General features: G+C 42.5%; 1 protein-coding gene and 1 pseudogene across 7 annotated transcripts; one reads left to right on the top strand and one right to left on the bottom strand.

Annotated features, from left to right (window-relative positions):
- Positions 1–12,646: 12,646 nt before the first annotated feature.
- On the bottom strand, positions 12,647–13,418 carry LOC106844565 (large ribosomal subunit protein eL22 pseudogene; annotated as a pseudogene).
- A 43,441-nt stretch (positions 13,419–56,859) lies between these two features.
- Positions 56,860–112,450, top strand: CWH43 (cell wall biogenesis 43 C-terminal homolog). 7 transcript variants are annotated; one of them, XM_070505917.1, is made up of 17 exons: positions 58,865–59,031; positions 60,231–60,295; positions 60,765–60,956; positions 64,393–64,513; positions 64,883–65,037; positions 67,267–67,468; positions 71,497–71,585; positions 76,674–76,931; positions 79,216–79,341; positions 82,130–82,209; positions 85,422–85,527; positions 86,577–86,712; positions 88,367–88,516; positions 93,520–93,664; positions 97,897–97,958; positions 103,061–103,216; positions 112,085–112,449. In XM_070505917.1, the coding sequence occupies exons 3-17, from the start codon at positions 60,794–60,796 to the stop codon at positions 112,161–112,163; spliced, it is 2,028 nt and encodes a 675-aa protein (XP_070362018.1). In that variant the 5' UTR covers positions 58,865–59,031; positions 60,231–60,295; positions 60,765–60,793; the 3' UTR covers positions 112,164–112,449. The 7 variants fall into 7 exon arrangements, 6 of the variants coding, with proteins under 6 accessions (XP_014717815.2, XP_070362015.1, XP_070362014.1 ...); XM_070505916.1 differs by having other exon boundaries at positions 58,891–59,031; positions 60,231–60,452; XM_014862329.3 differs by lacking the exon at positions 60,231–60,295 and having other exon boundaries at positions 56,860–59,031; positions 112,085–112,450.
- The last annotated feature ends 31,729 nt before the right edge of the window (positions 112,451–144,179 follow it).

Here is a 144,179-nt window from a genome sequence, read left to right as displayed (position 1 = left end):
TATTGTTGGTAGAGGGTTTTTTTTTTTCCTCTCCTTCTTGGCACTAGGGAAAAGTTGATGACAAACTGAAAAACAGGCCATTGGATAGATAAAGGCTTTGGACTGAAAAGAAAGAGAATGGGGGTTCCAGTTCCAGCTCTGGGTGACCTGCCTACATTTCTGTCATAGGACAAAATATTCCATCCCTCTGGGCCTCAGTTCCCTACCTGTAAAAGGGACAGCAGGAGATCACATTGTCTTTGAAGTTTCAATTTTGGCTGCAAAGCTCTATGATTTAAATCTCATTTTAGCTATGACAATTAAGAAGTAAAATGGTAAGAAGCTCTAAGAGGCCAACTATTGCATATTCTGTAACGCCAGATTCACAAAGCAAAAATGTAATTGGCGCTCCTTCAAGGGTAGTCTAATTGCCCATGGGGCAGTACTGTTGCAAGTGTAATGTTATTCCTCACTCAACGTCTCCCTTCATTTGAAGGGCTATCCATAACTGTGACCCTCCTGGCATTTCTCTGCATCTGTCACTCAGTCTTTTCTTGAGAAGGTGCAGTGACTTGTCTAACTGGTGACTTTAGAAGAGAATCTGGATAGAGTAGCCAGTCCTTCCCTCTGGAGTCCTCCTGGAGCTGGTGTACCTGCAGAGAATGTGTGTCCTGCTCTGTTCCTCCACGTTGTGGGTTTCTCAGGCAAAGACCCCACCTGGGGAGGTCTGTAGTCATCCACGGGTAAGTGTGCCTGGTTCTGGGGTTTAGTGTTAAGAAAACATTTTGCTTTTAAATCTAAGCTACATTCTGTAATATCAGCTTTCTTAGTAGTAAACACAGAATTTTGATTTCCTTGTGTCTTATTTTTTTGGTCTAGTCTCAAGTAGTTCAGAATTTGGATAGGTTGCTATTTTTGGGGATCCCTGAAGTCCCAATGAGCAGCACTAGATTGTAATAAAAAATGACTTTGACAATGAACTTTCCACTTAGATTCTTCTCCCAGCCTCCACGGTCTCTGGTAAGGCCTTGACAACATCACTGCAAATTCTGGCCTTCCGGATGCCAGACATCATTGTCTTAGCCAGCAATTACACAGCTGCCTGGCACTCGTGGTTCTAAAATGGAAGCCAAATATTTAAACAATCACCGTGTGCTTTAAATATATTGCACCCAGCTTATTACAGAGCTGAATCAACACGGGAAGGAAGAGGTTCTTATTATGTGACTCAGGATGTTGGCTGAAATTTGAATAACCGGTCTACCCTTTTTACAACTTGTTTTCCCCATGAATCCAGAAAGAAGGGCTTCAGTCACAGGAGGTATGTAATTTAATAAATACTTGAGGGCCTAGTGTGGTAGCTGGACTTCTCTAGGTACTAAGGCGTACAACAGTGGACCATATAGACAAAAAGCCATATTCTCAAGGAGCTTGTATTTTAGTGGGAGAAGACGCACAATAACCAAAATAAATAAGTAAATAAATCAGTACGATAATATAGTGTAGTGGCATAGTGCCTGGAGTCAAACAGCCTGAGATCAAAGCCTGGCTCCATCGTTTACAAGCTGTACAAACTTTGGGAAAGTTCTTAACCTCCCTGTGCCTCAGTTTTCTCATCAGTGAAATGGATTTAACAAAACGTTTGTAGGTTCGTCATGAGGTTTGCGTTTAATGAATGTTAAGCATTTATAACAGTGCCTGGCACACTTAAAGCACTTTATAGGTACTTGCTATTATTGTGTTAAATAGTGCTAAAACAACAAAGGGAAAAAGGGTGTGTTGGGTGGGTTTGTAATTTTTAATGAGTAGTAAGAGAAGACCTCAATGAAAAAGTGGCATTTGAGTAAAGACCTGAAGTTGCTGAGGGAGTCAATCACTCAGGTATCTGGGAGAAAGTGTTCCAGGCAAAAGGAACAGCAAGTACAAAGGCCCTGAGGCTGGCACATGTCTAGGGTTCTGGGAACTGCAGGAGGGCAATGTGGCTGGAAGGGAGAACGCAACAGAAAGAGGTTGTAGACTGGGACTCCTTAGAAGAAGAGCCTAAGACAGGAATTCAAGTGTCTATGATTTATTGAGGACGTGCTCTCAGGAAAAAGGGAGAGAGGAGAGCAGAAGGGTGCAGGTGACAGAGCTAAGCAAGGACGTGACCTCAGCTGGAACGGCCTGGCCCACGGGGTGCTCTGGAGCAAGAACTGCACTACAGTGTGTCTCTCCTCAAGACAAGTGGGCTGGCCTTTTGTCCTCTCACATCACTGAGTCACTGGCTGCAGGCTACCAAGGGAGGTGGTTTCCTAGTCCCTGTGGGTTGCTATAACAAAACCCACAGAGTGGGTGGCTTTTAAACGACAGGCATTTATTTGTCACAGTTCAGGAGGCTGGAAGTCTGAGATTGGAGTGCCAGCATCCTAGGGGAAGCCCCCTTCTGGGTTGCAGACTTCTTGCTGTATCTTCACACGGCAGAAGGGGCTAAGGATCCATCTCTACGGGGTCTCTTTTATAAAGGCACTAATGCCATTCATGAGGGCTTCACCCCCATGACCTAATCACCTCCCAAAGGCCCTCCCTACCAATACGGTCACACTGGGGCTTAGGATTGCAACATGCGAGTTTGGGGAGGGACACAAACATTCAGACCACAGCAGCTGGCTCCCATTGGCCAAGGGCAGTTCCCAGGAGAAGGAGCAGCTGTGAGTCGCTCGAAGCAGCTGGAAGGTGATGCACTAGCCTGGAGAAGGGCATCAGAGCAGGACAAAGCAGCGTCCACCACAGGAGAGTAATAGGACAGAAAGTCACTTTTTCTAGGGGACTTACAGACATTTTGTAGTATAGTTCTGAAAGACTGGACTCTGTCTACGTTCCAGGAACAGAATCTCAGCAACAGGAGGGCCGCAGTCTTTTCACTTCTAGCCTCCTGCTTCTGGAAAACTACACAGCGGGGGCAGCTTGGTGCCTCTATAAATTCCTGGCTTCTGACTTTTGTTAGGCCCTCGATACTGCTGGAAAATTCTCCAGGATGTATCTCCCTGGTCAGGTCCTGCTTCCCGCTTCTCAGCATCTATTCTGCACACCAACTGCTCTTCTCAAGTCTCTGCCTCACCATCTCCTTCTGCATCCTCAGCAATGAACCCGAAGGACAGCGCTCACTCTAGAACCGACTGGCCCGTGGGAGTTACAGGTCACGAGGCTGGATGATAATAAGGGGGTTCTCAGCCCTTGGCAGGGGCACACTTGGGAGGGATCTCGCCGCGGGTTCAGGGCAAGCTGGACTGATGAGAGAGAGAGAGTTTCCTCAGACAAGTGGAGGCTTCACCTGTAGGGGTCCTTTCTCCAAACAGGGCAGCAGGTGTGAACACCCCCACTCCAGGAAGCCTTGGAGAGCTCGCCTGTCCTTTTTCAGACAAGCCAGGGAAGGGATGCAGGACCAACCTGAGCCACCTCTCTACCTCATTGACTTTTCTGGGGGAGACGGAAGCTTGTGTCCGTACGTGAACCATTCCTGTGGGACTCTGTTTCCAGACAGACCCAGAGAACCTCATGGGAGGCGGGCTATCTCAGGCCTAAACTGTTGGAGGGAATCTCAGTGCTGCTAACTACTCCTAGGAAGGGAGCCAAGGACACCGCCAACCCAAGAAAATCCCCCAGAAACCCTATTTGGAAGGAAAGTGCATCAGATGGGTACCATCATGTGTCGGAGCGGTCTCCTAGGATTCCTACAGGCTGGTTATAGGCCTGATAAGGAATCACTCTCTACTGAGCCTCAATGGAAGATTCAAGACCTTCTGGTCCTGGTTTAAAATCAGATCAGGGGAATCATGCTGAGGATCTCTCCCTGAGTGCATCCTCCCAGGTAATCATGGATAAGTAAGTGAATAGGCTTCTAGAGTCCTTTGTATATTGGGAACTACTCTAAACACTTCAGATGTGTTAACGTATTTAACCCTCATTACATCCATATTTAATAGGTATTGTTATTATGCTCCATTTTACAGATGAGGAAACTGAGGCACTGAAAAGTTGGGTTACTCACCCAAGGTTGCCCAGCTTGTGAGTTGTGGAGCCGAATTTGAACCTGTGCAGGCTGGCTCTAGAATCTGTGCTCTTAAACTCAACACCACTCTGCCTCCAGAGCTACTCTCTCTACCTGCTGGATGGAGTTCTGTTCACCCAGCTTCCCCCGAATCCAGTGGTTGGATAAAGTGGAGTCAGAGTCTGACCTAGACATCAGCTGTTCCAGGCAGGCTGACAATTTGGTGCTTCTCCAAATTCTTCTTTTTCCTTTCTTTCTTTGAAGGCAACCTAAATTTATTTTTTCATCTAATTTTTAAATATGTAAAACACTAAAATTGCTCAAAAACCAAACTATATACAAAGATAAGTTTGAAAACTCTGGTTCTCACCCCAGTCTTTGTCCACCACATTCCTGCCACCCTCCACCTACCATATTAGTTTCTTTTTCTTGTTTTTTTTTTGGAGGAAGATTAGCCCCGAGTAACGTATGCTGTCAATCCTCCTCTTTTTGCTGAGGAAGACTGGCCCCAAGCTAACATCTGTACCCATCATCCTCCACTTTGTATGTGGGATGCCACCACAGCATGGCTTGATAAGTGGTGCATAGGTCTGCGCTCAGGATCTGAACTGGTGAACCGTGGGCCACCAAAGCAGACTCTGTGAACTTAACTGCCATGCCACCAGGCAGCCCCCTTATTAGTTTCTTGTATCCTTTTGATGTTTTACGAACATATGAGCAAATCTAAATATGTGTAATGTTCCTCTTTATCTTACATAAAATTTAGTGTACTATAGGGGGGCCGGCCCGGTGGCACAGTGGTTAAGTTCACACGCACTTCGGTGGCCCAGGGTTTGCTGGTTTGGATCCCGGGTGCGGACATGGCACTGCTTGGCAAGCCATTCTGTGGTAGACATCCCACATATAAAGTAGAGGAAGATGGGCATGGATGTGAGCTCAGGGCCAGTCTTCCTCAGCAAAAAGAGGAGGATTGGCAGCAGTTAGCTCAGGGCTAATCTTCCTCAGAAAAAATTTTTTTAGCATACTATAAACATTGTTCTGTACCTACCTTTTTTTCTTTCTTTCTTCCTTCTTCTTTTTTTCCTTTTTAACCTATCCCAGAGGTCTTTCTACATCAGGGCAATGAGAACTTTCTTATTCTTTTTTCTTAGCTTCATAGAATTCCATCATATGGATGTACCACAGGGTATTTAACCAGATCCCCATAGATGGATGCTAGGGTTGTTTCTAATTTTTGCTTATGCTGCCATGAATACATTTGTAGCAGAATGGTGCACATGTGTGGGGATGTACAAGTTCACACAGTCAGTAAGTGGTGAGGCCAAAATTCTCAGCAGTGGGATTACTGGCTCAAAGGCTAAGTGCATTTATAATTTCCATAGCTATTACAGATTTCTCTGCAAACCTGCCTTCTGTAAGTGGTTCCAGGTTTATTTCTAGGGAATCTGAGCCCTGCAGCAGGCAAAGGCAGTGAAGAAGAGCTGCAGGGACACATTGCTGCCTCGGCTCCGGGGTCCTCGAGGATCCACACAAAGCAACAGTCCTGCAGGCAGATAGCCCCACATCCTCAGAAGGCAGCATAGGAATCATGGATTGTAACTGGAGCTAGAGCCTTGGGTGTCTTACACTTTACGCCAAGCTGCTGTCAACCCACTGCTTCCAGCCACACAGTGTTTGTCCCTGAGAGGAGATGTGGTGGCTTTGTACAATGTCACCTTAACTAAATTGGAACTACACTTCCCAGACACCTAAATGTGGGAATGCCCTGTGTGGTTGAGAGTTACGGTTGCCACAAAGACGTTTGTGTGATATCTGAGAGGCAGAAATAAACTAGCAGCCATTACATTTCGAAGGTTGGTAGAGGTGGTTAGGGACGGCCACAGAGAAGCCAGTCGGTGTCACTCTCTCTTGATTTTCCTGACTCCAAGTCCAGCTCTTCTTCCCAACTGCTGGCCCTACTGACCAGCGGTGACCCTAGATCCACCATGAAATGCTTTGTGCTGAGCTCACAGAGGGGAAAGCTGCAAAGAGCTGACAGCCTTCCATAGACTCCTTCCCCATCCCCTTCATGGCTTCTCTCTAACAGTTGCTTTCACCCAGCATCCAACAAGCTCTGACTTGTCCCCCCGCACCAGAGCTGGTTAGTGGCTTTTCTCTAATGCTCTTTGGACCTTTTCTTCAGCTCCATGCCAAACAGTGTAAGGTCTAACTCATAATAAATAATCTACCCCATAACACTTGTAGTGGTCGTTTTGCTCTGAATGAACCCTACTGGTACAGGAGGGAAAATTTATTATCTTCATCCTAACATTTCCAGGGACATTTTCTCATTCCTTATAGATTGCCACACCAGACACCTTTCTGGCTGGCTGTCCTCGAATGTAATCAATATATATCAACATAATTAATGTGATATTGAATACAAGGTCCTTGAATGTCTGGTAGGGAAGGCACAAAAGGACTGTTTTCAGAAGAACCTTAATAAAAATCCTAAGCAGTGAGAGACGCAGAAACTGGCTGCTAGAGATGCACTGGAGGCAAATTCTCCCCTCGGATCGAGCACGGACCTAAAAAGCTTCTCCCATCTCCAGGGCTGGACCTGTCACCTCCTAGTTTCTGCTCCTTGTTCTGGGCTTGAGTCTTTCTCCCTCATCACATAGCACCATGCTGAAGAGAGGCCAGCAGGACTTAATTCAGTCACCAAATGGCTAAATTTACTCATTCATAATCTCATAGTATAATGGGAAGCGTGTTGGCCTGTGGCTCAGAGGATCTGGTTTCTGGTCTCAATCGCGTAGAACCCTCTGTGGGATTAGGGGAAAGTCATCCAGCCTCTCTGAGCTTCAGTTTCTCTATAATTTGTTTATAATAGCAAGGCTAATTGAATAGATTTTGGATCTTCTGCCACATCCTTAACTTCATTGCTTTTGTAAAAGCCTTTTTAGAAGCTTGCATTTGAGTTATTTATATTAGAGTTCTACAGAGCAAGGCACGTGCATCCCGGGAGGGTTATAATGTTAAATGCATGCATTGATGCAGTGCCCTCACCTGATCCCCGTGGTCAGATGGTGTGTGACGTGGATGTGTCACACACGGAGCCACCCTGAGGGAAGCGGGGGAGCCCCAGGGCTCAGAGGGGTTTCGGGCAGTTTCCTCCCTCTTTTATTTGCTTTCTGCACAGTACGACGTATATTACCATAACTGTTTTCAGGTAACATTCTCTGGCTTTAACTTTCCTAAAGTAAGCAAATGGCTTAAAAAGGATTTCCTGCAAAGAACCCATGGACTGAAGCGAAAACAATAATCTGAGTGCAAGCAAATAAACAACAGTAAAAATGAGAGAGCAGACACTCTTACTCCTAGAACCAACTCTTTGCAATCCACATTAACAGGTAAAAAATAATGAGGAGCAAATCAGATCTGACAAAAATATTCAAAATTATCAAGAGATCGTTTACAATTTGGATTTACGTCTGCTAGATTCACATCTACTATCATTAATGAGGAGCCTCTCCTTAAGGGCATATTGTGTCTTGAAATATTAGCTAATGTAGTCTGATGCCATCATGATTAGCAAGACATTTAACAACAGGATTTATTTCACCTTTTATTTTCTTTTCTGTGCACTTATTACAATGCTTATAACACCTTGGTAAGTACACACATCGGAAGTATGCACTGAAAACTTCTTACTGAAGAGAGGGGTGTGACCAAAAAAGCTGGAGACTACTGATTTGGGCTGAGACTGACATGTCCATATGCCCATCTGACTTATGAAGAAGAGTTGTGGGTGGTGGCCCAGCTTGGCGTCTGCACTTCAAGATTGTAAGACATTTATCCTTCTGCTTTTTATGATCTATGACGTAATTACAGGAATTAAGGAAAGGACTTTACTTTAGAAATTCAGATAAGTATTTTCACTTTAACCATCAGGAAACCCATCTCCACTCCCACCTCTGCCCCCTGCAACTTCTAGAAAAAATTAGACCAGGTTTAATAATCTTTCAGTGAGTTTGCTTTCTTTCTTACTTTCAGCTGGTTCAACATCTAAGGAAATCATCACTGCTAACCTGTTAGTTTTTTGGAAGAAAAGGAATCTAAAGATTTTTCAGATTTAGGGAAGAATCTTGTTGGGGTATTAAATATGTGCAATATTTATTTTTAAGTGTACTTTACAGGTCTAAAGTTACTTTTGTTCAGGAACAACAAAAAAAATCCTCTTGGTTTGCTCATAGAATGATTATTTATGGTATAGTTTGGTGTTTTTTTTTTTTTTTTGGTGAGGAAGATTGCCCCTGAGCTAACAGCTGTGCCCGTCTTCCTCTATTTTTTGCATATGGGATGCCACCACAGCATGGCTTGATGAGTTGTGTGTAGGTCCGTGCCCAGGATCTGAACCCGAGAACCCTGGTCCACTGAAGCAGAGTACAGGAATTTAACCACTATGCTACTGGCCTGGCCCCTATGGTATACTATTTAAGTGTACTTTGTGCAGAAAATAGTCATATTTAACGCTAAGTTATTTTTAAATTTTGCAAAATATAGACGGGAGACAGAAAAGAAACAGGGTGTAAATGTGGGCTAAACTGTGCACCAGTAAGAGACCCCCTAGATCTTAGTGACTCAGCGCCTTAAAAGTTTATCTGTTACTCATACTGCATGTCTGATGCAGCTTGGCAGGTAGGGTTCTGCTCATTGAAATCTCTCCGAGACTGTGATAGACAGAGTAATGGCCCCCAAAGATAACCACGTTCTAACACCCAGAACCTGTTAATATATACCTTATATGGCAAAAGGTGCTTTGCTGAAGTGATTAAAGTTCTTTACAAGGGGAGCGTACCTTGGAGTATGCAGGTGGGTCCAATGTGATCACATGGGCTCTTAAGGAGGCAACAGGTGCAAGGCAGTAGTAAGAGATGTGACCATGGAAGGAAGAGGTTAGAGAAATATGAGGGAGGGCCACAAACCAAGGAGCACAGGAAGCCTCTGGACACCACAAAAGGCAAAGGAATGGATTCTCCCCTGAAGCCTCTAGAAGGAATCAGCCCTGTTGACAGCTGACTTTAGCCCAGTCAGACTGGTTTAGGACTTCTGACCTCCAAAGCTGCATGATGATAAATTTGTATTGATTGTTTGTTGGTGGTGAGGAAGATTCAGTCTGAGCTAACATCTGTGCCAGTCTTCCTCTATTTTTTATGTGGGTCGCTGCCACAGCATGGCCTGCTAAGTGGTGTAGGTCTGCGCCTGGGATCCAAACCCAGGAGCCTGGGCCACTGAAGTGGAGTGCACCGGACTTAACCACTATGCCATGGGGCCCGTCCCAAATTTGCATTGTTTTAAGCCACTAAGTTAGTGGTAATTTGTTACAGAAGCAATAGGAAACTAACACAGAGACCTATTTTCCATCTTGACAAATGCTTTCATGGTCCCTAAGGCAGAAAACAGAAAAATGGTGAATTATGTGCTGGCTCTTAAAGCTTCAACTAGATGCAACACTGTATTGCTTGTGCTTACATTTCGTTGATCACTGCAAGTCACATGTTCACATCTGACTTCAAGGGAGGTAGGGCATGCAATGCTGCCATGTGCCTAGAGTAGAGAGCCAGAGCATTTATGACGAGCTCTAGGGACTAACACCCAAGCAGAGAAGAACTGGAAAGAATAGGGCTGAGAACAGTAAAAATTGACTCATGGAAGGAACACTCAGTAGGTGACTGAATGCACACAATCAGGACATTTTTTTTTTTTGAGGAAGATTAGCCCTGAGCTAACATCTGCTGCTAATCCTCCTCTTTTTGCTGAGGAAGGCTGGCCCTGAGCTAACATCTGTGCCCATCTTCCTCCACTCTATGTGTGGGACGCCTGCCACAGCATGGCATGCCAAGTGGTGCCATGTCTGCACCTGGGATCCAAACTAGCGAACCCTGGGCCGCAGAAGCAGAACGTGTGCACTTAACTGCTGAGCCACCTGGCCGGCCCTGGCCCCCACAATCAGAATTTTTTAAAAAGCAGTTCAGAATTTCTCACTACTAGATTTGGAGTAGACACTGGTGAATGGGGCAGTGGCTACCCAGACTTCATCTGAATCCCAAAGACAGGAAGATTCCACCACTCCTAGGCTCTGTAGAGCTAGAAGCAACAGCCCAGCCCTGACAAGAGGAGAGGGGCCCCTGAACATCAGGGTTAATGGACTCAAACTGCTTTAGGCTGCCTGCAGTCCCCAGGTTCCCAGGTTAGCTGGTTTCTGGCTGGGTTTGGCCAATGGGAGACACTAGTCGGAAATTGATTGGTGGGAGGAGCCAGGATATTTCTCACTCTTCTTTTCTCCTTGGGCAGAGACAGGGACAGTGTGTCTTCGTGTCTCCTGCCTCTGCTGGATCAGCCTGTTTTCAACTTCCAGCTTCTACCAGGTAACCCTGAGCCCTGAACTCTGGTAACTCATCTCCTCCTTTGTCCCTCCAGCCTAGGGATGGGAATAAACTTGATGCATTTGCTGATCTGTGGGTTACTTCATTGTTTCCTGTCTTTCAAGGCTCTTGCATCATCTGTTTAACTGATTCCCTACATTAACATTCCAGTTGGTTTCTGGTTTCCTGGCTGGGCCCTGGCTGAAACACTGAGTAACCCAGAATCTGACAAGCACACTGTCCACAAGGGCAACCCTGGGTAAGGAAACATCCTTGAGGTTCTAAGCAATAGGTGGGAAAAGACTAGTGAAAAGGACCCAAGTCTGCAGGATTCAAGGCAGAGTGGATACAGATACAGGGTTGCCAGAAAAAATGCAGGTATGTCTCTTACAATATATAGACTATATAATTCTTTGTTGTCAGGGCTGTCTTGTGCATTGTAGGATGTTTAGTGATATTTGGGACATACTTATACTAAAAGATTACTCATTGTTTATCTGAAATTCGAATTGAACTGGGTGTCTTACATTTTTATTTGCTAAATCTGGCAACCTTAATAGAGAACGAGCTCGTGTTGAGAGCTGGTTTTAATGCTGGGCTGTGCAGCAATAAATATGGGAGCAGGCAGGATCAGTTTTGAAAAAAATTGGGCGCTGGAACCCGATGTTGACTGAAGTCTTTGTTAGAGGCTACTGTGACTGAGGCAATTGTGACATATGGATTAGTCCAGAGGACCTGTGAGAGTGAAGACTCAGAAAAATGCGTGCGCATATGTATTTGTGTGTGTATAAATAGTTACGGAAACTTACCTGAAACAATGGTCCAGATTCAGCTAGAGAAACATTCTCAATTATTCGTGAGTTTAAAGATACACGGATGGTGAACTAGCATGTGTTGTTTTTTGAGGACAATAACGGAAGACAAAAGTATCTTCCAAAGACCAAAAGTCCAAACTTGGTGATCTGTCTAAACCAGTAGTTCTCAGCTGGAGGCAGTTTTGTGCCCCAGGGAATACTCGGCAATGCGTGAATACACTTTGTCACAAATGGTGGGAGGTGCTGCTGGCATCTGGTGGGTGGAGGCCAGCTAACCATCCTGCAATGCACAGGACAGCTTCCAAAACAAAGAATCATCCAGTCCAGAAGGTCAATAGCACCACTGTTGAGAAACCCTGGTGTAAACTCATGGAAAGTTAGTAGTCAGCACACGTTCAGGAACGGCATACACAAAGTGTGCCATCCTAAGAGTGAAACCAGATAACGAGGCTGAAATTCAATGAGGACAGATTCTAAGCTAAAATAGAAGCGTGGCATTGCTATCCTGTGTATATTTAATCAGTATTCCTAAATTTTTTAACCAGAATATGGTGCCATTGTTTCTTCAAGGTGGTTTATTTCTGCGTGATTCAAGAGATGGATATATGAATGGCGATACGGTTCAAGTTCAAGGAGTTCATTGGGGGAAGTTTTGAGCTAAACCTGGCCAGGCCTGGCTAAAAACCAAGGGAATTCTCATTTCCTGAGGCAGGGAACCAAGAATGTTTATTAAAGCTCTGTCAATTGTAGGGGACATAAAACCAACCCAACTGGCTTGAAAGCAGCAGAGGCTATGTTGTTTCACGGAACCGATCGTGTTCCTGGGGCATCTCAGAGAACAGGAGGAGGAGCCGCATGCACCAGCGCCTGCTCCTGGACTGGGCGCCGTGGGGCTCTCTTCGTTCTCTCCGTCCATTTCTCATCTGCAACTGCATCTTGCAGACAGGCTTTCTCCACAGGGTCATGGTAGGGAGGATGGCTGCTGGCAGCCTAAATGTCACATCCTCCTAGCTTGGGACTTCTCTTTCCTGTTTTCCACATGTTAGACTCAGGAAAGGTCTGTTTGGCTCTACTTGGGTCGTTGCCCACTCCTGGATCACTCGCTGTGTCCAGGGAATGGTATTCTGATCGGCCAAGTCTGTGTGATGGGTCCACCTCTGTCATCAGGAGTGAGGTTACACTTTTAAATAGTAGAGGGGAAATTAGAGTGACTTTCCTTGGGCCACATTACTATGCCTTTTCTAGTCCCGACTGCTCTTGAATGCAGTGGCTGGCACCTGACTGCTGGAAGGAGCTGGATTTCTGAGGATTTTCATCCCTGGCTGTGCAGGGCCACATGGGAGAGACTACCCTGAGCTGTTTGGCAAAGGACTGACCCTCTTCACCTGGGGAGATTGTCCTGGACTTGTGAGCTTTTTGTATTACAGAATCACAGAAACCCAATCACATGGCAGGAGCTCAATGATGCATGGGGTTTGGTTATAGGCATTGGGGTGTTTTGGTTCCCAAGTTTTATTCAAGAACTCATACAAAGCATTCCATATAAGTAAGTTTTAATCCTCATCTTTCTCCTCTTCTTCATCTTGGTTAATCCGGATGTAACATAATCCATAACTCTCTTTGCTGTTAGCAACTACATGCAACCAATCACATCAATTAGTCTTCTTCAAATGTTTTTTTGTGAGATATTTCAAACGTCTTTTGGAAAGAGACACCTCAGAAGTGATGGTAATCTTGCTCTTGCTCCTTTCAGTGGTTACATCCTTCCACCAAGATTCCAAGCATTTCTGGCCACTTTGATCCTTTCCTGAAGAAATTGGCAGCATCCGTGATTCCATCTTCTACAGGGTGGGTGCAGTCAAGGGTGAACTGCAGAACCTACTTCTTTTTTTGCCCCCCTCACCACAAGCTTTTTTTTTTCTCCAGGAAGATTAGCCCTGAGCTAACATCTGCCGCCAATCCTCCTCTTTTTTTTTTTTGGCTGAGGAAGACTGGCCCTGAGCTAACATCTGTGCCTATCTTCCTCTATTTTATATGTGGGATGCCTGCCACAGCATGGTTTGACAAACGATGTGTAGGTCCACACCCAGGATCTGAACCAGTGAACCCCAGGCCGCTGAAGTGGAATGTGCAAACTTACCTACTGTGCCACCCGGCCAGCCCCACCACAAGCTTTTTCATGGGTGCCATGGTGGCAGTGGAGGCAAAAAAAGGATTAACGCAGGCATTTCAATACTCTAGATGATGCATGTAGGTAGTAGGTAAAACACTCTGCAAGGCCCGCCTTGGCCCTCACGGCCTCCTGCAGTCATTCGAGTGGTGTGAGGGAAGAAGCAGTCTATGGAGTCCAATAGACTGAGCTCCATCCCCTGCTTTACCACATGCTAGCTGAGTGGCCCTCTGGACATCTCTAAACCATCTGTAAAATGGGCCAATAATCCCCGCCTCTCAAGGATTCTGAGATAATATCAGGTTATCTATGTGTAGGGCCTGCATACAGTAAGTGCTCCAAAATGCTCTGTCCTCTCTCTCCTTTCCTGCAGATTTTGGCCCACTTTTAGCAAAATCTAAAGATGCTGGATTTCTTTAAATTCAGCGATATATAGCTCCAGCTGTAGGGACATTTTTGAATGTTGAAAAGAACACTCAGGTAATATATTTGAAAATATCTATAGAAATTGTACTCTAAAATACAAGACATCACATATGATAATTTGGTAAGGAAACTGAGCTAATCGTAATTCAACTTTTATGTTCCTGAAAAAAATGACTTTAGATCTTAAAGGATGTTAAAAACAAGTATTGGAAAAAATTCCATTCGTTTCACCCCATACTTCCAAGGGTCAAATTCTATTTTCACTCTGAAGTTTCAAAATATCTATAAATTTCTCTTCTCTGGTGTGCAAATGTCTTACCAAATGCTAACTCGTAGCACTGTCTGTCAGTACTGCAGCCCAAGTTACTAAGAATAAAGAACATGGAGCCTTTCTACAGCAGTGCTATTTGAATAAATATTCTGGGGAAAGCACTTTGAGAACTGACGGTATTTCTAAAGATTTCTTAGTAATGATAATTTCTCCCAGCATGAGCAAGAATAGAAATTTGTACATCAGAATAAATGGATAATGTGTCCTAGCAACCTGGAATTTCAAACTTTTTATTAGTCTTCCTCTGCATTTGGCACCTCTGAGGGGAGAAACACAAACATCATTAAACAGAGAATTTATGTGTAAGGTGTGAAGTATAAGAACTCTTAATTTCCTACTGCAGCTGAGTAACCCTTTGTCTGGAGTGTTGATTGGCATACACAAAATGAAATGTGCAATCAAATTATGGCCTGACAAGTTTTATTTACCCAAAGGAAGTCTTAATTCTTGTTGTTGATTTTTTTTCTATTTCAGTTAGCTTACATATAAAGCTAGCACATTTATGCAACTATGTCAAATTTATGAAACTTATTTCTCCTTTTATTTATCACCCTACTTCAAAAGAAGAAAGAAAATAAACAAAGAAATGCATACAATGCTTAATTATTTATTTGGCTGGGTAAGAGTCAACAGGGGGAACTAATTTATAGGGATTATCTAGAATTCTTTATTACCTTAATTTCAACTGTAGTTGATTTCTCCTCCTAAAGAATGATTTCCTTTCTTTCTGAACCAAAGACCGTTATAAAGATTAAATGAAATAACATATGTTCAGTACTGGCATAGAGCAAGTTTTCAATAAATGTTGCTTCTCTTTTCAGCCCCTTCCAATAGTCATCATGCCTGTTGACAGCAGAACAAGTAGCTCTCAAATTTCAAAGCATATCAGAATCATCTTGGAAATTTGTGAACTATACTACCACCTGGTTCCCACTTTGGCACCATAGGATTAGAATTTCCAGGACTAGATCTAACAAGCTCTGATGGACACCGGATCTCAAAACCACTGATTATTGCTTTGTTTAAGTCAGAGCCTACAACGATTTCTGGGTTGGTTTCTTTGGCTCCCATGTCTTGAACGAATTCTGCATCAAATATAAAGAGAAATTTGGAGCTAGACAGGAACCTGGGGAGTATTTATTCCAACTCCATCTTTTGCAGCTGAAACTGAATCCCAGAAAGGCTAAGTGACTTGCCAAGGACATCCACTTGGTGGCTGTGCATGATGTGGTTGTCCCTGGGCCTTGTCCCACATCAGTGCTGGCTTTGAGCATTAAGTACTTCTGGGCTTCATGTAGTAGAAACATTTACTCTGGGATTAGATTTGCCTACTTTTGCTGCTTATACAGCTCCACCCTGAAAATGTCATGCTGATCCTGTACTTTGAAGCTGTACTTTGTGCAAAAATAGCTTCCCACTTCTCCTGGCTGGCTATTTCTCACTTTTATTACCTGGTATAATTGTCCTCGCCCGGTCTCCTATGTGGTTATGTGATTCATGACTGTTATTAGCAGCAGACCTGAATGCACTTTGAAATCATGAGCAAAGATTCTTTATCAAGTACCATACAATCCCACTTGATTATTTTAATGTCTCAGAAGCATCAAAGGTTTATGTAGATACCTTTTGAAAAGATTGTTTTCTTTTTATTAGCTTCAAGTCAAGTTGGCTTTTGGGAGTATTAAGTTGTCCCACTTTTGAAATATAGGGACAAAATTCATAAATGCCCACCCATCTATTTTAGAATTCTACTATATGGTCTTTGGATGAAAGACCATCATATATGATTCAGAGTGATGTTTTTGAAGTTGAATTCCTAAAATTGAGTGAGTATCTCAAGATAAGGTAGAATGAATGTGTCTCTCTTTTTCAATTCTCTGAATTGGTCTATCCCACTTGTGAGTCAAATTACTCTTCCTGGAAACTAGTCCCTCTCAGGCTGTCCTTTTGTGCTTTGGGAGCCATCCCCAGGGTGTACTTCTCGTCTTCCCACCTGCGCCTTTTGCTGTGGCCTTGTCTGCGGCTGCCCCTCATGGGATTCTTCTGTTGGTTGAGTCTTCTCCTGCTAACTGATGCTCTTCCCACCACTGTGTGTAGGTGAAGGGGACGCTGCTTACAATCCTGCCTCTTCATCCCCTGTGCCTCTATTGTGAGGATAGTTTCCTGAAGATTTGATAATAATGAAAGAGATGTACAGTGCAGCAGAGAAAGACCAGACCAGTACTGTTTCTCTAATAGGGCTTAGGCTCCCTGCTTAGCCCCAGCTCTCTCCTCACGATGCTGGGGCAGTGAAGGTTCTAAATGCTTCAGGGTTTGTGTCAACTATCTTCCACCCCTAGAGAGAAAAGGAAGTTTCTTCTTCACTTGTGTCTTCGGCCTACTTGTCTTAGACAATTAACCTGCTGCCTGAATGATTGAGAGTTGCAAACGCTCATTCCCTGCCAAGGAAACTATACAGAGAGAATCTGGCCCTGTGGCAGCGACGAAATAATCCTTCATGGCCTGATGTTAGTATATTTACCCAAAGCTAAATTATTCAGTCTCAAATAAAACCACGTATGAAGTATCAAGAACCCAATCCAAGTTTAGTTGTTCCAAGTTTAATCCAGATAACACCATCTCTTTTCTTTAAGGGTTCATAAACGGGTAGAGTTAGATGTCTAGTCTTCCCTGAAGTCATTTTGTTATACAGAGAAACATCCCTCAGTAACTCTTTTCTGAGTATGGATATAAAAGCACCTTCACTGTGAAAGCCACGCTCTGGCGATCCCTCCCCACCATGCCCTCCATGCATGTTCCTCCCAAAGCTGCAGGCCTGGTTGGACAAGGAAGCCCAGTGGGAAAGTCCCTAGAGGTCAGCCTTCTGGGACACAGAGCACAGCAGAAAAGGGCAGAGAATGGATTTGAGGGGACAAAGGGAGAATACTCAGCACAGGGCCTGAGGTAGGAGTATGTAGGGAGGTTCTGATTCCCTGCTGGAAACTCTAGAATGTCGTAACTCAACCAACACCTGGGATTTTCCTGAAGACTGGATTCCTGACTGTGATCTGCTGTGTCTGCGTGTGTGTGTGTGTGTCTCTGTGTGTATGTATATGGGTTTGTCTATGTGTGTGTGTCTTTGTATTTATGCTTGAGTATATGTACGTCCGTGCGTGTCCCTGTATGTATCTGTGTATATATGTCTCTGTATATGTGTGTGTGTATCTGTCTCTGTATGTATTATGTGTCCCCCTGTATGTCTGTGTATATATATCTGTCTGTGTGTGTTTCCCTGAAAGCAGGGGCTTTGGCTGGGACCGAGAAGAGAGGAACTTCTGGGGCAGAAGACTCAGAACTCACACACTGTGATGGTTTTGAGTCTGGGAGGCAGTGGATGGCCCATCTTGGGGGCTGCCCGGCACCCAGGAAAGGGGCCTTGGGAGTCTAAATGACTGTGACTTTGTTTATGCAAGGCCAATCTTGGCATGGCGCAATAGGATTATCCTTCTTAGAAGAATCATCAGGCCAGTACTACCCCTGATACTTGAGGGGCCCAGGTCAATAGCATAAACGAAAGCCTGCATACCGTATAATTCTAAATATTCAGAAATTGTAAATCAGCGACATTGCAGCCTAGCCCTTGTACCCAACATGGCCACGGTGCTCCCCAGGGGTTGTCTTTGCTGGAGGCTAAAGGAGCCACACCCTCCCCCTCCCTGCCTGCAAGTAGTCGCCCAGCTCTCCCGGGGGCGCAGGACAGACAGGCCAGGGCGGAACAGGGGCTGGGCGCAGACTCCTGTGAGTGAGTTCACCAGCCTGAACCAAGGACAGTCACTGACCTGGGCCAAGCTTCCTGGGGGGTTATCAGCTCTCAGTACCTCCGCCACTAAAGCAGAAGGACCCTATTGTCGAATTGCTTTGGGAAATTCCACATACCAACTCCCCCGCTCACCCTCTTGGAGATTCACAATTTATATTACAGCATATAGTAAAGATTCTGACAGGTCGTATGATGAGAAAATCTGCTTAACTTTGTTTAACTCAGCCTTTCCTGAATGGAGCACTTTTTTCGGGAACCTTCCTTCCTTAAGCCTGGGTAATTACTCCCAGCACCAGAGTTCTCCAGCACACCTAAGGAATTGCTTTTTTTGGAAGAGTTTTGCAGTGGACTGAAAGACTAACACTCCTCAGTTTGTAGCACGTAACTACCCTCGGGTCATGCGAGGCCCCTCTCTCGGTCCATTCATTTGCTTATCCAGAGCCGACTCACTACTGGGCACAGTATGCACAGTGTGTCAGAGCTCGCAATACTTTTCGGGGCCCACAAAAATGGTTTAATTTCTTTTAAATCAGAAGTAAAAATGTGCTTTCAGGTCAAAGAAGATGTTTTCATATGTAATAATATATTCCTCTTTATGCCAATGCAGTTGTAAAACATGATTTTTAATACTTTTCTTACCCATGAAAGGATCCACGAATGCAAACGGCCTAAGGGCCCAAGGAAATAAGAATAGGGCCCTGCATTTACTTGTCTCTTTTACCCTCTATCTCAGTTCTATCTTCCTCAATAAACAACCCTGTTAATGTGTATATTTATTTCTATTTGAATGGGTTTTTTTATTTGTTTGTTTTTAGGAAGATCAGCCCTGAGCTCACATCTGCTGCCAATCCTCCTCTTTTTGCTGAGGAAGACTGACCCTGAGCTAACATCCGTGCCCATCTTCCTCCACTTTATATGTGGGACACCTGCCACAGCATGGCCTGCCAAGCTGTGCCATGTCCAAACCTGGGATCTGAACCAGCAAATCCCGGGCCACCAAGCTGAATGTGCGAACTTAACCGCTGCACCACTGGGCTGGCCCCTAAATGTGTTTTTGAAAAATGTATATTGTTGCTTTGTGCAAAGTATTTTTCATTTAAGTGATATTGTAGTGTTCTGTTTCCTGCTTTTTTCACTAAGCACCATGTTTCTTTGAGGAAGATTAGCCCTGAGCTAACATCTGCCACCAGCCCTCCTCTTTTTGCTGAGGAAGACTGGCCCTGAGCTAACATTCATGCCCATCTTCCTCTAGTTTATATGTGGGACGCCTACCACAGCATGGCTTCCCAAGCGGTGCATAGGTTCACGCCTGGGATCTGAACCAGTGAACCCCGGGCCACAGAAGCAGAACATGCGAACTTAACCACTGTGGCACCTGGCCGGCCCCAGCACCATGTTGTTAAGATCAATCCATGGTGCTATAATTATGTAAGTATGTCTGGCTCATTGCTTTTACCTGCTGCAAAATACTCCGTCGTGTGCCCGCAGCTTTTATCCATCACTCTCCCAGAGATGCACTTTCAGGTCTCTAGCTCCCAGCCACCGTGGTGCTGCAGTGACCCGCCATGCAGGTTTCCCTCGTGGACCTGGGTGGGAGTGTCCCCAGGATATATCGCAGCAGTTAAGTTCTGAGCCAGAGGGTGCACACATACTTAATTTGGCTAAGTAATACCAAAAGGCTCTCTGGAGGAAATGCTGTTTTCATGTTTTTCTCTTTTTGCACTAGTAATGTCAGGGTTCACTATCAGTATGTTAGCTGCATAAAATAAATTGGGTATATTTTTAAAATATTATGAAGCAATTTATATTGCATGAGAATTAACTTCTTTGAAAGTGTGAGAATACAGGCAGTATGACAGTGTTGCTTGGTGCTAAAGCCCATTTGTATAGGCAATTCTCTGAAAGTGTTTTCAATTTCTTCCTTGGGTATTGGTTCTAATTTTTTTTTTTTGAGGAAGATTAGCCCTGAGCTAACGTCTGCCGCCAATCCTCCTGTTTTTGCTGAGGAAGACTGAGCTAACATCCGTGCCCATCTTCCTCCACTTTATATGTGGGACACCTGCTACAGCATGACCTGCCACGCTGTGCCATGTCTGAACCCAGGATCTGAACCAGCGAACCCCGGGCCACCAAGCTGAACATGTGAACTTAACTGCTGCGCCACCGGGCCGGCCCCCTTTTTTTTTTTTTTAAAGATTGGTACCTGAGCTAACATCTGATGCCAATCTTTTTTTTCCTCTTCTTCTTCCCAAAGCCCCCCAGTACATAGTTGCATATTCTAGTTGTGAGTGCCTCTGGTTGTGCTATGTGGGGCGCCACCTCAGCATGGCCTGATGAGAGGTGCCATGTCCACACCCAGGATCAGAACCAGCGAAACCCCAGACCATCGAAGCGGAGCCTGCAAACCTAACCACTCGGCCACGAGGCGGCCCTGGTTCTAGTAAATTTTAATGGTTCTCAATCTGATGTTGGCACCTAGGCAGGAATTACTGGGTCCATGTGATACCAAGATGTATATTTCTGTTATTTATTACTTTGTAACTTGCTGTAATACCTGAGGAGGATGCTCTGTGCGCAGTGGATGCTCAGCAACACTTGATGGACTTGCAGTTAAGTGGCTTCCAAATGCACGGAGTAGAATTTCATTCTCTGTATGTCACATAAGCCTGCTCTGGTCAATGAATGGGCTTTTTCCCTTTTTTTCATGTTCTCAAGTATTTTGCTTTTAAATTGATAGTGATGTCATGTACTTTTTGGCATTAGTTTGGCATATAGATATATATATAAATTCTCAAGGATTTTTCCCTCCTGAGCAAGCCAAGGCTGGCAAATTACTTCTTATAAATCAAGTGATACTTTTGGAGTCTGAATCATTCTGACTATCCAGAGAACATTTCTTTCCTTCCTTAATAATAGTCATTCCAAAATTGAACTTGTGTCACAAAACTGTCCTTTTCTGAATCTGTTTCAGGAACAACTAGTTCAGTGAGTGTGTGCCCCGTTCCTGACTAGTCACTGTGGTTAAGATTAGCACGTTTCCAAAAAGGAAGCTAAGCCTAAAAATAATTTAAAAAGTAAATCTTTTTCATTTCTCAAGTTTACTTGCCAAGTTACATTACACAGGTACCCTCCATTTTAAACAAGCCCACTGGGGCTGGCCCAGTGGTGCAGTGGTTAAGTGCGCACGTTCGGCTTCTCCGCGGCCCGGGGTTCGCCGGTTCAGATCCCCACTGCGGACATGGCACTGCTTGTCAAGCCATGTTGTGGTAGATGTTCCACATATAAAGTGGAGGAAGATGGGCATGGATGTGAGCTCAGGGCCAGTCTTCCTCAGCAAAAAGAGGAGGACTGGCAGTAGTTAGCTCAGGGCTAATCTTCCTCAAAAAAAACAAGCCCACTGTACCTATGTTAAAATGTATGCAATCATGTAGAGGGATGCTCAAGGGTCTTCTGAAGAGTTTTTAATTGGATCTAACAAATAATTCCCTCCTCCCACCCGAGAAGTATACCACTAATTTTTTTAGTCGTTGAGAGAATAAGATTCACCCTTCAGATATTAATACTATAACTTATTTTGCTGGAATACAATTATTATATGAAAGAAAAGGTATGACAGTTGGATACTAGGATCCAAAGTGTCTCAGATGCCAAAGATTTTCCCTTTCTCTGACATTTTCCAAAAGTAACCCAAAATCCTAGATGTTTGAGAAAAGTTTCCAGAAGAAAATCCTGATATGAAAGCAACTTTGTGGACTTCATCTCGTTAATTCTGGGAAGAAAAGCACACAGTCCATTTTCTAATCTTAATTTGTTGTACTTGAGTATCTTGTGGCGGCTTTTGGTATCAGTGGGAATTTGGTGCCTTAATCTATTAAATGATTCAGCAAGCATTTATTACTTTAATTATTTATTTACATTTATTTATTCCAACAGAGACATCTACTCTGTATCAGGGATACAGTGGTGGACAAGTTCAACCACAAAAAACAGTCCCTGACCTTCTCAAGCTTACATGCTAAGAGAGGGAATAGACAGCCAAGAAACAAAGGATCCAGGACTGTTAGAGCTCCCTGGGGCTGCTGTGTAGAGCCTGGAATGTGATGGGGGGGGGGGGGGGGCGGAGCCGGGAGGGGTGAAGAGCAGTAACAGTGACAGCAGACAGAGATGACCAAGACAGACAAATGGTGTTTTGGATGAGAATGGTAGCAGCAGAGATGGAGAGAAATGGACAGATTTGGAATATAATTTGAAGTGGAGCTACACACCTCAAGGAGACTATTTTCTGTCAGGCCGCTTAGGTTAGGCTCCCTGGAAACAGACTCCGAGGTGGAGATGGGGGCAGGAGTTTCTTGAGGCGTGCTCTTGGAACACCTTAAAGGAGTGAGGAAAGTGTAACCGTGGGCTCTCCAAGACCATTTCGACTGACCCCATCTTATCAACAGAGTAATTAAGAGTTGTCTTTCAGGAACTAAGGCCCCTTGTCCAGTTCAGGCCAGGTGAGACCACCAATTCATCAACTGGGCCTGCACAAATGCTCGATAAGTGACCTTTTTGACATCAAGGAGCTGAAAACTCCACCCTTAGATCGTGGTACGACTCCGTTTTGTGAACACGCATCCTCTGAAGAAGCGTGCAGCTTGACTGTGCTTGCACAGATCATCAATCACCTCACCTCGCCTCACCTGCAGTCTTCTATCTCCACCCTTTAGACCACACTCCTCTTCATCCCATAAATTGTGCGCCAAGCCCTGGATGGAGGGGACAGATCTGAGGGCACGTGCCCCCTGTCTCTTTGCAGATTAATCTTACAAAATAAAGCTACATTTCTTTTCCCAAAAACTGATGCCACGATAATTGTCTTTTTTAATGTGCATCAGGCAAGAGAACCTCAATTTTGTACGGCAACAAAAGCAGAGTGGGGTAGACGGAGAAATGGAAATACACTCATGACAGAGGCCTCAGCTGATGTCAGAGGGAGATCTGAAGCTGAATGGCCCTTCTGATATGGTCCAAAGTGAAGCAAGGAAAGGATAGGTCTTTGTCCCCTCCTGGACCAGTCATTAGAAACGGGCTGCTCCTGGAGAGAGGACATGACCTTGGGCAAGGCAGCTCCCTTCAGAGGAGGGCAATTCCTGGAGAGAGACTCAGCTGGGAGTTGTCAGGAGCCAACGCTACCAGTGGCTGGGGAAATGAGAGCCTAGATCCTAACCTGAGCATTTGGGTGGCTCATCCCACCATCCACTGGAGTACCCATAACCCTCACTTACAGAGGAAGTGGATAAGATGCTGTATTTGGACCCAGGCTGATGAAATGCTAATCTCTCATTTTAGATTCTCAAATTTGAGTGAGCATCAGAATCACCTGAGAAGTAACGTGCAGATTGCTAGACCCAATCCCTCAGGAGACTGATTCAGAGGTCTGTGGTGTGACCAGAGAATCTTCGGTATTAACGAGTATTTTAGGTTATTCTTATGTGGGAACCTGCAGATATCACTGTGAGCGAAAAAAGCATCTCACAGGATTCTGTGAATCCCCACAGATTCTGTCAGAATTCTAAGAAGCCCCCAAGATTTCCTGCCCCTCGTGTACACACCCCACATAATCCCAGGATTGTGAGTTTGGTGGATTTCACTCCTGTGATTAGATTGTATTATACGGCACAGTTGATCTTAAAGTAGGGAGATTGGTCCAGGTGGGCCTGACCTGATCATACAAACTCTTTAAAAGTGGAGAGTTTTCTCTGGCTGGTGGCAGAAGAGGGTGTCAGAGATGAGAAGCGCCAGTAGTGTTCAATGTGCTGTTGATGGCTCGAAGGGGAGGGAGTGGTAAGGAATGTGGGCAGCCTCTAGGAATGGCTTTCAGAATGGCTCCCAGCTGACAGACAGCCATGAAGCAGGGACCTCAGTCCTACAACAGCAAGGGATTCTACCGTGACAAGAATGATCTTGGAAATGACTTTTTCTCAGTGTCAGTTGACACTTTGATTAGAGCCTTGTGATACCCAGAGCAGAGAGCCCAACCACAGGCGTGCTGGACTCTGACCTACAGATCTGAGCGAATAAATGGGTGTTATTTTAAGCCACTGAGTTGGCAGTATTTGTTATGCAGCAATGGAAAATCAATATAAAAACCATTGCATTAAGCACATCCTGGAGACAGAACAGAGTAGAAATAAAGAGACTTGATTCTACCACTAGCTGGTATAGGTGAGAGCATGGCAGAGAAGGGAACCTCCCTTGAGGTTCTTCCTGGTAAAATGGAGGTGACATGCCCACCCTGCCTGCCTCATGGAATTGTGGGGGGATGCAAATCAGGTACAAGCATAAGATATGAAGAACTGAATCGTTATTACAATGTGAGCTCCAGGACTTTCATAGATTCTTCATAGGGATTCCTCTAAATTGAATGTATAGGTTTTTTTTTTTTTTGAATGTATAGGTTTTTAAATGAAAAAATTTTTTTCTGCTTTTTTCTCCCCAAATCCTCCCGGTACATAGTTGTATATTTTTAGTTGTGGGTTCTTCCGGTTGTGCTATGTGGAACACCACCTCAGCGTGACCTGACAAGCGGTGCCATGTCCACGTCCAGGATCCGAACCAGCGAAACCCTGGGCATCAGAAGCAGAGCATGAGAACTTACCCACTCGGCCACGGGGGCCAGCCCTGAAAAATTTCTTTGCATCCCAAAGATATACAGAAAGTACTTCTCCTGACATTAAAGCAAATATAGAGTACCAAGCTACCCACTGGGGCTTGCCCGCCACGTGCCAACAGACTGTGGTACCCCAGTGAGCATAGATTCAAGTGCACACGGATCCTGGGAATCCTCTTCCTTGCACCTCATAAGGCTGGGTCAAGACCCTGTTAATGGGAGCAACAGGAGGCCGGGGGGGGGGGGGCAACAGGGAGTGGAGTTACTGTATCAATCAGGATCCAGCCAGGAAATCAGAAGCCACATTAGCTATTACAACAGAGAGAATATAATGTAGAGAATACGTGTCCACTGAAGGAGCAAGAGGAAACACTGGCGTGAACAGAAATAGCTACAGGAGTAGCTACTGCCTCCTGCTGCTGGACCAAAAGGAAGAGGTTGGGATCATCAGAGTCTAGAAATTCAGAGGAGGGGCCTCTTGGAGCTGGGATGCAGATCTTTGAGGGAGAAGCCACGCCCTATGGGTGCTGTTTCTGAGTATCATGAAAAAGCTGGAGTCTGGAGCAATTGCCACTGGGGCAAACAGCGCTGCTAGCTGTGGACTCTCTCTAGTACCCTCTATGGGCAGAACCCAATAGAGGAGCAAGCAGGCAAAAGAAAAGTATCATTTGCAGAGTCCAGCCACAGCATCGCAAAGCAGTTTATGAAAGGGTGGGTTTGGAGCTGAGAAACAATACCTTCATAACCAGCACAGGTGGTTTCCAATGCAGCCAGAGATGCCCAGGCTCACCCGCAGGACTCAAAGACGGTGTCTGGGGTAGCGAGTGAGAGGGTTGGCTTATTATCAACTCCCCTTTTGCCCTAAGAAGAGATCCACGATCTAAGGTCATCTGAAAGGAACAGCTTTCTCTCACGATAGAAACCCTGGGATGGAGATAGAGGCGTAGGGTGGGGCTCGAGAGTACTTGTTAGTCGAGTTCCTGTGAATGATGTTCTCCTGCAGAGCTGGGCTGATGGACTAAGCTTTTGCTAGAATCTCTAACAAGGTGGCTTGTCCCCTGGAGGGCACAGAGAAGAATGCCAGGAAGGGTATGAAACTATAGGAAAATCATTGTGCATTTTCTTGGAATTTCCATTTTTTCTGGAAAGTTTTTAGGGAAAATACTTTCATATTAAGAAAAAGTTTTACATAATGGGGTACAAGATTTACTTTTAAAGATAATGTATCAGATATCGAAGCAATGTGTGTTTGCAGTAGGCCACTTCAACTGCCACCTCTCCTCCCAGAGCCCTTGATAAGTTTGGGAATCACTCCTAGTATCAAGATCTGTCATCTGAATTTTTTAACACTCAAGGAGGGGGTCTTTTTGTCTGAAAAGGACTATTTATAGTGTCTTTTTTTTGTATTTGAAATTACAAATATTTAAAAGTTAATTTTCCTAAGCTTTATGTTAAATTCAGAAATCTGGTTAGACTTTTTGTAAACTTAATAAACAAGAACAATCATCTTTAATCCTTCTCAGATTAATGTTAGATTAACTCAATTTGAACAGATTAAATTCTCCCAAACATTGGTCCCACTTACAAACTTAATTAAATCCCCTGAAACATTTTAAACTGCATTTATACATATAATATATTTAATTTTCTTAGGTGCTTCAAATGGTCAACAAGGCTAGTTTATGACCTAACAAGTGAAACTTTTCTAAGCACTTAGATAACTCTTGTACATTCAGTAAATTAAATTAAATATGGTTATCTTTTTGTTCTTTTAAATGCTTCGATATTTGTTAAATGTTTCTTTAAGGTTTCTTTGTCTTTTTTTTAAGAGGAAGGAGAACAAGCTCTGTCTCTTCTTTTTTTGAAGATTGGCACCTGAGCTGACATCTGTTGCCAATCTTCTTTTCTTCTTCTTCCTCTTCCTCTTCTTCTCCCCAAAGCCCCCCAGCATATAGTTGTATATTCTAGCTGTGAGAGCCTCTGGTTGTGCTACGTGGGATGCCGCCTCAGCATGGCCTGATGAGCGGTGCCATGTCCGCCCCCAGGATGAGAACCCGCGAAGCCCTGGGCCACCAAAGTGGAGGAGCCGCGAATTTAACCACTCAGCCACGGGGCCGGCCCCTCTTTTGCTTTTCAACCTAAAATTACAAGTCAAAAACCAATTGCACCTTCAAACTGAAGTCACGAGCTACTCCATCAGATTTTCTAATCTGTCATATCTCTACACTTTGAATAACCCTTTAAATAATACCTGCAGATTGTCCTAGGGATTACAAAACCGCTTCCTGCAGTGAATATGAAGCTGTTAGCTCTACGGCTTTGAGTTGCATCTTCATCTCTATTCTATTCTAGTCTTTTCCAGGGTTAAAAGGCATTCACCCAATTACAGGGAGCAATTGTACCATCTTGGATGGGTCCAGATTACAGGAATAACCATTCCTGACTATGACATTGTTGGGATTTAGACCAGGCTCCATGTCACAGACCCTTTTTATAACATTTGTGGAGATGGAGTTTTGCAACCCCCTCTGGGGGTTTAACCAATTTATTTTCTGGCTCCTTCAGTTCTATATTCTTCCCTTTTCTCCTCTTCTCTGATATTTTAGCACCTTCTCTTGTCTGAATCTGGTCACAGTTTAAAGACATTTTAATTTCTTATCTTCCGGCTCTTCCAACAGAGCATTGTGTTCTTGCTAGCAGCAAGATGGCAGATGTGGGTACCAGTGGGAGATGGCCTTCAATCTCTGCCTCTGGACATAACCTCAGGTGCAAAAAATAAATGCTTACTCAATGCAAATGAGCCAGTGCATTCACTGGAGGAGCAAGGTGAAGCACGAGTCAGCATCCCTCTCCCACTCTTATTTTCCTTCCCGTTGTTGCCATTGAAGGGATGTAAAATTTGTGCTAATCAGGCAGGGCAGAAGAGAATAAGCGGGGCCGGCCCCGTGGCCGACTGGTTGGGTTCACGCACTCCGCTTCGGCAGCCCAGGATTTGGCTAGACCTGATCCTGGGCACAGACATGGCACCGCTCATCAGGCTATGCTGAGGTGATGTCCCACATGCCACAACTAGAGGGACCCACAACTAGAATACACAACTATGTGCTGGGGGCAATTTGGGGAGAAGAAGGTACAGTAAAAAATTAAAACAAACAAACAAACAAAAAAAGAAGAGAATAAGGGGCTTGGCTCTAAAAACGCCTCCTGACATATCCCAGGAGGGGTTAGAGCTTGGGGTATGGCTTCAAACAGATGGGGATTTGAATCTTGCGCCCACTACTTGAGAAAAGCATGACTATGGGAAAGTCATCAAACCTCTCCTATCCTATTTTCTCAACCTTAAAGTACCCAATTCACGGGATTATTGTTATAATCCTGTGAAATTATGTACATAAAGCAGACAGCATTGTGCCCGGCACATGGTTTACTGCAGTGCCAATTTATCGATTGACTTTTGTAGTCCATATACTTCTTGCTCAGTGTGCTTTCCCCAGCACCTAGTGATTAGGATCCAGGCTGCCCCAGGGAGAGAAGCCAAGGTGTCCTGGCCTACATGCCGATCTATACCACCCTCCAGGAAGTACAGGACGTCCTGACCTGATTCATCCTGACCTGATTCATATCTAAAGTTATATGACCACCCGATAACTAGACCCCACCTGCACTGATACCATTTTAGTGACTTTTTTACATGATCTTTTGTTTGTCTAGTAAAAAATAACTCACATGCCTGTGCCTTATAAATTTAGCCCTACCCTCAACCCATTGCAGCTCTTCACTGCCCCTGGGTCCTGTCCCCATGCTATTCTGAGAATAAAGGAGCACCAATACCAGACTTTGAGAGTCCAAGAAATCTTTCCTTCGACTCTTCGGCTCACCGAGCCCGCATCACCTAGCTCAGGGCCTGGTAGCAGGACTAGTTTGGGCTATCCTATCCATGACAATATGTGGGCCATTCTTCTTCAGCTGTTGGAGCTGTTGATGTTGGATATTACTTGTACCTGAACGACTTGCTTAGGGGCTGTATATGGAGCATTGGTGTTACGTCAGTGCTATGGTGATTGCTTTGTATAATGCATGCTTATGCTGTTGGAATAAGGGCAAAGCCACAGTGATGTGTATAAGGAGTGAGGTCATACCTGAGGGTGGGACCTCTATTCCGGAATTGGGTTGGAGAAGTGTAGGTGGGTGGCAGAATGGGGATCTTTCTTTCTCTTGGACTTGACCACGGAGATGTCAAGATGACTGGGGTGAGATTGTGAGCAGGAGGTCTTTACATGACACCCTCTGCATGGCCTCCTTCTCTCTTGAGTCCCAACCCTACCTTATTCTAATTGCCACGTGAGATAGCGACACTGGCTCCAACGGCCTGGGACCTCTCCTCTCTCTTGGACATTAACCTGTGACCCCGGATTCTCAGCTTCATTGCTGTTGATTCTTTGTTTCAGGGAGCTGTCGTGGGAGTTGTAGGAGGGTTAGCAGCATGCTATTGTTGGAACTGGAGCAGGGAAGAAGCAAATGCTCTCCTCACTAGATGCCAGTAGCAGCTCTCCAGTTGTGACTGTAAAAAATGTCTCCAGGGGCCAGCCCGGTGGCGCAGCAGTTAAGTGCACACGTTCCACTTTGGCGGCTTGGGGTTCACTGGTTTGGGTCCAGGTGCGGACATGGCACCACTCAGCAAGCCAGGCTGTGGCAGGCGTCCCACATATAAAGTAGAGGAAGATGGGCACGGATATTAGCTCAGGGCCAGTCTTGCTCAGCAAAACAGAGGAAGATTGGCAGCAGATGTTAGCTCAGGGCTAATCTTCCTCAAAAAAAAAAAAGTCTCTAGACATTGCCAAGTGTTTCCCAGGGAAATACGGTTGAGAACCGCTGAACTAGACTGTTTCGTAGGTTTTCTGTGTTTACTTCCCCTGTGTGCACTTTGACATTTTGTAAAGTCTTCTCAAAAATTCTATCCTTTCTCAACTGTGCTAAGGAGTAAGGAAGTGTTTCCTGGATATGCACAAACCAGGTCCTTAAAGGAGGAACAAGCAGACCTTGGAAGCAACTGGGGTTGATGGTGACCATAGGCATCAAAGCGAAAGAATCTTGAGGAAATGAAAAACATCTGTTTCCCGCCTGGAGCTTCTCTTCAGACTTTGACACTTTGAGAGGGATGGTGGTTTTGCTTATGGTGCTCCTCTCATGAGTTTCTAGATTGTTTTTTTCACTAGAGGCAGGTGCACATTCCAGAAGTTCTGAATAAATGTTGCGCCACTTTACTGAGTCCTAATTAGAGCTGAGTTTTATAGTTTTTAACTGGGAGGGGGAAAGACAAAGGATAAAAGTTTAACATGGCTGAAAGCCCAAGAAATAAATTTGCAAAGCACTTTATGGCCTTTCCAGCTATAGCAGAAATTAAGAGAGAATGACGGTGCCGCTTCCTGATGGCCAAGCATCTGGAAATGTTTTTGCCTTGTTTTCGTGGGCACCATGGCTGACTCACAAGGGACCCCCCCTCTTGGCGTCTTTTACATGGAGTACTAGTTGCAATTCGTTGGCACAAAGAAGATTTACGGATCTTTCAGTCCCCGCACTTTCCTTTCTTTGTCTTGTGAAACATCCCATCCAGGCCCTGAAATGTGAGCCAACAGAACAACACAGTGGGGTGGCCTGCAAAGCAGGTGCGAAGTTTTGGAAAACTTTCCCAATACCAGTATCTCTGGACAGATGACAACTCAATAAATGTGTGTCCTAGGGCTAATAGGCATTTTTTAAACTTGAGATATGGTGGAATAGGTAAGGGTTTAGCTACGGGACAGTTTTCATATTAAGTTGAGTTCAAGAAACATTATTAAATGATGCAAAGGTTTGGGCTAGACGTTGGATAGGGGAGGGGAGGTTGGTCAGGCAAGATTGCTTTCGGGAACACACTCAATTTGTAAGGGAGTGAAGTCAGGCATGAATATAACTATGATGTACTTTAATACTCTGTAGCTGGCCAAAGGCTATGGGAGAGATGAGGAGGGAGAGACTCTTTCTGGTTCAGAAGAATGTGGGATGGCCCCGTGGAGGAGGAAGCATTTGAGCTGAGTCCTGAAGCTGTGTAGGAATTTGTCAGATGGCTGGTGGTGGATGGGCCCTGCAGCAGGGAAGAACGGAATAGGATAAGCAAAGGAACAGAGACGGGAAGGAGCAGGACATTGGCATTTAAGATAGGTTAAAGTGGTGCTTTTTTTATCCACTACAGATAGTAGTGGAAGATAAGGCTGGATAGACACATAATAGGTGTTCAATAAATATCTGTTAAATGAATACATTAAAAGTACATTGTAGTCGTATTACAGAGGCTTTGAATGCCAAGTTAAAGGGTTTGGACTTTCTCCTGTAAGCAGTGTGGGGCAGAGAAAGTTGAAAACTTTTGAGCAGGAAGGTAACATCAGATTTTTACCTTAGGAAGATTAAATTGGCAAATGCAGGTAGCACGGATTGCAGCAGAGTTTCCAAAATATGGTAGGTGCACCACTGGTGGTACACAGGATGATTTTAGGTGGGCTGTGCAGGGCTGACGCTCAGCTGGTAAGAAATGACAGAGACCTACTGCTCGATCAGGGCGCCTCTGCCATCTGGACTGTAAATGTTTCCTGCATCACCCCTAGGCACATGGACACATTTAAAGTGTTAATAGTTATATTCAACTGTGAACTTAAAAACTACTGTATAATATAAAATTTTCTCTTAAAACACATTTATTTATGAAGAAAAATGAGTTAATGTAAAGAAAAAATTAAATAATAGAATATAGGTGGTGTAGGGGATCAGAATTAGCCACCCCAAAATGTGTCTCTTTGCCTTGACTATTTTTTTTTTTGCTGAAGATTTGCCTCGAGCTAACATCTGTGCCAATCTTCCTCTATTTTGTATGTGGATCACTGCCACAGCATGGCTGCCAGTGGGTGGTGCAGATCTCTGCCCAGAAACAGAACCCAGGCCACCAAAGCAGAGCACGCCAAACTTAACTACTAGCCCATGGGGCTGGCCCCTGCCTTGATTATTTTTAAGAACAGAAGACTCTGAAAGAAACTTTGACCTTCCCTGTAACTGCTTAAAAGAATTTAAGATAAAAGGCCTATCCCCAGGACAGGCCATCACCATAGATAACTCTAGGTATCAATAGATTGCGAGGGTCCTTGCTAAGCTCATTCTCTCTCTCTCTCTCTCTCTTTTTTTTTTCCCCAGAGGAAGATTAGTCATAAGCTAAGATCTGTGCCAACCTTCCTCTATTTTATGTGGGATGCCACCACAGCATGGCTTGATGAGCAGTGCATAGGTCTGCACTCGGGATCCAAACCCATGAGCCCTGGATGACCAAAGTGGACTGCACGAACTTAAACACTTGCCACCAGGCTGCCCTTATGAGCCCATTCTTATCAAAGTTCTGTCTATCAAACATATGTTTTTCCATTTCCATGTGAATTGCCTTCCTCCCCTTTGAAGACCCAAACCACTACCCCCAAAGCCCTCCTTTGTCTTGAGCTGAAGATGGTATTTAGGTGGTGGGATTCAGCCATTCTGACGAGTTACTCACTTTTCTTGGGTTTCTTCCATGTATGCATGTTATAAAGCTGTGTTTGATTTTCTCCTGTTATTCTGTCTCATGTCAATTTAATTCTTAGACCAACCAGACGACCTAGAGGGTAGAGGAATTGTCTTCCTCCCCTATAGTGGGTAAGCAAAAGTCCTGAAGACGGCATGTGAATGGTTGAAGTTTGGGAAATGCTGGATCAGAAGAACAAGAGATTAGAGGAAGATGACCAGTTAACAGCCATTTGGTCTACCTTCTGAGCAGTCAGCTAGATCATGACCAGTCCTTGGCCTGTGGTATAACAAATTTGCAGGGTTGAGCCCACCCAACATGTTTGTGTGGGGGACTGGAATTGGCCACCCCAAGATATGTCTCTTTGGCATGAGGATTATTTGGGGCTGGTTACTTTTAAAAACAACAGCAGACAGGAAAGACACTCTGAAAAGTAGAATTTACTTACCCTTTGTTAAGAGACATTTACGTTTGTAAAGGAAATCTCCATCTGTAAAGGTATCTCCCTCTCTGTACCAGGAAAAAGGGGTAATGACCTTATCTCTAGAAACTCTTAATCAATGCAGAAGGCAAGGACTTAAATCTGCATAATAACCTTACTCTTGTTTACTGTACTTGTCTGGTAACTGACTCCCCCTATCCCCAACATCCTCCTTTGTCTTTAGCTAAAGATGATATTTAAGGTGGTGGCTTCAGCCATTTTGGCTAGTTGCTCAGGTTGCCTGAGCCTCTCCCATGTATACATGTTATAAAGCTTTGTTTAATTTTCTCCTGTTTTTCTGTCTCATGTGAATTTAATTCATTCTCCAGCCAGAAGGACCCAGAGCAGGTAGAGGAAATGTCTTCCTCCTCTACAATTGCGTTTTACCTTTACTGTGCAAGAAAAGCTCTATTCCAGTTAAAGGCATTTTAGGCATTAGGGAGCAAAGTGGAGAAAACTTGTGGGGCCAGAGGAATCCCAAAATATCAGGTTAGGCTTTTTGGCTATGGGAAGGCAAAAGTTAAGACCGTTTTAGACTGAATTTGTGGGGAGCGGAGGTAGCTAGAAGGAAAGTCTTTAGTCTCTTCTCTCCAAGGGTAACTGCTCACCCAGAGAACCATCCCCACCCAGCTCTGGCTGGATCTCTATCTGCCTGTGTATGCATAAACTCTCTCTCCAAGCACATGCAAGAGGTCCACCACTGTGGTTGCCCCTGGGGCAGGGAAACTAACAACAGGCATGGGAAGAGGATTACTTTACACTTATCTTCTACATTCTTTATGATACACGTGTATTTTCTGTTCAAAATACAAATTTTAAAAATTAAAATTCAAACATATGTATTACACATATGTTTGATAAAGTTGAGATCATACTTTGTACACTGTTTTGTATCTTCCTTGACCATTTAAGATAATTTCATGAGCATTTCCCCATATTCGATACCCTTTCAAAAATATCTTCCAGGGGTTGGCCTGGTGGCGCAGTGGTTAAGTGTGCACATTCCACTTCAGGGGTCCGGGATTTGCTGGTTCGGATCCCAGGTGGGGACATGGCACAGCTTGGCAGGCGATGCTGTGTCGGGCGTCCCACATATAAAGTAGAGGAAGATGGGCATGGATGTTAACTCAGGGACAGTCTTCCTCAGCAAAAAGAGGAGGATTGGCAGCAGATGTTAGCTCAGGGCTGATCTTCCTCAAAAAAAAAAAAAAAATTCCATTTGGAAGTGTGTACCATAATTTAGTCATTCCCAGTGTTGGACCTTTATATTGTACCCAATGTTTTGGACAGATAATGAAGTTGTTAGAAATACGGGGCCGGCCTGATGGCACAGCCGGTTAAATTGGCACGTTCTGCTTCGGTGGCCCGGGGTTCGCTGGTTCAGATCCCGGGTGTGGACGTGGCACTGCTTGTCAAGCCATGCTGTGGTAGGCGTCCCACATATAAAGTAGAGGAAGATGGGCACGAATGTTAGCTCAGGGCCAGTCTTCCTCAGCAAAAAGAGGAGGACTGGCAGTAGTTAGCTCAGATCTAATCTTCCTCAAAAAAACAAAACAAAAAAAAGAACACGAATGAATCTCTATGACTTTAAGGACGGTTTCTTAAGTAAAATGAAAAGAGTCTCCCTCATTTTAGCATTACAATTGGCCAAATAATTCCTGCTTTTGGGGGGGTTTGACAAAAGGAAGGGTGGCAGGGGACTTAGTGGGTTGGAGAGAGACCTCTTTGCCTGGGTGTTCAAGTTCTTGTTGTTAGCGAAACGAAAGTGGGTTCCCTCCTGGGGAGTTAAATCAGACTCTCCACCAGAAACAGTTGTCTCACAAAGTACATTTGTGGCCAATAGGAGACCAGGAGGAATCATTTCCAGAGTCATGGAGTCCCTGAACAAAGGGAAGCAGGGACATTTATTTTGGATGCGGGATGAATATTCAAAAGGGAGAGGTGAGTATCCTCTTGCGCAGGCTCAGTTGGAAACATGTTTCCATATACACTGCAGGTGACTGTAGTAAGCCCTAAGCTCCTCCTGGAGAGATCTTAATATTAAAAATAAGGCAAAGGTCATAGCCGTAGCTCTCTGGTGAGGCTTGGTCTGGTTCAGGGTGGTTGGTGACTGCATCTCCTTAACGTAACAACAGGAAAAAAAACAGTTTGGAAAAACAGTTAAAATATCCAAACCCACTCTTGAGTTCCTTGGGGTGACTAGTCAGTGACATTGTCAGGAATAGATATTTATTTATTTTTTCTGCCCCATCTCCCCAACCCCCCATACATAGTTGTATATCTTAGTTGCAGGTCCTAGTTGTGGCATGTGGGATGCCACCTCAACACAGCCCAACGAGCGGGGCCGTGTCCTCGCCCAGGATCCGAACCAGCGAAACCCTGGGCCACCGCAGCGGAGCACGGGAACTTAACCACTCGGCCACGGGGCCAGCCCCAGGAATAGATATTTAAAAAGCACATCTTTATTAAGATATAATTTACATAGCATAAAGTCCACCTTCTTAAAATGCACAATTCAGTGGGTTTCTAAAAAAATGTGTATTTACAAAATAGCACAACCATCAACACTCATTCCAGAACATGCTCATCATCCCCAAAAGAAACCCATACTCATTGGTAGTCTTTCCCCATTTCCACCTCCCCTTGCCCCTGACAATCACAAATCTACTTTCTGCCTCTATGGACTTGCCCATTCTGGACATTTCACATACACAGAATCACACAATAGCTGGCCTTTTATGACTGGCTTCTTTCACTTAATATAATGTTTGCAAGATTCATTCATGCTGTAGCATATATTAGGAAAGCAATTTTTAAAAAACCACTTGTCTTCTTCATTAAAAAAAGCCAATTTCTAATTAGCTTCTGAGAGGCATAACAGCCCTGCGTTCTTCCTGGAGAGGTGGCTCCTCTCTCCTCCCCCCCGACCCCGCTTCTCCTCTCCCCTCCCCCCTTCTCCTCTCCCCCTCCCTCCCACTCTCTTTCTTTCTTATGGAAAATAACCATCTGCCTGCTCAGAGTTCTCCAGGTCTTAGCACATCTCAACCATCCCGTCCTTCACCTCTTTCTCCTTTTCTGCCCCAGTCCCCATTTTCTCCAGGCTAATTTTAAAAAACAAGAAGGAACAACCTCTTTTTTTAGCACAGAGCTTTCTCGGCTGTATCTGCTGACTGGCCATAGGGAAACTCACCTTACTCTGGGAAAACCAGTGGAGGACTTCCTCCCTGGACAACGTTGTATGAAGGGCAGGTGAGCACTTTTTGTGCAGAAAGCCAGAATTTTCTTAACTAACCTAGAAACATGCGTTTACTCAGTACATGGGACTATATAAAATGCTCTATGAAATATAAAGATGAGAAAACCAAAGACCTGCTTTAGGTAGCTTATATTCTATGAAAGGATCTAAAACATTCTTGATAATATTACTTCATAGTTGTTCATGGACTATACTCCTTCTAGATAGTGAAGTCCTCAAGGGCTGGAACCATGTTCTATGAATATTTCCAACACCTATAGTGCTTTGCACAAATCTTTACAATGCGAGGCCTTCTTTTTGTTAGGATGCCCTAAAGTAAATGTACATAGAAGTAAGTGCTGAGAAAGGTCAGATGAGGGATGGGTTACTCCTGGCTGGAAAGATCCAAGAAGGCTTCATGGAGAAAATGGTTTCTGTGGTAAGCTGTGAAGGATGAATGGGATTCAGGCACATGGAGTTGGAAAGAGACTTCTAGGAAAAGAGGACATGTGCAGAGGCGAAACAGTGTGAGGCATGAGCAAAGGGAACGAAGACTTAATTTTGCAATGAAAAAGGAAAGTAGAGAAAGTCATGTCAGATGACCTAAACTTCCAAGTAAGGAAAGAAGCAGGGGTGTCTTCAAAGAAGGAAAGCAGCCGGGGTGGAATTTGGGTCTAAAGGGGTGTGGAAAAGGTTAGATTGTAGGATGTGGGCTAGAAACTCTAACAGACAGTAAGACCCGAGATCTTGAGGTGTTAGTGGGTCACACAAATGGAGGTGTCTACAAATACGGGATCATCTATGCTATAATTCAACTGATTTCTTAAGTATATTGGTGGATATAATATTTTAAATTTTAATAATTTACATTCTATTAAAAATTAAAATATAGTATACAGTCATTTACTCATCATTTATTCAACAAGTATTATTAAACACTGTTTCAGACTCTGAGGGCACAGCAGTGAACAAAATAGATAAGATTCCTGCATTTTTAAACATTTACATCTAGTAGGGAGAGGCAGACAAAAAAAAAAAAAACCCAAGTAGCACAAACGTGTATAATATTAGCAGAAACAAGTAGAGTTAAACATCATTAGTTCAAAACTGTTTATTCATAATAATAGACAAATATTAGCAAGGGCTGTTTTCTAGCTAACTAATCAAAAATTGTTTCCTAATACAAGTATTAGAAAATCCAAACAGTTCCTTCAAAGTCTGTTTTCTCTAGCGCTTCATGTGTCAAATTAACAAGGTTTTATTGCATTAAGGCAGGAAGTTATTCAGCACAATATGAAAGACAATTTTAAAATGTTCGGGACACTTCAGCGCAAAGTATATTTGTAATGAATGTCCAGAGAATCATGCTGGCAGTCCATAAAGTCTTGGTAACAATACATAACACTGTAATTTTTTCTTCTTGAATGTATTTATCTACAAGTCTAGACGCCTAAGATGCAAAGATACATAAGACGCCATTTCTACTTTCAAAGCGCTCCCAGTCTGGAGGAGAAAAGAATCCATTAGAAAGCTAACAAAATACACTGTATAATAACTGATCCCAGGACTGAGGAAGGCGTGCTGAGCTTGCCTTGAGGGCTAGGGAGCCGTCACGACTCTCACAATAACTACTGAATCTGGCCCTGAAGGACGGGGGTGGAGAGGTCCGTCTGCTCAGGTCGAAGGAACTGCATCAACAAAGGTCAGGAGGAAGTAGGTCTAGAGAAAAGGAGCTAATATTTATTGAGTTCCATGCACGTTTGGAACGTAGTAGATACATTATCAACGTTTGTTCAGTGAATAGGCGTCCTTGTTAGGAAAGGATCATTACGGCCATTTGGTAGATAAAGAAACCGAGGTGCAGAGAGATTAAGTAATAGTTCTAAAGTCACATAGCTACGTGTGGTAGTGTAAGATATTGACCTCAGGCTGTCTGCCGAAGAAATGTAAGTTTCTTTGTCCTGTCCCGTTGTGTGGCTCAAGTGCCCACGTGTGGCTAAAGTACAGGGTGTCTAGTGAGGGAGTAGAGTAGGCATTGTAGCCAGAGGTGAACTTAGAAACCGAGTTGGGACATTTACTGCAGCAGTCCCTGAAAGACATTCTAAAGAATGTACACTGTCCTTAATGGGAAGCCACCAAAGATCTTGAAGTAGGGCAGTGACGTCATCAATCTTTTTTTCAGGAAGACAAGTGTGATGGATTGGAAGTTGGGGGGGCGGTGGGGATGCGGGCAGTGGCTATGACAGTAGATTGGTAGACAAGCTAAGAAATGCTATCGCACAGATCTGGTGAGGAGCAATGTGAGACTGAGAGGCGGCTGTGGCCGTGGAAATGGAGACTAAGGGGCTCAACGCCTGGAGAGTTATCAGAGGAGGAGTCACCAGCACTCACCAGCCAGATCATTCGAGGGCAGGGAAAGGATGCCCGATGCTGCTGGGATTTCTAGCTCTGGTGAAGGAAGATCCCATTAGCTGAAATGGGATATAAGAAGAGGAATGCAGAGGCTGGCCCAGTGGCATAGTAGGTAAGTTTGCACACTCCACTTTGGTGGCTGGGGATTTGTGGGCCCAGATCCCAGGTGCAGACCTACACGCAGTTCATCAAGCTATGCTGCAGGAGCATCCTGCATACAAAATAGAGGAAGATGGGCACAGATGCTAGCTCAGCAACAATCTTCTTCAAGCAAAAAGAGGAAAGATTGGCAACACATGTTAGCTCAGGGCCAATCTTTCTCACCAAAAAAAAGAAAGAAAGAAAGAAAAGAAAAGGAATGCATTTGGTGGGCAGAAGATAATATTTTGGACAGTTTGAGTGGAGACATCCAAAGAGAGATGTATAATGGACAGTGGGAAATATGAGATGAGAGCAAAGGAGAATGGCTGGATTAAGAAAGTGTTGGGAATCATCAGTCTCTACGAGACAGTTGAGGCCAGAAGGATGAGAGGGCCGGGGGAGGTATAGAATGGGAGAAGAGATGAGAAGACAAGGGGAGGTCAGCAAATGAAGCTAGGGAAGAAAGGGCAGAGTTGTAGAAGGAGGACCAGAGGGAGATGGGTTATGGAAGCCAAGGGAAGAGGCTAGGAGAGGTGAACTGGGCTGAATGAAGGTTCTTGGTGACCTCTCCGAGCCCGGCTTCCCAGGAGAGCATGGGACAGAAGCTGGGTTTAGGACTGAGGACTGAGTGGATGCTTAGGCAGCAGGAAATGTGAGTACAGTCTATTCTCCGAACATTGCACGGCAACAAACTCTGGATAACTCGAGAGGAGTAGAGAGTAGAGAGAAATCTTAGTGAGATCCCGTGGGAAGTTTTGGAGCTGGCAGCTGCCTTGGTCAGCCACTGCAGAAGAAAAGCGAGTGAAGCAGAGTCCTCTCTGCTTCACTGTTGGGCAAAGCGGCTTTCCTAACATGGAGGGGAGAATCAGACTTAGCAGGAGCCTCCTTTTCATCACTGTTAAAAGACTGCAATATTGCTGTTCCCCAGGCATGTCCTACTGATTGTTTTATAATGGTGTTCTCTTTGGAAGGGATAAAAATAGGACTGGACTCGTAGCAGAGGGCAGAAGCAGGTAGCTTAGTGCCTCAGTTCGTGAGCCAGGCTGCCTAGACTCAAAGCCCGGCTCTGTCACTTACTGTGTGAACTTAGGTAAGTTATGTAAGCTCTCTGTGGCCCAGTTTCATCATCTGAAAACAGGAGTCATAATAATGCCACCTCAGGGGCTTGTTGGGAGCATTATTTGATTCAATAAATCAATAAGAAGAACTCAGAACAGAGTCAGAACCTGGCATACAGTCAGCCCCATGAAAGTATTAGCTACTATTGTTAATAGTTATTCCAAGCATTTGGGGCATCAGTGTTGGAAAGACCCTGGGGTCTTTCCACCTGTCACCAGCCTGTGCTGCTGCTCTGATTGCTTTGGCTATTCTTCAACAACATGAAGTTCTTTTAGTTTTGCGTATAACAGACCCTGCAAATTAATATTTGCTTTTCAAGATTAGCAGAGGCTGTTCTTAGGTGGAAAAACAATGGCTTCTCCTGCGGAGTAAGAAGGAAGAAGACACCTGTTAGGAGAAACTGGTTTCGGTGCAGTAAAACTCTGAAGCACGGTGCTTATGACAAAACCAAACAATTATAATATGGGTGGGGGTCTGTGTGCTATGAAATGTGACTCTTTTGGTATATTTTAACTAGCTGGGGAAGCTATATTTTTGCTTCTTATCTCTCTTAAAGCATTCACCCTCTAGAATACTCCAAGCACTAAAGTTAAACATCTGGTGCCAGGCAGGATGCAAAAATAACCTTTTATCTCGCTGCTATTTTTGATGGCAACCAGGCTGTTAGATGTTTGGAATTGCTCTCCCTCACTGCCACCTGCTGGTGAAGGCCCAGCACAACCCTCATTCCGCCAACCGCACTGGTGGGCTTCTGATTGAATGCCCCGCAGAGGCTGCAAAAAGAGACCCTGATTTCTTCCTATTAAGAAAATACATTGTCGGGGTTTTTTGTTTTGTTTTAGGATTGGCACCTGAGCTAACAACTGTTGCCAATCTTTTTTTTGTTTCTGTTTTATCTGCCCAAATCCCCCCGGTATGTAGCTGTATATCTTAATTGCAGGTCCTTCTAGTTGTGGCATGTGGGACTCCGCCTCAACATGTGCCATATCTGCGCCCAGGACCCGAGCTGGTGAAACCCCGGGCCACCAAAGCAGAGCGTGCAAAGTTAACCACTGGGCCACCGGGCTGGCCCCATACATGGTCGTTTTAACTTACATCCAGGGCCAGCTCCTGCTTTTGTGGGACCTGTAGCTTATTCATTTGAGGGACAGTCTTTAAGGTGAAAGAATACCAACTCACAAATACAGAATCAGGTACGGCAGAGATGATCTATTTTAAAATGAGAAAAGATGTGAGAGCAAATTTTCTTTACAGCGTCTAATCTTGAATACCGTTTGAACTGACAGCACTTATTAACCAGTTTGTCTCCATGACCCCCTCGTGTGGGTACACTATGATTTCTGTTATATTTTGAGATGGCAGTATTTCATGTCAAATTAGCAAGAAGGTTAAATATTTTCCCAATAAAATATACTTTTACCGCTCTTCATTGATGGGATTATCAAACAATCTGAAGACTGCTTTATTTCTTCTATCTGAAATCTGTCTCTTCCTCTTGATGACTTACTGCTTTTGCTATAATCTGAATTTTTTGGGTCACAATTTGCGTCTCAATGTCGGACTAATTTCTATTCATTTTATTCTTCATAGTAACCTCTTTTGTTTCATATTCCACTAATTTTTTACCTGAGTGTTCTCTCAAAATGCTAACTATGTGAGGTGATGGATGTGTCAGCTAACTTTATTGTGGTAATCGTTTCACAATAAATGTGTATATCATATCACCACCTTGTACACCTTAAATTTATACAACTTTGATGCTACTCAGCCGTAAAAAAAGATGAAATCGTCCCATTCACAATCACATGGATGGACCTGGAGGGCATTACGTTCAGCGAAATAAGCCAGATAGAGAAAGACAAACACTGTATGATTTCACTCACATGTGGAAGAGAAACAAACTTATGGACAAAGAGAGCAGATTAGTGGTTACTGCGGGGAGAGGGTGGAGGGTGGGCACAAGTGGTGAAGGGGCACACTTATATGGCGTATGACAAATAATAATGTACAACTGAAAGTTCACAATGTTGTAAACTATTATGACCGCAATGAAAAAAAGAACGCTCGCACACTTTTCACTCTAAAAAAAAATTTATACAACTTTGTCAGTTATATCTTGGTAAAGCTAGGAAAAAAATGTTCTTTCAGTTCTTTAACAAATAAATGATAAGAAGTCAAATGATGTCTGTCGCTTCTCACTTGTTTTACTGAAACTTTGCAGAACAACTTTCCAAACTACAGCTGACACCAGACACGCTCCACTCAATTTCTCCTTAGCAGGATCCCAAAACTGCCTGCAGCCACTTTAATGCCCTTGATGAGGGAAATGTGACAGATAGGAAGCTGGAGTGGAAAGGGACAGCTGTCTGAACCCATTGTGGCTGAAATACCTTACTTTTGAAAATGTTATGTAAATTTATGGCCCTGTGAGCCCATTCCCGGGGTCAGCACGGGGGTCGTTGACTCCATCGGACACCTTCCGCACCTCACTGTTCATCCTTCTGTGCCCAGGAGGTGCCAGGGTTTAGGGATCATTTTTTATTACTTATGATTCCATTCTGTTGCTTCTGTCCGTGCAGAAAACTGCTTTAATTTAGGTCAAATGGATGGAATATCAGTCTAAAATAGAGAAAATGTGGAATTAGGAAATACTTTTAAGTGTACATTTTAAGGTGTGAACTAAAAAACAAGAGACTGGTCTGTTTTCGTCCATGCAATAACTTGACCTTGGATAAGTCACTTATTCGTCTGTAAAGTGAGAGAGCTGGGGTATCTGCTGAGCTAAATGCTCATAAACGCTGGTAAAAAAATTTAGCTACAGTCAGCTACATGCTGATCTTAGATGATTTCTGAGATCCCTTTAAATTGTAAAATTCTGTGAACTTGATGTGCATATAGAACACACTAGGCTGTTTCCGAGAAGACAGCAAATCAGAATTTTTTTAAAAGAAAATGAACTTGTAATATTATTTGTAATTAGTGTGATCATTTCTAGTTTATTTATTTATTTATTTTGAGGAGGATTAGCCCTGAGCTAACTGCCGCCAATCCTCCTCTTTTTGCTGAGGAAGACTGGCCCTAAGCTAACATCCGTGCCCATCTTCCTCTACTTTATATGTGGGACGCCTACCACAGCATGGCTTGCCGAGCGGTGCCATGTCTGCACCCGGGATCCAAACTGGTGAACCCTGGGCTGGTGAAGTGGAATGTGCAAACTTAACCACTGCGCTACCGGGCTGGCCCTGTTTGATCATTTCCATTGGTATGCTGCTAGGCTTGAAAATTTTGGTTTTAATAAATGGGCTAAACATTTGCTCTAATCGGAACATCGTATATATTATTAATTGGCCTAGAAACCCACATTCTTCTGTTATGGTATACAGCCCACTTCCACAGTGGTTACCACTGATTAAATATCGTCAAGTTAACATTGTGCGTATATATGTATATATTACCAGGCAAAAATAATATACGTATATGTTACCTAATCCTTGTATCGTTAGGCTTTCTTTTTACTTTTGAAAATTTGCTGCCTTCTAGGGAACAAGTACTGTTTTAAAAATAATTTAAATGAAAATGTCTTTTTGTCATAATCTGCTTTGTAGTCCCAAATTTTATAGCCTCTTGGAAAAGACTGATGCTATTTCCACCATGGCCAGCCAGTTTACAAGGCTTTAGCTTCCTGAAGGCAGGTGTTGAGGCCCCCGTGTGTTGGGGCACCTGTTCATTCTTTCTCATAAGGCCCCGGGCTCCGAATGCAAATTAACTCCAGCCCTCCCCGGCAACCTGGTTTGCATTCTAGAGATCTCTGGGAAGAACAGCGCCAGAATTCCTTCTGATATACCCTTTGTCTTCCTCTAAGGCCTCCTGGACAGCACATTTCACAGCTAGGAGGGGGTGATCACATGATTCTTAGCAGGACAGAAAGGTGCGCTGCAGCTCCCATCGCCAGACAAAGCGCCAGCTGGAACAACTGAGCACATTTGCTCAATGGCCTCTTGTTTCAAGTTGGCCTTGGTAAGTGGCCTATTCCATAGACAACACATGGCTAGTAATGTCACATATGGGGGGTACTTCTTGGCTCCTAGGGACACTTGCTGGGTAACACATCCGTCCTCTCCTGCCACCTTGCTCAGATCTCTCCCCAGGAGATGCTGGTGGTTTGGGAAGGAGTTGCTGGCATCCAGCCCTCAGACCTTCCTCCTTCCCTTCTCTCTAGGGCTGGCCTGCAGAAAGCATGTGCTCTGTTCTGCAGTTGGCCAGCCAACAAAGGCTCTGCCCGATGGGGTGAGGCCTGCCGTTTCCTAGAGCTGCTTGTGGCTGTGTGGGTGAGTCTGTCTAATTCTCAGGTTCAGTTATTAGGACACTCATTGTTGCTGCATATCTAAACCACATGCTTCCATTCAGCTTTTACCAGTAATTAAGCTGCTAATTTTTTTATCTCCATCTGCTTGCTTCCTTTATGTCTCGCAGATGGTTCAGAGATTGGGTGGGCAAGAAGGGTGTTATTTATTGACTCTCTCAAACCTCCACACTATGTGCCAAGACACGGGGAACTAAATTAATCAAGACACAGTTCCTTCCTGGGGTGAGCGGACAATCTAGGAACTATGAAGACGTAAAAATTAGGAATTTGCAGGGGTAACACACACCCAAAACTGGGCAATCCCAACGCTTTCCCTTTCTATCCACCAGCACAAGTTATTCCAGCTCTGGGTGAGTCATCACACATTATCCTAGACTTAACTGCACATAATGAAGCTAAGGGTGTGGGTGATATTGCAAAATGTTTTCTATGTGTGTCTTGGAATGGGAGAGAGTACACAGTGAGGTGAGGGAAGAGGAGGAGGAAGCCACTGGAAACATTTCAGGGAGACTTAGGTGCTGAATTCATTTTAACTTGCCTGGGAGCAGTGGAGTGCATCGTCACATCTGGCTTGACCAGTTCGTGTAAGTCAGCAAACTTCATTCGAGCATGTTCTAAGTGGCAGGTACATTTCACATCCTTTAAGTCCTTGGATTCAAGGTCCCTTCATTAGGCTGTGCTGGGATGCTTGGTGAAACTTCTGTTTTAGACCAACTGATTACTCCCTGAACCCCAAATACAACTTCCCTTTTCCTGCCTTTGTCCCTTTTCTAGGTCGCGCTCTGTTCACCTGGAATAGTCTTTCTCCGATCCCTGCCCTTTGTAATCTTCTCCATCCTTCCACGCCCATCTGTCTTGATCACCTTAGTGGATGTGAGCTTTTGCTCTGTATAAGAGGGACCCTTCCGTTGCTATTTCTATATCTGCTTTTTTTATGAGCTACCTGCTGAATTTCATTTTCTTCTCTAGGTTTCTCCTTTGGGGCCCCTGAATTGGCTTCTCGTAGTTCTGTCACGGCAGGAGTCTAATATAAAATGACTTTGTGGACATAGAAGCAAGCTCTCACACTTCTCAAAAGACACATGTAGAGAAACCTATTTGATTCATTTGTTCATGTATCTTGTTTCAGCTCAGTGATAGACTCTTGGAGGGATGTATATTTCGCACCTTCTAAGATTCTTGTTTAACAACTGATCTTCAATTAACAGCACAAGAGAATGAACAAATTCCCTCCAGAATTCTGGAAGACATATATCAAAAAGTCTACTAGGAGCCCCATATTCTTTATCCTAAAACTTCATAAGCGTTTTGCCTCCTTCTCTGTAGCATACCCATGTTTGTTTTTAACATAAAAATGTTATGAATTGTTTGCACTGAGTAAACAATGCTTTGAAAAGATGTGCACTATTGAATTGCTAAGCCTATATATCCTCTGATACACTGCTGCTCACCACTGTTGTTTATTCCAGATGAGAAGCATGGCTAATAAATGCTCAATAAATATTTGTTAGCTGAATAAATGGATGAAAAATCTGATAATAATAATAGGATTCTTGTAGCTCCTTCCAGAAATGTATATATTGAGTCACAGCTTTCCAAGGGAGCTAACCCACGGCGGGATAGAAGTTTGATCTCTATCTCCTTCAAGTCAGACCGGTCAGTGCAGGGACGCTGTAACTCCTTAACGTTCTCTAATTAGCTTCATTTTACAGCTGGGAAAGTGGAGGCTTAGGCAGGTAAATGAGCACTGCAATTATCCATGAGTAAATAGACCCTAACAGCCGTGACTCCAAGGGCCCCAGGCCGGCTCCCTCCTGCGAGCCCCCAGGCAGGCCCTCCTGCCTCCATTGCAGCTCTTCTCACAGTGACTGTGACGACCTGAGCACTTCAGTCTCCATGCTGGGCCCTGAGCTCCTCCTTGCTGGGACCGTGTCTTGATCATATCTGTGCGCTCAGGATTGATGACAGGCCCTCCCACACAGGCTCCCAGGAAATGTCAGAATGAATAAATAAAAATGTACAAATCAAAGAAACTGCTGAGTGATTCCTGATTCTCCAGGCCTGTCTTCTATGTAAGCCTTTTTTTTTTCCCCAAACTGTGCTAAGACGGTGCTCTTGATTGTAAGTCTAAATGAAAGAAAACCTAATGCTTATATTAGAATGTGAACTCAACGTTTCTCAAGACTTTCTTATTCTATTTTTACTGTATTGAAAATGTTCGGGGTTGGCCCGGTGGCACAGCGGTTAAGTTCACACATTCTGCTTCGGCAGCCCGGGGTTTGCCGGTTCGGATCCTGGGTGCGGACATGGCCCTGCTTGGCAAGCCATGCTGTGGTAGGCATCTCGCATATAAAGTGGAGGAAGATGGGCACAGATGTGAGCTCAGGGCCAGTCTTCCTCAGCAAAAAGAGGAGGATTGGCAGCAGATGTTAGCTCAGGGCTAATCTTCCTCAAAAAAACAAAAACAAAAAAAAAACAGGCAAAAGGAAAAAGAAAATGTTCATTCAGTCAGATCCTCTTTACTTTGGGGGGCCCAACTTTATTGAGTCACTTCCAACTCTTTGAGAAACCCTGTGTCCTAGGGCACAGGGATTGCTTTTGTTGGTCTCTGAGAACAGGCGCTCCCCACTCTGCTGATTCAGGAACACAACTTGCCTTGTCTTCTGTGGGGATATCAGTTGTCTTTTTTTTCTTTTTTTTTTTTTTGAGGAAGACTGGCCCTGAGCTAACATCCATGCCCATCTTCCTCCACTTTCTATGTGGGACGCCTACCACAGCATGGCTTGCCAAGCGGTGCCATGTCCACACCTGGGATCCAAACCAGCGAACTCCGGGCCACCGAAGCGGAAAGTGCGCACTTAACTGCTGCGCCACCCGGCCGGCCGGATATTAGTTGTCTTAATCAGTACTCTTACAGGTCCCCAAGTTTAAATCAGCTCCAGATAGACATAACGAGAGTCCCTTACTAACTCTTTTACAGGTACAGATAACAATTCTAGGACTTATAATAGTTTTTAAAAACAGCTTCATTGAGATATAGTTAACATACAAAAAAATCACCTACTTAAACTATGCACTTCAATGGCTTTTGATGTATTCACAGAGTTGTGTGACCATCACCACCCTCAATTCTGGAACATTTTCATCACCCCCAAAAGAAACCTCATACCCTTTAGCTATCACTTCCCAACTACTCCCTCTGGGAAACTAGCCATGTGCACAATGAGAAAGCTCTGTTGCAATTACAAAAAGCTACTTTGTTTGAATATGAATTAGTCAAGATTATTGTCTTTTCACGTGAGAGAAATCCCAATCGAACTGGCTTGGGCAAAGGGAGGATTTACTGACCAATAGGATCCATAGAAGTGTTGAACAAGCAAACTATGGCTCGGGCATACATGCAGCTGGGTCTTGGAGACAAACTGAATGAGGGGCTTGAAGGCTGCCACGACTCTTCTTTCTTCTTTGCCCTTCTTTTCACGTAGTGTTCATTTTTTCTCAGTGCAAAATACTTTCCTCTACATGGTGGGAAACAAACAGCGTCTCTCCTGCCTTTCATTGCATGGCCTCCACCACTGAGGAAGCCAAAAATAATTTGGAAGCCTAAAGCCACCAACGTGGACAAAGCTCCCCCGGAAGACGACCAGGCCACCCTTCAAATATCATTACTGATTTGCGGGGTGGCTTTTCTTCTGGAGGATATGGTCATGTTGTGCTTCAAACTTAGTACAACCTATAAAACAGAAGTGGTGTTTGGGGACAGCCAACATCTGGGTTACAAATTAAAGATATAAAGGTAATAAAAATTAAAAGGCATGTTTACTTCACACCATGTGCTTAAAATCTAATTATAGTAATGATGCAGATATTTAGGCACAATAAAATCTATGGGAGGTATCATACAAATAAGGTTAAAAACAAGGATAAAAACTGATAGGATATTAATGCAATTGCCTGATTAAGTTCTGGTCGATGGTCAGGGGGACGTAGGTTGAAGGAGTGTGTGCAACTTTCAGGAAATGTCTTTCAGAGTTGTTCCCTTCCCCGTCTCCTTCCCTTTTCTTTTTCTTGTTGGTTTGCATGAGGACTCAAAGCCTGGAGCTGAAGCAGTCATCTTGAATCAGGAAGTGGAATCTGCCTGTCGAGGATGGTGAGCAACAAGATAGAAAGAGCCTGGGTTCCTGATGACTGTGGGGCCATCATGCCAGCTTGGGATTACTTATGCCAACGTTTATGTGAGAAGACAAAATTTCAGTCTTGTTCAAGCCAATGTTATTTTGGAATTTTGGTCACAATTGGTCAAACCTTGGGATAAATGGTGCAATAAGGTGTTTTCTATTCTAATAATTTTTCAATCTCAGTGGATTGTGCCGACTGGGTAGGATAAGGACATTTGTAGATAAAGCCTCAAAAAAGCCTTACTTCAAAGAACTCATATAACTCAGCAACAAAGAAATGAACAACTTGATCAAAAAGTGGGCAGAGAATATGAACAGGCATTTTTCCAAAGAAGATATACAGATGGCCAACAGGCACATGAAAAGATGCTCAACATCACTAATCATCAGGGAAACACAAATCAAAACTACAATGAGATATCACCTAACACCCGTCAGAATGACTTTAACAAGACAAGAAATAACAAGTGTTGGAGAAGATGTGAAGAAAAGGGAACTCTCAAACACTGCTGGTGGGAATGCAAACTGGTGCAGCCACTACAGAAAACAGTGTAGAGATTTCCCCAAATATTAAAAACAGAAATACCATATAATCCAGCTATTTCACTAGTGGATATTTACCCAAAGAACAGGAAATCATTAATTCAAAAACATTTATGCATCACTATGTTCATTGCAGGATTATTCACAATAACCAAGGCCTTGGAAGCAACCCAAGTGCCCATCAACAGATGAAGGGATAAAGAAGATGTGGGGTGCTGGCCCTGTGGCCGAGTGGTTAAAGTTCCATGTGTTCCACTTCAGCAGCCCGGGCTTGTAGGTTGGGATCCAGGCATGGACCTAATCCATTCATCAGCCGTGCTGTGGAGGCACCCCACATACAAATAGAGGAGGACGGCACAGACATTAGCTCAGGGCTAATCTTCCTCAAGCAAAAAAAGAGGAAGATTGGTAACAGATGTTAGCTCAGGGTGAATCTTCCTAACCAAAAAAAAAAAAAAGAAGATGTCATATACATATACAGTGGAATACTACTCAGCCGTAAAAAAGGACAAAATTGTGCCCTTTGTGACAACATGGATGGACCCTGAGAGGAGGATGATAAGCAAAATAAGTCAGACAGAGAAAGACAAATACCATATAATTTCATTCATATGTGGAAGAGAAACAAACAAACACATAGATAAGGAGAACAGATTAGCCATTACCAGAGGATAAGGGGGTGGGGGAGGGTGAAAGGGTTAAAGGGACACATGTTTAGGGAGATGGATAGAAACAAGACTATCCATGGTGAACACAATGGAGTCTATACAGAAACTGAACTATAATAATGTACAGCCGAAATTTACCCAATGTGATAAGGCAATATGACCTCAATAAAATTGTTTTAAAAACCCTTACTTGCTATGCACTCTTTCTCAGGAAGCCATTGGAGTAAATCAGTTAAGAGGAAGACATGCTCCTGGAAACAGGGAGTCCAATACAGGACAGAGGGGAAAGCAGTTTCTTAAACGGGGCTGAAGGGAAGCTCCAGGACAAGGGCTTGCAGCAAGCCGGGGGAGCAGCCAGTCCAGACCGCAGCAGAAGAGTAGAGGCACCAGGAGAGGTGATGCCCGGGAAGAAAGGAAACTGGTGGGAGACCTTATGGGTTTGACCATCATGAGGTTTTACAGCTCTGGGGATGGTTTGGGAACGAATTTGTGATTGTCACAGGTAAGTAAATGAAAAAACCAAATCAATGGTAAGCTAAAGAGGACACAAAAATTATATGAGAAATAAAATCTAATTACAGTATTCTGCATGGCTTAGCAGCGACATATCCTAATACAATAAACACGCTACTGATTCAATAAAAATCTGCGAACCAAATGAAACAACTATATTGGATGAAGGAGGTGACGCGTGTGTGTGTATGTGTGTACGTGTCTGTAAGGAGAAGAGATTTAAACCCCCATCTTTCACGATAATAAAACCAATAAAGTCTAAATTTTTTTAAAAAGTCAAGAAATAGAAATATTTCAAGTAAATACCAAAGACACAGCTAAGAAGTTGAGACTGGTTGCCTCTGAGGAATGGGGATGAGGATGAGGAGAGGTGCCCCAGGGGAAAGATGTTCTGTCTTTACCACGTGACTCTTAAAACTACGCAGTATACTACTTCAATAAGAATAAAAATTAAATTAATGAAATAAAATAAAACTGTTTGACTATATAATCTCTAAACTCCTTAGAGAGATTGGATTGAATGCAAGAACATTAGGAAAAAATAAGGAGAAGGGAGGACATTATTAGGAAAAATGAGTCTGCAAACCAAAATTGTAGTTTAAAATGATTTACACAGCTTTGTCTTCATTATCTATCAATGAGGAAAATGCCACGGTCCTTATTGAGGGCCAGGCCTACAAAGAGGAACATGGCTCAGCGCCCACCTCCAGAGTGTTTGCACATGAATCTCGGTGCTCCATACTGTGTTCACTACAAGGTAACTACAGCATTGTTATCTTCTCAGAGCCCACTCTGGGCCAATCATCTTCTATATAGGAAGGCAAATCCTCACAATAACTGTGCAAAGGGGGCTTTACAGATGAGGAAACTGAGGCTCAGAAAGGTTAAGTCACTTGCCCAATTTCACTGGAAGGCTGGAGCCAAGATCTAAACCCAGGAGAGATTGACTGAACAACTCGTTCTCCTTCTGTCCCCCTCCCTGACATTCTCAGCGTGGTTAGTGTGGACAGCAGCTTCTGTGCATCCCGTGCCTCTGCTGCACCAGGCACTGGGCTATGTGCATCATGTGCTTTACAGACATTTGTTTTGACCTATATTCTGTGGTGCTGAGGATGCCAGTCACTTGCTCCCCCAGGCTTTCTTGCAGCAAGGGCACATGGTCTACTCACCACCAATCAGACTTTGACTCAGGAGCCAGTGATGCCAAAGGAAAAGACAAGAACACTCCTTTGGCAGCACGGAGGTGTGCCACTCAGATCTCCCTGCAATGAACCTGCTGTGAGGAGGGTAACTAACTGACAGCCTTCGGCATTTGCTGCAGCATTCATTCCACGTCTCTGCTCTGACCAGGAGCTCTGTTCACTGAATGGGAACAGAGCACAGAGGAGCTGGGACATTCCTCTCCAATGCAGGTTACTCTAATAGGCTGGTGTTCTGCCTGGCTGAGACTTTCCCAGAGGTCCCTACAGTCTGAGGCTCTCCCCAGCCAATCCGCTTTTCTTCCCTCTCTCCTTTCACAGGTGTCAGACCTGCGTCACAGTCTGAATGCTCTCTCTGCCTACTCCTGCTCCCTCCCCCTTTGCCTTTCACAGGTGTTTCCCTCATAAATCTCTTTCACTTCTAATTCTGTCTTGGTGTCTGCTTCCCAAGAGGCCTAAACTGACCCACCTTCTCTGAAGATGGTGGCAGGGATGGCAGGTGAAAAGGCAAGGTTTGAGGGCAGTGGTGACTTTGATGCTGGTGGCAGAAGCAGTTGCAAGATAGCTGAGTTCCTAGCATGGACATGGCAGTGGAGCAAACTATGGTGTCCAGTGCTCAATGCAGTGGAGGTTTCTGCCTCAAATCAGTTATATAGCATGGTTTTTGGCTATTGTTCTTGGAAGTCTAGCCATGAGCTAGTCCCTGGTTGAGCTGAGATTTGAATACAGATTGGTTTATTTCCAAAGCCCCATTCTTAATAGTTGCATTATATTCCCCATTTTTCCAGTTCAAAAGAATGTGGTGATCTCAGGGCTGGCCTGGTGGCATAGTGGTTAAGTTTGCATGCTCCACTTTGGCAGCCCGGAGTTGCGGGTTTGGATCTCTGGCACGGACCTACACACCACTCATCAAGCCATGTTGTGGTGGTGTCCCATATACAAAGTGGAGGAAGATGGGCACAAATATTAGCTCAGGGACAATCTTCCTCACAAAACAAACAAACAAAAAATACGTAGTGATTTCACATATAACTTCAGCTGAAAATCTGACAGGGACTCTGGGAGTTGGGGGACTGATTTCCCTGGATGTGTTTAACAAATAAATATTCCTCTGGGGCAGCATAACAATTCCTACAGGAGAAATTAGTTCAAGCACTACACTCACACATTGTAACCTGGTTCTTCTTCTTTCTCTCTTCCCTGTGCCTAGAGGGGCATAGGATGAATGCTCGATGGCATTCCCTTTCTTTTTTTTTTTTTTAAAGATTTTATTTTTCCTTCTCCTCCCCAAAGCCCCCTTGTACATAGTTGTATATTCTACCTGTGGGTCCTCCTAGTTGTCCTACGTGTGATGCCACCTCAGCATGGCCTGATGAGCGGTGCCATGTCCACGCCCAACATCCCAACCAGCAAAACCCTGGGCCACAGAGGCGGAGCACATGAACCCAACCACTCGGCCACAGAGTCGGCCCCCCTTTCATTTTTACAGCCCCTTAACCTCTGGGGAAAAACTGGATGTGGGTGTATTGGTTAGGGCAATGCTAATTCTGTAACAAACAAGCCCCAACCTTTCAGTGGCCGATCACACACAATAGTCCAAGGCCAGTGTTCCCAGTCAGCTCTCCTCCTGGTGGTGATTCAAGGACCTAGGCTCCCTTCCTCCTGTGGCTCAGCCTTTCCCCAGGGCCTCACTATCCCAAGCAGAAGAGGAGAAAGGCAGCATTTTTTAACCTCCTTGTCTGGCAGAGACACACACATCCTTTGGTCACATTCTGTTGGCGAGAGTTAGTCACACAAGACCCCATGGAGATGCCAGGGGAGCTGAGAAATGCAGCCCTTGGCTGGCAGCTCCTTTCCAGTAACATCTCTGTTCCATGGACAGTGGGGGACAAGCGGGAATGTTTGGTAGATACTTAACGTTTTCTGCCATGGGGAGCTTGCACTTCTTCCCATTCAAGGAAAGACGCTTACTTGTCCAAATGGAAGAGAGGCAAGGGAAGTGTACTCCTCCGTTTCTTCACAGCCACAAGCTGAAGTCTGATGATCTCAAGCCAAAGCCAGTGCCTTGAAGACTTAGGCTGAAACAGAGCTGAAGACCATCAGCTTCTTAGAGAAGTTCACTACCTTTTCATTTTGTTGGAGACACGTAACTTCTGTCTTTTAAATGAACTGGATAGCAAAAAAGAAAAATGTGTTCATGTTTTCTAGGTAGGGAGTCTGTTTATTTGAATATTACCACAAACAAAGCAATGTACATATCCATCAAAAGGGGAATTGTCAATTAAATTATATACAACCATGACAGGGAATAATATACAGCCATTGAAAGTCACATTGCAGAGGAATGTTAATTGACACGAGAAAATATACTTAATGTGTTCGGCTGAAAGAAGCAGGTAATCAAAGATAATAATTAAACAACTACTAATCAATTATGAATTAAAATTAAAAGAATTAACAGAACTACACACTCTTATTAAAAAAAAGAGGACTGTGATAGATTGCGTTATTGTTCAAAAACACTCCCTGCCTTTTTTGTATGGGCTCCTCCCCATTGAGGTCAGCTTGGCCACTGTATTTGCTGAGCAGCAGCTGAAGTGATGTGGTCCTCCAGGAGACCCGCAGGTGGAGACTGCTTCTCCATCCTGAGTCCCAGATTCATGACGGTGGAGCAAAGCTGTAGCTGACCCACCGTGGACAGGTGATGCAAGCGAGAAATAAACATTGTCATCGTAAAACATGAATTTAGTTTATCCTAAAGAGGCACAGATGCTTCTCAAAAAAATTAATGAGCATAACTGAGAGCTTGAAGCGACACGAAGGGGTTTCTTTTTATTTCGCCTCTTCAAAGAGAAACGTTTCTGTTTTTTGCTAGACCAGAAGATCTTTATTATACCATAAAAAGTATTATCTGCTAGTAGACATTCTTTTCTTCTGATAAAAAGAAAAATAATCTCAGCATGTTCTGACTGAACTTGACGTGTTCATGCTCCCAGAAGTCAGAGAGGAAGAGGCAGCGGGCAGTGCCTTAATGGGCTTCATCCTTTTCCAAGAATGCAAATAGCAATTTGAGTTCAAAAAAGAGATTCTGACAAAAATGAAAAGACCACGGCCTTTGAAATTAAATTAAAACCAGGCAGATCGTAAATAGTATAAAAACCAAGGTCACAGTAATGAATTTACATATGATGGATGCATTCACAGAGTAGGTCAAACTGAAGGATGCTGTTATCAGTTTAGCCAGTAACTCAGATCCTTCATGTAACAGGTAAAATTATACAGTAATTGTAATTAAGTAGCAATGAAATTAAACGGAAAGTAAGGTAAGTAAAAGCTCATATGAGCATTCTATTGGACTTACGATATTTGTGAATAATATTAAAAGCAACTTCATGAAAAGGAACCCTCATACACTGCTGGTGGGAATGCAAACTGGTGCAGCCACTATGCAAAAAAAGTAGGGAGATTCCTCAAAAAACTAAAAATAGAACTACCATACGATCCAGCCATCCCACTACTGGGTATTTATCCAAAGAGCCTGAAGTCAGGAATCCCAAAAGTCCTGTGCACCCCAATGTTTATTGCAGCACTGTTTACAATAGCCAAGACGTGGAAGCAACCTAAGTGCCCATCAACAGACGAATGGATAAAGAAGATGTGGTACATATATACAATGGAATACTACTCAGCTGCAAAACAGAACAAAATCATTCCATTTGCAATAACATGGATGGCCCTTGAGAGAATTATGTTAAGTGAAATAAGCCAGCAAGAGAAAGATAATCTGTGTATGACTCCACTCATATGAGGAATTTAAAACTATGGACCAAGAACAGTTTAGTGGATACCAGGGGAAAGGTGGGGTGGGGGGTGGGCACAAAGGGTGAAGTGGTGCACCTACAACATGACTGACAAACATTAATGTACAATTGAAATTTCACAAGATTGTAACCTATCAATAACTCAATAAAAAAATAATAATAAAAATAAATAAATAAATAAGGAAAAAAAAGCAACTTCATGATTAACTGGTTATGGGAATAATAATTCAAACTTACAAGCTACACAGGAAAGGATCAGGGACCATGGTAAATTTTCCCACAATGTGTCACAGAGGGACAAAATGGTAAATCAGAAAAATTACTGCAAACACAATTGAAACATTATTATTCTTTTGTAGCAGGGGAGGTGAAAAAAACCTCTGATGAAATTTCCCCTGGCACACTGAGTGCGACTTTTGTTTGGGCAGTTGGGAAAAAGTCAGAATGAGTTAGAGAAAGACCAGAGAAGGCAATTAAAATGATCTCAGGATGGAGAGGCTATTGATGTAATGGCCAAACACGTACTTACCTACCATACGCTGAGCACAAGGCCAACATTATGAGGGGTATACAAATAATAATGCCAGTTACCATTTGCTGAATACTGTGAATACCATAGGTGACGTGCCGAGCACCTTAGTATTTGATCTATTTAAACCTCAAAACAGCACTATGTACACAGTAGGTTTTAATAGCAGAGACGGACAGCTGCTCACCAAAACTTGGTTTCTTTCCTTTCTGGGCTCACAGCTAGACCGCATTTTCCAGATTCCTTGCAGTTAGCTATGATCAAACTGTTAAAGAGAAAAAAACCCACAAAGACTAAAAATTGAGCTCTGAGTGGAAGAGAAAGCACACTGCATCCTCGGTAGGAGCAAAGGTTTTCTTAGCACTTAGCTTCAAAAAGGGACAAACTTTACAGAGCACCCACTGGGCACACACAGCACTGAATTAGATGCTTTTCATACGGGTGCAGGGAAAGTAAACCGACGTGGGCAAAGAGGAAGGAAAATGCAGCGTCTGATGTTTTTAGTCACTGAAGTCTTTCACACGTTGAAGAATGTCTGATACTAAAAAACTGGAACCCAGCCAAAAAGTTTTTTACAAAATATAACTACTCATGTTTTAAACTGCCTTCCCCATTTAGCATGTGCAATGCAATGCTTTTAGTATATTCACAGAGTTGTGCAACCAATGCCACAATCTAATTTTAGAACATTTTCATCCCCCTTAAAAAAAACTATATAACCGTTAATGGCAATTAACCCCTTTCCCTCACCATTTGTGCCCCCAGCCCCAAGCAAACACTAATCTACTCTCAGGCACTATAAGTTTGCTTATTCAGAATATTTCATATAAATGCAATCATACAACATGTGATTTATTTTGTGACTGGCTTCTTTCACCTAGTAAAATGTTTTCAAGGTTCATCCATGTTGTAGCATATATCAGTACTTCATTCTTTTTATTGTTGAATCATATTCTATTGTATGGATACACCACATTTTGTTTATCCATTCATCAGTTGTTGCACATTTGGGTTGTTTCCACTTTTTGGCTATTGTGAGTAATGCCTCTATGAACATTTGTGCACAAATTCTGTGCGTTTTCATTTCTCTTTGGTATATATTCCTAGGAGTAGAATTGTTGGTCACAGAGTAACTCCATGTTTAATCATCTGAGGAACAAGAGACTGTTTCCCAAAGTGGCTACACCACTTTACATTTCCACCAGCAACATTGGAGGGTTCCATTTTCTCCACATCCTGTGAACACTTGTTATTATCTGACTTTTTGATTACAGCCATCTCAGTGAGTGTGAAGTGGTATCTCTTTGTGGTTTTAATTTGTACTTCCCTAATGAAATGATATTGAATATCTTTTCTTGTGCTTATTTGCTACTTGTATATTTTCTTTGGAGAAAGGTCTATCCAATCCTTTGTTCACCTTTTAATTGTCTCTTTATTATTGAACTGTAATTTTTTTTTAGTTTAAAAGCATTTTATTTTTGGAAAACCTACATGACATGCTTTTTCCTTAAAAACAATGCCTCTGCTCCAAATAAATTAAGGTCAAAATAAATGAAGAGCTCAAGATGACATCAGTCCCATTTGTCTAAGTCCTGGTGTTGTGTGGATGAAAGCAGCAGCCAGTTACGACAGGTGCAGATCCAAAGTTATAGCCAAATTTGTTAACGTTTTTCCATTTCTAAACCATCCTTCAAGAAAATCATATATGGCGTTACACCATCCACACAGCAGTCCAGCAGAGCAGCCATGCCATCTGGATTCATGTTTTCACCAGCAAAGAACTGGCAGTTTTTGAAATTAGCAAGGATGGGCTTCATTGGTTCCGCAGCCCCTGTCACAAAAGGTTTTACTCTTTCTGGTCTCTGTTCTTCAAGTTTGCCTTTGATTGATTTCACGGAATCTTGGTTGTACTTCTTGCAGACTTCTTTTGTGAAGCTAGTTTCCTGCAAGTGATGGCTCATGATGAATTCTAATTTTTTTAAATATATTTTGGTACCAGTTCATTACCAGATTTACGATTTAAAAATATGTTCTCCCATTCTGTGCTTTGTCTTTTCACTTCCTCGAGAGTGTCCTTTGAAGCACAAAAGCCTTTAATTTTAAGAAATTCCAATTTATCTATTATTTCTTTTGAAACTTGTGCTTTTGGTTTTGTTGCCAAGAACTCATTGCCTAACTAAACATCATGAAGATTTACTCCTGTTTTCTTCTAAGATTTTTATAGTTTTATCTCTTACATTTAGGTCTTAAATCCATTTTGAGTTAATTTTTGTATATGCTGTGAGATGGGGGTCATATTCTCTTCTTTTTCATGGGGATATTCAGTTGTCCTAGAACCATTTGTTGAAGACTATCCTTTTCCCCACGTAATTGTCTTGGCAAGCTTGTTGAAAATCATTTGACCCTAAATGAGACTGTTTATTTTTGGACTCTCAGTTCTGTTCCAATGATCTATATGTCTATCCTGTGACAAAGAGTACTAGTAAGTAATTAAGTGACTTGGAACTCTGCTCAAAATTGTTGTGGGCTTATAGCAATAATTGCTCCTAGCGATTCCTATACTTTTAGGCAACTCATCGTTTGCTTTAGAGTAAACTTTCCAAAAGTGATAAATGATAAACTCTCCCAAAAAAATCAAAGTGAATTAAGCTAAATTCCTTTGAGAAGGTTCTAAAAAAGTTCAAGACATTCTTGGGTATGGCAATATTTGAGCGAGAAATAACAGGCCTAGTTCACTCGCTCCATTGTTAACTAGAACGTCTCTCCCCTTCTCCTTAGGGACGAGCATGCTCAAAGATGATCATCGCTAAAGTTGAGAAGGGCAAAATTTCCACTCGCATCAATTATTTTCTCTCCCTTGACCAAGCGTTGCGACGTCTCTAAAAGCCACAGAAAGTCCTGTAGCCTCTAGATGTTTTTGACCACCTTTCCAGAATGCAATTTGTTTCCTACCAAAGCTGAGAAGGAGGCGCGCAGTCACGCGATTCTTGCCCAGGCCCGCTCGTCTCCGGAGCGTCGCCCAGGCCTTAGGAATGCCAGGGTCCTGTTCGCCCAGAGCGCCACAGCCGGCCTCACCGCCCCTCTGCAGCTGGGGCTGCCCCTCGGGTCTCCCTCTGTCTCCTCGCAGCGCGCTCCCGTGGCCTCGCCAAAACATGCGCACGACCAGGCCAAAGTTGCGCTTGTTTCCGCCCTCCTGGGCGCTGGCAGCGTCCATCCCGGGGCTGCTCGGCGAGCGGGCAGGGCACCCTGGGTTTTGCCCGACCGCGGGGCCCGAGGCCCCCAGCTCCCTGCGCCGGGACACTTGTCCTCTGCAGCGCGCAGTGGCGACGGCGGCTCAGAGACCCGAGGCGCCTGCGGCGGGGGAGCGCGCACAGGCGGCGCGGAGCCTGGCGGGCTGGACGGGGTGTGGCGGGGCGGAGGCGGACGCGCCGGGCACCACCCTAGCCTCGGCACACGGGCGGCGGCGGCAGCGACGGGCTCGGCTAGGGGACGCGCGGCGCAGACGCAGGCCGGGAGGACGCGGGGCTGCCGGGGCGCGCGGTGTGCGCGCGAGGAGGCGCGCGCTGCTTTCCTAGAAGGCACCGCTCCACGCGCGGCCATGGGCTCCCTGTGGCGAGAAGTCCTCCTGGAGACCGTCCTGGGTAAGCCGAGGCCGCCCTCTCCGCGCGTTCGCGGGTGCCCGCTCCGCATGGCCCTGCCCCGGGCCGCGGCGCTTGGCCCGGGAGGGAGAAAAGCGCGCCCGGTGCCCAGAATAGAGATGCTTATCGTCCCCTGGGAATTTTGCTACGGAAGGAAAAAAACAAAAGACTCAGATTGAGGTTCCAAACCTGAGGCTTTGGCGAGGCGGGTGCGGGAGCCGGTGCGGAAGCCGGTGCTTCCCCGGCGGCCAAGCTACCCTCGGATTGCGCCCACGGGTCGCGAATTCTCCACGTGCCGCCGGCTTGGAACCGGCGCGGCTGGTACCGCCCCCTAGTACTCCCACCCGCGACCTTTAAGTTTAACTTAATAAGATTTAGTACTGAACTTTGACTTTCAGGAAGACAGGGCACCCGTCCCCGTTCCTCCGCCCCCCGTCCCCCGCGGCTGTAGGTGAGCACACAGGGCAGTAGACGCTGCTTGCGTTGGCCCGGCACAAGTGGCCTTGGTGGCCGCTGCTCATTTGGGATTTGGCGAAAACCATCAAACTCGAGTCCCATGTGCTCACTTAGCAAAATGTCCCAAGAACAATTATTGGTGTAATTCTCTCGGAGCTGTATGCTTAAAATCAGAATTCCCAGACCAACGCTTGGGAAATGGCTAGAATCTCGCTGTTCATTATGAAACAAGCACTCCTCCGGCTGGGGAGGGGCGCCCTCCTAGGAACCTGATTTTGGGGGGGTTAGTAACGCTTGGGAGGACCCATTGTTCTGGCGCAGACAGCATCTCATAAGTACGTCGGGCGTGTAAAGCGAATTACGTTGCGTTAAGTATCGAGGGCGCTAGGTGCTCTGTGCCTGATCTCATTTAATCCTAACAACTCCGAGAAGTGGTTAAAAGTACAATTTTGCTGATCAAGAAGGGGAGGCTGAGCGGTACCTTGGGAGAAAGGTACAACACTCGGTGGTTAGACAGCTACGTTTGGAGCCAGACTGCTTGGGTCTACGTTCACTCTGCTGTTTGCTACTTTCATGACCATAGGCAATTACGTAACTTTCTGAGTTTCAGGAGTTTTTTCTTGTTTTTGCATTTGTAAGTGGGGAGTAGACATAGTGTTAATTTCATAGAGATGGCCCCTGTAAATACTTAGCGCAGAGCCTAGCACATGGTATAAGTGTCCAGTCATTAATTATCGTTATTCTAGAAGATTGCACAGTCAGGAGTTGACGGAGGTGAAACTGACTTCGGATCTGGCTATTCCACTACCTGGTACTGTCTCGGTTGGGTTTACAATAGTCTACTCACAAGAAACCGATGGTTGCGACACTAACCTGCCTTTGGGTGTCGTCTGGAGTGGAAGGGGTCCTGCTGTTTGTTGCTCTTTTTGATTTTCATGATATTTCTCCTTATAGAAGAGGAGACCCAGGTAAGGAAATGTTATCACTTCAGGGTCCTGACAGGAAACCAAATTCAACAAAGATGGTCTAATTGAAGAGGCTTTCATAAAGGGACTACCTGCGAGGGTTAAAGGAACAAAGGAGGGTTGCTGAGGACCCGCAACAGCAGGAAGCCATTTTCCTCCTTGGTGGACGTGATGGCAAGGGGAGGAATTCTAGTTAAGACCAGAGTCATGAAGGAGGCCGGCCAACCGAGCGGTGGGGGTGCAGCAGCCTGGCTGCTGTTTGAAACAATGACAAAGTTACACTTTCTCTCTCTCTTTAAAAAAATTTTTTTCTAGGGTATGTCTTTTGGTCTCTCTGCCATGATATGGGACCAGTGATCTTTTACTTTCCTCTGCAAACCCTCGAACTCACTGGGCTTGAAGGTTTTGGCATAGCATTTCTTTCTCCAATATTGCTAACCATTAGTCCTTTCTGGAAATTGGTTAACAAGAAGTGGATGCTAACCCTGCTGCGGATGATTACTGTTGGTAAGATTTAAGATTTTTTTACTTAAAAATCAAGTAAAATTATGTATACTGCTCTTTGAATACTACATTATTAAAAAAAAAAAGAAATTTCTCTTTCTCTTACTGCTACCTTGAAGAGTTTTAGTAGAGCTGGGAGTCTAGACCAAGTCAGTGTATTTTACATTTCTCACTTTTCTGTCGGATTAGAAAAGCCTAAAAATCACCGAAGCGAGGAGAGGAAAGGTACCTTGGTGAAGAGGTCAACACTTGAACATATTGTGTTCTTTTTTCCAACTATGACTCAAAACTCAGAAGCCATTAAAAAAATTGTTAAATGATACTGCATGAAAATATGAAAATTATGCATGATGAACACCACAGTAAGCAAAGTCAAACAGCAAATTAGGAAAAATATTTGCAACTCTTTTAGTCAAAGGGCTAATTTCAGTAATATGTAGAATTTTTATAAATCAATAATAAAAAAGACCAACAACTCAATAGAAAAGGAAGCAACAGATACAATCAGTTTACTGGAAAGGAAATATAATTGGTTCTTAAAAATATATTAAAATGTATAGAATACAAATTATATATACACCCACACATATTTATACATAGTTTCACATACCGGATTGGCAAAGAACAAAGTCTGAAAATGCTGTGTTGGAAGGGTGGGAAAGCAGGTTCTTATATGTTGCTGGTGTGAATGTAAGTTGGGACAACTTCTGCAGAGGATAATTTAGCAATATTTATCAAAGTTACAAATATGTATATATTCTTTTACTCAGCAATTCCACTTCTAGGAATATATCCTACAGATACACTCATATGTGTAACATGATAAAAATACAATATTACTTAATCATTGCAGCAATATTTATAATAGCAAGATTAGAAATAACCCAAATGTCAACTATATAGATAGGTTAGATAAATTATGATTATAAAATTCGGAATACTATGCAGCTATATAAAAGAATGAGACTGTTGTTTATGTAAGGAAGTGTAATGTTCTTCAAAATATTAGGCGAGAAAAAGGAAGCACTAAACAGTGTGTGAAGAATACTAACACTTGGGTTAGATGAAAATGTATTTAGTGTTTAATTGAACATGCATTAAATAGGTCTAGAAGGATTTTTTAAAAAGCAACTGATAGCATTTTAGTTGCTTCCAGGGAGAAGAAAATGGTACCTAGAGACAAGTATGAAGGGCAACTTTGCACTGTATACCTTTTGAATTCTGAATTTGAGTATGTTACATTGCCGAAAACTAGCAACTGAAAAAATTTTAAATGTATATTTGCTATCACAAAAAATTGAGATTCTTAATATTGGTATTGAGAGACCTTGGAGAAGTCCTGGTAGTGAAAAACTCAGGAGGTGAGGTCATGGAGAAAAGATTTAAAAAACAAAAACACCAGACTCCAGTCTGGGTGAATCTGTAGCTAAAAACTGCATGTCTTGCCCTTCTGCAATAATGCAGTTGGTTTCTTTGAGTTTTCCAAGTGCATTTGTTCATGAACCGGGCTGTATGTTTCTTCTGTCTGGAAACAGTCGTTTGACTTTTTTCAGAAACAGTAACAGGAATCGCTAGGTAGCTGCCTTCTGCTTTTCTGTGCATCAGACCCAAAGAAGACAGAATACAGTTAGTGCGGTGAGTTCTGTGTCTGCCCACAAAGGTGGAGAGCTCCGGCTTTTAAAGAGCTTGGGCTCAGAAAGAAAAGTGGTAAATGCCACTGAAAAATGCACCCTTTACAAAGATGGTGTCCATAGGAATGGAAAGACAATATTTGACCATGAAATGTTCAGCTCCAGAAGTAAGAGAAGTGAAACTTTCTACCCTGATTTGAGTAGATGGTCACTGAGTGAAACCGCCTTTGGCTTACTCTATCCTTCTATGAATTACTACGGCCTGAGTGTTGCAAGTTTCAGTTTCTCATCACATTCCTTGGCTGGCATTTACGAGAGTGATCTCATCAGTGACACGTTTTGGTTGCCTTTGCTCCGTGCTGCCGGTGCCAGGCTTACCTACGAAGCCACTGACTGAGCAGTTCCTGGGACCGTGTTTTATTAAGTCCAGTTCCGGCCCAGTAACTTGTGGTGGCTGTAAGGGATGTGATATTAAATGAGTCTGGGGTGGGTATGGTATTTGGGATGCTTCCTGTTGTCCCCTTTCCACCTCCTTCCTCCGTGAAAACCCATCACCTTGAATAGAGGTAGAATTATATTTGAGAAGGTGGAGTAGGTGGGAAATGACTCGGAGTTGAGGATGAAGAAGCCAATTTCTGCCAGAGACCCTTCCAGGTAACCCCTGAGTCTTGCTGATGCTCAACAGCGGCTGAAGTAAGCCATGACGTGACTTAAAACTCCCTTCAGATGCTTCTCAAGGCAAGGAAACAACTGGTTTTTGAAGAGTCCTAAGGTATCCTTACGTAATACGGAGAAGATCTGAGTGTTACCTGCCTCCTCATATCTGTCGTCTCAGATATTTTAGCTTAATTACTGTGTAGTTAACTATTAAATTCGTTCATACTCCTTTTGATTCAGGTCATTTTTGACTGTAAAGATTTTGACCCACTAGAATGGCTATAATCAAAAAGACAGACCATAACGAGTGTTGGCAAGGACATGGAGAAATTGGACCCCTCACATATTGCTGGTGGCAATGTAAAATGGTGCACCTGCTTTGGAAAACAGTTTGACAGTTCCTCAAAATGTTAAACAGAGCTGTCATATGACCTGACAGCTCCGCTCCTTGGTATATGCCCAAGAAAAATCAAAACATACATTCACACAGTACCTTGTACACAAATGTTTATAGCAACACTATTCATAATAGCCAAAAAGTGGAAACAACCTGAATGCCCAACAGCTGATGAATGGAGAAATGAAATGCTGTATATCCATGCCATGGAATCCTTGCAATGGAATATTATTGAGCCATAAAAAGGAATGACATACCAATACATGCTACAACATGGATGAACCTTGAAAACGTTGTGCTAAGTGAAAGAAGCCGGTCACAGAAGGCTACATATTGTATGATTCTATTTATCTGAAATGCCCAGAATAGGAAAAGTCCATACAGCAGGAAGTAGATTAGTGATTGCCAGGGGCTGGGAGTCGGGCAGGGAGGAGGAAAAGGGAGTGGCTGCTAATAGGTATGGGTTTCTTCTTAGGGTGATTGAAAATATTCTGGAATTAGATATTGGTAAAAGTTGCACAACTTTGTGAATACATTAAAAACCATTGAGTTGTATACTTTAACATGATGAACTTTATGGTATGAATGATATCTCAATAAAAATTTTTTAAAAGATTTATACACACACAATTATATATTCACTCTATCTTCCTGAGTATAAAGATGGTATCAGACACAACAGTTATCAATGCAGATCACCGAGTACCAGTGCATGATTGCCAGAAACGTTCAGCTCTCCTTAATTTGTTTGTAGGCAGCATAGCCTCCTTCCAGGCTCCGAATGCCAAACTTCGGATAGTGGTCCTCGCGCTTGGTGTGTCTTCGTCTCTGATAGTGCAATCTGTGACATGGTGGACAGGAAGTGGTTTACAAAGGTATGGTTCGTCTCTTAGACCTGTAGACAAGCAAGTGTGATTAGTCACCAAAGGGAAAGTCGGGACCCAGAGTTCCAGTTTCGTATTTACCTTGCATATGGCCTTGTAGAAGTCTCATTTTTTTCCTTTTCACAAAACCACGATGTGAATACTTGCCATTAGTTTTAATAATGTTTTCAGAATTAAAGAATTAGAAGAAGTCGCCTAGGTAATGGGCTTTATAAAGGCTATATCATGTACATTACTGCAAGTTACCAATAAGACTATTTCCTATGCTCATTCTATGAAACTGGAATTCGTAGAATTTCAATGGACATAGTACATTGAAACCACATAAAAAGTATGTTACAAATACTTTTGTACTTACAGGTACCTCAGAATCTGGGGATTTATTTTAGGACAGATTCTTCTTCTAGTTCTTCGCATATGGTACACTTCACTAAACCCAATCTGGAGTTATCAGGTGTCCAACAGAGTGATCCTGACCTTAAGTACCATAGCCACCCTTGATCGCATCTTCACAGGTAAGAGTATACCCAGTTTCTTTAGGGATTTTCTCTCTTGCGTAGTTTACCTTTCTTACCTGAATGTGACACATCTTGAAAGATAAAAATTATCTTTCTGTGCTATGTCTCCATTTCAACTTTTTCCCGTGAAATAGTAACCGGCACAGTCATGGTGGACTGTTATCTAAGCAGAAGGCACCTTTTTCTTGCCATTACAGAGAATGATAATAAAAAGCTGACTGTATCACTGGGCAGTGGGGGAGTAGAACCTGGCCTCATACTCCCAGCTGGCTTTCAGCTCTTTCTCCTCTTTCCCTCTGGACAGGCCTTCCAGGGTGGGATCCGTCACCCCCCTCCCTCCGTACTGACCCCAGTGTAGCTCTAACACTGTGGACTGTTATCTGTGAGCTGGGGCCGTGGGAACTACCTGGCATTGTTTTTTTTTTCCAGGTGTCTGAATATATTTAAACTCCAAGTCTAAAACTTGAAAAGAAAGGAAGTCTTGCCTATTCACACCACCTTTCAAATACCCTGTCGCTGTCTGGAGCTGACTTTCTCGGAGACAGGCACACACCCAGCTTGATGTTTGCTTCATATGCTAACTCGAGACCCTTCTGAAAAGAAGAGAGAAGTGTTACTAGATTCTAATTAACTTGCTCCTGGCTTTTTGTGTCACTCTCACTGAGTCACTGTTCTTTTGTAAATACAAGGAGAAATCTCACAGACTGATGGAAGTGTAGAGGGTTTTGGCTCAGTGTGAACAGAATGCTGTATAATCCTCCTTTGGCCCCAATTTTGGCATGAAATGAGGGTAGTGAGAAGAGGGGGACATCACGCAAGTAAATTACTCAAGTGACGTTAGTATTAGTTGCAGCATTTAGATCTCCGTCTAGGGCCCTAATATGTTCTATATTTTATAAAACACTAACATCTAGAGGTGGAAACTCAGGCAGCAAATTTCACAGGTACAGCCTGATAAGGATCTGAACTTGGGGTATAATTTACATTTCCTGACTTGAGTTTTCTTCTTTCTCGCCTCTTTTAAATTTACATGACCCAGTTGTTGCTCCCTTCCTGTTTTTGCCCTGTGCCCCATTTACAAAACTCAAGACTTCTCGCCAGCTTCTCTAGCATTTCTGATGTTACCAGGAGTTTTTTGTAGTTTTATTGAAGATCGGCTGGGTCCTGGGGGAGGGGTCACCCGCCGTAATACACAGCAAAGTCGTTTTAGATATCTCTCTTCTCCGAAGACTGTCTGCTTAGCCTCCAGGCCCTGGCCACCCTTCTGTCTGTACCACCCTGTCCCTCATCCCCATAGCTTTCAGCTCTGCTCCTCCTTCCTTTGACTCCTTTTTTGGCAGAATGGCTTTCTTCCTCCTTGTAAAATAGGGCTGCCAGCCCCCCAGGCAGACCCTGAGGCTTCCTTCTGTCCTGCAGAGGGCTTCACAGCGTCATAAGCATCTGCCCAACAGCCTCTCTGTTCCTACAAAGAAATTCTCCTGCCAGCATTTTCTCCAGTTGTTACATTATGTGAAGTCAGTGGTGCAGTGAATTGAGACCTGTTGGTTCAACAGTCCCCTGAAGTGTATGGTATAGCTAAGTACACAGGTGCTGGAGCCAGACTGCCTAAGTTCCAGCCCCACTTTCTCTTTACTAGCTGTGTGATCTTGGACAAGTTACTTGTTCTCTCTGGGCCTCAGTTTTCTAACCGGTAATGGGATTAGTAATAGAGCCTGCCTCATAAAGTTGTGAAAGTTAAGTAAGCTCCTATAAAGGGCTTGAAAGAGGGCTTGGCACACAGTCTCTGCTCAGGCAATGCGCTGTTAGGACTCTGGATACACAGAGCGTTAGGTGGGAGCCCTCTTCTTTTGGGAGGGAGCAGCCTGGTGTACTGGAAATTTTCCACTCAAGCAGGACTGCATTTGTCCCCTGAACATACCCTTCACTGTTTCTGCATATATTTTTGCTCATGCTGTGAACTTCACATGAAGTAAATAACTTTCCGCCTTTTCACTTGTCAAATTCCAAGATGTTCTGTTCCCTCTAAAGCCTGCCGGATCCAGCCTGCCTGAGGTCCTCTCTCTCTGCCCAGCTCTCAGCACGTTCTGCTTTGTGTTGTAGGTTCATGTGTCGTCTCCCGTTCTAAAGTAAGCTCCTGGAAGCCAGTCAAATTTCTTACTTGCTAAAGTCTGTTAAATGCAGAGGGTAAATTTCCATGTAACTGACCCTTTTCCATTTTTGTTCTAGATGGTGACTGCAGTAAACCTGAGGGGAAAAAGACTGGCGAGGCAGCCAAGGGGATGGCCTCTAGACCTAACTGGTTGTTGGCGGGGGCTGCCTTTGGCAATCTCATATTCCTCACCCACTGGGTGTTTGGAGAGGTCTCCCTCGTTTCCAGATGGGCAGTGAGTGGCCATCCCCATCCAGGGCCGGATCCTAACCCATTTGGGTGAGTTTGGGTTTGGAAGCAATCAAGAAATTGGCTGTTATGGTTGAGGGAAGAAATACCTCCTTGGTTGAGCAGCTAGATCTGTGCTAGCCAGATATTTCATATTCCACTCTCCCTAGATATCAGAAACATTGAGTAAGAGGTTCTGGGAGCCCCTGCCAGGGAGTAGGAGAGCATTCTTAGTGGCCGGAAGGCATGACGTTCTCTGTTCTTTTCCTTTAGACTCCCTCCCCACACCCCCTACCGCTGCCTCGCCGCCATTACAGTTATTGGCATTTGGTAGGGCAAGACCAGAGTGTACTGATGGGAGATACAGGATTGGCAGCCTGAGCATAGATCTCTATTCTCTCCAAAGGAGGGAGCCTGGGAGATCTCTGATCCTCTGGTAGTTTGGGACTTGCTCCAACCATGGGGCACCTAGGGAGGTAGCAGTCTTGCATTTAAGTGTTAGTCCATGTGTTCTGTCCTCATCAACCCTTTGTGTGTTCTTCCTGGCACTTCTTTTTTCCCATGCCAGACCCAGTCTTTCATGTAAAAAGATTCGAGAAACCCTTAAAGCATCTGCCTCAGATACCTGTTTTTTCTTAAAGTGCTGAAATTCCCACATTTGGAGACATGCAACTGCCTGCTGGATCTTTCCCCAGCAGACATCTGGGCATATCCCACCGGCTTCTCATTCTCAGCATGTCCAAGTCTGGACTCAGGAGTTCCCAGGCCCCAAACATGTTGCTCCTCCTCCAGGCCTTGGTTCACTCTATCCATCCACCCCATCATCTGAGCCAGAAACCACAAGTCATCCTAGAGTTCTGTGTCTTCCTCCTTTTCTGCATCTTTGGCATTAAGTCCAGTTGATTCTACCACTTCTTTCAGATCTGTGCCTCCCTCCCTTTCCCCAACCATATCTGCCTTAGTGGAGTCCTTACCATCTTTCATCCAGGCTCTTGCTGTTTCTCCTGATGGTCCCTCTCCAGAATGATCTCTCTAAAATGCAAATCTGACTCCATCACTCCCTTGCTTAAAATCTCTCAGCAGTTTTTTTTACCCCCAATACCAGGTCATATGAGACAGGATCTGCCCCACACCGTCCGCTTTTACAAATGCTCCCTACCTTATCTCTGTGCTTTACCTGGGCTGAAAGCACTTGCAGTTCCTTAGAAGTGCCAGACTGTTCCACTCCTCCATCTGCGTGTGTGTGCTCTTTCGTCTGCCTGTCCTCCCTTCTCTTCCTTAAGGTCTTGGCAAGCTCTTATTCACCCTTCAAAACTCAGCTCAAGCATCTCTTCTGTGAAGTCTTCTCTGATTATCCCAGGGGTCCCTTTATGCCACATACTATCTTGAATCCCCCCCCAATATCTCTTATTATTATTCTGTATTACACATTTTTTAATATTACAGTTATTTTACACCTTTCTTCCTCTCTAGGCACTAACCTCCTTGAGGACAGGGAGTGAGAGAAGAACTAATGTTTGTGATGTACTCTGTGTCAGACATTGAGCTAGGAAGTTTACATGTTATCTCATTTAGAGTCTGTGTCTTTTTGATCTTGGATACTCAGCATACTTGGGAGGAAGAGAGAGAAGGAAGAAAGGCACAAAGGAAGAGATGGGAAGGGAAGGAGTTTATTCTCGTATTAAAGCTTTGTCTCCAAAGTTCCCTGTGAAAACAAGCATAAGAGGTGTGAAAGAGCAAAAGGAGAGCCGGACCAGGAATCCAAGGTGGGGCTCAAGGGCTGGAGTCGTGGTTGGCCAACAGCAACTCACCATTCAACCTTGGACCAGTCACATTACATCCCTGGCCTTGTTTTTCTCACCTGTAAAATGAGAGTTTTCTGTTCAGACATCTTATGATTCTGTATGTTAGAGTGAGACATTGAAGGTGGAAATGCAACCCATGAGATCGGTGAAAGATTGGTTTCTTGAGATGTCAATAGCTACTCTAAGAGAAAAAAAGTCTTCTAGATCAAATAGGTTTATAAAATATTGCATTTTATATTCCTTTCTTTGTGATTCACAATGTGTGTTATAGCATATTAGAGACTCTAGAGAATTTCTCAAACTTATTTGAAGATGAAATTCCTTTTTTTTTTTTTGCTGAGCAAGATTAGCCCTGAGCTAACATCTGTGCCAGTATTCCTCTATTTTATATGTGGGTCACCACCACAGCATGGCTGACAAGTAGTGTAAATCTGCACCCAGGATCTGAACCCACGAACCTGTGAGCTGAGGTGGAGCACACAGAACTTCACCACTAGGCTAGGGCGCCAGCCCCTGTTTCTAGAACACCTATTAACATCTCATAAAATTGCTGTTTCTCAGAACCCTGTTTGAGAAATGTTGCATAAGACCGTCGTCACCCATGACCATCAGAGTAGGAACTGCTTTCTAAAATTCACTAGATTCTACTCAAGGGAATGGGTCATAGATAAGTTTTGATGGGATAAAGATGTGAGAGATGGGTGAAAGGGGAGAGAGAGGCTCAGAGGGTGTTGAAGGGACTCTGGGGGACCAAAGGATCAGTGCCGACCATAGCTCCTGGGAGAAGAGGGAGCCAGACAAACGGTGTCTTAGTCACTTGTTCCAGCTTCCCATCAGCCCACCCCAGCACTCCTGACCTGTTACTCTTACTCTTCTGTAGCACTTTCCATCTTCTGATATCCTGTGTTACTTGCTAATGTGTTTATTGTCTGTGTCCCCCCCCCCCCACCCCCGACTAGAATGTGAGCCCTGTGGAGAAAAGGGCTCTTTGTTCGTTGATGTATCCTGAGCCCCTAGAACAGAGCCTGGCACATAGTAGGTCCTCATAAACGTTTGTTGTTGAATTGAGGATAGAGAAAGATCACCTGTCCTCCATGGCCTTTCCTCACATCTGGTCTTCTGTAGACCCTGGACGATCCTTAACCTTAGGAGGTGGGGGTAGGTGGGAGGGCAGCTGGGAGCCTCACTCCAGAGCCTGAGGGCCTTTTTTTTTTTTTTTTTGAGGAAGATTAGCCCTGAGCTAACATCTACCACCGATCCTCCTCTTTTTGCTGAGGAAGACTGGCCCTGAGCTAACATCCGTGCCCATCTTCCTCTACTTTATATGTGGGACGCCTACCACAGCATGGCTTGCCAAGCGGTGCCATGTCTGCACCCAGGATCCGAACTGGTGAACCCTGGACCACCAAAGCAGAACATATGCGCTTAACCACTGTGCCACCAGGCTGGCCTCTGAGGGCCTTTTGTGGATTCTCAGTCCTACGTGGGCCACTATGTGTGACGTCAGGCAGGTTACCTAAGTGGTCTTTCCCCCAGTGTCCTCCTCTGCAAAATGGGGATAATAATAGCATTTGTCTTACAGAGTTGTGAGGATTAAGTGAGCTAAAATATGTAAAAATCTTAAAACAGTGCCTGGTGTGTAGTAAGTGCTATGTTTTTTAGCTTAATTTATATTATAACTGCTTAATTGAGTGCCATGTCATAAGCTATTATTGCTGTTGGATTTTTCCCTAAAGTTCAGTTAAATTATTTTTTTCTCCTCCTCCTAATTTTTGCCAAAGTAGCTAAAGAATGAGATAGCTTGTAGTTGTTTTAAAAAACACAACTCTCATTTATCAAGCTGACACCAGTCCCACGAAGGCAGTGACTGTAGATGAAAGCAGTATTGAGGTAGAGAAAAGAAAGAAAACAGGCAAACTGAAGAGAAACTGTTCCCAATGACTTTTTCTTTTGGTGTTTGGCAGTCATTTAAAATGTCACTTGGCCAATATGGACTATAATTTAATAGTCTGAGAAAACTCAATTACTGTGTTTGCGTTGACCATGAAAGATGACTATGAAAGATAGCACTTTTCTCAAGTTGGAGTAGTTATTACTTTAATGTTCTGAATGGATATAATCTTGGTCCCCAATGGGCGCTCATCTCATTGGTTGTTCCACACTCATGTTATGTCTTGGATGTACCAAGAGGTAGGAGATATATTTCTGTTTTCTATTTGAGACAATGAAATATTAATAATGTCAGATGTCCTGTAGCCTGTCATTTTTTCACAGAGGTGTAATTCTGCTGTGCTTGGCGAGCGGATTGATGCTCTCGGCTTGTTCATGGTTTCCTGGTACCGGTGTAATCTGGTGGGTTACAGGTATGTGGAGCTGACCTGCAGATATGCCCGTCGTTCAGCTCAGCTGTCCAGTTCACTTGCAGGCATGTGCACCTAGACTGGAAGTAGATGACCCAGGCAGCCATACAAATAGGTGCTGTTGCCACGCGGGCTATTCTAAACAGCTACAGCTGCTGGAATCCAGATGTCACCATGATTTCCAGTGACTCCGGGCTCCAGGTTCCTACTTCCTCCATTTCATTTTCCCTCTCCTCCTGTAGCTGTCTCCTTCCCCCCGACTATGCTGACATGATCTCCCCCATCTCCCCACACGTGTGTCAGTCACAGATTTACCGCAGGTCTGAGGAGGTGGAGGGTTGTACATCGCCACGTTGCCAGTCCTCTTCCCCTCTCCGAGATCCCTCTCTTCTCTGGTTTTCAGGAACGCCCTCCATTGGAACTCCATCATGCAGTTCAGTTTCCTTTTCTCTTTTACGTGGAAGAGTTTAGCTCCTCACCCGTCTGCTCAGCTTTGGGGTCCATGTTTGCTTATTCAAAGGCTTGGACCCTCTCCTCCCCATCACTGCCTTTAGGATCACAGAATATTGGTGAAAACTATCATATTTCAGGAGCAATCTATTTACTTTCCCACAACTGAATTATGCCACTCTTCTCCCTTCCCCTTGAAAGGCAGAAATGATTAGAGTCAGTTTTGGTGTTAAGTTAAAAACCCCCCATTCTGTGACAGAGCAAGTACTATATTTGGTTTCTGTGAGGAGAGACGTCCTTATACACATTAATTAAGCAGGTGGTTCAGAGTGTTGCACTAGAGGCTGTGTGTGGGTTGTGAGACTATGTATATCGGTAACAGAAGATGTGGGTTGAATAAGAATGAGTAAATTTCTGTGCGCTCTGAGGTCCACCGCCCTTGCATGGAAACGTGTGTAATGAGTTAGGCTGCTCAATTAATGAGGTTCACCAGGCCCTCGACCTCCCGGGGATGTGTGAACACACTGTTGCAGTCGTGTTGAGCTGTTTTCACTTGCTCCTGTGTTTTCTAGTAGGCGTTCCATATGGGCTCTGTGGAAGTTTGTGTGAATATAATATAGGAGTAACCTTTCTTCTTACCAGAGATACGCCTCATGAGATTCCTCAAGAAAGGGCCAGATCACTTTGTAAATGCTGTTTGCGTTGAGCATAGATAGCTTTTTAATCTGTTTGCAATTGGGAAAAGGAAGGTGAGATACATTGAAAGATTGTTCGGCATTTATAGCATACTAAATATAAGCAAAATGCCTATTGGGCAGGTGATTATCAGCTTCATTTTAGACATGGGAAACCTGAGATTCACAGAAACGTGAACTATTAGTTAAGGAACAGAAAAGCTGTGAATTTATAGTATTATGCTTATACTTATTTCCCCAGATAAGAAAGGTCCTAGCCTTGAGAGTCCAACCTACTCTCTTTGAAGTATTAAATAGTAGTTTAAAAGGCCCTTGGGACAAGCAGATTTAAGGCTTCTAATAGGCTTTTTGCAGTAGACAGGAAAGCAGGGCCATAATTCGTCTGTTTCGTCTCCCTCTCTGATCGCCTGCTCACCTGAAATAAGTTGGAGCTCACACTTAATTATCTAAAGATGGTGCCCACTTTTTCACTGTGATTCATTTCTGGAAACCGCATCATAAAGCAGAGTGTAGAAAAAGCAATCATATCTTTTCATTGTACAGTTAAAGTTGGCGAGCCCAACTGGGTCTCGGCATGAAATTAATTATGGCAGTGACCAATAGAATTTCATAAATGCAAACATGCAGGAGCTTTAAATCTTGATGGCAATTAAATTAGGAAAATCAAAGCCCTATTGAAAAAAAAAGACATGTGTAAACGCATTGATAGGACCCCAGTGTACTATGTAGTGTGCCTACAACTTCATTGTGTAAACAATTTGATCTGTGGAAAGCTAACACGCTGGTTATTATAAGTATTGGAGTATTCAGTTACCGTTAATTCTACTTCGTGTCTTAGATGTTGTAAAGATTTAGGGGACAGTATTTGGAAGGACTCAGTCTCAAACAAAAAACAGTTGAAGTAGACAGTTAAGTGAAAAAGGCAGAGTGACTGACAGTGTGTGTCATATGCCACCACTGGTGCACAAAAAGGGAGGGAAATGCACATGTATGTATTTCTTCCTATGCATAGGAAGGATGCAGAAGATGCTAACATTGGTTGCCTTTACAAAGGGGAACTAGTGGGTGACAGGGGTCAGAGGGACTCTTTTGTGTGTGTGTGAGGAAGATTGGCCTGAGCTAATGTCTGTGCCAATCTTCCTGTTTTTGCTTGAGGAAGATTGTCCCTGAGCTAACATCTGTGGCAGTCTTCCTCTACTTTGTCTGTGGGACACCACTACAGCGTGGCTTGATGAGCGGTGTGTAGGTCCACACCCGGGATCCAAACTCGTGAACCCCGGGCCACTGAAGTAGAGTGCACAAACTTAACTACTGCACCACCAGGCCAGCCCCAGAGGGACTCTTTTTTTACCTTTTGAATTTATAACCTATTTAAAAATACAATTTTAGTGGATTTAAAAATATACAGCCTATTTAAAAGTAGTATTTAAATTAAAAATAAAAGCAATAACAGTCAAGGGAAATTTGAAGAAATGTTTTCTTTCCCTCCAGATACTTCTTTGTAGTAACACAGAAGCAACAAAGTCATTCTGATGTCTTTAGAATATCAAATGAGGACTCATTCTTCTAAGAAATAGTCATTGTAAGTTGGTAAATAGGAAAAATTTACTTAGACTAATAATCAAATAAGTGAAATTCAAAATGTGGTACTATTTTCATCATTAATTTGGCAAAGATTTTCAGAAAGAAATAATTTTTTTTAAAGATTCATCCTGAGCTAACATCTGTTGCAAATCTTCCTCTCTTTTTTTTTTCCCCTCTCCAAAGCCCCAGCACACAGTTGTATATTCTAGTTGTAAGTCCCTCTAGTTCTTCTGTGTGAACTGCTGCCACAGCATGGCTACTGACAGATGAGTGGTGTGGTTCTGCACCCGGGAACCAAACCCAGGCTGCCAAAGCGGAGCACGCCAAACTTTAACTACTAGGCCATGGGGGCTGGCTCCAGAAAGAAATAATTTTGGCATGGTTCAAAAGGTGAGTTTCTGGAGGAAATGGAGACTGGTGTAACCTCTCAGGAAAGCAGTTGACCACAAGTAGCGACTCTTTAATATGCTTTTAGGGGCCAGCCAGGTGGCGCAGCAGTTAAGTTCGCACATTCTGCTTCTTGCTGGCCCGGGGTTCACCAGTTCAGATCCCAGGTGCGGACATGGCACCGCTTATCAAAAGCCACGCTGTGGCAGGCATCCCACATATAAAGTAGAGGAAGATGGGCATGGTTGTTAGCTCAGAGCCAGTCTTCCTCAGAAAAAAGAGGAGGATTGGCAGTAGTTGGCTCAGGGCTAATCTTCTTCCAAAAAGAGAAAAAAAATAAATAAAATGCTTTTACCTCTTGACACAGTAGTTGTACCTCTAAGAATCTTTTTAAGAATTATTTTAAGGAAATAATCAAACATGTAGTAAGAGATTAATGGACAAAGAAAGATGTTCCTCACAGTGTCAGAAGCTTCAGAAGAGGCCAACAATAGGAAAATGGTTGCTTATATTGTAGTGTATTTATCCAGTGGAATAGTATATATACTAAAAATGTTTTAGAAGCAAACATTAATAACATGAGAAATGTTCTTGATATAATGTCACATAGAAAGCAGAATATAATCCTCAATATGTGGTATGATTCCACTTACCTAAAAATACTTCCATATATATGTAGAAAAAGACAGTGGAAATATATTGGACTGTTGGCTGTGATCATCTCAATCTGAGGCAATCCTTAATTGCTTCCTTTCAGTTTTGTATTTTTAAAATTTCTATAGTGAAAAGGCATTGCATTTGTTTATTTCAAAAAAAAAATTTGTTATTAAAATAACCATTGTCGGATCTGAGTATTTGAAGGTCTAACTGCAGAATTAAAGTCCATGGGTTGTAGAGGGCCCTGCCGTCTGGTTCTCAGGTTCATCTGGGTGATGCCCTCTGAAGTGGGGAAGAATAGATAGTCACGTGGCATTATCCTGTGAGATGCAAGTGGGACTTACTCATGGATGAGTGCACTGGGGCACTGAGAAGCTGCCTGGATCCGCTTCTTGCTCTCCACTCCTCCTTTTCTGGAGTTCTTGCCCCAAGCAGTGAAGAGTCTGCTGTAGGCATCCTTGAAGGGTGGGTCACAATTATACAACACTGATTGAAATGTCTAGGAAATGTCCTAGTCTATGGAAAGATGTTATATGGATGGCTCCAAAGTGAGGTGTTGTAAGACCCTGATGTGCTGTCTCAAAGCTGATTTCACAGGAATTGGGAGAAATGTTATATTTCCTCAGGTTTGACTCAGCAAATTAGCAAACATTTACTAAGTGCCTGCTGTGGACCAGGCAGACTGCACAGCGTCCAGCATCTCCTAGGCTGTTGGATAACAGGGAATGGACTGCAGAACTGCTAACGCAGTGAGTCCCATGCTGTCTCAGTCATGTCTTCTTTTAGGGCTATGTGGAAATGAAATGGATGGAAATTCCTTTAGAAAGTTCTTTAACAAAAACGTTGTAGAGACCACACTGACAGATTTTCTAATGTCCTAGATCCAGCTGGTTAAATTAAAAGGAGATATTTTTGGTGTCATAGGTAATTTCAGTTCTTTCCTTTTTCACCATTAGGATCTTAACGGAAATAAGCTAAAAATGCCTTCTTCCCTCCCGCTGCCCTTCCTGAAGAAATAGCACTGGCTGGAGATTTACTAGATCCACATTCCACTTCCAGTTGTACAAGTAACTAGCTGTGTGACCTTGAGCAAATCACGTTAACCTTGAGAGACTTCAGTTTCTCATCAGCCTGGAGATTGGGCCAGTATGCTCCTGAGGTCCCTCTGGTTCTAAACAGCTATAAATCGGTCATCTTATAAGCTTATTACACCACCCCCCTACACACACACACACACACGTGGTTTTTTTTAAAAGAAAATGGTAGAGACTATGACTGCTTTCCTGTCTGATTCTTTTTCTTTCTTTCTCTCAAACAGGAGTGGCTTCAGCTGTGGGTCTCCTTTACCTGCCCACGTGGGCAGCCGCTGTTTCTGGCTGTGTGCTTGCCCTCTTCACAGCGTCCATGTGGCCTCCAGTGCTTGGACACCTTGTTAGCTCCGGGTCAAGCCCTGGGAAAGCCATGACCATGGCCATGATATTTTATCTTCTAGAAATACATTTCTGTGCATGGTGCACAGCTTTTAAATTTGTCCCAGGAGGGGTATATGCTAGAGAAAGATCTGATGTGCTTTTGGGTGAGTACATTTGAAAGATCTGGATTAAAGTAACTACTCGAAAATACCCTTCAGCACTGACTAGGATTTAGCACTTTACGTGACTGGTGGAAATAAATAGGATTATTTAGCCTTTCTATTAAAATAGACTCTCTTGATTAAAAAGGAAACTGAAGGAATGTCTAAATTACTACTTAAAAATCAGTTTCTTAATTCATCCATGAGTTTCAGTAATATTTGCTACTGCAAAGGCCTTTTAAGTGAATTAGTTGTGATAACAACTAAGTTTAATCTGTAATAAAGTATAAAACAGGTGCCATGTAACACTTGTGTTCTATGATATGTTAGGAGAAAATACGATCATGATGCTTACGTTGCTACTTCAGTGGTAGGCTCGTAAAAATATACAGAAATGGTGATTTTTTTTTTTTTGGTTCTCCTGAATTTAATCTGATTTTTATTTACCATATTTTTACCAATAAAATATATCTGGTATATATGAATCTTAGTGTAAATAAATTTCCAAATCACAGGGTAAATACATTTTCCATTTCAGTGGTTATGAGCTTATATGCCAAAAGTAAAACTTCATAAACTCAGCTCAGTTTAATATTTGAAAAATTGTCTTCTAGCCATACTGAAATTACCAATGTATGATATATGTATACTGATGTATAATTACTACCGTAATTACTATCATTTCAGTTTCAGTAAAGCATGTCAGATGCTTCCAGGATATGATCTTTGACAAATGAGGAGACAAAACATGTTAACAGGGAATTCATTTCTTGTTTACACATTCACTTTTCCATTTGTTCATTTATTCATTAAAAAATTATTGCTCACCTGCTGTGTTCCAGGCACAGTGCCAGGTGCTGGGGATTTAAGAGACATAGAGTCTGTGCCCACCTGGAGCCTCAGTGTAGCAGGAGGAACACTAGGCATGAAGTTAGACCTGTACTGTGGAATTACAGTTGTGTGAGGGCAGCGCAGAAGTCTAGGCTCCTGCTCGTGTTTCTTTGCGCTTCCCCGTCATGTCCTACTACGCTGTCCGTTGTCGCATGAACTTTTCTACTCCATGAGCTAGGCATCTGTCAGGACAGGCTATTTTGGAAGATATATTTTTAAACTATATGGAATATTTTTAAACATCTATTGAGAATTTGATATGTCTGGTAAACACCCAACTCTCATCCAATTCGAGACATACATTGCTGCGTTTCCTCTGCAATAATCTTGGCTTTGTGAACTTTGTGTTTCTTCTGGTTTCTTTCAGGTATGTGCACTCTGTCCTGCTCTATCTTGCTGTCTGATGCTCTGCTTTTTTCTTACTCCACCTTGCTTGGGGGTCTGCTGTGTGGAGAAAGCGAACGAAAGTAAGAGCCACTCTCAACATAAGTTGATTTCTTTAGAATGTTAGGAATGATGTGCTTTTTGATTTCCTTCCTGCTGCGTCTGGGGTTGCAGAACAGTGCGTCAGTACAGCTTCCAACAACTAAGAACTTGCTTTAGTAAGAATGGTGTTATGTTGATAAGGCCACAAAAACTGAGGAATGTTGGTAATATTCAGAGTAGCTTTTAATACAATTGAAAAGAATCTGTATTAAATCAGAAACTAGTATAAATTTATTGTCTGGGTTTCTCCTGGCTTTCCACCTAAGTTAACTTTTGCTTGACATTTCCTAATTTATGTATTATTCAATCATACCTCTGTTTCTATTCTTATTATATACAATTTTAGAAGTATGTAAACTTTACATATAAGCTGCATTGTAATGCATCCAAGTTGACTGGCTGGCCTTATTGGCGCAGTGTGAGTACTAGCGTGCATCCTATGTGAGACCCACACCCCAGCCGGAATGATTGCCAACATTGCCGTATTAAGAACTTCCATATCCTCCTTTTGTGCTCCTCAGCTTGGTGCACTTGAAGTCTCTTTGGTGGGGAAGATTGAGCCCTGAGGCAGTTCAGAAGGCTCCTTTCTCTTGTGCTCCGCCCTGCCCTGCACCATCGACAGTCAGTGACATATACTGTTACCAACATAACAACTAGGAAGCACTCAGGAAATTAGAAGAACTAAATCCCTCATGAGGGAAAGGCTGAGTCTTCTTATTTGAAGTGTGGTTCCTAGAACCCCAGATGATTTCTCATGATCGTCTCCATTATCAAAAGTACTACCAGAGATATGTTAACTCAGTAACTGAATTTTCAGGGTATGTCCATTTCAACAAAACCTAGGCTCATAGAATTTACTATTGGAAAGATTTTTAGATTAAAATATGGTATATTCTTTCTCTTTTAACAGGGACGGTGATGCTAATCATTGGGCTGAATATGCTATTTGGTCCTAAGAAAAGCCTTGACTTTCTTCTTCAAGCAAAAAACAGTCCTAAAGCGCTTTTCAGAAAGAGTGAAAAATGCATGAAACTTTGTAAGTATGGTTTTGCTGTCTTTTTTAAAAGCATTTTATTATAAATATAAATTTTCAAACATGTATGGAATTAAAGAGTATAATGAACCCTCATGTATCCTTCACCCAGTTCCAACAATTGTTAACATTTTGCCCATGTTGTTAACAGCTATCTTCGTTACTTGTTTTTGGCGAAATACTTTAAAGCAAATCTCGGATAACGTGTCATTTCAACCATAGATGCTGTGTATTAGTTTTGCTTCAGTTCTAATGTGGATATGGTGATTTAACAGGTAGAATTTCCAAAACACTTTGTTCTAATCGTTGACACTATTTCGTTTCTTGTTCTCCTTTTTTGGGAGATTAAATATGTTAGCATTTGGAATGTTGATGAATTAGCAACTCAAACGTGAAATTAGTTTACTGTTCAATCTGTCTTATTTCAAGTGGACTGGATTAAGTAAAAATGTTCATTGAATGTATAACATTTGCAGATAGTGTATTAGAATTCAGTACACTACGTGACTACATGGTGTTATGTAGGATGTGGACATGTAAAAACTGGTCCCCACCCTCAATGACCTGATACTTTACTAAAGAAGACAAAGTTATAGTGTAAAGAGATAGGAAACAATTAAGAAGCTAAGTAAAATTTCAATATATTTCTAAAAGAAATATCACAAAGCAGTAAGACCGTTATATAAACACCTACATGTATGTTCTATCATAATTTGAAAAAATTGTATTAAAGTTTAGGGGAAATTTTTTTAATTTAGAGTTTTGTGTGTGTGTTCTTATGTTTTAGGTATGTCCCTTGAAACCAGGATCTGGCAGTTTTTGTTTGTTTCTATTTAATCCTGACAATCTTTGTCTTTATTTTTACTAAGAACCATAATTCTTTAACTCATTCATCAAATTGAGGCATTTGGAACAATTTATTTACAAAGTTGTTTGGACAGTTTTGTGTGACTCTTGTTTTGTGTGTGTGAGGAAGATTGTCACTGAGCTGACATCTGTACCAATCTTATTCTATTTTTGTATGCGGCATGCTGTCACAGCATGGCTTGATGAGCAGCGTGTAGGTCCATGCCCAGGGTCCAAACTGGCGAACCCTGGGCCACCAAAGCAGAGCACACAAACTTAATCACTATGCCACTGGGCTGGCCCTGTGTGATTTTTTTTTTTAATAGACTTTATTTTTTAGAACCATTTTACATTCACAGCAAAACTGAGCAGAATGCAGAGAGATTTCCCGTGTACTCTCTGACCACACAGCCTCCCCCACTGTCAACGTCCCCCACGAGAGCGGTCCATTTATTGCAATTGATGAACCTACACTGACACGTCGCTGTCACCCGAAGTCCACTGTCTCCTTTAGGGCTCACTTTTGGTGTTATACATCTGTGGATTTTGACAAATTTATAATGACATGTATCCACTATTATAGTATCATGCAGAGCAGTTTCACTGCCTTAAAAATGCTCTGTGCTCACATTTATCCACCATTACAGTATCATACAGGATAGTTTTGCTACCCTAAACATCACCTGTGCTCCAGCGACTCATCTTTTTAGTCTCCATTGTTTTGCCTTTTCTAGAATGTTAATCTTTGTCTTTTAACTTGAAAACATAATCTATATTTGTTGTGATTGCTCACATGTTATGATTTATTTCTATTGTTTTACTTTGCTTTCGCTTTTTCTACTTTCTCTAGGTATATTTTTCCCTCTTTTTCTTCTTGCTTGCTTTTGCATTGATTGAGTTTCCTTTTTTTCTTATCCCCTTCCTCCCCACTCCTCTTTCTAGTTTGGAAATTACACCTTCTGTTTTTCTTCTTTTAGTAGTTGGTTATTTTTTTCTCAGCACATTAAAGATTTTGTTTCCCTGTCACCTGGCTTCCGTTTTTGCTGTTGCAAAGTCAGCTGTCATTGTAATCTTTGCTCCTTTGAAGATAATCTGTCTTTTCCTTCTGGCAGCTCTTAAGATTTCCCTTTGTTTTGGTGGTCTGAAATTTCACTGTGATGTATCTGGATGTGGAGCGCCCCCACCTCCCATCTTGCTTGTTTGTGTTTGGGCTTTCTGAATCTGAAGAGTCATGTCTTTTGTCAATTCTGGAAAATTCTCTGGATTATTTCTGCAAATATTGCCTCTTTCCCATTCTTTCTCTTCTCTCTTTTTTGACTCCAATTGGATATGTGTTGGATCTTCTTACACTCTTCTCTTTCATATTCTCTACCTCTGTTTTTGAGCTGCCTCTTGCACTAATTCTCTGTTCAGCTTTGTATAACCTGCTGTTTATCTTGTCTCTTGAGTTTCTAATTTCAATGATTATTATATGATTTTATTTCTAGAAGTCTATTTGATTTCTTTACACATTTTTCTGATTGTTAATTTAATTTCATATTCCTTAGTCATCATATTGAATACCCTCTTTGATTTTTCTAAACATGTTAAGTATGCTTATTTTATATTCTGATGCTAAAAGTTCCAATATCTAAAGTATTTGTGGGCTTGATCCTGCAGGGTGTTTTTCCTGCTGGTTCCTGCTTGTGGAGACTTGTTTTCTTGTATATATTTATGATTTATTTTTACTTTAAGCTCATCATCCTTGGAACGTTTTTAGGGGAAGATTCTTTGAAGCCTAAGTTTAAAGTATGGGTTATGTATGCATGTCACCCAGGAAAGTTTACCCAGGAATTAGGCATTTTTCCCTTTGCATTGAATCCTAATAGATTCAATAATTTCATAAACATTATTTTTTTAAAAAACAAACTTGGTTTCTTTAACACGATTTCTTCTCTCTGTTTAGTTTTGTGGCTGCTTGTTGGTGTGGGGTTGCTGGGATTAGGAGTACGGCATAAAACCTATGGGAGGAAACTGGGCAAAGGGGTAAGTAATGAACAATTTTGATTTAGAACTTTATATGCTATATATGTGTATCCATACCTTTGTATACGTCACCATTACGATTGAACTCTAGCCCTGGGTCTGATGACTTCAGGGCGCAGGATCTCCCCTCTTTAATTCTCAGGTCCCAGGCTGGTAACATAGTGGAGTTATTTTATGAAGCTGAGTTCTTGGGACAGGATGGGCCCGTATATTAGGGGCACACTGCTCATGATTTTGTTGTATGCAGTCATTTTGTCTATGATTTAACGTATCTAAACTATGAAATAACTATTTTGTAAGGGGCTTCTTTCTCCTGTTTGGTAGATATTGCTGAAGGCAACAATATGAGATTCTTTGATTTAAGAAAAATCCTACAGGTAATTTTTGATTTTGTAGATTATGGATAGTTTGTGTATGGATGGGTCGTGGAAGTTTTCTTGTCTCTTCCTTTTTTCTCTTGCTTGAATGTTTTATTGTCCCTTTCTCTTCTAGACAGGTAGGGCAGAAGCAAGAGTAAGTGTTTGCAATGTTGTGTTTTCTGTCTGCTCTGATAAAAAGTTGGATGTGCTTCATAATGCAGTTAGAGTTACAGTTCTGGCTAAAACAGAATTTGAGGCTAAAACTTTGAATTTTAGCAATCTGTATTACCAGGCAAGTTTTTCATATTAAATAAAAAGCTATACTGAGGGTGGAGACCACGCTTCTCTTATTTACCTTTGTATTCCCAGTACCTCACAGAGTGCCTGGCTCATATTCAGAACTCAGTAACTATTTCTGAATAAGTAATAATTCATTGCATGGTCTCTTTCTTTTGCCCCTTAATTGTTAGTTGTTATTATTGCAATATAACATCAGTCAGAAGAGGATACCTAATGTCAGCCAGGGGTTCTTTTCAAAAGGAGTCATTGCAGTTGGATTTAATACCTGTTCTTTTCTTTATTTGTTCATTCATTCATCCATTTTATACGCTTCTTGAATGTCTCTTGTGTGTCTGGTGCCATGGATACAGAGATAACCAAGTTGGACAAGATCCCTGCCTTCATGGAGTTTACATTCTGGTAGGGGAGAAATATAGTATTCAGAGGAACAAAAATTGAATAGATAAAGGCTATCACTTTAGATCAGGCTGCTCTGAAGCAAATAAGATTATGGAGTAGAGAGTAACTGGGTCCGGGTGGTTAGAGAAGGCTGCTCTGAGGACATGACATTTAAGTTGAGACTTGAAAGTTGAGAAAAAGCCAGTTCAGAGAGCTAGGGGTAAAGGATTCAGGCAGAGAGAACATGTGTAACGCCTGAGGAGACACAGGCTTGGTGTGTTTGAGGAGCATCAGCGGGCAGTGGGGCTGAAGTTTGGTGAGCAAGCGAAGAGTGGTAGAAGATGAGGATGGAGAGGCTGATGAAGCTCATACAGAGCACAGGAAGCAGTTCTGATTTGATTTTACTTGCAGTGGAAGCCACCAGAGTGTTTCAAGCAGGAGCATGAAGAAACACGGTATATAACAATGTGGCTGCTCTTTGAAGAATGGAGTGTAGAGTGGAAGCAGGGAGATAAATTATGAGATTTTTTTAGTCGCCCAGTGGAAGTTTGGATGGGCCAGTGGCAGTGGGGTTGAAGAGAAGCAGATAGGCTGAGAATATATTTTGAAAGTATAGCTCATACTTTAAAGTATAGCTGATGGGTTAGATGTTGCTGGATGAGGAGAAGGAAGGAATCAAGGATGACTTCTATGTTTTTGGCTTAAGCAACTGGATGGAGGGTGGTGACATTTACTGACATGGGAAGAATGAGGGAATAACAGGTTTTGGAGTAATGAAATCCGGAGTTAATTATAGACATATAGTTACGTGAAAAGGGATAGCTTGATGAGTATAATCGTGCCTCCTGAAATCTCTGTTGATGTTTCCATTCTCTTTACATGACATTCACTAAATTGAATAATGTTCTTGTATAAAGATGAAATGCCCAGCTCCTTGTCGGTAGCATGTTGAACTGTTTATGTTAAGTAGCAGCCCTCCTATGCAAAGCGGTTGCTACTTATCCTTCTCCCAACCTGAACTTGTGTGGTCCACTTTGAGTTGTTTTTTCACTGTGGTGTTGGGTTTGGCTAATCCAGCCATACTCTTTCGCAGGATCCCTGTTGTAGACCAGTAGGTATTAGTTTGAGGTGGATGATTAGGGTTGGGCAATGCATTCTCTGGCTGAGCCCAGGAACCCAAAAGAGGAACTCTCAAAGGGGTGGGCTCCTGTCCCTTGGCCTTGCCAGTACAGTAGGGGAGTGACACCATTTATAACTCAGTTATATTGGCAGACCACTGTACAAATATATTATAAGCCTCTATGTATCCCCCTCTGTGATCTTAGTCTTCTCCAGTGCAAAGGTAACCTCTATCCTGAATCTGCTGTTTGTCATTTTCATGCATCTCTTTATGTTGTTAGTACATACCATATATCCCTAGACAATACTGTTTTTTCCTTTTTTTTTTTTTAAAGATTCGCCCCTGAGCTAACATCTGTTGCCAATCTTCTTTTTTTCTCTCCCTTCTTCTTCTCCCCAAAGCCCCCCAGTACATAGGTGTGTATTCTAGTTGTAGGTCCTTCTGGTTGTGCTGTGTGGGATGTCACCTCAGCATGGCTTGATGAGTGGTGCCACGTCCGTACCCAGGATCTGAACCGGTGAAACCCTGGGCCGCCGAGGCAGAGCGTGCGAACTTAACCACTCAGCCATGGGGCTGGCTCCTTTCATGTTTTTAACTTTATCTAAATGACATCTGACGTATATATTTTGCAACATTTTTACTTAAAATCACCTTTGTGAGATTCATCCATATGGAAATATGTAGTCCTAACTCATTTATTAGGGCTGTGTAGTATTCTGTTATATGTTTGTGAAACCATTTATTTATTCATTTTCCTGTTGAAACAACAGCCAGATTGTTTAGAATTTTTTGCTATTATAAACAATACTTATTATAAATGCTCACTTTCCAAACAGTCCTCCTACCTTCCAAGCTTAAGCTAGAAGTTCACAGAAGATTTATTATGAGAATACCATCTAGCAAATATTTCCTTATTTTTATGAATTAAACGTGGGCAAATGTCTAAGGAAATTTCGTTTCTGAAATATGAATCTTGGAAGAGAGAGGTGGAGATAACTGGGTCACTGAAACTGCCATTGTTCAGTTATCCTAAATTACCATTAACTATTCCTCAGGCACCAGCCACAGAGATCTCTGCCGCCATCTGGGCTTTCAGGTTTGGCTACGACAATGAAGGATGGTCTAGCCTAGAAAGATCAGCCCAACTGCTCAGTCAAACAGGTAAGTCTTATTGGATTTAGTTCCAGGTACTGTTGTTACTTTTATTTTGAGCAAGATCATAAGTAATAGGAGGAGGGTTTGCTGGGTCATAAACTAATCTTTTAAAAAGGCTTTACTTTGGTGGGCATCTACATGAGGATTAAGCTTCTGTAGCCACATCTGTCTGTTTGAGAGCAATTAATTCAGTTGATTCTGAACAGAGCCTCATACTGGGTATCTGCAGGGGATTCTTGTCATGCATTTGCTCTTAGAGATGCCCTTGCTGGTGGCTTCTGTCAATTGGAGGCCCACTGTTGGGGACCAGAAAACTGTCAGATTGAAAGGCAGAATGGGTCAGGGTGATGCTCGTTTGCAAGCAAGTTGCTTTCAAGAACATACGGGCCAATTTGTAAGTTTCCGTGCCCTGGGGTGCATTCATCTCTGTATGAAGCATCCTTTAAAATATGTGGGCGTTGGGTTCTTAGATCAACTGTGTGGAACGTGGAGCAAGATATGTAAAGGGCTGAACTGTTCTGGTTATGCCTGCTGATAAGCATGTCTCCTGAGAAACTGCTGAGGGTCTGTATGATTCTAATGCTGCTAAAAAATGTCCTTGGCTCTTAGTCCTTTAGTCCTTATTATAGGCCTCTAAAGCACATCTGGCCAGAGTCTGAAAAAACCAATAAGCTTACTTCCATGCCAACATCACAGAAGTGTTTGCCCAGGAATAAAACACTATTGTGCACCACTCTATGGTTTCTGAGCATAAATTGGGTATTTGAGAGAGGCATTAAGCTTATTTGAAATTTAGGGAAAGATGTTAAGAATATTTGAAAATTTAGAAAAGTTACACTTTTATCCTTTCCTGCATTTCCTCAAGGTGTCCCATGTTTTCATTACATTCTAAAAATGGGAAAATTCCCTTGTAGCTCAGATTTGAGCAACTTTAGTGACTCATTAGGATTTTTTTTTTTGATTTCTGAGTAAAGGCAAAGGGTTACAGAATTAAATTTTACTAACTCTTTTTGCATTTCTATACTTAATCACTATGTGCATTTTTTTTTGAACAGGTGCAGATTTCATAACAGTTTTGGAGAGCGATGCTTCTAAGCCCTTTATTGGGAACAATGACTTAACCATGTGGTTAGGGGAGAAGTTGGGTTTCTATACCGACTTTGGTCCAAGCACAAGGGATCACACTTGGGGGTGAGTGTACCTGGCGAATTAATGCTGAACATAGCTCTGAAAGACTAGGCAGCATAGGCCTGGAGTAGCAAGTTGCCCCAGGGCTGCTTCCTGGGGGATGAGGAGGTGCTGAGGATGTGCAAATTCCAGTAATTGCCTTACTGGTTTCCCTGTTGCTGGATATTTTCAATTACTCACCGTTATAGACCATTCAGTGTAGGAGCTGAGGTTACAGCACCAAGCATGTCTGGCTTGGATGCTGTCCTCATGGAGCTTACATTGTGGTGTGAAGAGACAGAAAACAAATGTGTGCGCAGAAATAAATAAGATAATTTGAGACAGTAGTAAGTGCTACGTAGAAAAGGAAAGTGAGTGGGTGGGCAGGGGCGATGGGGGGTGCAGCTGTAAGTAGGGTGGTCAGGAGGGTCTCTCTGAAGACCTCATGATGAAAAGGACCCGGGACCCATGGGAAGAGCTGAGGGAACCGCCAGTGTAGACTTGAGGCAGGATCAAGCTTGGCGTGCCTGAATGTGGGGATTGAGGGGGAACTGGTAAAAAGATGAGGTCAGGCGTGGGCACCTGATCTTAGAGGGCCCCATGGTCCATGCTTAGGCTGATTTAATTCCGTTTTCATGGGAAACCACTGGGGGATTATAACCCATGGGAGAGATCAGACCTGATTTACTTTTTTAAAAGATCATTCTGGATGTTCCCAGAAGAACAGATTGTTGGGGGCAAGAGCGGGAGCAGGGAGACAGGTGATGAAGTAGATGTGCCAGCACAGGTGAGAGATGACAGTGGGAGCTGGGGAGATGGGGAGAAGGAGACAAATTCAGGAGCTATTTTGGAACAGAGCTGATGTGACTTACTGATGGTTCCTGGTCAGGGGCCGGGAAGTGACAAGGGCAACATCTAGGTTTTTTACCAGAATACCTGATAGGAGATGAGGCCGTTTCATGAGATGGGAATGACCAGGTGAGCAGCAGGATTGTGCTAAGTTTGAGATGCCCTCAGACAGTCAAGTGACATACAGTAAGCAGTTTTGTGCAGCCTGGAGGTCCAATGAGACAGGACAACCTGGACATGTAAATTCTGGTATTATCCCTGTCGAGATGGCCCTGTCGGAGGGACTCCGCGAGGGCACCAGAGCGGTAGTGCACGCCACCAGGGAAGAGAAGCCGGCCGAGGTCTGAGCTCTGCTTGTCTTTTTCTTATGTAGTTCTTTGACTTAGCGTGAGGTGAAACATGTTTTCATGTCTTTATTGGACAGTTTGTCATTTCTAAGTTTGTAAATTGTTACTCTCTATCCTTGCTAGCAAGAGTGTACATTCCCAAATGTGTTAATATTAGAATTGTTTATGCACATGTTGCCAGAGTAACAATGCAAGTAAAATGGATTTTGTGTATTACTAATTCTGCTCTTTTCGTGTCTCCATAGCGCTTATTAAAACACAGTTGATAGCATTGTGTTAGTGACACAGAGATGTGCTGAATAGCAGAGATGCCGTGAGCTGTCAGACTACCACACACATCTCCGCCACAGTATTGCTCTGAATGGCCCTCAGTGAGATGCTTGAAGTGTGACACATCCCTTTTTAATGCATTTGCGTAGTTCTGTCTGCGTGATATGGTGGGACCAACGGTGACACACATGTTTCTTTTCATTCCAATACAGGATTATGGCTTTGTCAAGATACCCAATTATGAAATCAGAGCATCACCTTCTTCCGTCACCAGAGGGCGAGATCGCACCAGCCATAACGCTGACTGTTAACATCTCAGACAGACTGGTGGATTTTGTTGTGACACACTTTGGGAATCACGAGTGGGTTTCTTTGGTCTTTCTAATAGTACGCAAAGGCCAAGAAACACTGTTAACACATTACTTTGATTTCCATTCATGGACTTATTTCTTTCTTCTTTTTTTTCTCCGAAAGTATCTTTTTTTCTGTTTTGCTGGTTTTAAAAATCAGGCATGAAAACATTTGAGATGCAGGCAGTCGTTAATGATGGTAGAGGGCAGCAGTGATGACTGTGTTAGCCAGCAATTGCTGAGCAGGTGCTGTGCTAAGTGCATTCTTTTATTTAATCTTCACTCTGTATAAAGTTAGTACTATCGTAGCCCCATTTTACAAATAAAGAAACCAAACTGGAGGTTAGATGACTTGGCCAACCAGGGTCACACAGCTAGGAGTTAGGTAGACCCAACTCAGAGCCTGCAAGTGCTTGGAATGGCACGGCAAACCAGACTGCAGAAAAATGAAATTCCCTTCTACAGGGTCACTACAATGGGAGTACTGTTGGGATTTGAGGGTACTAAATGACATTCCTTTTCTCCTCGTGCTGTCACAATCAGCTGATAGGTAGGCAGAGGAATCTGGCAGGGAGGCCGAATATCTCTTTTAATTCTGATAAACCTATGTAGACAACATGGGTTAAGTGTGTCCACATGGACCTGCTAATCTATCCCGTTACGTACACGAAACCGGCTCTGCCAGAGCAGCAGACCCACAGAGGAGCGGCAGAGTCTGCCCTGCCCAACTCTCCCCTTGCTGGAGAGAATGTGCCAGAAGACACCCAGTCTGCAAACTGGGAGGTTCCAAGGAGAAGAGAGAGGAAGGATTTGAGACAAGCATGCCTGGTTAATTCTTCCAAACTTAATTAATTAGAAAAGTCTTCCCAAAAAGTAAAGAGTGAAAGCGAGGCCAGAGATAGTTTCCTAAGAAAGTTGCTCTACAAGGAGGCACGAGGAAGGCGGAATGAGTTTATCCCCAAAGAATAACATTCACAACCAGTGGCTTAGCCCTAAAAAAAAAGTCATGAATAATGCCAACAGTATATTGTTAAAGCAAAGATAAAAGTATATAATTTATGCTCTACCATACTAAACGTTCTGTAACAATAATTGAAAACACTAATGTAAGTGCTTAGTGCTGTAAAATATGACACACAGATCCTGTCCATGTTAATGACACAAGAGGCCACAGAACTTTAAAGTGACAGACAGAACGTTAAGAAAACCACGTTGTTGTCCTGTCAGTTTCACCTGAACAAAACTAATGTGCCTGCTACCCTTATTTTCCTGTCACCTCACTTTTTCTCACAGTGTTATATGGATCTGTGAAAGCATACTTGAATATTTTCTGAAATTAGTTAGAGCATAATTAATATAAACAAACTCCAAATGTCATTAATGTGAGCCCTTTGCTCGTTGGACCCTTGCTTGTCTCCTTAGAAATAAGAAGGGTGTTTGGGGATGGATGATATAGATGGTTCATATCCTATTCATAAGCTGTTTGAGGAAATGCCTCTGTTTGTCCTGGTAATTTTCACGTAGCAAGTCTAGGCATTCAAAAATCATTCCACTGACCTTAAGTTGCACTTGAATTAGGTTTATCTTGTAAAAAATAGGCACTTTTGTATTTCAAGATTGCAGAATCTCAACCTAAGAAACAGTTGAGTCCACTCCTTCCCATTGTTCCTTTGCTTTTTTCACTGCAACTCCCTCCAGCCTCCTCCACTCGAAAGGGAAGAGAAGAGTAAAAGTTAGCCCTCAGAATGTGATGATTTGGAAAAGACGAGAGAAGGATTACCTTTGCTAACTTTGTGTGAACCACATATTTAAAACTCTCTGGTTAACACCGTATCCTTTAGTTGCTGTCTTACTCACTTGATTTAATAATAATGACAACAACAGCAGTAAGAATAATAGCTAACACTTACAGAGGAGATGTAACTCGAGGGCAAGGAGCAACATAGTTTAATGGTTAGAAGCATGGAGTTCCAGAACCTGGGGCCAGACCAAGGTGGTTTTGATCCTAATTCAAGATATATCCTCTCACCAAGTTATTGATCTACATTGAGCCTTGGTTTCCTCATCTGTAAGTCAGGAACAATAATCCTACCAAATCATAGGGTCCTTGGGAGAATTAAATGAGATATATTACCTCATACAAAGTACATGAATACACTAAGTGCTCAATTAACGCTTGTCATTGTTGAAGCTTATCAGCCAGTTCTAAATGTCAGGTATATTGGGCAGCTCAAAACAGAATTCATTCATCAAACATAAATCAAACACCTGCTGTTCCCAAGCACAGTAGGAGGTATAGTCTTTTCCCTTAGAGCCACAGCTCTGATGTCATTCCTTAGAAGCCCTGTCCATGCGCACTGTGGCCTGCCAACCAGCAACATGAGAAAGTTCATCTTCGAACAGTTCGTGAAGCCATCATTACATATTTTTGCTTGCCTTTGTTTTCTACAAGACTAGATAAAAAGTTCTTCCTGTGACTAAATATTTAGAGATTTCATTTTCTGGTGATTATGGCGTACAAACATGAAATCATATTAGGAATGAATTACAGAATGCTTATGCGTGTTGCTGGCTGATTCAACAAGATTTTCTAAATTACTGACTACACAAATATCTCTGTACAACCAATAAGTAGGAAATAGCGACATTCCTTAGAAGTCAGTTAGGTACACACCATAACTGAGATAATTTTAGGTAATTAACTGAGCCACCAGAATCATCATTCTTTTTTTTTTTCATGTATTTCTCTGCATAAATGTACAGAGAAGAAAGAGCACAGAACTTGTAGTCTGTAGTTAGTTTGGGTTCTGTTGTAAGATAATCTGCAAGAGTTCGTTTCTCTTGTCTCTGAAAATCAGATAAAATTATTTTTTTAGCCCACAAATAAGGTTATTGGGCTGATCAAATATTAACAGATAAGGAAACACAAAATGTATTTTCTCTCTCTCTCTTCCTTCCTCTCTCACCCTCCCTCCCTCGCCTTCCCTCTTTCCCTCCCTCCCCCCCATTTCTTTATACCCATACGTATACTTTTTATTCTTATTATTATTACTGGATAAAATTTATCTCCTGAGAAAATTTAAGACCAAATTCATAGATTATTTTCCAATTATATATTGCTAAAATATATTTGAATGAAAGCCCTATCTGTGGTGCAGTGACTTTGGAATGCTCTAGACCAGATTTGAATGTTGGTTGTATGTATCGGAAGGAACAGACCTAATGAAGGGACTACTTACCAAGATGTTGGAAGGGTCAGAGGAACAGATGAGAAATGTTGAGTGACTCAGACACTAGTAACTAGTGTACACTACTAGTAACTAGTAGTGGGGAGTCATTACCATCCGGAGGGCTGAAGGGACAGGCAGAGGGAGTAGTGTTCCCAGGGCCCCATGAGATCTGGAGCCAGGAAGAAGGGCCACGAGGCATGAGGAATGCAGCTACTGGGGAAGAAATACCCCGACTTCTCTCTCCTCCCACCTTTTCATCTCCTGGTGTCGCCAGTGGCCAAACCTAACTGGAAATCAGCAGACAAAGGAGCCCAGGAGATGAAGTTCGCAGGGGTCAGCCTCCCAGGGCATGGAGTAGGCCAAGAATGGATGTAGGCAGGGGAGATGGAAACTCACCTTAGGTATGTTTCTTAATCTCGTTTAAAAATAGAGCTAATGCCTGCCTCTCAGTTATTATGAGCATTCCGTATCAAGGATGTTTAACAAATGGTCATTCTTTTCACTCTTCTGTTTCTCGAGGCATCTTTTAATAGTACTCAGCTGTCTACACATTCTTACTAAGCTTAGTTCTGTCTTCGGGTCTTAGCTCAGGGAGGTTTCTCTGGTCTTCTCAGTCCTTGGTGATCTCCCTCTGTCTTCCTTTTTCATTGTTTTTTTTCTTAACGATCATTTATTAGCTGTCTTTCTCTGTAAACGCCTGTGTTGATCTACTGCCTGTTAGCTCCTCGATCCATTCCTGGCTCATCTCCCTCTCGGCTGCACCCTGCAGGGAGCCACACTTCCCAGAGTCTGTTGCCTTCTGCCTCCTGGGTGGGTTTCACTAATGGGAGGCACTAGTGCAAGGTGGAGGGCAGGAGGCGGGACGAAGGCAGGGTAGTTCTCCTTCTCTCTTTCTTTTCTTTGTCTATTGTGACGCAGCAGCTGAATCTCTTCTGTGACCCCAGCTCCTTCTGGGCAGCGTTCTCCGTAGTGCCATCTCCAGTCAGGGCTGGCTTCTGGACTCTGGGAATATCATCTCCCCCTGTTCCTCTAGCCCTGGAAGTGGTACTGGTTTCTCATTGTTGCTAAACTCTGGTTGCCTCACTGACTCCTGTTTGACTTCCCGTCGCCTCGCTAATCATTTCCCAGTGTTAAATTCACTTGGTTTGAAACACCTAGAGTGGTTTCAGTTTTCCTGGCTGCATCATGTCAGATATGATCTGCCTATTTTTTCCCAAACAGACTGACCATAAACCACCCAACAGTTTGATGTACCTGCCTAATTATCTCAGTTATACATCTGCAGTGCTTAGCATAATAAAAACATCATGTGTAGCCAGTATTTGACCAGCAGAGCCAGCGAGGCTTTTAGAAGGTGTTCAGCTGAAGGAGCTGAGTAGGTTATATAAGCCTGGTATGTTCTGTGAAGGTTAGGATTCTCCCTCTACAAGTACTTTAGGATCTTTTTTTTTCTTTTTTGACTACTAGTCTTTAGATGTCATACTGATGACCAGGTCTGATGAAAAATCAAACAAATGCTATTTTTAGAGTTGATATTTAAATCAACTCGATTCCAAATGATTTGTGGGGAAAGATCATGTTGTTCTTAGTCAGAATTTGTTGGCTTACTCTGTGGAAACAGTGTCTCTGCCTTGTTCGTTTGTACATTAAGACATTTGCCGAAGCAGGAGTGACTCTGGGTTTGTGCACTGCTTGAAGATATTCTTTGGGAACTTAGGAACCTAAGACTTTTTAAAAATTGTTTTTGCAAATACGATAAAGAGGTACATTTTTGCATTTTTTTAGAGATGACCTCGACAGGAAACTTCAGGCTATTGCTGTTTCAAAACTACTGAAAAGTAGCTCTAATCGAGTGATATTTCTGGGATATGTCACTTCAGCACCTGGTTCCAGGGATTATCTGCAGCTTGTTGAACACGGTAATGTGAAGGTAACACAATCTTAATACGATTTCTGATTTATTAAGTAAAATGTTTCTCCATGTTTAAAAAAAAATCCCACTCCAACTATTTAATATGTATTCTGATTACCTACTGGTGCATAGAAAACCACTGAAAAACATACTGGTTTTAAATAACAGTAGTCATCTATTTGCTCATGAATCTGCCATTTGGACAGGGCTCAGTGGGGACAGCTCATTTCTGCTCCGTGCCGCTAGATGGCTCCACTGGGGCCTGCAGGAGCCATTTTGCAGATGACTCAGAAGTGGCAAGTTGCTGGCTGTTGAATACAAGATCCCCTGGGGCTTTGGGCTTGGGGTCCTGGGTGGCATCCATGAGCTACTTGGACTTCCTCCTTGCATGATGGCTGGCTTCCAAGAGTGAGTGTCCCAAGAGAACCAGGAAGAAGCTGTATTGCCTTGTATGACCTAGCCTTGTAAGTCATGTAGTGTGACTTCTGCCATTGTCACAGCTTGCTCACGTTCAAGTGAGAGAAACATAAATTCCATCAACGAGTATCTAAGTCACTTTATAAGAACACCATATGGAAAGTCAGTTACTCTAGCCATGTTTAGAAAATACAATCTGCCACGTTATGCAAGTTAATTATGATGCTGAGAGTAAAAGATGAAATGAAATGGCACACAGACAGGCTGGCTGACCAGCCAGACAGGGCCTCACTAAATGACACTGAATTAGAACTTACCTGTTCAGATCCAAAACAGTCGAGTTTGTCACTGCACCCAGATACAGTCATGCTCTGGGGAACTGACACACAAATCAAATCTTGGAGACTGATATATGGTATATGCTGTACAACTGGAGTGTTAAATGCCTTAATTTATAATGAGAAATATAATTGTTATATTTAGTTAAGCCCTAAGTAGATTTCTTGGTCCTTTACATTTTATTTTTGACTTCATTGTCTTGAGATAATATCTGCAGACAAAAAAGCTTATCCATCTTATCAAGTGCTTTGAAAGACAGGTGAGAGAGAGCATGGTGTGATGAGGGTTTTCTCCATGAGACAGAAAACACAAAATGGCAGTGGTTTAACTAAGAGAAGTATATTTATGTAGAAGTCTGGGCAGGTGAGTCAGCACTGGTGTGGCATCCTGTGGTATCCGGAGTGTGCTCCTTCCGTCTTGGGGCTCCACTTTATGAGGCCTCCATTCCCAAGTTTCCCTCCCAGTCCAAGGTGGCAACATCCGTGTTCTAGTTAGCAAGACAGAGGAAAGGATAAAGAAGGGGCCAAGAGCATATGCAAGAAATCTCTAAAGGAAAATTCCAGGAAACTGACCTCCAGCACTTGTACTTATATTTTATTGACTGGAATTTAGTCATATGGCCACACCCTACCATACAGGAAGTTGGGAGTTGCAATATTTAACCTCGATACCTAGTTAAAAATACTACACCTTTGGAAGAAGGGCCAGGCAGATACTGGGGAGATGAGTTCATCTCTGCCCTAGAGGATAAGGCAGAAAGTGTGGCCAGTACAGACTCCGGATTTTGGCTTTAGTCAGAGAGCTTATGATGGTGACATTTGTTATTATAGGAAATTCATAAGTAAGAAGAATTTTGCAAAGAAGATGATGAGTTCAGCTTTAGGTTGAGTTGAGGTATCTGTGGGATATTAATGGAAATTGCCATCAGGCAGCTGGATATGTGGATCTGGAATTGAGAAGGGCAACTAGGACTAGAGATACAGATTAAGGAGGTGACATCATCTAGCTGACTGTTGAAACCATGGAAACAGATAACATTGCTCATGAGGTTAGAGAATTGCAAAAATAAGACGAAAGAAAACCCCTGATAAAGCCACATTTAATGTGGCTATCATGGGGGTGATGGGTGAGGGAAGAGAAGGGAGATTATCTCAGGACAGCAATTAAGGAAAGGTCAGAAGAGTAAAGGGAAAATCTGGAGAGTGTGGAATCACAGAGGTTGTGTTAGTTATTTATCACTGTGTAACAAACCACCTGAAACCTTAGTGACTTAAGCAGCAGTGGTTTAATAGTCTCCTGCTTCTGTGGGTCGACTGGGTGGTTTTCTGTTCTTGCCTGGATTCACTCGTGCAGTCAGCTGGTGGCTCGCTTGTGGCTGGGGGGGTCCAAGATGGCCCCACTCACATGTCTGTGGCTTTGGTGCTGGTTCTTGGCTGGGGCTCCCTCTCTGTATGGTCTCTCATCGTTCACTAGCGTAGCTGGTGCTGTATTTCTCAGCTGTGTGAACTTGGAGCAAATTATTTCACCTTTCTGGGGACTGAGGTCTGTGGACCTCAACGTCCACATGTGTAGAGTGGTGATGGTAATATCTACTGTATCATAGGGTTGTTATGAGGATGGACTATAAGATAATGCCTGCAAAGTCCTCAGCCTTGTATGTAGGAGGCACTCGATGAGTGGTAGCTATATGTACATATTATGTGCGTCTGGCTGTATGTATAAAATCAAATAAGATAAATGTCCAAATACACGGTCTACAAAGTACAAAAGAATATTAGACAAGATGATATTTGGCAAGTCTAAGGAAAAATCACATCATAATAAGGGAAGGATTCTTACATTGTGTGTGTGTGTGCGTGTGTGTGTAAGGGATATGCATGGTGTTAGGAAAGAGGAATTTTATTTGATTTTTATTTAATCTTCTGTTGGTTTCCACTGTCACGGTCAGAAGCTGTGTCAAGATTGGCAGTGGATTCTTATATGGCTTTTTTCTATTGGGAAGTTTATTAATGCAGAGAGCAATTTTAATCATAAATGCTTGGATGAACAGATTTTTCTCTTTAAGAAATGAGTATTTAAATTCTGCCGTCTTAAAATTTGACAGCATCTTCTAAAAACCTAGTAAAATAAAATGATAGTTAAACATATTCATAATTTATTATTCCCAATATATACAGCAGAATGACTAAATTTTTATTTCTTCCCAAGGCAAATCAGAACAGTACTTTCAATTTATTTGCTTTTTCATCATTAAATTTTTTTAATTTAATGTTTAACATTTATTATAATTTTTTCATGTATACAAAAGGCCTATGTATGTGTGTGACATAAGAGTAATCAAAAAGATTAATTAACAAGCATCCAGGTGTCCACCACTAAGCTTATGAAAAAAATTGAGAAATAGATAATAAATTGTGGTGTATTCTTTTAGTGATTTAAAAATATGGTTTTTTATTTTGAGGAAGATCAGTGCTAAGCTAGTGTCTGCCGCCAATCCTCCTTATTTTGCTGAGGAAGACTGGCCCTGAGCTAACATCCATGCCCATCTTCCTCTACTTTATATGTGGGATGTCTGCCACAGCATGGCTTGATAAGTGGTGTGTAGGTCCACGCCTGGGATTCGAACCAGCGAACCCCAGGCTGCCAAAGTAGAACGGGTAAACTTAACTGCTGCACCACCAGGCAGGACATTTTTTTAAATTATGTATTTAAAATACGTTTTAAATTAAATTTTAATAGTAAAATTGAGAAATGGGAAAAAGTCAGATGTATTTTTTATTTATGAGATGTTTTAAAAGTAGAAAATGGAAATTTCTTCAGTATAAAAGCTCCATATTGAGAGTTTTCCCAACACGTTATAGAAAAAGAACATGTTTATGTTCTGGTTCTCTGATGAAAAATAACCCTGGTCTCAAGCTTTCAACATCAAAAAGACTCATGATTACTTCCCAAATGTGTTTATTTCCAGTGATTCAATTTAACAAACACAGATTGAGTGCCTGCCGAATGCCAGGCTTCATGCTAAGTACCAGGGAGCCAAAGTGATTAAGAATCCCTCTGCTCAGGAGGGGAGGGTGGAGACATATAAACAAATAACTGTACAGAATGGTGTAGCTGGTGTGCAGAAAGTACTGCATAGGATGACCGAGGAGGATGCCGTAAATTCTGCTTGGGATGAGGGACCTGGAAAGCTGTAGGGAGCCAGCGACTGTATTGTAACCGCTGATTTACCTCCCTCGCTCCGGATCTAGACCACTTTCCTCCTTGTATTCCCAGCTTCTAGTACAGGGGCTGGATGGACACATAGTAGGTGCTCCAGAAATATCTGTAGAATGAATAAACAATTTGGACCTTATCCGATCAGTAGGAGCCAGACCGAGAAAATAGCATGCACAAAGCCGTATTTATTACTGTAGCTTACACGTTTTCTTGGCAGTTCAGAATAGAGCACTATTTTTTATGCTTTAAACATTCTCTTTTCTGTTCTTTATTAGGATATTGACAGCACAGATCAAGACAGATGGTGTGAATACATTATGTATCGAGGGCTGATCAGGTGAGCATAGGTGTTTGTTAGTTTTTTTTTTTAATCTGTTGACTGGGATCTTTGGGGTCTATCTTGAAAGGAAAAACTTTATGGAAGCAATTAGTTCCTTTTTTAACTTTTTCTTTAAATAAAGTGAAGAAAAGTTTAATACCAAAAAAAGGGACTGACCATTCATTCTTTCATTCATTCATTTATTCAACAAGTATTTATTATATACCTATTATGTGCCAGGTGTTCTTCTAGGCAGTGGGGATATAAGAGGAACAAAACAAAATCCTTGTTCATATAGCCTCCATTCCAGTGGAAAAAGACAGAAAATAAGCACATAAGAAATAGAATAGGAGAGGTGGTGATAAATGTGTTGAAAAAGAAAAATGAAACCAGGTAAGAAGGATGAGGGTGCCGGGGGTGGCTGTGGTGTGTTACATAGAATGGACAGAGTAGCGTCTCTGATGGAGTGATGTCCAGGCGGCAGCCCGACTGGAATGAGGGATTCCAACTGCCTATATCCTGGAAGAGCTCTCGAGACAGAGGGAATAGCAGGTACAGAATTTGAGTGGAGCTGGCTTGGTGTTTTTATAATAGCAAGGAGGCCTGCGTGCCTGGAGTAGAGTGAGATGGGAGGTGACATGAGAGAGGCAAGGGGGGCAGATCATCTAGACAGTGATTTGATTCACAGGTCCCTCCACTTTCAGGGTTCCTCAGTGGAGGGAACGTGCTGGAGGCCATCCCCGAAACTCACCAGGCTCCTCCTATTAGTACAGAATCTGTTTGGAGATGTTTGACTTGAGGCCTCTGACTACCCTCCTTGGGACGGTGCTGGGACCTCTACTGTGGGCTTCTAAGATGGACCTCTCTGGGCCTTAGTCCCCTCTCCGTACAGAGCAGTTCATCACCCAGAGGAGTCTTGGCATTGCCTACCTGAAGACGGGCTGATGTTGACCTGATCACTCCTTAAGTAACCTTATATTCTGAGATCTGTGGTCTACATTTATGAAGGAAAATGGTTGCCTTCTAGGAATAAAATAGAATTGCAGGGTCGACTTCTCTCCTATTGGAGATATGGCTTGTTCAGTTCTGAGTTATAGCCCAGTGAAAGCAAACTGTTAGGTTCTCCTGTTCTTTACTCCATTTGTCATTCAACTAGTATAGATGGAGCACAGTGCATGTCAGGCACTGGGGGTATAGCAGTAAACAAAGCGGAGAAGGATCCTTACCCTGGCAGAGGGAAGATAGACAATGATTGGCATGATGGAATCAGTAATGCCATGATAGCATATTTTAGGAGGTGATGAGTGTGGTGGGAAGAAGTTGAGCAGGGTAAGGAGCATCTGGAATATGGAGGTGGGGTTGCGATTGTAAATAGGAGGATTGGTAGGTCTTACTGAGATGACATTGGAGCTGAGATTTGAAGGAGTGGGCCATCTTGCTACCTGGGAGAAGACCCTTCCAGGTATAAGGACCAGCTAGTGCAAAAGCCCAAATGCTGGAGTGCTGATGTGTTTGAAGAAAAATGAGGCTAGTGGGGCTGGAGTGTGTGCAGGTGGGATGGTGGTAGAGGAGGTGAGGGGGAGTGTACAGGCAGGGAGGGAGGGGAGCACGTAAGGTCCTGTGGACTCTTACTAAGGACTTTGGATGTTACCTAGTAAAATGGTGGCCTTTTTTGGTTCCTGGATGACTCCATCAGTTCATATGCTTACTGAGGTGAGCCAAGGAGGCCCTCAAGATGCTAAGATCCTTCCGGTTATATTAATAATTCAGAAACTCTAAAAAGAAACTCAGCACATGCCCACGTGGCTGCAGGAGAGATGGCTTGACTATTATCTTGGTGTCCCCAAAGGGCTAAGCTGGGAGGGAGTGTGCCGAAGTGTTAGTTTTGTGAAGTATTCGATACCTCAGATTGAAAAACTGTTTCTGTTTAAATTGAAATTAAAGTGATTGTTTTAATAGGGATATTAGAATTTCCAGAAATCAGTTTATGATATAGAGTGAGATAGGTCTAAGTTCAAGTTGTCAAAAGTGTTAGTTGCCGAGGAACAGTGGTCTTTATAGCACCAGTGCCCCTAATTGCTAATCCCTGGGCTCTCTTTGTAGATTGGTGGCCCGAGACCTTTATTGCCTCTCCCTAGGAGAGTGGGATGGCAGATTATATGTGTGTGTGTGTGTGTGTGTATACACTAAATGTGACTGTCAAAGATGGTATATTCATCAGCTCCGGCTGCCAGAACAAAATACCATAGACTGGCTGGCTTAAACCACAGAAATTTATTTTCTCACAGTGCTGGAGACAGAGAGAAAGAGCACACGTGAGCACACATGCTCTGTTGCATCTCCTCTTATAAGGACACTAATCCTGTTGGATCAGGGTCCCCCCCTTGTGACTTTATTTAACTCATTTGCTTCCTTAGAGGCCCCATCTCCCAGTATGGCCACACAGGGGGTTAGGGCTGCAACATATGAATTTGGGGGGACACAAGCATTCAGTCTACAGCAGCTGGGAAGGTAATTTTGAAAATACCCAAATTAATGAAGTTAGGGACAACTGTTTTTCAGTTTCTGTCCACAAACCAATTCTGTAGGCTTTATCTCAGTCATCTAATTCAGTGTCCTGCACTTAGTAGGCACTTAATATATACTTACTGGACCACAGGGAGAGATCCCCTGTTTTAGTAGAAGATTGGATTTTCAGTTTCCTTATTTTCAAGGACTTTGGGAAGCTCCTTTGAAGGCAGTATCTATGAAACAGATTAGAATTTGATCGTAGAGATTTGGGAAATAAATAACTTAGATTTACTAGGGACAGGGACCTGCATGGATTTGGGCCCTGAGCTTAGACAAGTACACCAACCTGTCGGACAGCTTGGACCCCATTCTGTTGCCATCACTGCTCTTCTCTTACCCTTCACAGCGGGCAGACTTGCTGCCTCCGCTTGCCTGGCTCTGAGTTTCTGTCACTATTTTTCAAGTCATTGCAGGCTTTGTTTTAAGTTCCTCCTCCTGCCACCCTGGCCCAAGCCCCTAGCGTCTTTCACCTAAATTATTGCAGGGGCCTCCTAACTGGTCTCCTGGCTACCACCCTTTGCCTGGAGTCTGTTCTCCACACGGTAGCCATCGTATCTCTGCACAAAAGCCTCTGCATTCCCATCACACTCTCAGAACTTATCTGAAGTCCTTGTAGCAACCTGCAAGGGTTTGCATCATCTGCCACCCCCACTCCCCATGCAAACTCAGGTTCCCCCTTCTGCACTCCACTCCAGTCGTTGCAGAGCTGGTCCTCAAAAAAGCGGAGCACATTCTACCTCCGAACCTTTGCATTTGCTGTCCCCTTTCCCTAGAACTCCTTTCCTCTGATATCTGTATGTCTGCTCCCTCACTTCATTCAGTTCTTTGCTCAAATGTCACTTTGTCGGAGAGGGATGCTCTGACCATCCACCATAAAATAGCAACCTCTGCCACCTAGCATTCCCCACCCTCTTTCCTCTGTTTATGCCCCCTTAGTGCTCAGGCTCTTATCACCACCTGATAGACTTTATACACACGTACATGCATATTTAATTTGTCCTCCCCAACTAGAATGAAAGCTCTATGAGGGCAAGGGCTTTGATTTGTTCAGTTTATCCCCCATACCTAGAACAATGCCTACATGTAGTAGGGACTTCATATATACTTGTTCACTGAATAATGAATGACTGAAGCTGACAATTCTTTCTTTCTTTCTTTTTTTCATGAGGAAGATTGGCCCTGAGCTAACGTCTGTTGCCAATCTTCCCCTTTTTGCTTGAGGAACATTATCTGTGAGCTGACATCTGTGCCAATCTTCCTCTATTTTGTATGTGGAATGCCACCACAGCATGGCCTAATGAGTGATACATAGGTGTGCACCTGGGATCTGAATCTGTAATCCCCAGGCCACCAAAGCAGATTGCACAAACTTAACCACTACACCACCGGTCCAGCCCCTAACAATTCTTTCTTTCTCTCTTTTTTTTTTTTTTTTTTGAGGAAGATTAGCCCTGAGCTAACTACTGCCAGTCCTCCTCTTTTTTCTGAGGAAGACTGGCCCTGACATCCATGCCCATCTTCCTCTATTTTATATGTGGGACGCCTACAACAGCATGGCTTTTTGCCAAGCAGTGCCATGTTCTCACCCAGGATCTGAATCGGCGAACCCCGGGCCACCGAGAAGCGGAACATGAGAACTTAACCGCTGCGCCACCTGGCCAGTCCCAAATTATTTCTTTTGAAGAGGCAAAATATAAATAAAATAAAATGAATTCTTGGGGCCGTCCAGGTAGTGTAGTGGTTAACTTCCCTTGCTCCGCTTCAGTGGTCTGGGTTTCGCCGGTTTGGATCCTGGGTGCAGACCTACACACTGCTTGTCAAGCCATGCAGTGGTGGCATCCCATGGAGAAGAACTAGAAGGACATACAACTAGGATATACAACTATGTACCAGGGGTGAGGGGAGGAAAAAAAAAGAGGAAGATTGGCAACAGATGCTAGCTCAGGGCCAATCTTCCTCACCAAAACAAAAACAAAAACAAAGAAAAGGAAAGGAATTCTTGGCTGCTCACAATTCTCTCATTTTTCCACCTGAGCTTCTCCATAATTATTTGGATAACATCCATAAAGTGCTTTGATTTCCTGGAGAACTGAAAGCTCTAAGCAAAACCAGGATGTGCCATTTTTTCAGATATGTAAAATCTTTTATTTTAGACTTGTTAGCATGGATGGAAATTTGCATGTGGTATTTGGATTTTTAAAGGTAAGAAATGATTTAGGCATATGCTCCTATCATTCTGAAGAATTCTTGTTATTGACTCAAAACATAATTGTGTAAGAGGCAATTTGTGTAGGCAGAATATTCATTGGTGTAAAAAAGTAGAGTAAAGTTGTCAACTATGTTTAGTTAATTAAATCTGTATGCATGCTCCTTATTCATTTATATCATAAAAGCAATATTTTGATAAATATTTAGAGTATTAAATCAAGTTAATTCTACTGATGTACAAGGTAGAGTTAGAAATGGGAAATTGGCTAATAATGAGGGTATCTCATCAGATTTCTGTATGATGATAAAACCTTTACAAAACATTTCTATTTCTGCCACAGATTGGGTTATGCAAGAATCTCCCATGCTGGACTGAGTGACTCTGAAATTCAGATGGCTAAATTTAGCATCCCTGATGACCCCGTTGATTATAGAGACAACCAGAAAGTGGTCACAGACCCCAGGGAAGTTCCTGAGAAAATTCACTTCAATCCCAGGTGAGTGAGTTCCTTTATGTTGTAGACTACAGTTACGAGGCAACACATCCTCTCTAGGGACCTAAATATTATCCCACCATGAGCTACAAGTTATATTTGGTTCTGGAGGTTCATTCAGGTAAGCGAGCTCATGGTAAAGATGATCAAAGCCTGCTTGGGTTGAAGTGATGGTCTCTGCTTTCTGGGGCAGAGAACTGTGTTACAGGACCAAGCTCAGGCCAAAAGATCACATCAGCATCATCCTCACCATCACAGTCCTTAACACCATATTTGAGTGTTCTGTGTCCCAGACCCTGTTCAGTGCTCTGTGTCTTATCTCGATTAATCCTCATTGGGTTGGTACTCTTGTTATCCCCATTTTATAGGTAAAAAAGCTCAGGCTGAGGAACGTGAAATAACTTCCCTAGGGTTACATGGCCAGTGCCGGACAGAGCCACGTGGGAAGAAAGCCTCTTAGCATCGCTGGCTTGCTGTGACTCTCAGCGCTGGCTGCACATTAGACTCACTTGGAGAGCTTTTAGAAACTACCACTTCCTGGGCCCCACCCTAGACCAATTCATCAGCATCTCTTTGTTGTCTGGGCTTTGGGGCTTGAAAAATCTTTCCAGGTTATTCTAATGGGCAGTTAGTGTTGAGACTGTGGTGAGCGGATAATTCGTTTCCATTGCAGATAGTCTACCATGTGAAATATGTTGGGTTTTGTTTAGTTTTAAATAGAGATTATCTGAGAAGTCCATTTGCAGTAAAACATGTGATTTGGAGTACGTGCGCTTTTCTCCTCCCATGACTGGATAATGAGTGGAAACGTTTGCACAAAACCAAACCCAGAACGTGTCCTATCCATTACTATTATTTGACATTTCTACTACTCTTACGAGCTAATGGCTCTAGAGACTTCTCAGACATCATTTTGTTTGGGGGAAAATTGACATTTATCCATTCTCTTTTTCTTCCTTGTCTCTCTTTACAACAAGAAAAAACTGTACCAAAGTGTGGGCAGTGAATGTAAGGAGAGCTGTAACCCAGCCTTGATTTGCTTCCGTTCCTGTATTTGATCTTGCCCTGTGTAGCGAGTGCAATGGAGTTGTGAAGTGCATGGGCTCTGGGGTCAGGCTGCCCCGTTCAAATCCTCACTCTTGCCAGTGAACAGCTGTGTCACTGTGGGCAACTTGTTTAACCTCTCCAAGCCTCAAATCTCTCATCTACCAAAGGGGAAAAATAGTAGTGGCTAACTCTTAAGGTTAGTTGAGGTTTGAGTGACACATAAAGTTCTTAGAATAGTGTGTGGTGAATGCTCAGTAGCCAGCAGCTGCAATAGCAGCAAAGTATTTGTAGCAGTAACAGTAGAAGTAAAATAAAACGTTTCCTTTTTGGGGCCAGCCTGGTGGCGCAACGGTTAAGTTTGCATGTTCCGCTTTGGTGGCCTAGGGTTTGCTGGTTCAGATCCCGGGTGCGGACATGGCACCACTTGGCACGCCATGCTGTGGCAGGTGCCCCACATAGAAAGTAGAGGAAGATGGGCACGGATGTTAGCTCAGGGCCAGTCTTCCTCAGCAAAAAGAGGAGGATTGGCAGCAGATGTTAGCTCAGGGCTAATCTTCCTCAAAAAAAAAAAAAGTTTCCTTCTTTATGTTGATTGAGGTAACTTTTTTTTACATTTTATTTATTTATTATTTTTAATTTATTTATTTATTTTCCGCTGTACATCATAATATATTTCAAATTCTGTGTAGATTACATCATGTTCACCACCTGAAAACTAATTATAGTTCATACCCTCACATGTGAGCCTAATCACCCCTTTTGCCCTCCCCCCTTCCCCCTTCCCCTGTGGTAACCACCAATCCAATCTCCAGTGCTATGTGTTTGTTTCTTGTTGTTTTTATCTTCTACTTATGAGTGAGATAATATGGTATTTGACTTTCTCCCTCTGACTTATTTTACTCAGCAAAATAGCCTCAAGGTCCATCCATGTTGTCACAAATGGCTGGATTCCATCATTTATGGCTGAGTAGTAGTCCATCGTGTATAAATACCACATCTTCTTTATCCATTCGTCCCTTGATGGGCACCTAGGTTGCTTCCAAGTCTTGGCTATTGTGTATAATGCTGCGACGAACATAGGGGTGCAAGTATCCTTACGCCTTTGTGTTTTCAGGTTCTTTGGGTAAATATCCAGCAGTGGGATAGCTGGATCATATGGTAGCTCTATCCTTAGTTTTCTGAGGATACTCCATACTGCTTTCCATAGTGGCTGTACCAGTTTGCACTCCCACCAGCAGTGTAACAAGGGTTCCCTTCTCTCTACATCCTCTCCAACATTTGTTGTTTCCTGTCTTGTTAATTATAGCCATTCTGACCGGAGTGAGGTGATACCTCATTGTAGTTTTGATTTGCATTTCCCTGATAGCTAGTGATGTCGAGCATCTTTTCGTATGCCTGTTGGCCATCCGTATATCTTCTTTGGAGAAATCTCTGTTCAGATCTTTTGCCCATTTTCTAATTGGATGTTGAGCTGTATGAGTTCTTTGTATATTTTGGATATTAACCCCTTATCTGATATATGGTTTGCAAATATCTTCTCTCAATTGTTAGGTTGTCTTTTCGTTTTGTTGATGGTTTCCTTTGCTGTGCAGAAGTTTTTTAGTTTGATGTGGCCCCATTTGTTCATTTTTTCTTTTGTTTCCCTTGCCCGGTCAGATATGGGACTTGAAAATATGCTGCTCAGACCGATGTCAAAGAGCGTACTGCCTATGTTTTCTTCTACAAGTCTCATGGTTTTGGGTCTTACATTCAAGTCTTTAATCCATTTTGAGTTGATTTTTGTGCATGGTGTAAGGGAGTGGTCTACTTTCATTCTTTTGCATGTGGCTGTCCAGTTTTCCCAACACCACTTATTGAAGGGACTCTGCTTTCTCCATCGTATGCTCTTGACTCCCTTGTCGACTATTAGCTGTCCATAAACATGTGGGTTTACTTCTGGGCTCTCAGTTCTGTTCCATTGATCTGTGTGTCTGTTTTTGTGCCAGTACCATGCTGTTTTGCTTACTATGGCTTTGTAGTACAATTTGAAATCAGGGAGTGTGATTCCTCCAGCTTTGTTCTTTTTTCTCAGGACTCCTTTGGCTATTCGGGGTCTTTTGTTGTTCCATATAAATTTTAGGATTCTTTGTTCTATTTCTGTGAAAAATGTTGTTGGAACTTTGATAGGGATTGCGTAGAATCTATAGATTGCTTTAGGAAGTATGGGCATTTTAACGATCTTAATTCTTCCACTCCAAGAGCATGGAATATCTTTCCTTTTCTTTGTGTCTTCTTCGATTTCTTTCAACAATGTTTTATAGTTTTCGGTGTACAGATTTTTCACCTCTTTGGTTAAGTTTATTCCTAGCTATTTCTTTTTGTTGCAATTGTAATTGGGATTGTATTCTTAATTTCTCTTTCTGCTACTTCATTGTTAGTGTATAGAAACCCAACCGATTTTTGTATGTTGATTTTGTATCCCGCAACTTGACTGTGTTCCTTTATTGTTTCTAAAAGTTTGTTAGTGGGATGTTTAGGGTTTTCTAGATATAAAATCACGTCATCTGCAAAGAGTGACAGTTTCACTTTTTCTTTTCTAATGTGGATCCCTTTTCTTTCTTTTGCTTGCCTGATTGCTCTGGTTAGGACTTCCAATACTATGTTAAATAAGGTGGTGACAGTGGGCATCTTTGTCTGGTTCCTGTTCTTAGAGGGATAGCTTTCAATTTTTCTCCATTGAGAATGATATTTGCTGTGGGTTTGTCGTATATGGCCTTTATTATGTTGAGGTATTTTCCTTCTATACCCATTTTATTTAGAGTTTTTATCATAAATAGATGCTGTATCTTGTTAAATGCTTTCTTTGCATCTATTGAGAGGATCATGTGATTTTTATTCTTCATTTTGTTAATGTGGTGTATCATGTTGATAGATTTGCGGATGTTGAACCATCCCTGCATCCCCGGAATGAAACCCACTTGATCATGATGTATGATCTTTTTAATGTATTGTTGTATTCGATTTGCTAGTATTTTGTTGAGGATTTTTGCATTGATGTTCATCAGTGATGTTGGCCTGTAATTTCCTTTTTTTGTGTTGTCCTTGTCTGGTTTTGGTATCAGGATAATGTTGGCTTCATAGAAGGAGTTAGGAAGCCTCCCCTCCTCTTCATTTTTGGGAAGAGTTTGAGAAGGATAGGTATTAAGTCTTCTTTGAAAGTTTGGTAGAATTCACCAGGGAAGCCATCTGGTCCTGGACTTTTATTTTTTGGGAGGTTTTAGATTGCTGTTTCAATCTCCTTACTGGTGATTGGTCTATTCAAATTTTCTGCTTCTTCTTGGCCCAGTTTTGGAAGGTTGTATGTGTCTAATAATTTATCCATTTCTTCTAGATTATCCAATTTGTTGGCGTCTAGCTTTTCCTAGTATTCTCTTATTATCTTTTGTATTTCTGAGGTGTCTGTTGTAATCTCCCCTCTTTCGTTTCTGATTTTATTTATTTGAGCCTTCTCTCTTTTTTTCTTGGTGACTCTATCTAAGGGTTTGTCAATTCTGTTTATCTTTTCAAAGAACCAGCTCTTGGTTTCATTAATTTTTTCTATTGTTTTTTCAGTCTCTATTTCGTTGATTTCTGCTCTGATTTGTATTATTTCCTTCCTTCTGCTGATTTTGGGCTGTTTGTTGTTCTTTTTCCAGTACCTTTAGATGCGCTTTTAGATTGTCTATTTGAGATTTTTCTTCTTTGTTGAGGTAGGCCTGAATTGCTGTAAACTTCCCTCTTAGAGCCACTTTTGCTGTATCCCACAGATTTTGGCCTGTCATGTTTTCATTTTCATTTGTCTCCAGGAATTTTTTGATTTCTTCATTGACCCAATCATTGTTCAGTAGCGTTTTGTTTATCTCCACATTTTTGTGGCTTTTCTGGTTTTCTTCCTGTAGTTGATTTCTAGTTTCATACCTTTGTGGTGAGAAAAGATGCATAGTGTTATTTTAATCTTCTTAAATTTATTGAGACTTGTTTTGTGGCCTAATGTGTGATCACTTCTGGAGAATGTTCCATGGGCATTTGAAAAGAATGTGTATTCTGTGGTTTTTGGATGGAATGTTCTGTATATATCTAAGCCCATCTGGTCTAATGTGTCCTTTAAGGCCAGTGTTTCCTTATTGATCTTCTGTTTGGATGATCTATCCATTGGTGTAAATGAAGTGTTAAACTCCCCTACTATTATTGTGTTACTGTCTATTTCTCCTCTTATGTCTGTTAATAATTGCTTTATATATTTAGGTGCTCCTATGTTGGGTGCATAGATATTTACAAGTGTTATATTTTCTTGTTGGATTGTTCCCTTTATCATTATGTAGTGCCCTTCTTTGTCTCTTGTTACAGTTTTTGTTTTTGTTTTAAAGTCTATTTTGTCCGATACAAGTATTGCTACCCCTGCTTTCTTTTCTTTGCTATTTGCATAGAATATCTTTTTCCATCCTTTCACTTTGAGTTTTTGAGTGTCTTTAGGTCTGAAGTGTGTCTCTTGTATGCAGCATATATATGGGTCTTGTGTTTTTATCCACTTGGCCACCTTATGGCATTTGATTGGAACATTTAGTCCATTGACATTTAAAGTAGCCATTGATAAATATGTATTTATTGCCATTTTGTCCCTATTTTTTTTTCTGAGTGTTTTAGTAGTTCTTCTCTGTTCCTTCTTTTTCTCTTGCTCTCCTCCCTTGTGTTTTGATGGCTATCTTTAGTAATATGATTGATTTCTTTTGTCTTACTTTTTTTCTTGCTCGTTATAGGTTTCTGATTTGTGAATACCATGAGGATCCTATTTAATATTCTATGCATATAACAGTCTGTATTGAGTTGATAGACTCTTTAGCTCGACCTCTTTTAAAAGCTCTACTTTTTCACTCCCCTCCTCCCACATTATATGTTTTTCAAATCATATATACTCTCTTGTTTAGTGTTTGTCTATCCATTACCCTCTTATCATTGAAATAGGTGATTTTAGTACATTTGTCGTTTAACCTTCATATTATCTTCACAGGCAGTCGATCTGCTACCTTTACTGTATTTATACCTTACAAGTGATTTTATTGCCTGGTTTTTTGTTGTTGTTGTTTTGTTTTTTTAATAATTTTTTTAAATCTCTGTTTGTGGTTATTGCTTTCCCACTTAAATAAGTCCCTTCAGCATTTCTTGCAGAGCTGGTTTCTTGGTGATAAACTCCTTTAATTTTTGCTTGTCTGGGAAGCTCTTTATCTCCCCTTCCATCCTGAACGACAACCTTGATGGATAGAGTATTCTTGGCTGTAGGTCTTTTCCTTTTAGCACTTTAAATTCGTGCCATTCTCTTCTCACCTGTAGGGTCTCAGCTGAGAAGTCTGCTGATAACCTGATGGGTTTCCCTTTGTATGTCACTTGTGGCCTTTCTCTTGCTGCTTTTAGGATTCTCTCTTTGTCTTTCATTCTTGACAGTTTAATTATAATATGTCTTGGTGGGCCTCTTTGGGCTTATCTTGTTTGGAGCTCTCTGTGCTTCCTGAACTTGGATGTCTGTTTCCTTCCTCAGGTTAGGAAAATTTTCATCTATTATTTCTACAAATAAATTTTCTGCCCCTTTGTCTCTCTCTTCTCCTTCTGGGACACCTATAATCCGAATGTTAGCACACTTGATATTGTCCCAGAGTTCCCTTAGACTGTTGTCATTCTGTCTAATTCTTTTTTCTCTTTTCTGTTCTGCTTGGGTGATTTTGAGGTAACTTCTTAAATGGAAGCTGGAAGATCCGGGAAGAAAAAAAATTTCCCTATTTCCTTATTCTTCATTTACCAGGAGTGTGAGAAATCCAAATAAAATATTTTAGGGGCTGGCCTGGTGGCACAGCAGTTAAGTTTGCATATTCCGCTTCTCAGCAGCCCAGAGTTTGCCGGTTCAGATCCCGGGTGCGGACATGGCACTGCTTGGCATGCCATGCTGTGGTCGGCATCCCACATATAAAGTAGAGGAAGATGGGCACGATGTTAGCTCAGGGCCAGGCTTCCTCAGCAAAAAAGAGGAGGACGGGCAGTTGTTAGCTCAGGGCTAATCTTCCTCAAAAAAAAAAAATTTTAGGCTGATCAGATCTGCAGCTTGATCCACACCAACTGTGAAGGGAGCTACATCTGCTTTCCCACTCAGTTTACTTATGAGAATAACAGAAGCATAAGTAGAAGTCCTGCCTTAATTTTAAAATTCCTTCTTACAAAATATATACATATGAAAATTTATAAAATAGAAACAGGGAATACTAAGTTCACCAAAAATCCCATTCCTTTATTCAACAAATATTCACTGAGTACCACGATCCCAGCACCATGCCAGGCCTTGTGCTAGATACTGAGGACAGAGTAATGAATAAGACCAAGTCTTGTCCTGTGGAGCTTATGTTGCAGTGGGGAGAGAAGCACTTCAAAGGTTATTGCTGGTAATGTTTTTGGATACATCTTTGCTTTTTATATGCAAGTATATCTATATATCACACAATTATCTCACCTTTGTAAATGTGTGAACATATATACATATATGTATGCATATGTGCATGTGTAGTCAGTCTATTTGTTAATCTGGTTTCTTTCATCCAAATAGTATATGATGAATTCCTTCCATAATAAAGTATTCTTCTGAAAATATTTTTTTTAATATTATGCTATTTTATTAATATTTATTTTTCCTTTTTTTGTTTTGTTTGGGCAAGGGAGATCAGTGTTTTTGTTTTTGTTTTTGAGAACAATTAGCCCTAAGCTAACATCTGCTGCCAATCCTCCTCTTTTTGCTGAGGAAGACTGGCCCTGAGCTAACATCTGTGCCTATCTTCCTCTACTTTTTATATGTGGGACACCTACCACAGCATGGCTTGCCAAGCGCTGCCACGTCCGCACCTGGGATCCAAACCGGCGAACCCCGGGCCACCAAAGCAGAACATGGGCACTTAACCACTGCGCCACCAGGCTGGTCCCTGAAAATATTTTTAATGATTGCATAATAGTCCATTGTGTGGATGTACCAAACTTAGCTAACCAATTTAGCTGTTTTTGCACATTTATTCTTTCATTATTATAGAGACTCTTCCAGCGGCTCCTTATTATATCTTTGGGTATATCTTTGATTACTTCCTCAGGACTCAGTTCTAGTCATGGAATAGCAGACGGAAGGTTATGCAAAATTTTAATATTCTTTATTATTGTTTTGAGATGAGAAAGTAAACAGAACTCCTCTCTTCTACAGTATGGAGGTTACTTGAATATTGCAATTTCTGATAAAGAAAAGAAAGTCAATGGCTTCGTGTGCTCAGGTCTTAGCTTCCTTCATATTTCGTCATACCAACCAGAGCTATATAATTAAATAATTATTCATCAGGAGAGTAAACCATTAATCTGTAGCACCTGAACACTTCTAGAAGCCTTAGAACTTGAAATTGTGCCAAAATAGATTCTATATATGTGTAAATGTAACATGAATAACATTTCAGGTGTCACGATCACTTTACCTATAAAATGAATATTATTCAAACTGATGACTAGAGAGAAAATCCAGACTTGGTTTTCACCAATATCTTCCCCCAATAATTCTTAAACAGCTGTGCTTTTGGAATGATCCATAACCATGGGAAGAGGACTTCGAAGGCTAAAATTTTAGTTTGCCTTTCCCATATGCATGAATCCTTTATTTCTTTGCTATTTTATAAGTTGATCGCATCTCTCCTGGTCTTATGATAGATAAGCAAAACCACAGTAGATTATGGTTGAAATTTGACATAAGAACATAGTTTTCTGAATGGTGTTTACATGCCAATTACTTTTTTTTAGGTTTGGATCCTACAAGGAAGGACACAATTTTGAGAACAACCATCATTTTCATATGAGTACTCCCAAATACTTTTTATGAGCTATTTAAAACAAGAATTCATTGACTGGGCAAGTCTAAGGAAAACAAAAGTATGCAAGATAAAAAGAAGAGATGAATGAAAGTGGGAAACCACATACAAAGAATGAAAAATATGCTATCTATACAGGGGGATAATCCGTCAATTTATAAAATATATTGTGTAATAAAAGCATTTCTCCAAGTTGTTTTCCTTAAGTTTTTGATAAAAAATAGAATATGGGGGTAATATAAGAAAGTTTTGCTATTAGAGATAAAACAATAAAAGTGTCTTACCTTCTTAATGCTTAAAAATAGAAAATTGATTTATTGATGAGCTAGAAGGACTACTCACAAAAATCAAGCAGACTTAAATCCTTCTTGGGACAAAGGAGGAAAAAAATGTTTAAAGATCAAGACTACTTGTTAGAAGAAGACGTGTATATATAGCCATTGCTGACCCAGCAGCAGCAGCACCATGCCCCTCACCGTCCTTCTCTGAGCTCTGGTGGAATCATCTGTCTTTCCTCCCAAACTTATATCACTCCCCACATGACACACTGTTCTGTTGTCTCCGGTCAGTCAGGCCACCAGATGTCAGGGAGCACACCTCAACACACACAGGGGTCCCACAGAGTGAATTTCTTTTTTTGGCATTCAAGGCTTTTTTTTTTTTTTTTTTGAGAAAGATTAGCGCTGAGCTAACATCTGCTGCCAATCCTCCTCTTTTTGCTGAGGAAGACTGGCCCTGAGCTCACATCCATGCCCCTCTTCCTCCACTTTATATGTGGGACACCTACCACAGCATGGCTTTTGCCAGGTGGTGCCATGTCCGCACCCGGGATACAAACCGGCGAACCCCTGGCCACCAAAGCAGAATGTGCGCACTTAATGGCTGCGCCACTGGGCCAGCCCAAGGCTTTATTTAAAAAACTATTTTACTAAGGTCATATTGGCTTATGACATTGTGTACATTTCAGGTGTACATTATTATATATCAGTTTCTGTATAGACTGCCTTGTGTTCATCACCAATAGTCTGGTCTTTCTCTGTCACCATACATGTGTGCCCCTTTATCCCTTTTGCCCTCCCCTCACTCCCTTCCCCTCCGGTAACCACTAACCTGTTCTTGTCCATGCATTTGTTTATCTTCCACGTATGAGTGAAATCATGCGGTGTTTGTCTTTGTCTGACTTATTTCACTTAGCATAATACCTTTAAGGTGCATCCATGTTGTTGCAAATGGCACGCTTTTGTCTTTTTTTATGGATGAGTAGTGTTCCATTGTGTATATATACCACATCTTCTTTGTCCGTTCATCTGTTGATGGGCATTTGGGCTGCTTCCACATCTTGGCTATTGTGAATAATGCCACGATGAACATAGGGGTGCATAAATCTCTTTGAATGTTGATTTCATCTTCTTTGGGTGAATACCCAGAAGTGGACTAGCTGGATCATGTGGTAGTTCCATTTTTAATTTTTTGAGACATCTCGATACTGTTTTCCCTCGTGGCTGCACCAGTTTGCATTCCCACCAGCAGTGTAATTTTCTTCCCCAAACCTAGCAGGTCGGTGATGGGGAGAATCCGACCCAAGAGCACCGTCTCCACAGGGAATAGTGATTTGACTGTTGTTCAGGGAGGCACATAACATCTTACAACTGGAAAGGGCTCTGAATGTTGTTTTATCATTTTGGGCAGAGATAAAAATTACAAGAGAATTTGCAAAGGTTTTATGTTGCAGTCTCAGGTTCCTTGGATGTATTTAGTAAACGCATTTTGAGCACACTGCCATATGTAAAACATTACATCCCGGTGATGGTTTTAAAAATATATCCACAAATGATTTGGCACTTCCTTCAAAAGCTGGAACCTAATTCACCTCTTTTTGAATTTGGGCTGGACTTAGTGACCCACTTCTGGTGAAAAAAATAAAGTGAAAGAGATGACATGCAACTTCCAAGCTTAGGTTAAAGAAAAATATTGTGGCTCCTGCCTTAATTCTCACCCTCTTGGCTCTGGGAGAAGCCAGCTGCCATGTCCTGAGCAGCCCTGTGGAAAGACGGTGAGGACCTGAGGCCTCTTCTTGCCAACAGCCATGTGAATGAGCCACCGTCGACGTGGAACCTCCAGCCCCAGCCACATTTCAGATTGTACTTCAGCCCCAGCCGACATCTTGACCTAAGCCCAACCATCTAGTTTAGCCGCTCCTGAATTCTTAACAGATAATAACTATTGTTTTAAGGCAGCTGTGTATTGGGGTAATTTGCTATGCCTCTATAGATAACTAATACAGTCCTTGAACCTATGCATATTTGAGAAACTCTGAGAGCCCGACAACAACAAATGTATTTACTTAGTGTCTCATATCCATAGTACTGTGCTAGGCATGTGGTGGCAGTAGCAGGTGTCACTTAACTGAAAAGACATTGCCCTTTCCTCTGGATCCTAACTGCCAAGTTCGGGAGACAGAAAGATACAAAGACAGCTTGAATGGTGACTACTGACTGTTGACACGCTATTGAGCCAAGTGCTTTAGCAACATCATCTCTGACAACAATACTGTAAGGTTATGTAACCCAGATGCCAACTGGGGTCTCCTTACATTTCAGCTCTGGATAAGATGGCCAGAACCCCGATTCCACTTCCTCCTGAACACAGCGTCCTCCCCAAGATTTCTGTGAATTGTGGGAAGTTAAGGGCAAGATTCACAATTTTACGGTCACTTCTCTCACTGATCTCCTTCTACTGTCACAGTTCAGTTCATAGGTGGTCTTACTCTTGCATTTCTCACATTTGGATTATGCTACAATGCAAGGTAAATACAAGGAGAGAATGCATTTAATGCACCTAGCCAATGCCCAGCACTCAGGAGGTGCTTAGTATTTCCCAAAGTTCTGGGAGGCAGATCCACACGCAGACAGCAAGTGCCGTCTCTACTGTGCCCAGCAAACGTAGAATCAGTTCTTTCCTTGACTTCCTCAAAACAAAGAAGAACAAAACACTCTCACCGTGTGTTTTAGTGGGTAGCGTATTTTACTGAACGTTTGGGAAGACAGAGAGGGGATTTACATTACGAAAACTCAAAACGTCTTCGAACACAATAACCTGATACTCCCTTGATTTACAAATCTTTTATCTCCTCCACATCGTGTAGTTTAGGCATCTCCCTCTTCTCTGGTTTTCCATACCTCCTCCAAATTTCTATTAATTTGTAATGCAAATCAGATTAACTATCTTTCTCTTGTCTTTTCTTTTAAGGGTTGATACTTCCCGCACTGAAAACATTTTCCGTTACTATTAACCAGCTCTGGGAGGTGAGCGTGTGGGGAAGAGAGCAGTGTCCTACGTTGACTTCGCTTGTAACCAGTGGGATGACTTAGCCAAAAGCAGTCTGCTCTTAAATATCTTGACTGCCCTCTAAGCTGTTGAAAGAAAGGTCAGCATTTGGAGGGGAATAACAACATTAGTAATAACAGTAACAATCATGTGTGAAAATCAAGTAGTGATAGAGTAATAATAATAATATCAATAATCACAAGATGAATAACAAGAGAATGAAACTGTTAACAATGATAATAATACCTTGCATTTAAGAAGTTATTATGACGTTAAAACGCTTCCAAATATGTCATCTGTTTTCACAGATAACCCTCACAACAGCCTTGTGTGGGAGGTAGGTATTATTATCCTCATTTTACTGATGAGGAAACTAAGGCACACCAAGGTCAAATGACTTGCCCAAGGTTGTACAAGTAGTTGAGTCAAGAAGGGAACCCTGAGGGCCGGCCCTGTGGCTGAGTAGTTAAGTTCTCACGCTCCGCTTCAGCAGCCCCGGGTTTCGCCGGTTCGAATCCTGGGCGTGGACATGGCACTGCTCATCAGGCCATGCTGAGGCGGTGTCCCACATGTCACAACTAGAAGGACCCACAACTAAAAATTCACAATTATGTACCGGGGGGGGGGGGGTGTGTTGGGGAGAAAAAGGAAAAATAAAATCTTTAAAAAGAAAAAAAGAAAAGAAAAAGCCCTGGTCCCCTGACTCTCAGATCTGTGCTTTTTCCATACAAACACCATTCTGCCTCTATATCTAAACCAAAGCCAAGAAGTGCTGTACGATGAGTCATTGTACAAAAGGGGTTTCCATAAGAGGGACTGGACGTGCCCTACATTCTTTCATTTGGAGGGACAAGTTGTATTGGGCCATCCAATCTCTGCTTAAGTCTATTGGGTCACAAAGGCTCCATATTTGGGGTAAAGTTTGTGGCCATGAGTAAAGCTGCCCTCTGTGTGAAGTAAGCTGAAATCAGTTCACAGTTCACTGTGACCATGGTTTATTACCAAGATTTTTTTTTTTTTTTTGAGGAAGATCAGCCCTGAGCTAACTACTGCCAATCCTCCTCTTTTTGCTGAGGAAGACTGGCCCTGAGCTAACATCTGTGCCCATCTTCCTCCACTTTATATGTGGGGCGCCTACCACAGCGTGGCATGCCAAGCGGTGCCATGTCTGCACCCAGGATCCGAACCCGAGAACCCTGGGCTGCCGAAGCAGAATGTGCGAACTTAACAGCTGTGCCACCAGGCCAGCCCCCAAGGTTGTTTTTTAATTGCCCTTCAGAAGTTTTATATCAATTTTTACTAGTAAATACTGTTTAAAAAACTGCCTCTGAGTTAAAAATTACCCCTTAGAGAATATATTAGGCCTATCAAAATTTAATTACAGAAAACAAAGTTAGACGATAGGTATTAGTATTAATTAATTATATAACTAATGATTAACATTAATCATGCTAATGGTATTATGAGATATTGTATTTTTTGAATACTGTTTTATTTACTACATAAAGCATTATTACAATTAAGTCTCACTGTGGATCACAATTTTTATCAATAAAAAATAACTTTGCTCTCCTAAGTGCTTTTTTTCTTGAATTCTACATTTATAGTAACATTTCTCCCTTCATTTCTTTTCGTTTGAGTGTATTTGCTATATTTTCTCATCACTTCCCTTTATTAAAACTTTCTCTTTTTTTTGTTTTTCTTTTGTTTTGTTTTTTAAGGAAGATTAGCCCTGAGCTAACATCTGCCACCAATCCTCCTCTTTTTGCTGAGGAAGACTGGCCCTGAGCTAACATCTGTGCCCACCTTTCTCTACTTTCTATGTGGGACACCTGCCACAGCATGGCTTGACAAGCGGTGCATAGGTCCGTACCCAGGTTCCAAACCAGCGAACCCTGGGCCATTGAAGCAGAACGTATGAACTTTGCCGCGCCACCGGACTGGCCCCCAACCTTGCACTAGTTCTAACAGAAAGTACATGGAGGATGGGTATTATGTAATCCCCTTTAACCTGATGGGGATTATTCCAATGCAAGCATAGTAACTCAGAGTGGCTCTAGCCCTTTCAGCCTGGCACATGCTTGCCGTTGTTGAGTCCGGAGGTAAAATAAAGATTCTGCTGTTTTGGGTGGGGTGGGGGTGTGGCTGACCACAGTTTCTCCGATTGCTCAGCCCTTTTGAGAAGACCCTTGGCCTGCCTTGGAGTAGGAGGCTAAGGCTGCTGGGAAATTGGTGGGAGGGCAGGTTGCCATCCTGAGAACTCAAGGGGACGGCTTTGGAGACTTGGATGATGTGGTTGAACTTGAAACGATTGGTAAACGAGTATAATCTGTCCATCAAGCAAAATACAGCATGCTCTTAACTCTCCCCACTTTTAATGTCTCTGAGGAAATCAGTAGATTAGAAATGAAACCGATTCTGTGGAAGTTTACAGTTCTTGTTAGTGATAACACCAGAGTCCATATTCTATAATTGGATCCAGGAGGATTTGATTCCTCTTCAGTTCCAGTTTACTTTGTAGGGAAGGAAAGTGTCCAGATGCCTTGTGTTTGCAATGCTTCCTAGTAGAGTAAACACCGTATAAACATTTCTCTGGGCTTTTTTTCTTTTTCTTTTTTGGCACAACAGAAATGTTCTAACCATATCTCTGTAAACATTTTTTATCATTTCTGGCAGTTTTCCACTTAGATTTTTTTTTTCCTTTAAAAAATTTAGCTAGCTAGCAAGATGTTGAATATGGTTTTTGTTTTCTTTTTTTCTAGATTCTCTTTAAATTTAAGATGAGAATTCACTTGTTTCTTGAGTATGTCCTTAGGGGGACAGGTATTATGGACTGAATGTTTCTGTCCCCCCCAAATTCATATTTTGAAATCCTAACCCCTAATGTAGTGGTATTAGGTGGTGGAGCCTTTGAGAGGTAATTAAGTCATGAGACTGGAGCTGTCATGGGTGGGATTAGTGGCCTTATAAGATGAGACATGAGAGCTTTCTCTCTCTGCTCTCCGCCATATGAGGATACAAGGAGAAGATGGCCACCTGCCAATCAGGGAGGGGGCCCACATCAGATACCGGATCTGCCGGCACCTTCATCTTGTACTTCCTGGTCTCCGGAACTGCGAGAAATATTTACTGTTTAAGCCACTCAGGCTGTGGTAGTTTGTTACAGCAGCCCAACTGACTAGGAGAACAGGTCTGATAACACAGTGACGCCCAGCCTGGGATGGGAGTGGTCTGTAGAGTGAGGAAGGCATTCCTCCAGGGGAAAATGAAAACTTGCAAATTTCTCCCCCTACTTTGCAGTGGACATACTCTTCATAGTTGATGTCTCCTCCACTCTGGAGACCAAGGTCTTTTCTTCCCTAGCTGCTCGTCAGCCAATTTTCCACTTAGTGCAATCTGGCAGTTCAAGAGTTGTGTCCTCTTGGCTCCCATTTCCTGTTTGTTTTTTGAATTCCAGTACACTTTTTAGATGATCAGATAGATTCCAGGGACCATGGAAGAGACAAGACAAAAGGGAAAAGTGCTTATCTGCTGTATTGTGGACTGGTGAATTTATCCTATTTTATACAGTTGGGTCAGTAGCTATTTTCATTCCCACGTATTTGGGAAGCATCTGATTATTTTAGCTATAGCTTCCTCTGAGCTAATAACCCAGTCTCTCTCTTTTCTCTCTCTCATAGTTAGATTACCTTAATCTGTACCAAGGAGTTCTAGAAGAGTTAATGCCTTGAGCTGCCTTCATTATGTGAGCAGCTAATAGGAACAGTAATCTAGTTAAGTAATTTCAGAGTAACGACATTAAAGAAGACTCTAGAATGAGAACCACTTAGTCAAACATTGATTGATAACACAAATAAGCAGACACCCTTCATAAACTGTAATTTTTCCCTGCACTCAATTTTTAGGCATAAGAGGCAAATCATAAGAGAGTATGACCATTTCGGAATCCTGGAATTCATAATCACAGGGCGGGAAGGGAACCTAGAGATTATGTCAGTCAGCTCTCTCGTTCTGCACGTGAGAAAACTGAATTCAGAGGCACGAGGTGACTTACACAAGGACACAGCTAAATAATAGAGAAGCTGGAACGAGAATAGTTTTCTTGACTGCCTGTGCCAGCATGCTACCTTCCATATGATATTGCCTCTTATAAAATTTGGTGGGGAAAGCATTTCCAGGGTCTATCATGAGGAGCTGATAGGTAGTCCAAATCTCTACACCATGGAAACTGGTGTTCCAAATTGAGTTGTCTATCTGTCTTAACGTGTCTCAGATACACAGACATTGCCCCAGCCCTGAACTCACCACCCTACTGGGACCTTCCATCTGCATCCGTTTCTCCCCACCCTGAACCCCCACTAGTGCAGTGTCCGTATCTCCAGTGGAGATGCCTTTCCCACCCACTTCTTTGACCTCATTTCTCCCCTTCACTTTATTAGTCCTAGTGTCAGCATCTCTGTGGAAATTCTACCTCCCCACACCTTGTGAGGTCCCCTGACCAGAGGAGCCCAAGCCCACTCGCTGGCTAACTTTGTCACTGAGAGTTTCCCTGGCTGGCCGGTTGGCTATTAGAATTCTCCCCGCTCCTCACTCTCCCTCCCTTTTCCACCCCTCCAATGTCATTGCCTTCTTGAGGATCTCGCCTCTGCTGGAGGCTAGACAGACAGAGACTCAAGCTCCTTCTCGTGTCTAAGGACGTTTAGCTCGCTCTACCCACAGCTGGGCTCCTTCTTTGAGGTCAGGGTCTACTTCTGCCCTTGCCTTGGTTCCAGTGACTTATTTGAAGGATTAGGTCAATGTTCTCCAAACGTTTTGATGTGTGCAGCACTATCAAAAAAAAAAAAAAAATTGGAACATGCACTCTCAATATATTTACTTATAACTTATACACATGTACTACTATAAATCCATAAATCCAATGTACATAAAGCTTTGTTTCTCTCCAATATTTCTGGATAAAAAGAAATATAAATAGAAGTTGTAATAGGTTCTCCTTGTATGTCCTCTCTTGTCCTGCCACTCCCCTAAATTGCTGAATTGGGCAGTGGATCATCTGGGAGCCACACATGAGATAAGTCTGTGTTCGGCAATAGTAATAATAATTGCTGCCACTTTTTGAGCACTTGCTGTATGCCGGTGGCGGTCTAGGGGTTAAGATTTGGCACTCTCACCCCCATGGCCTAGGTTCATTTTCCAGTCAGGGAACCACACCACCTGTCTGTGGGTTGTCATACTGTGGCTGAGTGTTGCTGTGATGCTGAAAGCTATGCCACTGGTATTTCAAGTACCAGCAGGGTCACTTATGGTGGACAGGTTTCAGCAGAGCTTCCAGACTAAGACAGACTAGGAATAAGGACCTGGCCACCCACTTCCAAAAACGTTGGCCATGAAAACCCTATAAATAACAGTGGAGCATTGTTTGGTATAGCCTGGAAAGTGCGACAATAGCACAAAAAGACCAGGCAGGGTTCCTCTCTGCTGTACACAAGGCCAATGGGAATTGGAATCGACGGGACAGCACTAACAACAACGAACTGCGTGCCAGGTATGGTACCGAGACTTTACAGAAAATGTTGCGTTGAGTTTTTGTAGGAGCGCCATGTGGTAGGCACTACTGAGTCTCATTTTATTGTTGAACAAACTGAGGCTTAGAGATGCTGAGCTTTGCCCACTGTTGTCACTAGAGCAGGTTGTTGCAAGAGCAGGGCAGAATCAAAGCTAGTTCTCTCTGACTTGAAGCCCGTCTTAGTCTCTGTGCCCTGCTGCTTCAGGGACCCACAGCAAACATTTGTTGAGTGCTAGGCACTGTGCTGAGGCCCAGACATACACAGGGCTCAGGGATGCAGACCCTGTCCTCTTCAAGCTGCCACCTTCATGGGCTCTGACATCCTCAGGGCTCCCTAGATCTGACTAAAAGGGTTGGATAGTGTTGAGTATATTTTATGAGGCTTTAAGAAAAAGAATCTGTGAATGGAATTGGTTATGGGAATTGTTTTTAAACCTTAAAATGTCTAACTATGGAGTATTCTAGCACATTTGGAATTCTATTGGCTTTGTGTCTTGGAATCTTATTATTGTTTACAGCATTATCTCAATGGGAAAACGCATTTTAAGTTTCAAATACTCAACTTTAAATTAACTTTTCACGATCTTTTCAAGAATTTGGATTTCCTGAATGACTTACTAAGGCAAGAAAGTTACTACAGCGTTTTGGAAAGATTTTCAACAGGAAGCGTTGAGGAAATTTTCAAATAATTAGAGTACCATGTTCTTTGAATATCCTGGTTAATTGAGATTATTATTTCAAAATGCTCTGAGGTGAATATGTTCACAGGAAAAGAAAACAAATCATTGTTCCGAATTCCTTAACGAAATGAATAACTTAAAGCCCGATGGTGTATTCTTTCCTCAGCTGGAGTTTGCATTAGGATCCCTTACTCACAAAGCTCTGGCCTTCATCAAAGTAAAGAACTAGAAGTTGAATGTATTTCTTTTCATGTCTACCACTGTCACAGATGGCAACTGACTTAGCATCCCCAAACAGAAATTACAAATGTCACAAAAATTAATTGTAAACACCTGTGTTCAGAGACTACGTTTTTGCACAATATTGACAAAATATGTTGCTTTTGTAGTTTACAAGTCCTTTTCTATCTACAGTTTCTTTTTGATCGTCATAGTCATCTTTTTTATCTAATGTTCTGATTATCTATTACTGTATAATAAACTATGTCTCATGATTTTGTGGGTCAGAAATTTGGGCAGAACCTGGCTGGGCAATCCTTCTGTTCCATGACTTTGGCACTGACGGGGGTCATTGCTGGCATGTGGATGGTGGCTGTGCTGGACCAGAGGGTACAAGCTGGCTTTACTTACATGGCAGTGCCCAATGAGGATGGCTGGAAGGAAGGACTCAGCTGAGCCTCTTAGCTATTTTCTCCATGTTGTTGGGTTGTTGGACTTTATATATGGCAGCTCAGAGCTCCCAAAATGAATATTCCAGGAGGGAGAAAATGGAAGCTTCCAGAAGAGTAAGGCCTAGGCTCATAAATTGGAATAATGTCACTTCTACTATATCCTATTCACCAAAGGAGTTGCTAAATCCAAGGATAGGGAACCATGACCCCACCTCTCAATAGGAGAGGTGTCAGAAAGTGTGTGGCCATCTTTAATCTGCCACAGCTAGATTTCAGGAGGTGTTATTTGCATTTTCCAGATGAGGAAACTAATACTCAGACTAATTGAGTTGACTTGTCCAGAATGGCACATCTAGTAAGTAGGGGAAGGTGGGACATACCCCAGGACTGCTGGTTCCAAGGCCAGTATATATATCTTGTTGGACTCAAAGAAATATCTTTTGAACAACATAATATGCTAACACTGCTTCTTGTTGCTCCTCCTCTTTTAAAAGTTGTTGGGAGAGTGGGGCTGGCCCTGTGGTATAGTGGTTAAGTTCACGTGCTCTGCTTCGGTGGCCCAGGTTTGTGGGTTTGGACCTATACATCGCTCATCAAGCCATGCTATGGCAGTGACCCACATACAAAATAGAGGAAGATGGGCACAGATGTTAGCTCAACAACAATCTTCCTCAAGCAAAAAGAGGAAGACTGGCAACAGATTTTAGCTCAGGGTCAACCTTCCCTACACACACACACACACACACAAGTTATTGGGGGCATCCAAGGCATCTGAGGTCCCAGAAGGGCCCTTAAGTGTTTGTGTTTCTAATGGTACGTGTTCCCAGTGTCTCTATTTTCCAATTTGACCTATTTCCTTTCTGAGGCAGGAATGAGATGAGGTGCAAGATAGAAAGGGTGGAAGACTTTCCATAAGATTTAGATAGATAATTGCAGTAGCTCCAGATGCTGCCCTTAGTGTATGCTGCTGGATTAATATTAGCTTGAGTTCTGAGCAAGCAAGGAGCTTAACCTGTGGAAGAAGCACCATTTATATGAAATTAATGCGGATGGGAAATTAGTCAGGAAATATATACTTATGGGGCAAAGAAATAAGTACGAGCCATTTTGTTGACCAATATAAATCAGTCCTTTGGAATCTGGCTTTAAATGGAGACATTATCCAACAAAAGCCGAGCGTGTTTCACAGCAGTTTTCCTGTACACTATAAATGGCTTTTTGAAAAGCACCTCCCAGTACATGACATTTGCTCTATCGCTCAGATTTGGTCGCAGGAAATCCTGAGGTTATCTCTGGTAGAAGGCGCTTTGTCTTGACTAATAAGCTGTGCTTCCACTTTCCTTTATCAGCATTTCAAAAGATGCTTCTTTTCTCTTCCAGTGAAGCAATGTCTGTATTAACCCTCTCCTTTTCTCTTATTACAGTTGAGCCTTTTGCTACATTATATAATATTATTTTATATTATAATATTATTAATTATATGTTATTTTACTTATATATAATTATACTGCTGTAATAGCCTATTGCTATTGCTACTATAGCCTATTTCTATAGTGTCCTTTAGATTTAAATTTATGCGCTGAGTCTTTCAAACACTGTGTCTCTCCTCTTTCAAAGTGCTGGGATATGTTTCATTGACTGCATATAAACCTGCTCCATTTTTCACCAAACAGTAAAAGCACTGAAGAAATCTACAAAAGGACCTGGAAATCTACATCATATGTGAGCAGGGAAAAATTCCCTTCTAAGTGCTTCTGAATGTAATCATGCTGAACAGCATGTCGCTTACGCAGAGCCAGGACTTCAAAGTAACAGCAAAATTAAAGTTCAATCAAAGCATCGTTCACTCGGAACATTTTTGCTTTGTGGATATCAAGTACCACGTCTACTTGCAGTGGCTAGAATTTCCATAAAAGGAACAACAGGAGTGCTAGATTGCATTTCCTAAAAGTGATGGTAGCTGTTAACACAAAGGGAAAGGAATTAAAGCAGAGGAGAGATGATAGGAGTAGAGCCAGAGGAAAATGAAAGGCAGAGTGCACTTGAGCACTATGGGGGAACATTAGTGGGACTGTGAGCTGCGCTCATCTGATGTGTCCCTTTATTATCTCCTTTATACCCAATTTCTGCTGTTTGGGAGATTTCTGTGATTGATGAAGTGCCACCTAGCTTGCCTCTCTGGAAATGAAAGCCAGCGTGGCTCAGCGTAGTGCCGTGGTTTCCAAAATGGGTTTTTTTTTTAAATCGTGGGGCTGTATGAGACAATTATTTGGGGTGCAGGAAAAGTATGAATTAGAATGACTATTTAGTTCCATAGTATTTTAGTGTTTTAAATTTCTATTGTGGGGTTATGCTTATTGCAATGCTATTGAGGGTGAGGTCCATCACAGACAGCATCCGTGTCACCTGGGAACCGGTTAGAAATGCAAATTCTTGAGTCCTGTCTCAAACATACTGAATCTCTGAGCTCTAGCGGTGGGGCCCGATGATCTGTGCTTGAACAACTCTCCAAGTGATTCTGATTCCCCCTAAAGTTTGAAGAGCTGACTGGTTTCTAACGTATATAACATATTTATAAATAAATATACACATATGGAGATGCACTCAGAAGTTTTTACTGATGGGGTGCTCAAATCAAAAAGTTTGAAGATGATGCTGTGGTAGAAATGTGCTGCCTCAAAAACCACAGATTCTCTTCTCCCCTTTTGTTTCTATTTTGCTAATTAACCTTGGGGTGGGGAGGGTCATTCAGATTCTTTTACTTCCTGGGCGAGCTTAAGCAAGTTACCTAATCACTCTGGAAAATGAGAATAAAATGTGATGTCACTCTCTCGTGGGACTGTTCTGAGAGTTCAATGAGCTCATGTACCTGGAAGCACGTAGTTAGCCTTGAGCACAACATGGATGCTCGGTTCCTCTTTTTCCCTATGGGCTGTGGACCCTAGAGCACAGCAGTTTAAGTTCTTCTGCCTATTAAGGGTAGATCTATTAGTCTCCAGACAATCAGTATGTTATATGTATGGAAGCCAAAAAAATCTCTTACAATCTACAGACTATAACCTGATGTATTACACTTTGTGAAGCCTTGACATATGAAAGGTAAAGGGGGCAGCAAATGAGTTTATTCAAAATATTTACCCTTTCCAAGAGTTGCATGTAATTTTCCATCAAAATCCAAGCTGCAGAGAATAGCAGCGTCGGTGATGCTGTAGACTGTAGCAGCTCAGCATCACACTGCTGTGAGGAACAGCTAGGAAAACCACGTTACTGATTATCCTGACAGAGCCAGTAGCCTCTGCCTTAAGCTGTGCATGCTTCAGCCTGGCAAGTGGACACAGTTGAGTTAGTTCATGGGAGATGATGAAAAGTGTTGGCCAAAGCTTTCCCTAAGAGACCTGGGAAGTGCTCCTAACCTTTAGTGTTTGTAAGAATCACCTGGACAGCTTATGAAATCGGCACATTTCTGGGCCTCACCCCCAGAGAGTTTTGTTCTATTGGTATGAAGGGGGCCTAGGAATCTGCTTTGTTAACAAGTTTCCCAGGTGATTCTTCTGCGAGTGGTTCACGCAGAAGAGAATTTATATGCCCTGAATCGCAGATGTTTTTGAGCTGATAATCACTTTAGAGCTCATTTGGTGTACAATTTCTTAACCTTTTTCCCTTCGTAAGAGCCAAGACAATTACCATTAAGATAAATGCATGACGCTTTCTCATTAATCTATTCACATTTGACAAAACCACAAGTGTTGGGAAGGACTAAAAAATGCCACAACTATTAGCAGCAGTAATTCACGACAGACTAAGCATCAATAAGATTACGTTTTACTCATTTCCCTACTGTTGAACTTAACACCACCTCTCAAGAAAACTTCTCAGAATACAAGGCAGAGACAGTAAGTGTTAACACAGGGATGACCTGGAATTCATTCACGTTTTTAAAATAATTCATTAGTAATCTTGAGTACTTTATTAGTAATAGATTTCCTGGTGATACAAATCACAATGAGACATACCATTATGGCAGAGCCTGCTAGCTGTCACCTAGAATTTATTTTTCTCTGATCTCTGTAAGAATCTCCAAATGTTAGTGGGGCACATGGACACCCAGAAAAAAAGATTACATTTTCCAGCCTCTCTTGCAGCTTGGAGTGATCATGTTCTTGACAACAGCATATAAGAAGAAGTAGTGTGTAAGACTGCCAGGCAGTGTCCTTAAAGGGAGGGCCATGCCTTTTCTCCTTTCTGTGGCTGGAATGTGGGGGTGAAAGCTAGAGCAGCCATCTTGGACCATGATGGAGAAAGCATGTGTGGAGGGTGGCAGAGGAAAGAACCAAATAGAAGAAGCCTGGATCCCTGCAGTTGCTGGAGTTGTCATGGGAGCCTTGGGCTGCCTATGTTATGTGTGAGAGAATTGTGTTTCTATCTTGTTTAAGCTATTGTTATTTCTGGCCTTTTGTCACACATTGCAGCCCCAAGTTTGAGAGCCCCTAATCTGGCCAACTCGCTTATTTTTTACATGAGAGCACGAAACCCAGGGGAGGTGAGTGGCTTGATGGAAATTGCATAGCTAGTGAGGCACAGACCTGGAAGTAGAACCTAGGTCTCTTGGTTTCTGGATCAGTTCCCTTTTCACCACCCTAGGCTTTCTCAAGTACACTGTTAGAAGCCATGCCTAGAATTGAGATCATAGTTCTGCAATTGAATCAAGATGATAGACTAAACCCACGTGCCTACCCGCCTCCCGTCCAAAGTCTCATTGAAAAGGCACAGAAAACATTTCTTAAAAGAATAAATCCATAATAGTACGGGAATACAAGAAATGGTATTATTAGCAGATCAGAGATTTTTAGCTTTCCTGGGAATATTACTGAGAAGTTTATGAAAGGTAGAAAATAGATGGGATTGGAACAATGGATGTAGCAGCTTGCTACCTGCGTCCACATCCCCTTGCCTATCTCTGATTTCAGTACCACTCAAGTACGCTCTGCATGTCTCTCCACTTTTCTGCCTCAAGGTTTTCCCAGAAGCAGTGAGAGCTTGAGCAATTCTCCTGGAGGAGTAGGAATGATGGCACTCTTGGAGACCCTTTTCCAACTGAGGCAGGAGCCAATGGATAAGTCCCCAGCCTTATGTCTTTTGGTTCCAGCAGAGTTGAGCCCCTGATGCCCACGGTAGCCTTGATATTGCACTCTTTATTGGCTTTTCCTCTCTGCTTGTGTCATTTTTCACTACTCTCTTCTCCTTCCTCAGATTGCCTCCTGAATAAACTACCTGCCACAAATCCTTGTCTCCTGCTCTGCTTTTGTGGGAACTCAAAGTATGACAATGAAGAATCAAGGCCAGAGAAACCACAGCCTGAAACACACGTAGGAGAAAATTACTAAAGAGGTAAGCAGCTTTCCAGGGGTCAAGAGGCACAAAGAACAAAAGGGGGCCTTGAGAACTTATCGGGGTAATTAATTAAAGTTCTTTATTCAGAATACGTGGCTCCATTCAGACTCCCCCTTATATTGAACTTCTAAGTGACTTTTCTCCAGACGAAAGTCTCCCAAAGTACTTTCTAATCAAAGTGAATGTCTATCTGATGTGAGCTCCTAGTATGGGGGCTGGGGAGAGAGAGCAGGGCAGGAAAAGCAAAGCCAGTGCATCACAAACCAGGGCAACAGAGGAACAAATGGAAGGGGAGCAGCTGACTTGGTCATTTAGGTCCAAGATTGCTCAGTTTTCAATAATCCCACAGTGGCTTTTGTTCCACCAGGTGCAGCTCCACCTACCCCCTCAAGCTCAGATGCTTGGTACCCTCAGGCAAGTGAGCGTAGCATCTGAGCCACAGGAGCAGGCAGGGGCCACAAGTCCCACAGGCGACAGGAGAAGGATGGGGCAGAAGGTGGCACTGGTGTCCTGAGAGTCCACCATGCGGATAAACATATGCTGGACAGGGGTCCTTGAAGTTGAAGGCTCTTTGGCCACCAGGCTGCAGAGGGGTAGAATTAAAATCCAAGGAGAGTGACAGGTCCTGACATACATATGACAAGGCTGAGATGGGCAAGGGGTTAGAGCAGAAAGCTGTAGGGTAAAGAAAGGAAGGTAAGTTCTCTATGTCTATTGCTTGCAATGCTAAGAAATCCAGGCACTGGCCTTGCGTGCCACCTCCCAGTGTGGTGTTGAAGGAGGGGCTGGGTCCAGGTGAAGCTATGACTGCAGCCTGCAATGATGCACTGAGGCTGATTCAGGACAGAATGCAGCGAGGAGCCTTTACCCCCTATCTCGGTCTACTCAGGCTGCCAAGACAAAATACCACAGACTGGCTCAAGCAACAGACATTTATTTCTCACAGTTCTGGAGGTTAGAAGTCCAAGATCAGGTTGCTGGCAGATTTGGTTCCTGGTGAGAGCCCTCTTCCTGGCTTGCAGACGGCTGCCTTCTTACTGTGTCCTCGCATGATGGAGAGAGAGGAGGCTCTTCCCCTTCTTATAAGGACACCAATTGCATCATGGCGGCTCCACCTTCATGATGTCATCTAAACCTAATTATCTTCCCAAGGCTCCACCTCCAACTACCATATCACCGGGGGTTAGAGCTTCAACAAATGAATTTTAGGGGGACATAAACGTTACATCCATAGTGACTCCCCATGCCAGAATCTGACTCAGGGAAATTTGAGAAGATATTATATCCATAAAACAAGGGGAGAAAACCCTTCACCAATGAGTTATTAAATAGCACACAGCTGAAGATTAAATTAGTGAGCTGGAAGATCAAGCCCAGAGATTTGCCCAGAACTCAATAGAAATGATTAAAGAGAGCGAACGAGGGGAGAAAAACTTAAGACACATGGTGGATAGATCCAGAAGTTTATGCATTCGTGTAGAAGTAAATAACGAAGAGAATGGAGGGGAGGAAATAATGAAAGGAATAACAGAAGAAAGATTTCCAGGTCTGAAAACAGAGGAACTTTCTGATTGAACATATCCTCCAAATCCTGAATAGGATGAAGGAGACTAAACCCACATCAAGAGACACCTTGGCAACATTTCAGAAATCACAGCCCTTGTTGCCACAGGATCCAGAGAGATTTCAAATTGCTTCAGACTGTGGGGTTGGTATTGCTTCAGTGCCTTGACTCCTGAAATAACTCTCCTGTACTCTGTTCTTAAGGCATAGAACAAGCAGCCAATGAATGTGTCTTGATGGGTGTGCCTCAAGAGCAATATGCCCAGAAACATTATAAATTTAGATTCTAGCAATAGCGTCACATATAACAACGCAAAACAACAGTAAAGGAGATAAACAGTAATTCATAGAAGAAAATAACTATTTTATATCTATGCCTGCTGTTGAAGCCCCACACACATCTCATCAGGGAAACATGCAGCTTATGCAAGTTGAGTTTATTGAAATTGCTGAGCGAGAAAAAACATGACCTTGACAGAGTCTCGAAGGGTCTCCAAAGAGGGAAATCAGGGAAGGATGTTTATAGAGTTGGGAGGACTGGAGTTAGTCAGAGGGTGGTGGTTTAGGTCAAGGATTGATAGAATTTGTAAATCTGGCAGCTTGCTAGAACTGTCCGTGATCTTTGGAACACGTAAATCCATGTGGAGGTATCGTTACTATGGTCTTATCGTGGAATGCATGGGTCTGAACAAGCTGGTGTTAAAATAATTTGAGTTGAGACAGTTTATGTTGCACGTTATGGTTTGGTATAGTTAATCTATTTTGCAAATCACAATACAGTTTTTTTTTTTTTTTTTGCAAACTGTGGTTTCCACTTCTTTTCTCAGTGTGGTATCTAGCATAGTGCCTGGATAGGCACTCAATAAGCGTTTGGTTGAACAAATTAGTAAATTAGTTATTAAAGAGGAATCAAAGACAAAAGGAATGGCCTCAAATGTCTATACACTAAAGTATGTGGCAATGGTGCTTAATAAAAATGCAGATTCCTAGGGTCACCCCCCAGATAGTTTGAATCAGTGGGTCTGGATTTGGGGCTGGTGATTTTGAGGCAAGAGGTCCACAGATTTCACTTTTGAGAAACACTAGCATAGTGGCATGGTGCCAAACAAAGTGGGCTTGAGATGCTAACATGTGGAAGGAAATAAGACCTTATAGGTATCTTTGAGACCCGGTAAAATAGGATTGATAATTGAACTAAAGAAATAAAAAAAAAAGTCCGCTTCAAAATAAGCCAGCTGATAGAAAAGGAAGCAGAATGAATTGTTTATCTACAAGTACAGACCTACCTGACAATCTATGCATCCTAATGTGATACACAGTGCAAGTGTGACCACTTCGTTGAGAATTAAAGAAAAATAGAAGCAATATCGTTATGATAAAGAACTTTAGATTACAGTGTCTTAACAGTTTGAGATGTGTTAATTGGTGATTTCTTATTAACAATAAAATGCCCTACATTTAAATACTTTGTTTTTTTATTGAGATGAAATTAACATGGCATCAGATAAACCGTTTTAGAGTGAACAATTCGGTGGCATTTAGAACATTCACAATGTTGTGCAACCACTACCTCTATCTAATTCCAAAATGTTTTCATCACCCTACACTAAAACCCTGTACCCATTATGCAGTTACTCCTCACTTCCTCCTCCCCTCAGCTCTTGGCCACCACAGATCTACACTGTCTCTATAGATTTATCCATTCTGGATGTTTCACCTAAATGGAATCATGCAATATGCGACCTTTAGTAAAAGTCTACCTTTTTCGTGTAGCAAAATGTTTCCAAGGTTCATCCATATTTTAGCATGTATCAGTACTTCATTCCCTTTTATGGCTAATAAAATTCCATTGTATGCACGTACCACAATTTGTTTATTCATTCATACATCCATGGACATTTGGGTTGTTTCCACCTTTTGGCTACTGTAAATAGTGCTGCTGTTTGTGTACAAGTATATACCTAGGAGTGTGTACTTTTATATGTATACCTAGGAGTGCAATTGCTGGATCCTATGATAATTGTATGTTTCGCTTCTTAAGGAACTGCCAAACTATTTTCTGCAATGACTGAACCATTTAACATCCCTACCAGAAATGGATGAGGGTTCCAATTTCTCTACATCCTCACCCATGCTTGTTATTTATTTATTTTTATGTACTTATATTTTATATCTATTTACATATATAATATATATGTTATAAATATTTTATATAAATATTTTATATATTTTATGTATTATATATAATATATAAATATGCTATAGCTATAAATAGATATATTTAAAATATTTAAATATTTGCATTTCCTTATGATTAATGATGTTGTGCATCTTTTCATTTGCTTGTTGGTCATTTGTAAAACTTATTTGGAAAAATATCTATTCAAGTCCTTTGCCTGTTTTAAAATTTGGTTGTTTGTCTTTTTGTTGTTGAGTTATAAGAGTTCTTTATATATTCTGGATACCAGGCCCTCATCAGATATATGGTTAGAAAATATTTTCCCTAATTCTGTAGATTGTATTGCGTTTTTAAAAAAAATTAATTGAATAAATTCAGAATTATCTTTATACTGACATCCGTTTCATTCCCTTGCATTCTAATATGCTTTCTTAAGTGGAAGACCTAGTTAGGGCCATGAATACATACAAACCCATGGTATACATTGCCTCACTCCTAATCTTAATAAGTTTGTGGGAACAAGTTGTTCATGGGAATATATTTTTCAGGTGTATCACGGCAAGAAAAAAGACTGAGAATCACTTTTCTGGACCAAGTGTCCAGATTCAAGAACAGGATGACGTATTCCTGATTCTTGCATGTCAAAAACTGGTACAAAGGGGGGCTGGCCCGGTGGCCGAGTGGTTAAGTTCGCGCGCTCCGCTGCAGGCGGCCCAGTGTTTCGTTGGTTCGAATCCTGGGCGCGGACATGGCACTGCTCATCAGACCACGCTGAGGCGGCGTCCCACATGCCACAACTAGAAGAACCCACAACGAAGAATATACAACTATGTACCGGGGGGCTTTGGGGAGAAAAAGGAAATAATAAAATCTTTAAAAAAAAAAAAAAAAAAAAAACCTGGTACAAAGGTATGAAATAATAGCAGGAGGAACACCAACTAACCTGACGTATAGGAAGTCTCCTCGGCCACATAGACTTTGCTGGTCCTCAACCCTTGGATCTCGAGATACAATGAAGAAAAGCGACCTAATTCTGTAATTCTTTATCCCAAATGTTGGCTTATTCAGCAGCCTCCATTGGACAGTCTACATCTCAAGCCAATAGAGTTTGGCTTATTAAAAGGGGACATGAGTCTCACAAAGCCTCAAATACCAGGTTTTTAAACAAAACTAACAGCAGCCGCATGAGATGTAGCGTGAAGCCAAAATTCTTCAGGCCCTGGAGTTGGAGAAGAAGGATGTGCCTGGAAGAGTGATTGCCCTTAATCTGGGAAAAATACAAAGATCAATGGGAAAGCAGACTTCCTGGCTGACAAAACCTCAGAGGCTTTCAAGTGTCCTGACAGCCCTAGACAGAGCCCTAAGTAGATATTGAGCACAGAGTGAAAACCGTCTGTAACATTCAGCTATAGGCTTTCAGATCTGGAAAGTGCTTCATCTTAAAGCTGGCCCACTGGCACGCAGCTCACAGAGACAGAATAAAAGCTGCAAACTCTTCCTTATGAAATCAATCCCACTAGCTATTCTCAACCAAACTCTAGACAAATCAAAGTCATCTATTTGTATAAGTATAAGCTGGAGACTGCATACCCTCAGAACCAGTGGAACCATGGATGAATGTGTGGATGCTGAGAGAAGGACAGAAAAGCCACTCTGTCCTCTAATACTTCACCACTTCTTCCAGACATGGTAGACAAAAAGACCACCAGCAGAGAGTTAATCAACTCTTGATTCATGAAATGTTTACTGAGTTTCTGTTACATGCTGGAGACAGTGCCAGATCATCAAAGACAGCTCCTGCTCTGAAGGTGAGGTGGCCATACAGAGGAGCGGTCTCTAACGTGGGGCCTGGTAGAATGGGGTGGCCCCCTGAATTTGGAAGGAAGGAGAGCTGAACCAGCTTCACTCTATGAGCCAGGACTTTCCTGGTTGCAAGTGACAGAAAACTAATTTGAAGTACAAAGAGGGAATGTATTGTCATGAAACCAATCCTCTGGAAGGATCAGCTAGTCTTCAGAACTGACTGGAACCAGAGACTAGATTGCCATCAAGACAAGGCCACTGCATGGGCTGTTTCATGTCCAGGAAGCTCTTCTCTCCACTTAGTTTATCTGCTACTCATTATTCATGTTTCTCCAGTCACCTCCTCGGGGGAGACTCCCTCTTCCCCCACTCATCTCCCTAACTGGATCACACCCAGAGTCCTGGCTGGTCTAGCCAAGCCTTAGGGGCAAATTACAAAAAGGCGACTCTTTAGGGTGGACAGTGCCAGTGTGTGAAGAACAAGGTGCCCCTTCTTCTGGGCAAATACAGCTTCACGCCAGACCTCATGGATTGGTGAACAGATTGTAAGTGGGATTTCAGCCCACTTACCCCCTCAGCTGTGCTTCTTTGTGCAGTGCACAAATTGTACAACTGTACAGAGTAGGTGAGCCAGATTCCCCATTACACGTACTCAGAAGACTGTGTACCTTTTCTCCTCACTACTTGTCAAAATAGTAGTTTTACTTTACTTGCATGATTATTTAAAAAATCTCTCCCTGCAAGCTCATAAGCCTCACAAGGGCAGCAATTGGGTCTCAACATGTTATTCCTGGAGCCCAGCAGTGTCTGGCACATGGAAGGCCCTTGAAAAATAATGGTTGTTTCATGAATAAATGAATGAGCAAGCAAATGAATGTTCATTTCTTTATTTCTCTTGGACTGGCTTTTTCTATGAGGTGGCAGCCATGCTTGCTGGCAGCTTCTGAGCCCACAGACAGAGAAGGCTGAGTCTCCTTAATTCTGATTTTTAAAATTCCAGAGAAGGATGCTAATTGGTCCAGCTGAGATCATATGCTCACTGGGAGTGGAAGGCATGCCGATTGGCAACCCCTCTCAAAGCTCTGTTTGATGAATGATGGGGTGAGCAGTTCCCCAAAAGAAGGGGGGCTCTTCCTAGTGGAAGAGGGGAAGCCTGGGCAGAGACAACTCCAGACGGTCCCTATCCTGCCATTGACTTGCCAATGGGTCAGGTGTTCAGGTCACTTCTGTGTCTTTGTTTCCTCACCTGGGAAAAGGGGGAATATGCTGAGTTCATCTCTGAGATGGTCCAGCTCAACATTCTATTCCCTTTGTTCTGGTTCTGGTTCTGATTCTGGTTCTCCCTGCTAAGTTCTGTTCTAGTGCTCCAGGTGCTCAGTGGAAAAAGACATGACCGAGAGCAGCCTGAGTCAAGGAAGGCTTAATGGAGGTGAGCTTTAATCTGAATCGAAAGCTGAGGAGAAGTTGTAATGGAGAAAGGAAGGAGGAGAGAAGACCTCCCACGTCTAAGGGTAGGGGGTTGGCTGGGGGAAGTGTGTTAGGTATTGGTGTTGAGCCATCTGTTTGTCAAGAGTCTTTTTTTTCTTAATGTAAATATCTTTGTAAGGAGTACTATGTTAACTCGTCTACATTTTCCCCTGACTTAGTTTATCCAAGAACAGCAAGCCGGTCATCCACAACGATCTGAGGGAATGAGACATTGGACAGGTAAGTTTTGATAATCCAAATAGGTCCTGAGTACAAGCCTCTCTAGGGTGCATGAATTAGGCTGGTCACCTCGGGGTCAAAACTTTGCGTGTGTGCTGCAGGGGAGCGGGGGTAGTTTTGCTCCAATAGTGGGAGAGTGACTCAGGGAGGCAGAGCAGGAAGTAAGTGTCTCCATTCCACGATGTTAAAATGTCATGAGGCTCTTATACCCACCATTGTCCCTAAACCCTTCCCAGGGTCAAGCACAATAACCTCTTGGTGCCTGTCTGTTCCCCTTCCAATCCTCAGCCCAGCCCTCTGTAGCTTTCCTCAAGGATGTTCTTTAAGCTCATTTCAATCTTCTTCCTATCGGGGAGCAGTGAAGTTTGCCTTCACTAGCTAAGGATGGGCCTCATCCTGAAAATGGGGGCGGTCTGTCCAGGAGATCGTCCACCAGGCACCACCATGGGAGCCCTGGGCACCTGGAAGGGGAGCTGGAAAAGGGAGAGAAACTTCACCAAAGGGAAGTGGGAGGAGGGGACAAGTGGTGCAGTTTTGACCCAGGTACACTGGCAATCCTTTAAAGCCGCATTGCCTGTAACATCACTGCTCCTTTGGGCCCTACTCTTACTTACCCCAACATGGAGTCCTGTTGCCAGATCCCCGAATCTGTTTAACAAGGAAGAGAATGAAGTTCCATGCTCTGGAAATGGGGAAACAGTATTTCATGTTACCACTAATGATGGACAGAAAGAACACAGGACATTTACCCTGGCCCCCTAGAGCTGTGCGAGGTGTGCCCGCCTACTGGTGCTAGAAAAATAGGTACAGCTTCCACATTAAAGGACTTGGAGTGTGTGTCAGGGGAGAGGGAAGGGTGGGCAAGCAGCCCTGTGTAAAATGCTACCCAAAGAAGCAATATAGCCTAGTGAATAAAAATACAGATCTGGGGGCTGGCCCTGTGGCCAAGTGGTTGGGTTCGCGCGCTCCGCTGCAGGCAGCCCAGTGTTTCATTTGTTTGGGTCCTGGGCGCGGACATGGCACTGCTCATCAAGCCATGCTGAGGCAGCATCCTACATGCCACAGCTGGAAGGGCCCACAATGAAGAATGTACAACTATGTACCAGGGGGACTTTGGGGAGAAAAAGGAAAAAAATAAAATCTTAAAAAAAAAAAAAATACAAATCTGAAGCCAGTCTGCTTGAGTTTAATTCTCCCAGTTCTGCCTCTTACTAGCTGTATGACTTTGGCTAAGTTACTTCACCTATATGTGCCTTAGTCTCACCTGTAAAATGGGTTTAACAAAAGTTTCTACCTCTTGGGATCGTTGGGAGGATTAAATGAGTTAATACCAGCACTAGAACAGTACCTGGTGCCAAGTGAGTGGTACTTTACTGTTGGCTAATATTGATATTCCCCAGTCTATTGGCTGTGAATTTGAAATGTTTCCCAAAGCTAAAGTTACATAAAATTTGAATGGAGACTTAAACAGACTAAGGTTGTGGGGATGGAGCTTCAAAGCCAGAAAAAGTGATTGAGAGATAGAAGGCTGAAGAATAAAACAGAAGCAGGTGTAGAGGCTCAAGGTGGGACCCTCAGGATAAACTGACCAGACTTGGGGGGCTGCAGGCAGGATGGCTGGGAGGCCTAGAGCGCAGTGGGAGCTGATCAGGGCCTTGGGTGGGGGGATGAGAGGGTGAAGCAATTAGATAAGAGAGAAGGCAAAGGGCAACTGTGGGCAGAGTAGAACTCAGAGTCTAGATGTGGGTGGTTGCAGAAAAAGCAATTTTGACTACAACCCAGTTTGGAATTGGAGGTGAGCAAAATTTGGAAGGAGATGAAGTTTATTTTTGGCATCTCCTCTCCAAAGAGCGCTGCTCCTGTCTTGCTCTTTGTCCAATGCCTCTATCCTGCCTTGGAAATTCTGCACCCCCCCCCCCCCCCCCCCCCCCCCCCCCCCCGCAAGCTGAGCCTCCCCTCCTCTCCCACTGCTCCACAGCCTGGAACTGCTCACCTCACCCACCAGTTCCCTAACAAAATTCCCCTTATGAGCATAGGCTCAGATGTCAGAGGAAAGCTAACAGAGTAGAACTCATCTCTCACTAACAAAATTACTGACAGGCACTGGCTAGTCCCTAGTGCACCTGGATTTTGAAAAGGAAATCTTTGTAAACTCAAATGAATGCCTAATCTAAGAATTCTTAATTTAGGGGTGATGGGGTGGGTATAGGTGCATTTCAGGCGGTTGACAGTCATCATTTTCAATGATTCTTAAAGGGGCTTGTGACTCCCAAAATGTTCAGGGCATTTGCTTTAACTTATTTTGGCTAAGACAGTGTAACAAAGAAAAAGGTAAGCATTCAGGTGAGTTGGAAGAATATATTTTTCAATTGTGTAAATTAGTGATGTGTGTGTCTCTCCAAATTCTTTTCTCTTTCTATTTTGGAACTATAGTTTGTTTTTTAATAGTTGGATTCATAGCTTTCCTCCCACCAACGTGGCTCCTGTAGTAGCTTCAATTGGGGGTTCAAGTGTGAGTGTCGGGAGTCGTAGGGTAGCTGAGGTAGGTGTAACCAGGTTACAGGAGCTGAAATCTGCTTAGTCATAGGTTTTTCACAGCCTACATCCTCTTCCTTTCTAGAACAGGAAGTTCTTACTTCCATAACATGTTCTCATCACCAAGGAAGTGAGCATATATTTTCCACAGCTCCCGTCCTCCTCTTCCCTCCCCCACTTCCTATTGCTGTCTGCTGTCTCCATCCACTCTCCCAGAATGCTTCACTTTGCCATAATGAGATGCTCGGCTGCTGTGCAGCCACCGACGTCTGGAGATGGATGGGGCCTCCTGTACTGCCCTGAGAGGGATGTTAAAAAGACATTGTATTCATGGAAGCAGGCTAGAAAAGGCAAGGAGAAATGAAGAGCCTGACAACACACAGAAGCCACTGTCCAAGTAAAATGGTTATTCTTTCTGTCCATCCCCTGCTAGCTGGAATAACTGAAGCAATGCTATATTTATGAAAGTCACTATAAAGGTCACGCATTGTTTACATTCAATTGGAAAATTATACCTTCTGAGATCGAATTTAATGGCAACATCATTAAGACTTGATTAGCTCAATGCCAATAAGGTGAAAATACCCAATTCAGAGAAGCACATATGGTAATGAATGAATACATTTTTATTCAAATACTGTTAAATCCCTAGGCAGGTGTGATTTTGTAAAACAAAAGACCCTGAGTGAAAAAGAAAAGCGTCAGTTTAAACATCCTATAGTTGTGCTGGAGAAAAAGATCAGCAAAAAAAGGCTTCTTAATGCTGCCCTCTTAGTCATGTGTCTAGAAATCTTGGAAATTAGAAATAGTTTTAAAAATAAATGAAATTTCCTCTGCATCTAGGAGAGGCAAAAAAAATTCATTGCTAAATGAAATTTAAATTGAAACACTGATGTCAAATCTCAGTATAATTGGAAAATTCTTAGCTTTTCTGAGAGATCTCTAATATGGCTGCTTCATAAAGAGAAAGAGCAGGATTTTTAGAAATTTAGAAATACAGACTCCTTTTTTCTTGAAAGCATGAAAGTTAGCCAACTTACCTCACAAAATTGCAGTAGGTTCATAAGGAAATATGTGGCAGCATCACATTGGTGCTCAAGCGTTCATTCCTGCTTCCCTTTCCTGCGTCTATAATGGTTTTACATATTTTATTTAGCCCTTATTTATCCCTTGAAGGTATTGATGCGGGGTCGGTGAGCCGAGGAGTCAAAAGAAAGATTTGGCAGTAGTGCTCTTTTATTTAGAGAATAGTGTGGAATAGCATGGGGACAGGACCCATGGGCAGTCAGAGCTTCTGCTGCCCTGAGTTGAGGGTTAGGGCTAATTTTATAAGGCATGGGTACGTGACTTATTTTTACTGGAAAAAAAGAAAAGATGATGTAAAAAGTCATTAAATGATTTCAGTGCAGATGGGGTCTGGTTATTGTGCGGTCATATAACTTTAGATACGAATCTGGCCATATAGATCGGCATGCAGGTGAGGATGCCCCGGGCTTCTCTCCCTGGGGCAGTCCTAATTCATACCATAAAAAAAGTCCACTGGGTCACATAGTTTGGCATGTAGGCCAGGTCACCTTGGGCTTCTCTGGCTGGGGCAGCCTTAATCCACATCAGTATTACTCCTATTTTTATAGATAAAGGAACTGAAGCCCAGATAATTTTAATGCCCGTTCAAGGGTTTAAATAGTGGGATTTGAGTCTTAATCTAGGCTGGCCCAAGGGCAATATTTAAAGACATTTTTGCCTTTGCCTCTGGTATACCAGATTAAAAATCTTTTATATCAGTGGCTGTGGCTCTCAGGGAAAAGTAATATTACTTCAAAGTACAAAGAAGAGAAATTATTCATTATGGGAACACAATATATGTCTGTATTCCTGTAGAATCCCCCGTAATTTTTTACAATCTTTTACAGTCAAGTTTACTTGTTTAGGATGCCTTCTTTCTACATTCACAGGAATTTCCTATGTCCATGTGAACGTCCAGTCTCAATCAACTTTCATTGAACTAGTTTTAAGCTAGCACAAACTCCCACTGGAGTTTGAACATCGAGGTATTGCTATTGGGTGTTCATTTTTTTCTTTATTGTGTAAAGTCTCACATTTAGTTCCAAACTAGGCTGATCTCACACTGGTGGCACGTCCTGCAGAAGGAGGCTTTTGTATCCTAACTCAATGTTCACCAGAGAACTCTAGAAGGGAGGGAGGAAGCCAGGTTCATAAAACACAGTGACTGTGGAGTCAGGGACTGGTTTAGCGGAAAAGACAGATTTGGGATGACCAGCCGGATGTGAGGGGAAGAGTTTATTGAAGAATGTGATGACTACTGGAGAGCGTCATGACAACACCAGTAGCTAACGTTTATTGAGCCTCACTGTGTGCCAGGTACTTTTAAGTCCTTTACTTGTATTTATTCATTCATTTATTCCTCACAACATACCTATGAGGAAGGTGCTCTTATTTTCACTATTTTGCAGATGAGGAAACCAAGACACAGAGGCATGAAGTAATTCATCTTCTTAAGTGGTGGAGCCAATGGGATTTTAATCCGGGCCATCTGGCTCCAGAAAGCCTAAATTCTGCTTCAGAAAAATTGGCGAAAGTGCTCCCAAGGCTAAAATACCCAGTGTAGAGTTGGTTCCAGAAAATTCCATCTGTTAAGGTTTTTTATATTGGGTTACACATTATAGACCCAATGGAGGCTGATGAAAAAATAGAAGTCTCTTGAATATGCATTATAAGCCCATGGGACAGGAGCATATCAATTCTGTGAAGTAACCTGTAGTGATTATAAAGAGGTTACTTGCTCATGTTTAACAGTGCTCTGACCTCTAGCATAGGACCGGCAGGGGAAAAGGAAGCTGAAATGTCTACTTCTATGCTTTTTCCATTAACCTGATAACTGGGACCTGACTGTATGCAGGTATTGCAAAACGAAACCAACATTTTTATTACCCTAGTAGCATCTGGCAAGTGACTATTTGCAAAACTGTTCTGTGTATGTATGTGAAAAGCAACACATGTTACAGTGACATTCTTATGTAAATAAAAGCTTAAGCGCGGAAACTGCTTCCCAATAACACAGGCCTCAATGGTTAAAAGGTTAATTCCAGCAGGCTGAAGAGGCTGCCCGCTCTCACTGACAGATCAGAGCGGAGAACTTACTGGATTCAGCAGAGCCTCATTAGATACTCTGGATAAACAGTGTCATTAATAATATACCATAAAGCGAATAGTTGCTGTTGAAATATGACCAAAAGGATAAAATAAATAAGAAAGCTGCGGTAACCTGGAAATAATCTTTCATATTTTTCATAATATATATCTACAAAGACAGACTGAGTTATTCAACCTGAGCCTAGATATTCAAGTCTAGAAAGAGGTCAGTTTTCAGTTTCTATCTTTTAAAAGCACATTCACATCCAAATTATTGTATCCTTATAAATAAATCTCTCGGGTATGTGGGGCATATATTAACCTGATTAAAAAGAGAGGGAACTGAAGCCCGGCATGGGAACGTTATAACAGGGAGTTTAGCTACTTCAGGGCACTATTACTTACTCGCTGAGTGGCAAATTACTGGAGCGCTATAAGCCTGAGCTAATTTATCTGTAAAGTGGGAATAACAGTAGTGCCCCTTTGGAGTGGTATGATGTTAGGTGGAATAATTTGCAGGCAAAGCACTGTAAGAGTAGTGCCTATCACAATAGAAGCACTGGAAAAAGTTGTCATCATTTGGGTCAGCAAACTGTCAGTTGGTTATGAGTTTGGAGAAAGAAACTATCCTGACCTCTATGGATATATTTACTTTTTGTTTGTTTGTTTGTTTCCATATATTGGAAACCCACTTAGCTTGACTTTTTGTAACCAGTGGAGTTCTACATACTCTCTCACTGTAATCTGAGGCTGAATTAACTCCTCCCTGCCATGTGTTCTTTCTCGTTCTCTTCAGATCTTACCAGGAGCACATTTCTCTATTTGTCCGAGCAGGCTCCACTTTATTTCTTGAGGACTACGCCGTTCTCCATTCTGTATTCCCAACCCCAACACACGTAGTAAAAGCGTGCTATAGGGGGGTCTGTGGAATTTGGGGAAAAGTTTTAAAATCTGATTAAAGAGCTCTGCTGTTCTTTCTCTCACTAGATTTTTCCACATCAAATTTTAATCTAGGCTTAGGGTATTTAACAATATGTGTGATTAAAATTAATATTGTACAACTAATGAAACAGAAATATTCCAATTCAATTAAGTATCAGTGGACACAAGGTAACTTGCTTTAATATTACTTTAATACAGTAACCAGGTGAAGCAAAATGACATAGAGACTGCATTCCCAAATATCTCTAGCCATCACAGTCCCAAGACAATTATCAACTTGTTTCTCCAATGATTCGAATATAAATGCACAGAGCGTAATATTATTATGGCAGCAAACATCCCCATAGGGATGAAGTTATTTGGGAATGCTACCAATGAGAAAAAATAGAAATGTATTATATATTGAAAAAACTCTTTACTGAATTTCATAAAAAAGAAGGCAAGATTCCAGCTATGAAGTATAGAATTTGTATTAGATTGATATAGTGATGTTCAAATGGGAAGAGAGAGTGGTTTACCCATCTTCGGAATTTGAATCTTTGATATTGGACAGTGTGGTTCAGGGGAAAAGACCTGGTCTAGGAGTTGGGAAACTTGAGATTAATTAATGCTTTGTTATTAACTAGCTGAGTGACTTGGACTAGACATTTAACCCTTTTGGACCTCAAGTCTCATACTCTTAAAATGAAGAGGTTGGATTTGATCATCTCCAAGGATCTTTCTCGATCTAAAATTTCACCCTACAGTCAACATTCGGTTCACTTTAAGGAACAGTAGACTAGTATGTACTATTTGAAAGCACGGTACTAGGTGTGAGGAACATAAAGATGAATATAACAACTTTCCTGCCCTCAAAGGTTTATAATCTTGTGGATTATTAAAATGACCTGTTAATATTTGCAGAAGATTATATAGTCATTTAATTATACCTGTTTTGTTATTCATAAAACATGTGGGACAGTGAGGCTTAGCAGACCAAGAATGGGCTTTGCCTCTCAATCTCCAGCCTGTAGCTGATCCACTACAAGGATCTCTGTAAATTACTCTCCATTTTTCATTTGAAAATAATCATACTAACCCAACTGAAACTGATGCTGAGAAATAACAAAGGTTGTACATTCTATAAATTTTTATGGACAGCATGTGCTAGCAGAGTCCTGGGTGCTAAAGGCAGAGCAGCTAGCAGGTCCCTCATGTAGCTTAACCATGACATACATTATTACAAAGTTTGCCGCAAATCAACACAGCAAATGGCTACCTAAAACAAATTAATTGTGGGCTTATTTTAATTTAGAGGTGTCAAGAAGCAAGTCCATTTCTGTGCAAAATAACGTGTCTCAGCCCTTGAAGTACCATGATAAGCAAAACACAAGTACAAACATTATATATATGAAATGTTATGAACTTGTATCAACTATATAAAATTTATTATTTCCTAAAGGTAGAATAGGTTGAAAACATAAATGGGATAAAGAATGTAGGAGCAGCTTTTCTGCTCAGAGTAAGGACTGACATTCTCACAGATCTGTCCATCAAGGAATGGCCTATCTCAGAGTCCAGAGGTACCTACCCATCTCCGTGGGGGCCTAGCTGATGCTCGGTGAGGTGACAGGTCACCGATATGGATGAGATTCTTCTCTTCAGAAGGAACCTTAAGTGGAAAAATTCAGGTTCAATTCTGAGATTCTGTGATTAGGTGAAGTGATTCATAAATGTTTGAATGACAGAAATACAATAGATATAAAATTATAAAGATGCAATTTATTAATGAGACATTAGGGATTAACAGGCTTGGAGCATATTACAACTGGAGTGGTGTGGGACAGAGGAACTGGTTTAATCCCATTCTTTCAAATATCTTATTTTTGACATAACATTTACGCCCAGGTTTGAAACCTAAATTTCAGAACCCTGAAACAAAAGTCTTGGTTGCAGAAATCTAAAACCAAAACGACTGATGTTTTGTTACCAGTTGTTTGTGGTGTCATCCATTCTCTGAGGCAGGATCTGTATAATGCTCTTGCTGACGGCTGGGGCAGAGCCTTGGGATACAGGGAAGCGGTATTACATGTGCTGTGGTTGGGGTAGGAGGAGGCAATCCTCTATTAATATCTCAAAATAGTACTCTGCTGCAATAATCTGGAGAGTGTGATAAGTTGGTTTGAAACCACTGAAAAAACTGGTCGGAACTCATGAAAATGGTTCGAATTCTTGATTTAGAAAATTCAGTGGTCAGAATTCACCTAAATTAACGCCTTCCTCTGCCAAATAACAATGTTGTTTTCTGGACGGCCTCTCAGCATCAATGACTTAGGTTCTCTTAGCTTACGCTTCGTTGTCGACAACTTCTAGGGCTGGTGACCCGACCCCTAGGCTTGCCGACGTGTCAGTCTGAGCCCCAATCTCAGAGCATGGCACTGGGTTTCCTGTATGCCGTCTGAGGCGTACAGATGTTTGTATGACGGACAATGCCTGCAGCATTCGAAGCCTTTAGAACAGCCCATTTCTGA

Source organism: Equus asinus, chromosome 3 (genome assembly GCF_041296235.1).
Source record: "Equus asinus isolate D_3611 breed Donkey chromosome 3, EquAss-T2T_v2, whole genome shotgun sequence".
Classification (NCBI taxonomy): domain Eukaryota; kingdom Metazoa; phylum Chordata; class Mammalia; order Perissodactyla; family Equidae; genus Equus; species Equus asinus.
Note: the sequence above shows the minus strand (reverse complement) of the source record. Positions and strands in the feature narration are given on the sequence as shown.

Bases quoted from the DNA above. Each gene is read 5' to 3' on its own strand.
- CWH43 (XM_014862329.3), top strand. From the start codon at position 58,302: ATGTTTTTGACCACCTTTCCAGAATGCAATTTGTTTCCTACCAAAGCT. The intron at 71,586-76,673 runs GTATGTGGAGCT...TCTCTCAAACAG, and splicing joins TGTAATCTGGTGGGTTACAG to GAGTGGCTTCAGCTGTGGGT. The intron at 88,517-93,519 runs GTGGGTTTCTTT...GCATTTTTTTAG, and splicing joins ACACACTTTGGGAATCACGA to AGATGACCTCGACAGGAAAC.